Here is a 121,304-nt window from a genome sequence, read left to right on the forward strand (position 1 = left end):
GGTAAGGCACTTTTTCAATATCACATGTCCCACACACAATAGATCGGATGCAACAGACTGACAGAATGGTCGCCTTGCCAGTCACATAATTAAATGGGGAGCCAGCCAAATTCATTAATTCCAGAATAAAATGTTTTTCTCCTTTAAATATTCCCAGTTTCATTTCTCAATTTTGACATCATTTAAATACCGGTCTAACATTCTCAAAATTTGCATCTGACTTACTTAAAAATGAAAAGGACGTCTATTTTTATTGTAGTGTGCTTTGCATTTAGAGTTTTTTTTTTTTAATTATTAACGAATGGGTGACAGATTCAAAATGCTAATAGACACGATACCTTTAAAAACGCTTATCAATTAATAAAAAACAATGAATGGGATCAAAAAACATTTAAGTATATTAGAAGCTACATTAATAACACATTCTGTTAAACTCTAAGCCCAATCGAATGGAATATTTATGACGTTATCTAGTTACGTTGTTTTAAAAGAAATTCAAAATCTTATTCTGCGGAAATAATAATCCAAGGTGGTAATTTTCAGTTTTTCACTCAATCTAAAACTCAAAATGATCCCGAAAAGCCTTTTAAGTCTACATCATATTGCATGGGGGCTCAAAATTTTGTTCCCGGGTCTCTTGTTTCCAGGTACCGTAAGCTCTAAACTACGACTCTGTACCAAAGTCATCTGACTTCTCCGACAGGATTTTTTCCTCAGGTGGCACATGAAATCTTTAGTGGTAAGGCTGAGTTTTTCAGGTGGCGCATAAAATTTTTACGGCTGAAGATCTCGTAGCAAAAATTATTGTTGTCTTAGACAAAATTAAGTTATTATAAGAAATTTTGAAGATACTGTACAAGTCATGCCTTCCCCAATGTGATATGCACAACAACACGCGTGGTCACTTCTATGAGCACTTGTTGTGAGTTCTTCTCTGAACGTCAGATCGTACAATTTCTGATCATTTATATGCTTTTCCAATGATGTAGGCTCATATAAAAATTCTAATTTTATTCTTTTCTATGTCTCAGAGTGAAATGAAACGCTGACAGAAGACGAAAAATAATTATTATTTCAGGTACTATCGAGATAGGTACTAATTATTTTTCGTCGGGATAGATACTATCGCCTCCTTCATTTTGCAAAAACAATTTTAATCACCCTTTATAGATAGTAGTGACGTATTATGTAAGTAATATTAATTTATGTTTGATTGTCTTGAGGAAATAAGATGAAACATTTTTTCCAAAGGAGGTACATTTAACTAGAAAAAAAACATTTTCACTGTATTATTTACAGATAGGTACAAATTCCTTGAACTTTCGCTAGATAACACCTAATACACAAAAACAACTCTTCAGAATAATATGATTTATCATTAGATTGCCCCCACGTCCGTCATTAAGCAATATATTTCTCAAACTGTTGCATTTTTATCTTTTTCAACAGTCTAGCTTTATTTTATCTTCTAATTAAAATAAGAATTGATTAATAATAGTATACAATTTTATATATGTTCCCCATAATTAGTATGTTTGTTTTTGAAACGTAAACTTGGATACACGATATTTTTTTTGCATTCATTTATTCTAAAATAATTATATTACTAAGCTGCAAAGCAAAAACATTTTACTTAGTATACTAAAGATTATATCGCTACAAATTTATAAGTATTTTGAGCAAAGCCCGTAGCTTGTTATTGCGATACCTTTTCACACTGCTCTATGAAAGGAAATATTTTCAGTTTGGGATTTTATTCGCGTCTGAAGTATTATCCCTATCCGCCAATTATTTTCGCATTTTCACAATTTCCACCTATCTTTTATGGTTATATTTAATTGAAAAATAAAGCTATCAGCTCCTATACCAAAGGCTTAGCGTTATCTTCTCCTCTTACCCGATTTCACGTTTTCTTCCTTCTCAATTTTGCTACATAGAGAGAAAATAACGCCAATTATTATTTTGCTTTTGTGGAGGTGACAACAGAATTTAACGCCATTGTCAACTCGAATATATTTACAAATATTCAAGTAAGGCATTAAAACAATAATACGTGTTTCTCGAAAGGTGCTTTGGTTTATCGAGACTTGGTGAGGCATTTGAGCTTTTATTGATGTGCATATTACTTTTCCTTAAGCCTTTTTGAGAGCAAAGAAAATTTTGTTATTTTGCTAAAAATGATTGGTTGTACAGAATTCCTCGTTCTTCTCAGTGTCGGTAATTGGCGAACTTTACAGACGAAGATAATGCCTAGGATTTTGAACCCCCAATGCGGGTCAAAACGCGGCCTAATATTTAGTCTGAAGAATTTTTTGTTCTACAAAATGTTTTGCTTAAAAAAAAACTAAGATAATGTATTCTGAAATTTTAAGGAAGCAACTTTTAAAATTTCCTAACGATGAAGGTATGAATTTATATGGAAGTCAGTCATACTTAATGTAATGAATTGCTTTCTTCGTTAATTTAATATAGAAGAGTTTAACCAAAAACTTATGAATTCATGTTATTTGTAGCTGAACGTAAATAAGTTAGCCAAAAAGTTAAATTTTGCATTACTGATGATGTTGTTGCAATTATTTTACTTTGTAGTTATGTTATTTTTGTCGACATGTTGCACATCCAAGTAATGGATTCGAGGTACTATATTTATAAGATTTTAAAGGCGTTCCCAACTCACAAAATTGTTAGAAAAGACAAGTTAGAAAGACTATAGTAATAATAATTACATAATTCGTAGTAGTCATGGATATTCTATTCCCTCTTCGAAAGGAATTATTTTTACTACGAATTCTTTCTTTTCTGATAATCTTCTGATTGCCGTGCGTAAGTATCACAAAGTGCTCGAATTCATTTCTTTTAAAAGTATTAGTATGTTGAACATACTAATTTATTTCAATGTTAGCTAAGTACTAAGTTAAACACATTACCATTCAAGTTAGTCCTTTTTACAAGTACAATACTTTGGTTCCACTTGTACTGAAGTATGGTTCAAATTAACATCTTTAGGGGGCGATCAAGTTCCTTGAGTACGTTGTTAAAAGTGACGATGTTGTGATTCCCCTCTAGATATATTTTATGCCATTTTAGTTCATGTTATTGATATATCTCTTGAAAAGATTATAATATAAATGTTGAATATACCTATCTGAATATACCGACCTATTTACAGAATTTAAGTATTTAATTTACAAATGAATTGAATGATTATGATGGGAAATGGATGATTTCTGGTAGCATTGATACCTATAACAACCTGATTTTGATGTTTAACTTAAGTATTGTTGCAATAAACATGTTTCTACTTTTCTAATGATTTCGGATTCTAATGAATGTAAAATAATGACGAGCAGAAGTTTCAGTGTGGTTAATATGTTCAGAAGAGAAATTTCCTGCCCTAACCCTTAATGCTCGTATTTCATAATTATTCATCTCCCTGATTTCAATCGAGGGCTAAACCTCCAAACCTAACTATTTTCTTCAATCAAGAATTCTTCCAGAGTTAGTTTTAAAAAAATCAAGCGGAAAGAACGGTGCAAATACGGGGGTAAAAAACTAAAAAACAAAACTAAACTTTTTTTTCCTCAATCCCAGCGTAAACCTGAGCTACTTCTACCATCAACTAAAACCAGCTTAAAAAGGAGGACTTTTCCAAATGTTTATCCTTACTCTAACTTCTATAATAAATTCTCGTCACTCCCGAAGTGGAAAGTACAAGCTAAAGAAACACCGAAAAAAAAGAAGGAAAAAAAATAGAACGATACTATGGGGTGAGGAGGGGGCGGATTGTAGAATGGGCATCAATAGCGTGCCTATTAGCAGCATTGATCTAGTCCTGTTGAAGGAGTTGGTGCAAAGAGTACTAACAAGAAGAATTAGAGAAGCTCCAGAAATTTTCCCGATGTTATTCGGCCGAGAGTGGTAATTTAAACTCGTAGCTAGAGTTTATCAAACAAGCCGATCTTCTCTCTTTCTTGATGCCGAGGGAGCAGAGTAAAGTGAAGAATTTGGTATTTCAAGGATTATAGAGAATCATCTGAGATTCGGGATTCTAGTCAATTATTCATCCAACTGTCGCGACAGTTTAAGATCTGTCTGCCGTTCACAGAACGAAATTCCGTTTGAAGCAAGAGTTGCGATTTTCAAGTCAGAGAATGCATCACAAAAGGCGTTGCCGTTTATTGCAAGTTGAATTCATATATTATACATAATAAAATCTACTATATGCTCTCTCTCCACTCAATATTTGATGCTTTAGTTTTCTATGTATATTATTCCATGACTGTATTTGCTATGACAGAATATTTCGATGTCTTAGTTTAACTAAAAATCACCTTTACGTTCAGGTTATTACAGATTGTGAGATTAACTGTAAAACATCGAAGTTTAGTTAGTGAAAACACTTTATGGAAGAAGGTAATTTATTTGCAAAAAGCATTTAAATTTTCCAAGGAAACAAGCAGGACTTATAAGTTATTTTCAAAAGTAAGATTTAGAATAAATAGAAGTATTTCACCAGTTGAAAAAATTATTCAAGATTATTCACTAAACACATTTTAAGTTTCGTTTCTTGCTAATTCTCAGTTGAAGTAGTTGATTCACTATACGCATTCTTTTTACACTTACTTAATTTTTTAGAATACTACCTACTCCAAAATAGATATCATTTACCTTTTACGACGAAAAAAATGCTTTGCTTGAAACTTAGAATTATAAATGAATTTTCTTCATAAACTAACGGAAGATATTATGATCAGAAAATAGAATGTTCTCAACTTTCCCATGGATGATTTCTAACTAAATATATTCTTTTGTTAAGATCATCAATTTTAAATTTTAATTGAATTAACTTTAAAATCATCCAGACAATGCAGAATTAATCTAAAAACTGTTGTTTTTAGTTAAATTTTCTATTCCTGGTTCATGAATCTTATGCAATAGATAAGTCATAATTATTTATTGCTGTATTATTGTTGTTTTATTATACTTTGAATAAAAATATAATAAATTCGCCTTAATACATATGAGACGAAAATAAAAATGCATTAACTTTTTCATGGAAAAGAAAGCACAAAAAGCCATTTTCTTATAGTTAAATGGTAATAGGATTATAATTCTAATTTTATTCATTGGCTAAAGGGCGGCAAAATTACAATATAACATTTTAAAATCAATTAATTCTGAATGAAAAGAAATTCCGTATGGTAAACTATTTCCTTAGACCAGTGAACATCTAACAGAACTCATAGGGAACATATATCGCAAAACAATGTTTTTTGGAAGAAAAAAAATCTGTGATATTCATTAAAATGATTTTAAAAATATTAATATTGCAGTTTCTCAACTAAATTTTTACTTCGAAACTTAATTTACTCTTCAAAGATGGCAAGTATAAATTTTCCAATGGCTAGATCGAGCAAAATCTCGAATTACACCTCCAGTCAATAAAATTTACTCTGAGCTCTGTTTTGATAAAATGCATTCTCAGTTGCTTTATAATGCTTAGTTTTATTTGGATATCTGTTTAAAATAATGCATTTAATTTGTTTTACTTTCAAGAACTATTAAATTTAAGATGGCGCTAATTAAAAAACAGTTCTTAACCAGCTTCTGTACAGAAATATTAGCTAAATATTCTTACACAATCACGCTTTATATGTGTATTCATTTGTCTGAGTTTTGGTAACTAAAAAGAAAAATTTTCATTTCTTTTTGTACACTTCTACGTTAATATTTATGCATTTTTTATCAGATTATTTGAGTTTAATAATTGTATATTTACTTGAAATATTTCTGAATTTTTTATTTTGACTGAAATACTTCAAGAATATCAAAATTTATGTAGTTAAAACTACTTTAGCTAACTTTCAATTTACTAAAATTTGAAAGTTTAAATAAATTTCATTGTTTATTTATTTCTAATTATTTGGATTAGTAATTATCATGATTAATATTATCATCATGATTATCACGATAAGAGAGACACAAAAAAGCACAAGACTTTAAGACCCTTTGATGACTTTAATATCCTTTGATTATAGTTGTTTGAAACCATTAAAGCCATTCAAATTATTCCAGAATTTCAATTTACTTTCCAGTGCTTTTACAATCCTCGAAAAGTCATTCATTTTACTTTCTAAAAACATAAAAGTCTAGTCAATTAGGTTTGGTTAAGAATAGATAAAAGAATTTAAAAAAATGCACCAAAAAGTAGAAGTGAAGAAAAACTTTAAAAAATAAAAAAAAACTGGAAACACTGATTTTCCAGTGCATAAATTACCGACTGCTAAATACTTTCTACCGCAATTAAAAGCAGTTAAAAAAAAATGAAGCTTCTCCCTCTCATGAGTAGAGAAAAAAAAGGGACTTTAAAAAAATCTAGACGGAGACTTTTGTAAGTACTTAGAGTAAGTTTAAAAATGAAAAAAATCCAAGCCACTATATTTAACACTACACACAGTTTCTTTCGTTAATTTTTTTTTTGCGTTGGGTTTTATCATCTATTAACAGAAGGCCTAATTACAACGAAGCGATGGCTAGATAATGGATTTCTTTTTTTTTCCTACTCTGTAGGAATATTTTTTATGTAAAACTTTTTTAAATTAATTTTATTTTAAACACAATCCTGATATTTTTTCTTCTTTCTTTGACTTTCAAATGTTAGGATTGATTTGATAATATTTAATTATCAAACTTTATAGTTAAACAGCGAAAAAATATTCTGTTTTTATTATTTCATAATATATAAAAATACTAATATAATTACGTTTCTAGTTCAATAATGTAGAGACACATAATTAGTGTAGTTTTTATTACCGGTAATTCTTTTTCTATTTAAACGCAGTTATTGTTTACATCAATTCATATTAGTTATTATATACGTAGTATTGAAAGTTTAGTAGTTAGTATCGAAACTATACCATTATAAGTATTGTATTTCATTACCTTTAAATCATTATAAGATTTTATATTCGAAAAATAAAACGAATACATGTAACTTGATTTTAAAGCGAGAAATAATGTACTAAACACATTATGTTAAACACAACCATTTCAATAGTTTTAAAACATCTAAAGATAAATGCATGAATTTTTTTTCGGTTCTTAAAATTTGCAACTTTTTTTCCTTTAGCTATTTCATTGTTTGGCAAATAATACCATAAACATTATATATATATATATATATATATATATATATATATATATAATAAATAAATAAATACAAGAAAACACTAAGAAAGTTAAGAAAAACAATAAGTTTCATTTATTGCGCTTAAGCTGCAAATAAACAGCACTCATTAGATAAGTTCAAAATGAAGAATAAAACAAAGAAAAATTATAGACATATGAAAAAAAGGGGGTGGGAAATAATAAGTAAAAAAATAACAAACAACATTTTATTAAAAAGAAAAAAAAAAGAAAAAAAAATGAATTGTTAATTAAAAAACCGGAAAAAAAGCCGGAAAAAAAAGATATAATCTTTTCTTCAGCCCACACGGTTATATCCGCAAAACAGAGTGCTTTCTGATATTGTATATTTTAACCACGGATTTGCCCGAAATGGATTTCGGGCAAATCCGTGGTTAAAATTATCTGCTAAAATTTTTTCTTTGTTAATTTTTCCATGTGAAAATCCATTTCGGGCAAATCCGTGTTAAAATTATCTATTAAAATTTTTTCTTTGATAATTTAAATAATTTTTCTATGTGCTAATCCATATCGTGCAAATCCGCGGCTAAAATTATTTGCAAAGCAGGCAATTTATGTTTCTCTTTTCTATTTTATATTTTTTCTTAAGTAAACGTCTATCTTCTAAAACTATTTATGATCAGTTTTTAAAATTATCCAGTATAATATTACCTTGCGCACATCCATTTCGGGCCCATCCTTGGTAACTAACAAATCAAAACTCAGTATAACAAATCACTTCAGCAGTGCAGTAAGAACGACACTTTAAAACCCTCTTGTTACACTCAATTTGCGCTTTTGTTTTCATATTTTGTAATCTAGCAATCTCTCTGCGAAAACATTTTTAAATTATTCTTGAAAAATATCCGTCCATGTAAGTTGTTATGATTTTGCTACTCGCTTTATAGTCCCCCCTTTTTAATGTTTTTTCTTTTTATTTTATTTTATGATTTGTTTTTACATGTTATTTTTACTTTTTATGATCTATTTTTATGTAGTTATTTTATAAAAAAATTTTTTTGAGTGCTCCTCACACTATTGTATTAATAAATTTTGCTTTGGCTTTATTGATACAATATCAGAAAGCACTCTGTTTTGCGGATATAATCGTGTGGGCTGAAGAAAAGATTATATCTTTTTTTTCCGGCTTTTTTTTCCGGTTTTTTAATTAACAATTCATTTTTTTTTTTTTTTTTTTAATAAAATGTTGTTTGTTATTTTTTTTTAATTATTATTTCCCACCCCCTTTTTTTCATATGTCTATAATTTTTCTTTGTTTTATTCTTTATTTTGAACTTATATATATATATATATATATATATGTATATATATATATATATATATATATATATATATATATATATATATATATATATATATATATATATATATATATATATATATATATATATATATATATATATATATATATATATATATATATATATATAATAAATATATAATAAATATATATATATATGTATATATCTATATATATATAATAAATATATAATAAATATATATATATATATATATATATATATATATATATATAATAAATATATATATATATATACACGCATATATATATTACGTAATGGAGCATGATGAAAAGTTTTCTTCTCACTGCAGAGAAATAATTTTAATACTTCTTGCTGCCGAGTATGCTGATTTGGCCCCAATTCATAATTTGTGTGATTTAATAGCTGTCAGACAGATTTTGAATAATTTTTAAATTTCGTTGCATGAAGAACTGTGGCAATATCGCGGACATCTCTTGAAACTAGTTAAACTTTCAATCCACGTTGGCAAAGCTGCGAGCAACAGCCCGATGGGGAAAAGAATGAGTAAATATGCTGTTTGAAACTAAATAAAAGAGTTGGGACAGGAAGAGGGGTTGAGGAATTAAATTATTTAATCACAGTTTTATTGGGCATTTGGCTCGGTTACCATTAAAGTTTATATGCTATGAAAGATAATTTTGATTTTGAATATTGACCGAGCTGGGCACCAAGGCGACTTGTTTATTGATAAAAAAAAACATTTAAACAGTTTACCCTAAATCAGTTGGACAAGTGAAATCCACTTTTCTTTCCTTTTTCCCATTATTATTACTATTATTTTTTTAAAAAATTATTTGTTTTCTTTAGATCCTTATACGTGTAAAATAATTATTTGTAACAATGACAAGAATTCAAATGCTTTTGAAAAATAGTGATTATTTTACAACGATGTGTACAATGGTTTTTCCATCGATTTTTGTGAAGATTTTAGATATATTTTTTCTTCAAATAGTTCTTCAAAACTTGAATAGCTTTCAAGTTAATAGTCAATTCCTTTAAACAATTTTATTTGCAAAAACTTTATAAGAAAAAAAATTGCTAAAGCAGATTTGATAACTTTTTAACATTGCTTTTGAACATTTTTATCTAATTTTATTATCCAAACATTCGCTAACAGATTGATGTGTTGTCATTAAAAAAAAAAAAATTTCCAGCATGAACAGAGTTAGAGTGTGAAGATATCCTAAAAATTGCCCATCCAGTTTTTCTTTAACTGTTTGTTAAACTTTTATAAAAACATTTTCTTCAACTGTTTTTATTTAAATAAACATCATTAATTTAAATAAATTTTATTTGTTTAACTTTATTTAATTTTTAACTATTGTTAAATCTGGGTATTTTTTGCCAAAAAGTGGTGTTTTAAGGCAAGCTAAATATGAAGGACTGTTACAGGTCTGCAATGATTATATGATTCTTTGAAACTTTTCAAAAAAATTTTTCAATTACTTATTTTAAGTTTTTTAATTACTTTGTGGAAATAATTTTTAGAAACTTTGCATTATTTGGGGACATTTAGGCACTACTTCTCTATACTATTTAAATTAATATGTGTCAAATTTTGCATCGCCTATCAAACTCTATTACAACAAGAAAATGTTTATTTCTATAAACATTGAATTCATTCTTTCAAAAATAAATTACCCTGACACATTCTCTTGAAGAGCAGCTGTGTCAATAAAAATATTTTCTGTCAAAGAATATACTAGGAAATACACATGCCTTTAATTTTCTATAACTCTCTCATCTCATTCAAAAACTTTTTTTTCTATCCAAATCTTAACATGATAGAGGATATTCCTGTCATTTATTGATAATACAAAACTCATCACGTCTTCATTGTTTGCAGTCGCCAAGAAGACGCCAAAAAAGAAAGAGTATAAAGGAAAGAAAAAAAGGGATGCTTGGCAATAACTTGGTCTTCACAATTCTCATTTCTCGCTCAAAATTTCTCGGATTTTGACATCTCCACAAGTCATGAAGAAGGTATAACTTTATTTTTAGTGGGTGGGGAGATGCGATATAATAAAGAGAACACACACATAAGCCGCGGAATGTGACAAGATTTCCAACTCGTAGTTGCTCAATGCAATAACAAGCAATTCCGCCTGGCCTGTCCAAAATGTCATTAATTCTTAAAATGCGTGTGTGTCCTTTTCTCCCAGTTTTTCCCCTTTACTACCCTCCTTTTCCCTTTGGGAAAGGGAAAACTTGTTGTCAGGAAAAGGGATAGATAGAGAGAACGTTATTAATGGTGCATTGTGGGAGTGTGTGGCTCAACTTGGGTGATTTCCTTCGTTTATTTGAGGGTGAAGAGGCATGAGAAGTCCAATGCAGCTGGTATCACATCTCTAAGAACAACGGATTAGATGTTAGAACTATTTCCTTAAATCAAAAATTATTTGACATTTTTAGAATAAAATTAAGCTCACCAGTTGCCAAGCAAAGGTCAAATTAAGTATCTAAATTCTTCGTTATTTTCTTTATTAAATTAATATTCATGAAAAATAACCCATAAAAAGTTATAATTTTGAGATTCGTTGAAATGTTTTCAAATCTACACGGTCAAATTTTGATAGAGCTCAAGGAAATAAACTATTTTAACATGAAAGAACAAACACTATTTAATGTGTAAAGAAAAATTTGCACTATTACACAAAGTAGAAAAGCTATAAGAACACAAACAATGTAGTTAACAGAGCTACGTGAGGGCTGTCTTTATCATGACCAAGACACTTATTTAAAATCTTAACATTGCCTTTTTGTTACAACTCAAGCTTAATGCTTGCTCATAGCAATCTCCGTGTTTTTGCAATCATAAAATTCGAAACTGTTCTGAATAAACATTACGAAAAGATTGTTCTTATTTAATTTTCGCGCATAGTTTCATTCACTATTCTCTGCTTGAACATGAAAACTGTGTCATACGAATCACATTCTTTATTTTCTACAAAGAAGCCTTTGTGTTACAATCTGCAAAGCTAAGTAACTCACAACCATAACGAAGAATCACAAAATCAACAGGACCATCATTGCATTTTCAAGTAGGTTCTTGAAAGGTAAATTTTTTTATAAAAGATGACTAAAAAGGGGCTTTCAATCGATAGTAACCTAGTACCAGTTTAGCAATTTGATTTCAATGATATTCTGTCTATTCTAATGATTATCTGTCTTTTCTACCAATAAATAAATGAATAAAATTAAACAGAAAGTTCGTTTTGATATGGATACTGTGGCACAGAGTGCACAAAAAATTGTACAAATTCATAGAATATCGAAAATACAACCATCGCAGTTATAGAATACATTTTCCAAGCATTCATACCTAATATCGACTTAATGTGTCCATTATCATCATCACTCAATCATAGCCAAACACGTTACCCTATTTTTAGGACTTCATTAGGATCATTTAGGATTTTCTTTTAACGGTCATGCTAGGAGTGCCATGTAATTTTGATCCTGATCAGGCAACGTTGACGGCACCTGGTCTCATATCCCTCCTTCCTACGTTCCACAGACAAACCAACGAGAGAACAGCCACGATAGAATTAACGTGCACTTTACTGCTATTACACGCCGGTTGTCATATCAGTCACCAGGATCAACCTCCTGATCACTAACCTTCTACCGGAGGTGTGAACGACGCCTTAACCGACTGCACCACCAAATCACCTAAAATGTGTCCATCTTTTGTGTAGGTACGAGCTCAGATTTAAGTCTTAGGACTTTCTGTCTTATTTTTAATTGAATGGTAGCGTAGATAGGAATCCCATATTTTGTAAAGTGACGCATTTTTTCATGTAGTCTTAAATTATAATATCGCTTAGACTCAAATTTTAAAACAACTGTTCTGCTCAAAAATATTGTTCATCTTTGCTAAAAGATAAATCAATTTGCCCTTAAGGAGGCAAAAATGTTGACCGAGAAAACTTTTAACAATGTGAATAAATTCTGTAATGTTTAAATATCAATGAAACAGCGATGTCTTAAAAAATTTTTAGAAAAATATTTTCAAATACTTATTTATCAGCCAATAAGTGCTAAATACAATTAGCTGTTGTCCTACAATAAAACAAAAAATGGAACAATGAAAAAATCACTACATTAAAGTAGTGGAGTTTAACTAGGCCTGTTCGCAAACTCAAAAACAGCAAAGGCAATAAATTTCCTCGTTTCGAAATGCGTGTATTTATTGTCGAAGACCTGAAGTAATCCAGTCTGTTCATTTTTCCATTTGGGGGCTACAAATCCTAGATTAAGATATTCAAATCAGAAAACATTACCCAAGCTCTCTTTCAATTCATTGGAATCAAAGTATGAAAATCCCGTCTATTAAACGTCCAAGCATCTTTCAGAGTTTTCCTTTTCGCGCCGGAAAACTCCAAACAAGGCTTATCGGCCTCTTTAAAAGCACCTCACCCCACCTCCATTTTAAACAGACACTCTTCCCTCTCCTTCTTCTCTTGGCGGAGGTTTTGAAAAGTCGCTTTACTCGACCAACAATGTAAACACGGAGGCTTGCCAACTATAAGCCCTCAGCGGAAATATGGTGTTGAGTATTAAAATCCCTCCCGGACCCTTTCCCCCCATCCCCTACCCACCCGTTTCTTGATTGCCCGTCACCTCCCTTGTTGATTGGGGACATAAATGAAGCCGATCATTTCGATCCATGAAATTTGGCCTGTAGCTAGTTAGAGGCCCAGGAGGGCCCCCGCATGCCATCGTCTAATTAAACTGAAGCGAACTGAGAAACCATCCCAACCTCCCCCTCTTTGTTTCGGCCTTTGCATATATTATAATAGAGTGTCAGTGAGAGAGGCTTTGACCGCCACCGATATGCGAGTGTATGTATGTGCGGAGCTGCGTGGCTTTTCCCCAGCGGACACCATAGTAAACAGTGTCCAGTGAGGACGCCAGTGGTGCAAGTCCATCTATGATTTGTCCACGATGCTTTATCTCTGAGATCAACAGAGAATAGTTGGAAATCCAGCCTCCTGTGTTTACTACATTGATCACTCGTATATTATCAACTCTACTAATTTCATGCTGTTGTTTTTTTCTCCTTTCAATGTTGAGAGAACAACTGAAGAAAACTACTTGATGTTATTCAAAAAGAAAAAAATTTTCTTTCTGTTAACAATAAAAAGCATAAATTAAATGTTTTTGAAAATAGTAAATGAGCTGTTGGAATTAAAATTAAGTCTGTGATGGATAAATTGAAAAACAGGCACAATAACCTAAATGCTGAATGTTTCATTTCAAAGCTGAAATTACGAAGGCAGTAAATTTGATAATTACTTTCCTTTATACGTAAATATGAAGAACGGAAGATTTTCAATTATTACAATCCAAATACCATGCTGGACAAATTTTAGTCCAGTATGGTAAACACTTATACATTATATTCGAATTAATAAACGGGATAACAAATTCATCGTGAATGGCCTTGCTGGTTATAAAACAAAGATCGTTATGGCAATTAAATGCATGGTAACCAGCTTGACATTAAACTATCTTGGACATTCCTTAATCATAGTTAAAAGGAAGCAAAAGGTGTTTAAAATTTCTGAACAAATTTGCATAGCGTGTGAGACAGAGTAACTGCAACGTGTAATTATTCTAAACAACCACTCACTACTAGGAATTCAACAAATCATTTAAGAATTAGTCAGAGACCAGATCAGTTACACCAGGGATAATTTATTTATGTTTGAACTAAAAAAATGATACGTAGCAGCATTTGCTAGCTACTAGAATTTCGAGTCTCGCTAGTTACTTGACTTCTCTAAGATAGAATACAATCCTAGGTCTCGATGTCTGGCAACCACATCCCTATGGGTGGCCAAGGCATCAAAACAGAGCATACATTAAATATGACTGGGGTAATATTGCTTGAGATTTCAAGGCTTGGTATCAAGTTGGGCATTAAAGTTTTTTCTTTTCTCAAATGGATCATAACTTTTCCTTACTGGAAGGAAAATATCTAATCAAAGAATATACTTAGAGGAAGAAGTTCAGCTTTCATAATATAAACCAGCATTGACATAATATAAACCAGTCCCCAAGGTTAGGTGCGGCCCCTGTGTATAAAAGAAAAAAAACATTTAGGGGCAAAACAGCAGAGGTCTTGAAGCAGGTTTGCATCCTTTTCTCCTCCTAACCAGTTCCATTGGGTTGAAAAGAAAAGTTTTCTTTTTAGTCATTCATTTGTTCTGTATTCTCTGTATATTGATAAACAGTACAGTACTGATAATTAAGATATTTATTTGAGAATACATTTATATCATCTAACACATTCCGACATAGAAAGAAAGAATAAAATACCGGATTGCGGGAGGCAGCGTACCCAACCACCAACCATGCATGTCCAATAACCAGCTCACAGGTGACGTACCTCCTGACTGTCACTTTACTTGTTATGCGTATGCGCTGTATCTTAGTTCAAATGACGCTTTGCTAAATCTGAGTACGTTTCTCACCCTGTAAGTTGTTTTTCTGGTATAGCGTACCAAGCCGAGCTGTTCCTCGCGTTAGCTTCGTATTCGAAGAGCTCGACTTCTTCTTTCTATATTCTTTGGTCTAATAACCAGGAATGGCAGTGGTCCCCCAAAACAAAAACTAGTAAAGTTGTTTATTTAAAAAATTATCAGAAAGACAGAAGATACGCTCATGATAGGCATAAAATATTGGTAGTTTTAAGTTATATACCATAGAATTACCATTATAATTTATAAAATCACTTTTTTTAAAAATTGTATTATGCTTTAATAATTTGTTTTCCTAACATTTTTATGACTTGATATTAACCTTGAACAATCTATAGGCATCAAGTATTTATGATGAATGTTACATAGACAGTTTCGACTGTCATCCAGCGAGACAGATCACACTGTTTAAGTAATTTAAATCAAATAAATTGCAACTGTAAAAATCAACAAATCAGTCGTAAACTTCATCTACTTATGTTTTAGATTTATCGTAAAGATCATCTAAAACAAAAAAAAGAAGAAGAAAAACTAAGAAAATAAATAATAATAAATTTTAAGAAAAATCGATACTGCAGCTACAACATAATATGTATTAACCATACTTAACTAAACAAACAACTTAAGTTTCATATGGCGATCTTTTTGCAATTATTATTCTAATGCTTTCATCTCTTTAATAATTTTTATACACAATAGCAATTTTTACACATTCTGTCATAAGAGCAAATTAAGGTTTCTCTGGTTGTTGAAGTTTCATAGTTGTGTCTCTAAATGGACTCTTTAGATGCTAACCGAAATTCTAACCTAATATTTTATTTTATTTTTATAACCGTCGTTGAACAGCTGATCCAATTTTTTATGGGTTTACGACTACTAATGTTCAACTCCGTAGCCTTGTGATTTTGAACCCAATCCAGAAGACAAGGAAACTCGTGGATGAAGTAGTGGGAGAAATTTGACATCGTGGAGGACTTTTTGATGGAGCTAACCCGCATTTGCGTTACATGGAGAGAAAGACCACGAGAACCTCCCACGGTTAGTCTGACCGCAAGGGGAGTCTAACCTATGATCCGTCTACCACTGTGGATATTTCACGTCAGCACTGTGGTCAATGCAAGCCGGATGTGGAATTCGTATCGACTGGGATTCGAACCCGGTTGGCTTCATTGGAAGGCGAACGCTCTATCCCCTGAGTCATCGCGGCTTTAACCTGATACTTGAAATACCATTGAAATCACCCATACCAATGTCCTTCAGACCAATGGGTGCAGTTTTTTAACTTAATGCTTCGTTCTTTAAGAGGAGCTAACTATTTCGTTGGAGCATACGTTTAAAATGGAGAAATCTGAGCTGGATTTTCTGGAAAAAAACAGCAGAATCAATTTTTAAAATTTTTTTTTTAATTTAAGTAATCTTTTCAAAAGCTTTGACATTTAAAGAATAATCAGAAAATATAACTTTTGTACTTTAAATTATTAAATGGACTCGGAACATAAATACACTAACATCAATGGTTAAATATTTTTAAAATCTACATTATGTGAATCACAAGAGGATTATTTTTCTTCCCTTAGAAATCGATCTGAACGTGATTTTTGCTCGTATATGGCTTTCATAAACGAAGCAATTGCTTATAAAATTTCCCAAAGACTATAAACTTGATAGACAAATATCACTCTTGTGACCAAAACACCAATCAGAATTAAATAACTTTTGTCATGGAGTAGAAAAAGAAAGAAGTCACGAAGAAATTAGAAAAATAACGATAACTACAAATTATGACTCTAACTCAAGGAAACGAATGTTTTGTTAACATACTAAGTAGATGAACTTAACAAGTCATATTTAAACAGCAAGGCAATTTCTTAGAAGGCATCTACTGTTATATCAGAAAACAAAATGTAATCTCATGAATCAGCCAATTTTAATAACAGCAATCCAGTGAATAAGTCAAAAAAGCAAACTAAATTCCATTGGCACAACTCATGCCATCCTTCCTCTGAACCTTCTTGTTTCGTTTTGTAACGAGGCTGGGCTTTGTGGTGATAGGCGATGGAAAATTCGTATAAATATATATGGAGGTGAATTCACCGAAACTGTATAGAAAGGACACTTCTATTCACACCAGTGCAAAGCTGTCGCCGAAACGTGCATAACGCTTATTAAATATTTAAATTCCGGACTCGCCATGCACACTGGGTCGAGTTTTAATGACTACGTATTTCTCTAGGCTTTTGAAGCGATAAGCCGCAATCACTTGTGATGAATATAAAATTTATTTTCCGTTTCGGGGCCAGAGTGTTTGAGATTAAGGTCATTTGTAGCAATTCTGGATTTGGCGAGAGAATTTTCTACGGGGACGTTTGAATATCCTTCATTTCACATGCTTTTCATTGAAGAAGTTATTAATGCTGTCCAAATATTAGCTAGGCGTTGTTGGCGACCTAATCTTGCCCTCTCTTTTCCCCATTTTATCTTTCGACAATGGAGGAAGGAGGAAAAGATAAATATTTGATGCCGATCTGGACAAATATTGCTGGCAAACTTAAGATCCTTTTGAATTTGTCCGGTAGCTTTCCGTTTCGAAATTTTGTGATTTAATCTTTTGAGGTTGAGAATTTTTAATGGTGGCGCTGTAATCATAGAGATTATATGTATTCTGTTTGGAATTAGAACTTAAAATGATGTATTTATTTAAAACAAGTTGAAAAGTTAAATATATTATTTCGTGAAAAAGTAACGCTTTATTTTCCTTTTTAAACTGCATTTATTTATAAATTAAATCTTTTTCTTCTCACAACTGTTAACAAATTGTTGCTGTTGACATCATTTGAATTAAAATACCAATAACTCTTAGAAAACCTTTAAGTACAGATAAAACTAAATTAAAAATAAAGATATGTATAAATAGTAAAAAAATGTAGCTTTAAGTTCATTTTTGTGCTTACATTTGTGCATTCTTAAAAACAACTTATTTTCGCTGCAATTATTATTTTTGTTTCAGATTTTTTGAAACATAAATAATATAGATACAATGGAGAAATATTTTTGAAAAAAATTAGGTGAACTATAACATCAAGTTTTGAAAACGACTCAAGCTCGTTCAGTATTCTTAAGCGCAAGTTTCTTTTTGAAAAAAATAGTGATATTTTTTATATTGAAACATTTGAAATTCATATTTGATTAGCAGACGTCCCTCTTCGCACTTATTAATCAAAACTTCAATAAAATATCATGCTATAAAACTAGTATTTGTTTTTAAATATGTTGGTTAAAAAGTTCTTGCAGTAGCTTTGAGGCTGATATAGGTTATATTATGTTTATAGCTAACACGGATAAAACTTTTAAATATTTGTAAATTAAGAAAAATAAACTAAAAGAAATAGTATTTTTCGCAAAAATTAAACATTTAATTAAACTTTCACGAACTCCTCCCAACATTGAAAGCTGGATGGAAGATGGATATTTATTTCAGGCTTTCTTTAAAATCAAATTCAGAAACCGGAAATCTGAAGTATTTCCTCAGTACATTTCAAATCAGAATCAAATAAAAGAAATTTTTCAGAAAATTACCCGAAGTTGCACGTATTGATTCCAATGGAGAGAATTGACAAAAGCAAGTAATTTCGCTTTAATGACTTGGCGGGATTCCATCAGAAATGTATTAGAATTATTACCGAAACCAATAATTGGAAACTGGCAGCAGGATATATTTCCGGTAACAGGCGATTCCCCTTCAAAATTTTCTCGAATCCTCGAAACGTTAATTTCCCCTCTTAACTTGAAACACCCGTCATCAAGGCAAAACTCCTTTTTCGCACAAAATGATTCAAATCAAAACTCCTCATCAACTTCAGAAAAGACGTTCTTTTCGGCTAAATTTTCTTTTACTTTTCGAAGAGTTTTTTTCTACTTTCATTTCTATCAGCTCTTGGCGCCTTTAACCTCAAATAGGCGCGTTAAGTGCTTAAGAGGCGCCTTAGTTCGAAAAGGGGTCGGATACTCTTTTGTTTTTAATGACATTATTAACTCTTTTCTCGACTCCCACCCACTCATTCACCGTTTCCGAGTCCCCGCTGCAATCGGCACTTTTGTAGCTTTGAGTAATACCCTCTTTCTCAAAGGGCTGCTTTCTTTTTCAAGTGACGCCATTTAGTTCAAAATATTCGCCAAGTGGCGGACATTTTGCTTATATCACCAGGTGAATGAACACTCAATTGGTAAATTTATATTTTCTTTGCCCTTTCATGGCTTACTACGAATCGAATATGGATAGATTTTCGATGCTTTTTATAGAAGATAGAAAATATATATATATATATATTGTAAATGCAAACACTTCGATGGAAAGAAAAGTTAGGAGATTTATTATGAAAAAATAAGTTAAACCTATCAACCCAAGTCAAACATCGTATAACGATGTTGTACAGAATCTTACTCAGACAACACTAATCAACTCTCACAAAAATTGAATACAATGGTATAACAAAGAAATACTTCTATTTCTAACATGAGAATTAAATTTCTCATCAAAAGTTAATTGACAAACTTTCAATAAGCCAACCAGGACTGGTTTCCAACACCCCCATTATTAAGTTACATATTTTAACGTCTTTACTTCATCCCAGTCTTTTTTAAATTGGAATTTTTTTTTTCATTCAAAAGTTGAAATTTACTCTGACATATAAACATGACGAAGTTAAAGTCTGAGATATAGTTAACAAAGCAGCTTTTAATCAATAACATGAAGAAAAAAATTTTTTGTTGCATTAGAATTTTTTTTCAACGAATATTTTCACGTCGATGATTTCAAATCTGCAATCGGTTTCTCTCTCCAAGCTACAGTTTTTTTTTAATGATATTTTTAGATTTATTTTTTGTAGAAATGTACAAGTTTAAAAGCGTTATAGCATAACAAGAGATGACCATCAATGTTTCGACCATCTTCTTGAAGTGTTTGGACACATCATCAGGATTAAAACCTGCATGGAAATCCGTGCCCGACCAGACAGGTTTCCATTATGACAGATCTCCAGTCCTTATTTTGAACTGTTTCTTCTTGTGCTTCTGAACAGGTCATAATGCGGAAGCGTCCTTAGCTGCATTTCCAGTGCAGTTTTAATCCCTAACTCCCCAAGAAGCTTATAGCAATATTAATTCAACCTCCTGTTATATATAACGTCTTTAAACTTGTATTTTTTGTCCTTTTTGAGAGACTACACTACTTGAGAGACTACACCACCACAATAAACATTTTAGAATTTTTAGCAACCTGAAACATTTTAAACCTTACTGAAACAAATCTTCAGAGTTACGTGACAAAAGATTAGGAGTCTAACAAAAATAAATAAGTAAAATAAACAAATTTAAAAAAAAGTATTCATGAAATGTATTGTTATGTTCTCCATTTATATTTTAGAAATATTTATAATGAATATAAATATTATGATATATTTCTTGCAAAATGAGCCCAAAACCTATTTTATTGCTGTAAAAATTCAAAGTTTTTTTTTCTGCATTGTGTTTTACATTAGTTTGATTATTTTGAGTGTTATTCTGATGCCACTATAAAGCATTACTTTAAGCCACTATGAAGCATTTTCTTTATTTACTAAATTTCATCATTCCTAATCCCTTCTTAAATAAATAAATTAATCAATTAAGTGCAATTCAGTTTTTTTAAAAAGCGAATGCAAATATCTCTATTTTAAATAACTGTAACGGTTCACTTTTTATTGCAGTGCAAGTGTATTACTAATTTATTATTCAATGTGTCACTACAACTGAACATCAAAATCTATTTTTAACCTTTCTTTCTTTCTTCAACCACATTGAACATAAACATTTACGTCATTAGGTTTACTTTCACTTCCAACGAACTATTTTAACTTAAATCTTCAGCAAAATTATTTAAATATTAACATGAGATACTGTGAGGTTGGCTGAATTGGTTTTTCTTTGGGCAGTGTCTTTTTTCGATAATGAGCCTATAATGGATCTCTCCTATACTACAAAGTGTAGATAATAAGACTTTGAATTCTGCTTTGATTAGGTTGATTGTGGGATATTTATCTCCTATGGCCTGTTTTTAATCACATTACGCAAAAATTATTATTTTACTTGATATGTAACGTGAATAACATTCTCTTTATTTTGCACCTCGAAGTCTGCAACGAAATAAAATATTTATAATTATTTTTATCCTGTTTTAACTATATACTTCAATTAAACCATCTACACTACCAACCACACCATCTTTCTGCTATAGGCCAAGTCTTATTACTCCTTATTAAAGCTACGTATTTCTTAATTGTGGCAAAACAATAACAAACAAATAAAAAAATATATAAAAGTAAACAGTTTTTACTATTTTCTTTTTCTAGATACTTTCTTAAAATTAGTTTTTCTCAAGAATATTAACCGAAATTCTAATGTCAGTATAAGATACTATATTGACTCTCCGCTAGTAAAAATCTCTTATCATTAAGTGCTTATAGATTGATTAAAGATAAAGAAGTGGCTCCTTTATGCAAACTGATTTGTTCGATATCAATTTTTAATCATATTTTCCACATTTCGAGTAAGTAAAGAATGATAACTATTTAAAGTCTGTATTTTCTTACAACACAAAAAGAAAAAACTAAATTGCCCCTTATTCCCAGATCTTTAAGGTCCTTAAATTAGGCAGTTTAATAATTATCAAAAACTCTATCTTTAAGTAAGTAATATTTCAAATTAGATATTGTCTAACAATATTTGTTTTTATTTATTTACAATAATGAATATATGCAATGATGCAAATGTTTGCTCAGTCAAATCAAACATTTAGTAAATAAATATTTATATGTAATTAATGTTTACAACAAATACTTTCATTTATATTAGAAATTGCAGAGCAAACATCAGTAATTCTTTGATGATTTATACCAGTTTTTTTGAATTCCAAAAATTTCTCTAAAATTTGAACTATTTTTCTTAACCTACACTAAATTAATAATAATTTTCCTTTTAATTATTATTTTTTAACATTTGAAAATCATTTTTGTGTTATACTTCTTTTTAATAAACGTGGCCAGGTACTTAATTTATCTTAAAGTAAGTAGACTAAACCATTTAATGCAATACTTTTCCATCTGTCTTTACATATATCACCAAATATTAGACTCCAAATATGCTACCATTTTTTACAGATTTCCTAAAATATTTGTAACTTTTAATGGTTACATTTGAGTTTTTTTTATATTTTCATATTTAGTTCGCAAATGTTTTATGCAACAATATAACAAGAATGAAAAAAAAGTAATTTTTGCTCATAAATTATTATTTTGCTATTTAGACCTTGTATCTCTGAGCCTGATATTTAACTCGATTTAATAGAAGAATAAGGGTAATTAAAGTACTTTCTAATGATTCTCTAGATATGGGATGGTACAAAGACGAATTTTAAGAGTAGATTAAATACATAAAGACAATCAATTTTTAAAATATTTATTACTAGCATAGTGTTTAACCATCGTAATTTAACGGAGTTGCAAACGTAATGGGTTATAGATGAATGATCTTGGATTATTGTTCAATATTATTAGTGTTCAAGATTATTACTGTTGAAGAATATTTCTGTTCAAGTATGTAATAAATTTTAAGGAATAATTTAACCTGAAATGAGTGTCTACAAATTATGCAGCAATAAATTGACTTTATGCCAGTGAACTTTTCAAGATATATGGCTGAAAACAATAGTGCTCTGAAACGTCTCAAAATATTGAATTTCAAATTTCTTGCATATTTAGCTTGAAAAATAAAGTATTGTTCACTAAAATCCTTCTCTGGTAAATATATCTAACAACACCCGTGAAGAAAATACACCTTATTTTGAATATCTGGGTGTCTTTGTAAAATAGATTATTTGGGAACAATTTAAACTCGAGCACTCATTAAGTCTACCAATTAGCCATAACCAAATAAACTCAACAGTTAGAATTATTTAAAGGGTTCTAATAGATCTGCTTTATAAACGAACGCATTGACTTTTGCTAGACTTGTTTTAATGTTTGTAGATAATGTTTTCCATATTCTAGAAAGAAAAAAGACTTGTAACATTTAGTAATAGCTAATTAAGTATAATATTTTATTTAAAAGCATTATAGAGCTATTTCAAAATAGTTTCCACAAAATTAACTTTTTTAAGTATGCTTATTTATCACATAATGAACCATAACATATTCTAGATATTTAAAAAAAAATGTTTGAAATAGTTTATAACAAAATTTCTATTAAACTAAATGCATGCATGCAAGGCCGTTACGTAATACTTTTCGCTAAGCAGAGCAGCTAATAGTTGACTCATAACTCATATTTTCCTCACAATTTCTTTTAAGAATTTTTTCTTTTTAAATGCCTCAAATTAGTCTTTCTAGTGTGCACATAATTATTCTCATCACTTAAGAAAACAATAGCATTTTGAGCACACAAATTCTTTAAAAGTGCGTTTTCGCCATTTAATGAATGTAACTACAAACGCAATGAAAACTACACTAGTATTTGAATAACGATTGTAAGCGAAGAAGTTTGGAGATATTCTTGCCCACATGGTCCTCTGCCAGAGAGAAAGAGAGCATCGGGAAACCTTTATATATATATATATATATATATATATATATATATAGAGAGAGAGAGAGAGAGAGAGAGAGAGATTATATATATATATATATATATATATATATATATATATATATATATATATATATATATATATATATATATATATATATATATATATATATATATATATATATATATATATATATATATATATATATATATATATATATATATATATATATATATATATATATATATATATTAATATATATATATATATATATATATATATATATATATATATATAATTTTGGTTTTTTAACTATGAAAATAATACTGTAAACTGACATAATACTTATTTCTTCGAATAAAAAATTTATTTCTTTACATGAATCAAATAATTCATTCAATGAATACTTTTTAAGCAGTGAGGAAATTAATATTTCTAAAAATATATTTAATGCATTCCGGAAATATTTCGTTTTTATAAATAGTCATGTTTGAAAATGAATGATAATATCCCCTATGATAGTTTTAGTAGGTTTTAAAGTAGTGTATATGAATTAATTACATTTAATTCAATGTTCAACTAATCATTAAATAAAATTTGTATAGCTCAAAATTGTTTTACCTTGCTTAAAAATTTAAATTCTTTGATGGGTTACGTGTTTTGAAATGGTGAAATTAAATATCGAATCAATATAGTTCTGTCAATATAGTCTAAAGCAAAATTCAAAACTCAGAAACATAATTTTTTATTTATGCACTATTATAATGCAAAAATTATTTTTTAACTTGTTTATTAAGCTACATTTCTATATCTAGTACTGTTTTGGAGTCCTACAATTTTAAATCTAGGAGCAGGTGAAATAAATTTTAATATAGGTGTTATTAAAAAAACATTGCTAAAAGTTGTTTAAATTCTACATGAAAATAACTTTTTTCTCATTTGGTGTTATAATTTATACGAATTGCGAAGTAACGTTTAATGTAAACTAATTAAGCTATCACGAGCAAAATGTAAAAAAAAAATGACTTCATACAAAGTACAGACAAAAATTAAAACATGTGAATGTTATATGACATAAAAATGGCGTTGCACTTTTAATGATAATAAAATAATCTCTCTTAAAAACCCATTAAAAATTAAGCAAGCGCATACTTTTTTAAAAATAGATATACTACGTATTTTACTATTGAGAAGTTCGTTTTGCATAAAAATCATTTCTTATACATAGCACAGATTTGTTTCTATTTCATGGCACATCAAAATTAATTGTAAGAGTAATTGTTGGCTGTTAACATAAAATTCTATAATACAGTTAACATTAGATACTTGAATCACATAATGAATAATTATAAAAAAAGTTTCGGAAATTATTCCTTTTGGTAATAAGAATATAAATCAAAATGCATGTTAATAACCTTACATGTTAGGTCAAACTTTTTGACCAATACCACTTGTTAATTTCAATTGGACAAAAACAGATCGCCAGTGAAAGGTACTGAAATCAGTTACACGACTTTCTCATGTCTCTCTCCTCATTATGGAAAATAAAGCTGCGCTCTAAGTATATAGGTGTGTTATACATAAGTTTAGAGTCTCAAATATTTTACTATTCTCAACAAAAATTTATGGGCAACAAAATAACACAGGACATAACAGGACAAGATAGCACAGGGAAATAGTCTTTTTTCTTGTGTCGCATGAGATTTTTTTTTAACAGATCTTTCGTATCGTTGATTTCATATCTGCTATCGGTTCCTCTCACCTAGCTAGAGTTTCTTTAAATGACATTTTTAATCTATTTTCGTTGAAATGTATAAGTTTTAAAAAGGTTAGATGTGAAAATGCCCCCATAAATGTTGCGACAAACTTGCAGGGGAGTTAGGAAACACCATTAGGATTAAAATTGCGATAGAACCCATGCCCGGAAATGTCGTCCTACGCCGCTAAGGGCACTTGTCCTATTATGAACTGTTTTTTGTGTGCTTCTAAGCACATCATAACAAGGGAAGCTCCACTAGTTGCGTAGGATGATATTTCCGGGAATAGGTTCCTATGCCATTTTAATCCTGATGATATGTCCTAGCTCCTCCAGAAGTATGTCGTAACAATTACGTGACCACCTCACATTCATATCGTTTTGAAACTTGTACATTTCGGCAAAAAAATAGACAAAAAGTGTCATTTAAAAAAATTCTGTCGCTTCAGGAGGAAGGAGCAAAACTAATTTCATATTTTAAATCCCAACACCCGAATTACACAAAATCAAGTAAATGTATAAATGCAACAAAAAATTTGTTCCCCAGGGTAATCTACTTACAAGGAGTAAACCAAGTTTTATTGCAATCATGTTAGGAAAAAAAAACATTATTTCTTGATGCCAATTCATTTAAATTACATAAATACTAACTAAATAATAAAATATCAACTTACATGATTTGTATTTGTTATCATTTTATTCCTGTTGTCCCAACATTTCGTTCATGAATTCTGTCTGTAAAACAAATTTTCATTTTCATTTATACAGTATAAAAACTAATATTTTGCTCAAAATTTCCTTTTATGAGTTGTAAGATCTTGCAAGAAGCTACATATTAATTTCTTTATTATTTTGCCTCTGAAAAGTAGTGATTACTCGGAAATGGAAGTTGTTCAGCAACATCACCAGTATATTCTAAAATCTCACGTTTATAATAATTTTTTTTTTAAATTAACACATTGGAGGTCTGTAATTGATATTTATATTGTATGTCTCACGACTTACTCAAGGTAAAGAGACTAGATCTTGCTTGGAAATTTTCGAGTGAGAAGAACTCTTTATCATGCCTTAAATAATGAAACGAACATGAATTAATATCCTGCGTTTTAGCTTTTAAAATTTTTTTCCTACCGAAAGAAAATATTGAAAGATAATTTTTCAAACGCTTTAATGAACAGCACAGCTAACCTCGTTAAAAGCTAGCCAAAGTTCTTCGTCGCCAACCGTGGCGATAAAATTGCCATTTCCCTCCTAAAGAACCGACCACAGCAGCCCAGTACTTACCATCCATCACCTTTAGATAATTAGCATCCAAATGGCCTCTCAGTTTCACATTTTTCTCTCTAAGTCTTGATGACTATTTGAGGCTTTCAACATGCGCCCATTATTACACACAAGGTCTTAGTAGAAAAGCTTAAATTTCTCCATCCTCCTCCACAATTCCTTTTTATTTATTTCCCCTCTTTTTTTCCCCCTTTTTCCTCTCATCTCTTCCCTTCAAATTTCCCTTGTAAAAGATCTTTTCGTTTTAAACGTTTTGAGCTCATTTATACTCCAAACCTGTAATGATTAATGCACTGATGGAGATTGAGAAGTTAAAAAGGGGATGGGGGTCGAACTAAAAGGGGTCCTTTAAAGATTAAAACATATGACTTCTTCGAGACTTAACAAGTTTCCAAGATTTCATTTTGAGTGGTGTGGACTCCCATTTTGATTTTTGATTATTTCTCTTCCTCCATCGCTCTCCTCTTTCATTTTTGGAAGGGATTTTTTTTCTTCCCTTTTCTATTCTATCGAAGTGCTTTAAGTGTGAATAGAAAAGGGGAGAATGTAGAGTGATACGTTATTAGAGATTCGGCTTAATTAGAGGATAATAAGTTCTGGATTGGGCTTCGATATGGAACTTGAGACTCCGGTTTATGTTAGAAAAAGATGACGATTGATTTCTCTAATATGATTTGGTCAGACTGCGTTACGAACAGAAAAAAAAATGGCACTAAGAGCATTTTATTCTGATTAAATTAAGCTAGTTTCTCTCGCAGCTTATTTTTATGTCTAGAAACTCGGATTGTCACATTTACCTACTCTTTGATCTAATAAATTTAAGTTGAAAAATTTACGAAATTTTCCCTGAAAAATTTAAAGGAATCACAGACTTAACTGAAAATATGCATCATGTTTATAGAAAAAAAATTTTCTTAACTTTTCATCCTTTAAACTATTCGAAATTAGGGGTCATAAAGCAGCTATTTCAAGATTTTCATCATTGATATTAAAACAAGTTGCGCTAATAAAACTTTTAAATCAAGGAAAAAAAATCAAGGTTTTTTCCGTTTAAAAACTTTTTGGTTTCTTTCCGAAAGACTTGCCAAAAGTAAATGAAGTTACTTACCAAAAATTTTTAAATTAAACGAAAAAAAAGTTCCCAAATGAAAGTTTAAGATCCCTTCATTTTTAGTATCCTCTCTTGCCATCCGCATTTTTTTGACTTGTCGCAAAAACACGTTTCTTTACACTGTAAAAAGGATTTCTCAAAATTGAGAAAAAATGTGTCAAAACAAATGTGCCGAAACAAAAAAAAATAGTCGAATTTGGATTCAAAATTGAAACAGCATATTCTCATTTTTGAGCAAAATTAATTTAGTGGGAGAAAGATGTGAGAGAAGTGTTCATTGACAGCAGGAAGGGTTTAAACCTAGGAACTTCGGGCTCTCTGTCGAATGTTTAAACCACCATAGTTGTTCAGGAAGATTTAAGAATCTCTATATAATAGCAATGACACATCATGACATATTAATTTCCAATTTCAATAGTGCTAAAGATTGAAATTTGGAAAATATGATTCCAATAACTTAATCGTTAGTTCGGTAGTGATTTCAATTTCACTTTATGCTTATTTCGCTACATCTTAAAAACTTTTAAGGGAATAGAATGCATGCCGTGTATGTCTTAAATTCTCTAGAAGTTAGTCTTTTTCAAGGGAGGGATATTTTATGTGACCCACAGTTAACATTTTTAAACTTGTATTTCTCGACAAAAGATAGACTAAAAATGTCTTCTTTCTATTTAAAGAGTGCATCATTGTGCCTTGTCAGTGCAGAGGCTACTATGTAAAGTTTTCTAACTGTTTATTGACTTAGGTGTACAGCTGTAATAGTTAGAACACCCTACTACAAACCCGGAGGTCCTTGGTTCGAATCCTGATGGCAGAGAGGGAATATCTCCTTCTCACATTTCTCTCACCACATATATTTTACAAAAAAATGAGTCTAAGTTGTTTCAACTTTGAATACATGGGGTTTAAAAATTCGTTTATTATTCTTTTCGGAGCTATTTTGACATATTTTTTGCTCAGTTGTGAAATCTTTTTTGTTACAGTGTAAATAAAAATTTAAAACAAATGTTTTGTCTCTTGATAATGAAGGAAGAATAAGACACTAGTTCTTTAAAGGGCAAAGCTACACAATACAGTTGTTATTATTTTGAAGTTGTCGAAACTTTTTACAAAAGAAATTCAAGTTTAAAAAACACTATATGAATGTAAAAAGTGCTCCTATGATACATTTATACTTAACTTTAATATGATGCAAAGTAGAACCGAATTATCATTCTAATTAAACTCCATTGCACGATAATATGATTCTTCTCGAATGTTTCATTTAAACATTTTATTAAGGTGCAGAAAATTCGCGTCGTTATATGGTTCGTGGCACCGATGTTAAAATTCGATGTTGAATCATTTTTTTTTTCTGGAAGTAGACATAACGCAATGCATATCACATGTGTTCCTGTGCACTTAGAAAAAAATACAATAAACATTTTCAAATGAATCATTATTTTCATGAGAAGTCTAGAAATTCTAATACAGTTTAAAATCTAGCCTGTATAAAGAAACAGTTTCTTTTGAAGCACAAGCACATCCTAAATTCAAATATAGTTTCCTCAACATCTCTACGTGTTTCAAATTTATTCCCCAGACACTACAGAGAATGATTAAAAGTCCTCTGAATCGTAGAAGGATTGGAGATCGTGATAGAGTAGAATTAATTGTTTAATCCGTCGATTAAGCGAACGCTTTCCTATTAATCCTGCCTATCAGATAGACTGACATCGACTGCCTTCATCATCTATTCCACAAGCTAGCCCGCAAGTAGGAATGCTTGAATGTTAAGTGATTCAGTTGAAGTGCGGGCTCATTTTGGCATGCTCCACTGGCTTTCCATAGATGGTCTTAAATGTGTGGAAATAATTGTTCTTTTTCCATAATTACTGCTTGTGTTTAAATGTTGGGTTCAAAAATCGTGTTGGTAGAAAGTGAAGAAAAAAAAGTAAACTCTCAATACTCAAGAATACATTTAAATTCCATATCAAATTTAAACAGAAAGCGTAAAGCTATTTCACTTATATCCTGAAACATTCTCTCATAGTGAAACAAAGTAATTGAAATTTTTTTAAAAAAGAGGTTAGTTTAAAATAACAGTTTTTTTTAAGGTGAATGCTTCGATTAATGTGTTATATAATAACTCTAGGAGGAAATACATATTTCTGATACAAATATCTTAAATAGTTGTGAGACGAAATTGGTGTAATTTCTTGTATTAAAATGAATAGAATATTGCAATATGCATTAGAGTTATTTCTCTCAAGTAATTTGAACTCATTTTATTCAACCCAGAAAATCCGCTTTATGGTTACAAGTTGACAAGGATATACAAAAGATAAAAGAATATCAATATTTTCATGAAAAAATTGTTTATATATATAACAGAATATTTATATGTATGTTCCTTATACAACTCTGTAAATCTTAACCTATTCTCATTAAATATAATGTTGATACGTTTAAAAATACAGCCTTACCCACTATTTACTTTATAACTCCATCCAACCAATAGTTCGCGTGCTATAGCCTAAAAAAAGTTTTTCTTAAGATTAAGAACATATTTTATAATATCAATCATTTTCCAGCTTACAACTGTCTTTAATAAAAAAACGAGCTTCATTGGTTGTTTAAAGACCATTTTTTAGTTATTCATTTTTGATTTCCTATATTAGTACAAGTAAAATCAACATAGATAATTTCTCAACGTATAAATACTACATCCACAAATTCGTGTTTAAACAGATACATTAAATGTTTTTTTCCCTGATATTATGTTTTAAAAACCTGTTTCTGTGGAATTAAATGATGCTGAAGTCGACAAGAACGGGTTAAATAAAATTAAAATTATCTACTAGCGCTATTATATTGGGAATATTGAGATTGTGGCCAATTGTGACCAAGGCCAAGATGTGATGAACTTCTAAATAGTTGTTTAATAATTTATTAATCTGAAAGTACCGGGGAAAAAAAATAACAAAAAATAGAGGATCCAACAAGTTTTTTTCTACCAGGGCTATAAATAAAAAATAAACAAAAATGCAGCACCATAGTACTATGATAATTGTTTACCAAATAGGATTCTAAAAATTTTAGCTCCTTTAGCAATTATTTTCAGGAATTACATTTCGGATTTTATTAGATCTTGAATTTCATAAATTATTATTGGAAAAAAAATTAAATCTACACATTTAGTGCCCATTCAGCAAGTTTAAATTCCGTCCGAAAAAGAGGTGCCTTTAATACTGTATTACTTTGTTCACCTATAAATTTAATTCAAGCAATTTAATACTTAAAATTTTAGCTCCTTTAGACTCTAAAAATTTTAGCTCCTTTAGCAATTATTTTCAGGAATTGCATTTCGGATTTTATTAGATCTTGAATTTCACAAATTATTATTGGAAAAAAAATTAAATCTACACATTTAGTGCCCATTCAGCAAGTTTAAATTCCGTCCGAAAAAGAGGTGCCTTTAATACTGTATTACTTTGTTCACCTATAAATTTAATTCAAGCAATTTAATACTTAATATATTTTATAATAAAATAGAAAATAAACATTTTTCGATGAAAGAAACCAGTTTTTCATTAATAAGAAATACCTTATAAATTTTTATTACAATGGCTTTTTTCTGTCATTTTCACTCTTATATTATAAAAGAATAAAAACATTTAAAAAAAACTTAAATTATAGAATTCACATCAATACATAACAAACAGACATAAATTCGAATAGAGAAGCTTTCGAAATTAGACCAGTTTATAGACAGCTGTATAGCTAACTGCAATGGTTTAATTTATTTCAAGCAATTTTCAAAACAGACTTTAATTAAATTATAATACTTAATATATTTTATTATAAAATAGAAAATAAAAATTTTTTGATGAAGGAAACTAATTTTTTATTAATGAAAAGTACCTTATTAATTTTAATCACAATGGCTTTTTTTCTCTGTCATTTTCCTTCTAATATTATAAAAGAATAAAAACAAATTTAAAATAACCTAACACTATTTAACATTATATACTTCACATCAATACATAACCAGCAGACATAAATTCGAATAGAGAAGCTTTAGAAATTAGACCAGTTTACAGACAGCTCCATAGCTAACTACAATTCAATCCCGTTGTAACTAGAATGTACGTCATTTCTCTCTCTCTCATTGTCCCTCAATCCTTCTGTAGAAGGGGAGAATCTGTCAATAATATTCCTAACACAGAGTTCTAAATAATCTACCACGCTAATAATTAGATTCAGACACGCAGTCCAATTCCTCATATTATATCCATTTGACTAGAATTGCGTTCATTGAAAAAGTAATAACAAGCTGAAATTTACTTGGATCACTTTGCTGAAGTAGATTTATGGAGATGTATTTTACGTCCACAACTATTTGTGAAAAAAGTATATAATACTTTAAAATGTATTAGTTTTTAGCCGTATAATGGAATTACATTCATTAAAAGTCGCATAACTACATTAAACGTGGGCTGAAGTTCTAAATTTAAAGCTATAACTTTTACTACTCTGAGTGTTTTTGAAATGAATGCAATTTTTTATTCTATATTTTATTAGTTAGCGCACAAAACTAATGATAGCATTTTAGTAATCGAAATAACTTTCTCTTTCTTTCGTACAGCAGAAAAATGAAATAAATAAATAAGTAGCCACCGAAAGAAAAGTACGGGCAAAAAAGCATTTGTGGGTAGTTGACAACAGTGATCCATTGGCATTTGATAATCCTCAATTGTTGTATTTTTTAATACTATTCGCGAGTAATATCCAACTGCTTCTCAAACTTTGATACAGACATTCGTACGAATACATTTTAAAGCTACACAATCTGTGCTTGAATTTCATAAAAAATAAATAATCAGGTGTCAGAAAAGATTTTTCATATAAAAAAATAAAATAAGCGCTGTAGTTCTGAAATAATAATAGCCGTCATTCAGTACATCATTTTATCAACACTGATATAATTTGGTCAAAGTCTACTTATAGTCACTTTCAAACAAATTGACATCAGACGGGAGAAAAAAAAAATAGGAAAAACTCATTCGAAGACTGACCAAAAGAAATTTCGCCAAATAACCTCGACAAATAACTTAAACACCAAACACATGTTTCCTCGCCAATCCAAGAAACAGCAACATAAGATCCTTTGAGGGAGGGAGAAAAAAGTTTCGGGAAACAAGAAACACATAAAACGCCTTCATCCAGAGAGTCTCTATTCTTTTATTTCCTTCAGTTGTTTTATTTTTTCCTCTCTCTCTCTCTTCTTTTGATGTTGTGAAAGTTCGTGACAAACCGCTACAAGAGCTTTGTCGGAATGACGCGCGGCTTTTACTGCCCAAAGTCCAGACCATCGTATTAAGGTCTTCCCTATAAGAAGAGGTGTTGGGACACCTTATTACAGCCAGACGTCGTAATTACTGTGCTTCACTTCTCCAGCTCTCCAGTTTCTGACTTTTCTTTGCCCACATGTCTTGAGGACAGAAGAGTATTGGGTGTTGGGTGTAACGCCTTTTATGTGAAAGTTCTGCCTGTGAAGTTTGGTTTTCTTAGATTTCTTCCTACTTTTGTTAACTGCTAGTCGGGTGAATGATCCATTCCATTTCTTTATGTAGAAAGAAAAAATAAAATAAAAACACTATATTATCTTAGCAGCTTAACGCAAGAACTACTAAAGCAGCGCTTTGAAAAGTTTGAGGAATTCAGGTTAAGAAAATAGACTAATATTAACAAAATATTTTTTTTCTCAAAAGAGCCATAATTCACATAACATATTCTTAAACACAGAAATATCAGTGTTTTCAAAATAGCACATGTGTACAATGCTCTTTGTACACATGTGCTTTACAATGCTCTACGTGCACTGAACAAGTTAAAACATGTAATGCATTATTAAATGCAATATATTATTTGAATAATAAGATATTTTTTAATGCTCCAAAGACGATTGACAATTTCCAATTGACAGGATAAATTAATGTTAATTTGATTATCTTGGTAAATTAATAATTTGATTTTACTTTCAGTTATGAAAAAATAAGGAATTGAAAACGTGATAATAATGAAAAATTGCGTCTTACTGGATGTCTAATAAAGAACAAGAAATTTTAAATCCAAATCAAATGTAATACTAAACTCTTTTTTTGTTTTCTGGTTGTTTTTTATTTCAAAAAGAAAAAGAAAGAAAGTAGACATGAAGGAATTTTTATGTATAGAACAACTTTTTAGTATATACCTCACTGTTTGGTGTGGATTTTGAGCTGAAGATATCATTGAAACTGTTCATTGATTAAATAAAGCTAAGCAACTTGAAAAGAGTACAAATAATGCCGTATAAACAGGCACAGTATTACAGTTTCGTATCAATTATAAAGAACCTTTTTCAGAGTTGAGACTTGGAATGAAAGATAGAAACACAGGATGCAGAAAACCATTTCAATCCACTTTTTTTCATAGCCTGTTTTTTTTCCAAATTGCCTGTAATTTTCTCTCTACATTTCTGAGTCTCCATCTTTTATTCCGTTTCAACTCTGCTGAATAAGATTCTTCACTACAGAACCGAATCTGTAGTCTATCTATTTATGAAGTATTATCTGAGTTCTTTTCAAGTTGTTCAGCTTAATTCGTATTATAACTCAAAGTTAATCTTTCCTCTAGTGGTTCTCTGATTGTTTGAATCATTTGACATTTGAGTGACCAGAATCAACCTTTTATGTTATGTGCTTTTAGACTTCTTTCTATATATTCTTAATATAGGCTATCAAGCTTACAATCACCAAAGCACTAAAGGATGAAAAAACATAGCTATCATACTAGACGGTCTTGGACAAACAAGAGGCGATCTATCATCTGATCTCCTAACAGCAATGGACTTTCTATATGTTAAAGATCTTGTGTAGTATATTTATGTTAGATTTCGAAGATTAGCCACAAACACACAAAACACAGCCGTGACAAACCATAATTGAATTTTCATTCTTCAAAACGACGTACAATTGCCCTTAAAGCAGAAGGGGGAGTATGCCAAAATGTCTGCCCAGTATTTGCATGCCACGTGTCTACCTGATGACTGCACCATTTTTTTTTTATTATTTAAAAAAAAAACTGTTTTATTTCAAATTTTAATTTCCCGCTCTAACTCGGACACTCTATTGGTCATTAATTATTTTAATATTGCTTCAGAGATACAAGATCACCAAATCCCATCGTGCCCCAACATAAGTAAGAAAATCTAGCCACCAGCATCTGTGACAGAAGACAAAAGGGACAGAGAGTGAGTCTTTACTGCTGATTCGCATTGCGGAGAGATACCAAGCACTAAAAGAAAAAGAGAGGACCCAGCTGGGCCGGTACTTTGGCCGAAAAAGCCGTAAAAGCAAACGGGATCCCCTCTCCTCACTTACGGCGTGGTTTTTACATCCCGGAAGCTCAAGAGCATCACTCGGGATCGTAAGAGGCAGACAATTGGTTAGTTTAACGCCTTCTTCCTTGATAGGTTTATGGTCTCATCTAAGAAGGGATGGCGGCCATGGGGTAATTTTATGCATTTTCTTTGCCCGGGGTATTCTTCTAAGTTCGAGAATGATCGAGGTTTGCTCCAGCTGCTAACAACTGTGATTTCCAGAAGAGATTTACACCAGAAGTGGAAGTACGGGTGTCGTAAAGGGTGACCTTGCTGTAATGTGAGAACACTTTTAGCTCGAAAGCATTATGTTATAACGCCTTAAAGTGCTGGGTATCTTAAAAAACACGCAATGTTGTTCGTCGGAGAAAAAAAAAATTTCATTAAATTATTATGACAAAGAAATTTTTTAGCAGAATAAAGCTTACAACAAAGGAAAATGTAAAAAATATTTTCAATTAAATTATGTTAAGATCTGTTACGGAATTTTTTATTAATGAGTAATAAAGTAGTGTAAAATAAAATGCTCTAATGTGAAATATATTTTTGTCCATATTGCTCTATTCAAACAAATGCAGTGTGAGAGAAATAAAAATGGACCTCCTCAATAACTTTTGATCTAATTATCGGATTTTCGTGTTCTAGGACTCAATCCTAATGATTCAAGGGGATGACCTCAAATAGGCTAATGTATTAGCACAGACGATATTTTAAGTTACGAAATTAGACTCAAAAAGTACTTTCTTTGAATATGCATACCTTTTTTTTAATGGATTCGGATTTCTGAACCCCAAAATACAGGATGTCGCCGCAATCTGGAAATTATGGCCCGCATAGTTTGGTCAGCAGAACAGTTCAAAGTTTGGACCCCTTAAAGTTACTTTTTTTTGTATTTTGTCTTATCTGGAGAACTTTTAAACAGAATTGAAAAAATATTTTGCATACAACTATGAAACTTGTTTACCCAAAGATAATTCCTCAAAAAATATAGCTTTTAGTAAATATTTATTATTTTTCATTATTTCATTTAATAATAATCGAAAAATTTTTGAATATAAAGATATTAATATATTTGAATATAAAGATAATTTTTGAATATAAAGAATAATTTTTGAATATTTTGAATATAAAATATAATTTTTGAATATTGTCATTTTAAGAAATGTAATTTTTATAGGAAAAATACAAATCATAAACGAAATCGATTAAATAGTTCCTGAGAAATCGAAATAAAAAATTTATACCTTACAATTCATGATTTTTCTGCTATTATTAAATAAAATAATAAAAAATAATAAATATTTACTAAAAGTTATCTTTTGCATGAAATTTTCTTTAGATGGAAGAATTTTATACCTGTGTGTCAAAATTTTTCTGTTCACTTAAAAAGTTCTCTAAATATGGCGAGATACGCAAGAAATAAAATGAACATTAAGGGGTCCAAACTTTGGACCGCTCAGCTGACCAAACTATGGGGACCCTATTTTTCAGATTGCGGCTACTTCCTATATTTTGGAGGTCAGAAATCCGAATCCGTTTAAAAAAAGGGTGTTTATTTGGAGAAAATACGTTTTTGTGTCTAGTTTTGTAACTTAAAATATCGTCTGCACTAATAAATTAGCATATTTGATGTCATCCCTTCGAAGCATCAAGATTAAGTATTAGAACGTGAAGATTCAATCATTAGATCAAAAGTTATGAAGGGTTATTCGTATATTTTTTTGCTCACTGTGCATTTTAGATATATCATTCAACCCTAGCTAAGTTTGCGATGAAATACTATGAAGCTCTTATACGCGTATTTAGCCAGAGCAGGTAAGCTAGCTTTTAATGTTATAGTGTCAAATAAGTTTGCGATCATCATATGTGTTTTCCAAACCCGAGGTGCGATATAGATTTTAAAAATGTTCATTAGTCAATATGTAATAAATGGTTGAATTCCCATATGTAGGGAGTAAAAAAACTCAAATAATCAATGAACTTGCTGTTACCCTTTCCGATGACTTTATATTATTGAGTTAAGAAAAATATGCTTTTGGAAGTTCAACTCATCAAAGAAGAAACAAAAAAAGCAAAAAATAGTTATACTTTGCATTATTTTTCCAGAAAATGAAGCTATTGATCGTGAGCAACACATAATAGTCACATTTTACCATAATCAAATAATTTTCCCAATGAATGGACACTATTTTTGTTTTAACCAATTCAAGCCTATTCAAGGGCATCCTCTCAAATCATTAAGATTGAGTATTAAAAAGAGAAAGTTCGTTCATTAGATGAAAAGTTATTCAGTGTGGTCCTTTTTTTCTGTTGCGCCCTGTACGTTTGTTCGAATGGAAAAAAATAGACAAAAATATCTTTCACATTGAGCATTTTTACACAACTTTATTTCGTTTCAAAAATAAATTCTTTAAAAAAAAAATTTATAAATTTCTTTTTGCGCTTTATAGCGTAATTAGGAAAGAAGAACTGAGTAACTTTTGATCTAATGGTCAGAATAAGCTGTAATAGTCACTAACATGTGAACTCTAATCTTCACGAATAAAACAATTTTTATGCAGTTTCAAATTGCTTAATTTTAAAGAACAATATCTAAATTTTAAACAAAATTGATTGAACAATTTTTTTAACAATAAAATTTTCAGAAGCTATTGAACTTCGCACGCATTTCGGATTTTGTCCTTAAAAATATTTAGTTTAAAATTATGAAATTGCGGTCGTGAACTTGCCAAATATATTAGAACAATATGATGTTATATAATTTTATAACAATATAAATGTTATTTTAAAAAATGATTACTCAGAAAAATTACTAGTGTTCACCAATAGATCTAAATATTTATAATACTAATAGATAATAATATTTGGACGTGAGAAGTGGAAGCACAAGCGTAAGTAAACAGAATTCTTTTTAATACATATATATTAAGGGAATAATTTCAACTTTTGTAAAAAAAAACTGTTTTCCGCCAAGAAACAACAATTATTGCGAAGCAAACATTATGGTCGGTGAGCGGCAGCAAACTGGTTGCTTAGCTCACTGATTTGATCGTATATTTAGATCCAATGGGGATTTTTTTTTTCTGTTAGATTTATTTTTAGTTTCCTTTATCACAAAACTTTTTTTTTAAAAAATTTACATTTAACAAAAATAAAAAAGTTTTGTCTTCTTTACACTTCGTTTATTTTAAAGAAATATTAAAGTTACTAGAAGGCTCCACCCCCTGCTCGCTAACGCTCGCCAACCCCCAAGAATTTCTACGCAATCCTATGTGGTTCACGCCGTGAACCATGGCTCGCTGCTCTCGCTCGCCAATGAACACAATGTTCCAGCACAAACACATAGTATATTATCATCAAAAACATAGTATTGTACTTACGTAGATGAATTCTATCAATGTTCTTATTGGCTTTTAAAAAAGTATATTAGCTATTTAAATTGTACATGGTGAAAAAATCAAAACATTAGCTAAATGAGAAACATATTAGTAAAATAAATTATCAAATATTGCAGTTACTCACCTAAATTCAACTAAATGTGTATAATAAATTAGTTAATGCTAGAAATTCTGAAAGTTTTAGAAAAAAAATTTATTATTTAAAAATATAAACTTTAAACCCTAACTTTTCCTTGTGAGATAATAACCCTCAAAAAGTCTTTCATTTTCAAGGACACAAAAATTTGTTTTATCGCCAAACTAAATATTTCTTGGTGATCAGCATTATTGAAGCATTATCTATATTAATTAACTTTTGTGATAAAGTACATAACATTTTAGAACGAAATAAGGATGTTTTACATACAATAAATTAAAATGCATGGCTGTTAGCATTACCCGAGAAATATCACGTGGAGGTCGCCATGCTGTATTTCTAATCAGGGAGTTTTGATTTTGGCAGTTCCCCTTGCCTACTGCCAATAGAAGTTTCAATTAAATTTTTTCTAAAAAACATTTTTTTCTGCAAAGCTCTAAGAAATTAGCACTAAGCATTTAGAATTTCTTTGAAAACACAATTATAAATTTGGCATCTTGGAGCAATTACTGAAAGGCTTGACAGGCTAACTCTTGACAGGCCAACATAAAGTTGTCCATGACTAAAAACTTGTTTAGTCAATACTAAACTGATTTTCTCAAAAGTCTGACCTTGTGACTTATTTATAGTCATAGAGAAGGCCAGCCTAATTAATTTCTAATTGAGTTTAAATGAAATGTTATCATGTTTTTAGGGCATGAATCTGAATTGAACAACCTGATAATGCTCACTCTGGTTATTGTTTCCGTTTTTAAAAGCGCTATATGTTGAGCCACCTCATGTGACATTTTTAGGAGCAATCATTGGTCGATTTTCTAACGTTGCCATTCGGGAAGTTGTAATTAGGCTTTTTTTTGGTGCCGTGTAAGAGAAATATATATATAGATTATCAATTTTTTTCCAAATTCGCTATTTAATTTATTTTTTCGTTATTGTATCTGGATGATATCACGATAGATTTTTCTTTTTGAAGAGAAGGTATATTTTCAGCCAGATTATTTATTTTTATCTGAATTCATATATTTTTACGGAGAAAACAAACAATAAGAAAGTATTTTTAATTGAAACAATCTATTACTAATACTAATTTGATACACATTGCTTACTTTTAATGAGTTAGCATGCATTTACAGGTCAGCTGTGAAATAACAACATGAAAACTAGTGAACCTTAATCCAATCTAACCAACCTAAACAGAAACTAAATCGAAATGAGCATTTTTTCATATGCTAAATCCGGTAATTTTCTATTATAGCCGGAACTACTTTTTTCATGGTTATGAATTATGCTCGTTGATTCTGCACTTCTGTCAGAAAAAAAAACTATTTTCAATTTGAATATTGATACAAATAAATATTAATCTTTCTAGTTCCCCAAAATTTGTTATGTATCTTTATACTCTTCGTTTAGTGAAACAATCTCACTTTGCATATTTCTAAGCGTAATTGAACATCCTAAGTAATTGCACATGTTATGTTACAACTGGAATAATTTCGGAATTAGGAAAGTTTAAAAAAAACAGCTATGACTAAATTTTTTGAATCTCTTTGAAAGCGCAAATATATTTGGAGACACGGAGTTGACACTACAAGTCTGTCAAAAGTCCTAACTCCCAAAAACCCAAAAGAGTAATGTCCATAGATTTTTCCTCAATGCCTTTTCTCTTCGCATTTTTCCATCGCGACGTAGCATACTACTCGAATTGTTTGAATCACTTAAGTTTTCGCTTTGTAAAGCAAACGTGGCATTGGCCATTGCTAACGATGAAAAATAAATTCAGTTATTTTTTTTTAAAGTTATAATATAAGTAGTAAACAAATCTAATTTTCTTTAAATGAAAATTAATATGATGGCATTACTACCACTAATGTTAGAAGGCAGTTCTGTATCATAATATTCTGCATGAAATATATCAAAATAGAATTTCGAATTAAGTAGGAACTAGAACTATGGTTGCTCAGGGCATAACGAGCTCGACTCCCATTGAGAGGACCCAGGTTCGAATACCAGGGAAGGCTGGTCTATAGGTATCCCGCTCCCGATTAGCACCAACCACAGTGCTGAAGCAAAATATCTTCAGTCCCTTCTTTTGTTCCACTGCTTGAACTAGGAGTTAATTTGACTTCCGAGTTAGACTCAAAATTACAAGACAACTGAGTTGAACATTAATAGCCGTAACCCAAAAAGTGGGGTTGCTATAAAATAAAATAAAATTTTAACTATTGATGTAAGATAATTTATTACCCAGAAATTATCCTCATAAAGTTACGTTTATTGCAATAACATTTTAAGACTGAGTGATACTTATTAAATCGTTTTCCTAATTTTATTTGTCTTAATCTAGAGAACTATCTTTAATGAAATATGGTAAATACTACAGCATTTGGGAAGGAACTAAAATATTCTACATAAATTTTAAAAAAATGAGCTAAATTAAAAAATATTCCTTACAGAAATTATCCTTATTGTTTTTCCCCCTCATATTTCAATATTAGGAGACAACATTCGAATTTGAGCAAACAGTTTCAGTTATTGTTTGTGCGGAAGAAAAAGTTGATCAGTTCAATTCAATTTATGCAACCAATCAATTTCATCCGCTTGAAAAATATTTTTTCAAGGAAACCAATGCTCGCTTGACTGACCCATAAATGCGTCAGGGAGCTGATTCCAACTTAGATGACCCAGATTCGAACCCCGTCTACGTCTTGCTAATAATTAATTATTATAGGAAACCTTCACTCTGTGTTCATTTGTGAAAAGTATTTTTCTTCTTTTGCTGAGCTTTTTGAAAAAACAAGTATTGTTCATTGCTCAATCTTTATTTAACATTCAGTCTCTTCAAACTTCAGAACCTAAATGTACCATTCAAAATATTATACATGATTTTATTTATCTTATTTTATTTTTTTCCAAAAAAGAAAGGAAAAAAAACGGTTGATGGATATGTACATGCAAAATATAATATCATAAAATATTTCAGGGCACTAAACTTAAAAGACTAGACCTTTTTTTTGGTACTAAGCTGGGCTAAATTTACAAGGTTTCGAGGGGAATATTCAATCAAGGGTTTCGCAAACTGATACTTTCGGGAGAGCAAAATTTTTTTATTTTGCTAAATAAAATTCCGAACTTAACCTAATTATAATCTTTTTTTTTATATTCCTCATTTAACTGATCAATTTTTATTTTCCCTAACAAAAAAATTCAAATTTCCAAAAAATGCCCTTTTTTAGCAGCCCTCTCTTAACAAATTTAGAAATTTTCCTTTAAATTGAAAATTGTTTGCCGAAGCTCTATTTGCAAGGCAGTCAGCAAATTGTCTAAATTCATTCTAGTAAATTTCCATAATTCAGGAATTTCTGGAAAATTACAGTCTCTTCCTATCCATCCCCTATTTGGCAATATCAATAGTATGCGTCAACAATGAACAAACTAAAAAATTCCCCCCAAAAATAATAGTCTATTTTTATAAATATATCCTTTATATAACATATTTTCTATTATGCAATAAAAGAAAATTACATTTTTGACTCCAGTGTATAATCTTATAGTAAGAATTTAAGTATCAATTTTGGTATCAACTCCAAAAGTTAAATTAATATATGTGGAATACAGATCCAATCTACGAAGCATTCATCCTATCACGTGATTGAAACCAAGGACATTAATAGACATACGTCTACATTCTTTTGTTCTTTTACAAGTACACCATTATTGTTAGAATGACTGGCTCGAGGAGGATGCCAGTGGAAATTGTAGCTTACTTGCCTATTATTGTTAATATATATTTTTATTAAGTTTAGCACAGCTTCTTTATTTTTGAGAAACCCTCGCTTCACCCCCTTTATCCTACAAATGGGGGCTCGTCCACGGGAATGTGGATCGCGATTTGAGCAATAACCGGATCTGTCGCGAAGGACAGAATTGATCCAGAAACTTTCATGAAACTTTCGAATCATCCTGAAATTATTGGATTATTTTGTGAAGCAGAAGTGCAGTCATCTTTTCCGTGGAAGTGCAGTGTGAAATCCTTGGATACGAAAAGGGATACGAATCTGGTTTGAATCAACGAAACATTGGATTACCATTGGACACTGAGAGTCTCTTCAAACAAGGTAGGAAATTTTCAATTTTAAAAATGTATAAAAATTCAAAGAAAGAAGACCTAGTAAAAGTATTAGAGGAAATAGGAGGCATCGCAGTCAGCAGCGATAATATCGTTAAATTAAAAGAAAAAATTGAATGTTCCGAAATATTTAAGAATGATTCTGAATTTGTCAAAAATTTGATAACTAACGCCGTAGAAGAAAGAGTACAAATAGCAGACAGGGAACTAAAACAAAGCGAAATTCAGATTGAGTTAGAAAAACTAAAATTAGAAAGACTCGAGAAAGAAATGCTTTTATTAGAGGCGAAAAACAAAGCATTTGAAATTGACCCTCCCAAAACAATAAATGATACACCTCAAACAAACATTGAGAATCTAATTCATAGCATTAAAACTCTATCTCTTCCAGTTCCATCGAAACCTGAAAACTTTATTCAATTTTTTTCATCGTTGGAAAGAGCTTTTAATACGAAAAACATAAATGAGAGGCTTAAAGCTGAAATCTTAATTAATATGCTAGGTGAAAAAGCAAACAGCATCTTGTTATACATTGAAGAAGAGGAATTAAAAAATTACGAAAAACTTAAATCATTAATTCTAAGAGAAAACCAAATAACCCCTCAACAGTGTCTATTTAATTTTCGCCACCAAAGAAAAAATTTTGATGAATCACACATTCAATTTGCAACACGAATTCGTTCAACTTTTGAGTATTATTTACGTCTGAGAGAAGTAAATGACTTTAAAACATTATGTGATTTAATCATTTCGGATAAAATATATGAAACACTAGACAGAGACACATCCGCCCATATTGGCGTAAGACAGGCTAATGGTTGGTTCAAGCCTCTCGAATTAGCACAAGAATGCGATATTTACTTTACGGCAAAAAGAAAATCGCAAAATGAACAGCAGTCAACATTCAACCACACAGAAAATCAACATCGATATAGGAGCACTTTTCATTCTCCTAAAAACACTCATCAAGGAAAATATAGGGCAAACACTTTTAAACGAACAGATAAATTGCCAGACACTAGAAACTGCTACATTTGCGGTGCGAATTCACATTTCGCAAAAAATTGCAATATGAAGTTTAAAGAAACTCAAAACCAAACTAATCCTTCACAAATTAATCCAAATCAGATTAATCAAATCGAAAGTAAAAACTCAATCAATGAACAATGTATAAATAATTTGGAATTTATTGAATTAAACGTTAATGAACGAAAAATTAACTGTTTAGTAGATTCGGGTTCACGCATTTGTGTTATAAATAGCAAATATGTAAATTTGAAAGATCGTATCCCAGAAAGTTCAATTGAATTAAAAAGTTGTTTTGGAGAGATAATTAAAGCGAAAACTTATTCTCTTACAATTTCACTCCCAAGTCAAAACATCATTAAACGTGAATTATGCATCCCGTTCGCAGTAACCGATAAACTTTCGATGTGTTGCGTCATAATCCCTCAAGTAAAAGCTCTTCTTTTCGAGTGTCAAATTTCAGATTCGCCAGATGTTAAATTCAAAACAACTTCGAACACTTCGAATAAAAAAATAAATGATCAAAATGCTTATGCAGGAGATTTATTGCAAAAGGAAAATTCTCAATCTCAATGTTTACTTTTAAACAAGAAAAACGATCTGTGTTTAAATGATTCCTTGTCTTTTGATAATTCCTTATTATGTGATACTTTGCATGATGATAACAACTTTTTATTTGAATTTCATGATGATATTTTTAATTGTTTTCAATTGAATATAAATGATATAAATACTATGCACTTAAATCATATCAAAAATGAGCATGTTAAACAGGGTGTATTTAATCTTATCCAAAACTATAAGCCTCACAAAGTGAAAACAAGTAATTTAGAAATGAATATAATTTTAACAGACGATACACCAATTTACTGTAAACCTCGTCGATTACCATATGTTGAAAAACAAATAGTTGATTCCCAAATAAAGGAATGGTTATCAAAAGGTATTATTAAACCTAGTAATTCAGATTTTGCTTCCCCTATTGTTTTGTGTAAGAAGAAAAATGGTACTATGCGTCTTTGCGTGGATTATCGTAAGTTAAACAAAAAGACAATTAAGGATAGATTCCCCCTTCCTGTCTTAGATGATATTTTAGATAGTATAAGCGAGGCAAAAATTCATTCTCTACTGGATCTTAAAAACGCATTTTTTCACTTACAAATAAATGAAGATAGTCAAAAATACACATCATTTGTCACCACCAATGGTCAGTATGAATTTACCAAAGTGCCCTTCGGTTTAGCTAATAGCCCTGCCGAATTTCAACGATTTATTAATCACATATTCAGAGATCTAATTAATGAAGGCATTATGGTAATATACATGGACGATATAGACGTAATAGCGAAGGATGAAATTGAAGGTCTAGAGCGTTTAACAAAAATCTTTAAGATAGCCTCAGAATATGGCTTGGAGATAAATTTCGAAAAATGTCAATTTCTAAAAACTAAAGTTAATTTTTTGGGACACATAATCGAAAACGGTACTATTACACCTTCAATGGAAAAAACGAAAGCAGTTACAAATTTCCCTGAACCTAAGAATATCAAACAAATTCAGAGTTTCTTAGGCCATACAAGTTATTTCCGTAAATTTATTCAAGGATATGCATATATTGCAAAACCATTAAGCGACTTATTGCGTAAAGACACTAATTTTATTTTTGGACCAGAACAAAAAATCGCTTTTCAAAAATTGAAAGAAAAATTATCAACAAACCCAGTTCTCAATTTGTTTAGACAGGGTGCTAGAACAGAATTGCATACAGATGCATCTAAACTTGGTTACGGAGCAATCCTATTGCAAGAGGGCGATGATGGAAAATTCCACCCAGTTCATTACATGAGTCGGAAAACCTCAGTACAGGAAGAAAAATATTCCAGTTACGAGTTAGAGGTCTTAGCTATCATAACAGCTTTACAGAAATTTCGCATTTATTTATTAGGACAAAAATTCAAAATTGTTACCGATTGTTCGGCATTCCAAAAAACTATGGAGAAAAAAGAAATTACCCCTAAAATAGCTCGTTGGGCATTATTTCTAGAAGAATTTGAATACGAAATAATTCATCGCTCAGGGACACACATGCGTCACGTTGATGCCTTAAGCCGTTATCCAATAATGATTATTGAAACCCCTGAAATAACACCTAAAATTTCAACAGCCCAAAAAGAGGACGAATTTATATCAACAATTAAGGAATTAATTAACTGTGGTAAAAAGGATAATTACTTTGTGAAAAATGATATTCTTTACAAAATTGTTAACGATAGAGATTTATTAGTGGTCCCTAAGACCATGCAAATAGAAATTGTAAAAAATGCTCATGAATTAGGTCATTATGGGGTAAACAAAACAGAAAATCTTGTTAAAGATAAATATTTTTTCCCAAACATCAGACAGTGCGTAGAAAATGTAATTAACAGTTGTGTTAAGTGTATTTTAGTAAACAGGAAAAAGGGAAAAGCAGAGGGTTTATTAAACCCAATTCCAAAAGGTGAAACTCCATTAGACACATATCACATTGACTTTATTGGTCCAATGCCATCCACCAATAAAAACTACAACCATATTTTTTCTGTGGTAGATGCATTCACAAAATACGTATGGCTCTATCCTGTAAAATCTACATCATCATTCGATGCCATTCAGAAATTAAACCTACAACAAACAAATTTTGGAAATCCTAATAGACTGATTAGCGATAAAGGTGCCGCGTTTACTTCTAAAGAATTTAGCGACTATTGTGCAAATGAAGACATTACTCATCTTACCATCACAACTGGAATCCCACGAGGAAACGGAATGATTGAAAGAATTCACGAGACACTTATTCCCATTTTAGCAAAACTATCCATAAACGATCCAGAGAAATGGTATAAATACGTACCATTAGTACAAAGAACATTAAACTCTACTACATCTAGAAGTACCAAATACTCGCCATTTGAACTGCTCACTGGCATTAAAATGAAACAAAAACAAGATGACAAGCTTTTGGAAATATTGAAGGAAGAACATGAAAACACCATAATGTGTAACAGACAAGAGATTCGTGACAACGCTAAAGTCAACAATTATAAGATTCAAGAGGAAAACAAGCGAACATATGACAAAAAGCGGAAGAAAGCTCACAAGTATGAGAAAGGGGATATCGTTGCCATTCAACGAACGCAGTTCGGTACAGGACTCAAGTTGAGACCAAAATTCTACGGACCTTATGAAGTTACTAAGGTGAACAACAACGATAGATACAATGTCAGAAAACTTGGAACTCACGATGGTCCTAATATGACTTCTACTGCTGCAGACCATATGAAGATCTGGGGAAATTGAGGAACCATATGGACTGAAAAAAAAAAAAAAAAAAAACTAATAATTTTTTTTTGTTTCTTATAGCCAATTGTTTTGAAATATTTGCTTTTGTACTGTTCTTTTTTTTTCTTGTGTATTTTCAGAAAATGTCTTTGGAACAAACATGTCTATTGGTGAGAAGGTGGTCACCGCGGTCGGTGAAGAGCAGGACGGCCGTGTGGAATACAGATCCAATCTACGAAGCATTCATCCTATCACGTGATTGAAACCAAGGACATTAATAGACATACGTCTACATTCTTTTGTTCTTTTACAAGTACACCATTATTGTTAGAATGACTGGCTCGAGGAGGATGCCAGTGGAAATTGTAGCTTACTTGCCTATTATTGTTAATATATATTTTTATTAAGTTTAGCACAGCTTCTTTATTTTTGAGAAACCCTCGCTTCACCCCCTTTATCCTACATATACAAAAATACTTTTTTAATTCTTTAAACTACTTTCATGTTTAAGTGAAATTAATTTAAGGAGAATCACAATTTATTAGACGACTTTAAAAAAAAAATCATTCGTCCAACAAATTTTTTGTTCCCGAGTTGCGCAAAAAGGCTCTTTCGAAACACATCCTTTAATCTCAAAAATTTTCGCAATCTCAAACACTACACTTCGCGATCCTTTCAAAAATTGTTTTTGGAGAGCCAAGACATGTTCAAATAAATAACATCTAAACCAATTAACGCCGAAAAACACAAGGAAATGACAGCTAAATCTTCTTTAGAGTCAAACGCGAACGAAAGCAACTTATTAGAGCCGACAGAACAACTGCGTGTTGTTTTCTCCTCGGAGCGCATCCGTATCGTGTTTTGATTCCAGCTCTCTGGGATCAAATTTTTCGTTTTCTAGTTTTGTTTTCTGTTCTCAAGAGTTTCCCTCCTTAAAAAGGATGCCAGGCGTAAAAACCGCCTCCTCAGCTCGGGAGGGCTTTCGCGGGCCGAGCCGCGGACACAACTTTTCGGTGTCCCGCCCAACAGCGAAGCCGACGGGCGGAGATACAGAATCACGTGGTATCACGTGTCCGGCGCCGCATCTTCCACCACAACCACACCTGTGCTTCTGTGTCACTTGCTAGACTTGGCTATTTATCGCCAATTCGATGATTTTTTTCAAATATTTGAACAAGTTTTCATTTTTCTCTTTTGAAATTTAGTTTTTAGAGGAGATTCTCTGTAAATTAGATAAACTGTTGAGATTGCTTTAAGAATTACAGTTGTCTTCGTGACTTGATTAACGTATTCACAAACATACTTTTAGGATAACTAATGATTAATGTAGGTGACTGAATTAATCAGATGTTCTTCTAATTTAAAGTATTTATTTGCATGCAAAATTTAAGTAGATTTTTTAAGGTGAATCACTGACTTATATTTGTTTTAAAAAATCAAAATATGATAGGAGAAAAAAATGAAGAAAAAATTGAAATGTAATTTTCTTCATATCGTTGTCAGATTTTCAATAGTAACAGATTTATTAACGATTTAACTTTTAATTTAAAAACGGAGGGGCGTAAATTTAAAAGATTAAAAGATTAGCAAACATTTCATTTTTTTATTTAGTGGGACTAATTTATCTAGAAAAATAAACTACCATGGAACTAAAAACATAAGAGCAAATAACGTTATATTAAGGAAAACGCACTCGAAAAATATGAATGTTGAACTAAATATGTGAATTAATGCTTGAATAACGATCATTAATAGTTATTGTTAAATTTCACCATAATATTTATTACGAAACTAATAATTGTGTAATTGTTATACAAATTATTATACGAAACTAATATTTTTTTATATTTTTTTAAAGAGAAAAAGAAAAATTATCAATAAATAAAATATTTTTAAAAAAGTAATATATATATATATATATATATATATATTAGACGCCCGTGGTAGGAACGCCACTTAATTTTGATCCTGGTCAGACGATGCGGACATCACCTGAGCTGGAACCTTTCTCCAAACGGTTTGAAGTACAGGAAAGCAGCCATACCTTATACTCAGTACAATGTTCGGGGACAAATGTAAAATGTTTAAAAATATTTAAAGTTTTATAGTAAATCCTACAGTTCATTTAAAAGAAAAAATATTAAATGTAAATATTTGTTAAAATTAGAATTTGTTTTTAATCTATTCATTTAATATGAACTGTTTGGATTGTTGCTTTTTTTTATCTATTATTTCAGAAAACTATAAATCTTTTCAGCTCTCACAAGATGTCCTAAGAAATAAATTTCACCCTAATAAATAAGTATCAAATCAATGTACACAGAAACTTTTCTCAAACATTCAGTACTATTGCTATAGAGCAGTGTTTCCCAAAGTGGGCGATAACGCCCCCTTGGGGGCGTTTGAAACCTAGAGGGGGGCGTTAAGGGGCCCAGAAAAAATGGGGGGCGTTGTTGTGGGTTAGGGGGGCGATGTATAATTTGTAATTTAATTTACTTTATATAGTATTTTAAATTTCACTAAAATTAAAACGCACCTACAATACAATAACGAATAATTAGTTTATATTTCTACCCTGTATGATGTTATAAAAACTTAAAATACTTAACATAGATTTCGTAGGATAGCCCGCACACCGTAATCAAGTTGTAACAAGTTTCTGCGGATAGATAAAGGAACATGATCGATGATAGTTAAAAAATTAGAGCAATTTTACCTTAATTACATTGCACCAGAAATTATTTTAAACATGAGGAAAAAAACTAACATGCAGAGTTTTAAAATATTATACATACGTAAACTAACATAAATTGAAGTTTTCTTTACTTTCTTTCTTGTTTTTAACATAAGGGCATTTTCCTAGCATTTTATAAGAAATTACTGATGTAAGAATCATCATTTTTATATAAAATGGAAATACGTATATAATTAATGTTCAAAAAGTTGTGTTAGAAATTTATTTTATAATTATCCCATGACCATCCAGTGTCAAATAGTATAGTAAGCCTAAACAGTTCACTTATTGTAAGCATCGTTTACTATTTCTATATATTATAAATATTAAATATGACAAATTAATAAAAACGCTGTTTTAGGCGGCGGTTTTCATTTGAACCAGTTCTAAATTATAAACTAAAATTCTATGAGAAATTACCCATATTTATCTATAATACGAAATGATATTAATTTATTTTCCGTAGTTAATTAAGTTATTATTGTTAGTAGTATTATTTACTGGTCGAAATATAAAATTTTAATTATCTTATGATGAGAATCTTATATTATTATGATGATACATTATATCTTATTATGATGAGAATCTTATCTTATATTTTATTTTGTGATGAAATAGGAATTCCGTTGAAGAATATTATATCAGCTGCTACAGATGGTGCTCCAGCTATGACGGGGTGTCAAAAATGCTTCATATCGTACTTAAAAAAGAAAATTCCTGATGTGCTTGCTATACATTGCGTTATAGATGGACAGCATTTAGTTGCTAGAAATTTAAGTGAACGACTATTTCAATCATTGTAACATGTCATCAGAGCAGTCAATAAAATCCGAAATAACTCTTTAAATGACAGATTATTTAATCAGCCTTGTGTAGATAATGATGAAGATTTCAACAGATTGATCTTTCACACAGAAGTGCGTTGGCTATCAAAAGGAAATTGTCTGACACGTTTTTACAATCTGTTTGACTCTGTCATAGAGTTCTTGGAAAACAAAGACACAGAATTGTGCGAAAACCTCATTACATCAAAGAATGATATCGCATACCTGACAGACCTTTATACATTGCTTAATGATATGAATCTCCAACTTCAAGGCGATGACTTGAACTTAATAAAAACAAAAAATGACGTCGCTTCTTTCGTAGCCAAGCTGCTCTTACACAAAAAGAATATTGGCAGACGTGAGTTCCATAATTTTCCCAATTTATCAGTATCCTGCAACAACGACGAATTGCTCGTCTACTGCCAACATTTGGGGAATCTTCACAGTGATTTCATTGAAAGATTCCAGGACATTTTGAAATTGGAAATACCAGACTGGGTGTTAGATCCTTCTTCAAATGTCAACATAGCAATATCACCCCAGTTGGAAGAAGAATTTATAGAACTGACCACGAACGAGGAAATAAAAATCAAATACAAAAATGGCTACCAACAATTTCGGCTACACAAGTCAATTCTGCAGTTGTACCCTGTATTGTGGTCTATCGTTGAACGATTTTTGATAGCATTCCCATCGTCATATTTGTGTGAACGTGGATTTAGCGCTGTGAAAACGCTGCAAACCAAACGCGGCGACTTACGACTGTTTTTGAGTAAAATCGAACCTGATATCAACAAACTTATTAAATATCATCAAATTCATCCATCTCATTAGATTAGTATAAAAACGAAAACTGATTACATATTTATATTGTTTCTTTTAATTTGATTAAAATATATTATTAATATTATGAAGTTAGGTTTTATTTGCTCTCACTGGTAAAAATTTCTAGTTTAGAATGTAAGTTTAAACATCAGAACCGACTAATATGTATAACTAAATTAAAGTAATGAAATTGTGGTTTTTAAGTTTTAGGGGTGTATAAAAAATGGGGGGCGCTGAAAAATAATTGATTTTCAAAGGGGGCGGTAAAAGAAATAAGTTTGATAATCACTGTTATAGAGTAACAACGGGTGTAAAGTTATTTTATTTTACTTTTCTTTCAAGTAATTTGCAATTCCATTGAAGTTAAACATGGATTTCCCAGTTCATATTCCTAGCATACGGAGAAAAGAAAACTCCTCATGAATATCGCTTTTATTGGAAAAAATAAACATCAAAATAAATCTCATTTAAAGTTTTTATTATTTATTGTAGTTGCTTATTAAACATCCCAAACCAACATTCAATGTTGAACTTAAAAGCCATTTTTTATGCGATTCATATTCTAATTGTTAAATTAGAATATGATAACAGCATGAATTTGTCTGTCCTAAACTATATCAATAGAATCGTCATTTTCAATTTTTAAATAAAAAAGAAACATGTTATAACGAACACAAAAATTATTTCCTACATACAATTATAGAAATCAAAGGTTCCACTTTTAGTTGTATGAAAAGCAGAAGCACTAACCCTTTCATTTTCTTATCCACACACTCTCCGTTTGTCCAACAATACCGAAACCAAAACCTCTTGGCGACATGGCGACAAGACGCAGAATAAAGAAGAATGAAAAAAATTCTCTTCCTCCATGCCCACAACGCGACGCTGGCAACCCTTGACGCAACAAGCCTCAATTGGCTAGCTCGGCGGATAGAGAGCGGCGTGGTTGCCGCTGCTGCCTTCTGAGGCCACCCATTCCATTGCCGCATGCATGTGCCGAGTGAACCGACGCGCGGTGGAGGCGCCTCTGCCGCCATGACCGACTTTGTTGACCGGGGCTTGTGTGAAGTGCTCGGCGAGCACCCGGGGGAACTGGTGAGAACGGCTAGCCCCAATATTCTCTGTACTGGACTGCCCAACCACTGGAGATCGAACAAAACATTACCTGTCGCTTTCAAAGTGGTCGTTTTGGGAGAGGTCATGGACGGGACATCGGTCACTATAAGAGCGGGCAATGACGAGAACTACTGCGGTGAGATGAGGAATTCGACGGCTGTCGTCAAAAACCAAATTGCCAAATTCAATGACCTAAGATTTGTGGGTCGAAGCGGCAGGGGTGAGTTGAATCGTTTCATTTATTTTAAACGATTGTAACGACTGCTTTTAATATGTGATGTCGAATATGAAGTGTTAATGTAATTATTTTAAAATAAAAATAACAATATTTGAAGATTATAGTCACGTAGAAACAATAAATGCCAACTTAACCATTGTAGCCGTAAGATTTTTTCTGGCTAGCAAAATGTATTTTATTTATTTTTTAATGGAAAGTGTATGTAATAAATGTGATTTATAAAGATTTTCCATTGCACGTAGAATAAATAACTCAGATATAAATACCAGATAGTTCTGGGTGAATGTGTTTCAGATGATTTGGAAAAATATTATTTATTACATTGCCACTTTGAATAAAAAAATAATAATAATAAAAAATCGGAACAGTTAGCAGCTATGGTATAACTCAGTAAGAAAAAAAAAGTAATTCAAAAGCAACCCTTGTCCTATGCTTAAAAATTTTAAACATTATAAAAATTAAGATTTTTATGTGAATTGCTTGGAAATTACAATAATTATAAAATCTTTATTGCTATTATCGTTCTGCAAATGAGGGTGACTCGTAGGCCTCAATATAATATTTAGATGTAATAAATTTTAAAAAAATTAATAAATGTGTAATAATAATCTGTAAATGGTCATAAACAATATTTAATATCTTAACGCTATGTGTAAAATATTACAAATATTTATAGCTATGGTTTATGTAGTAAGTTACCTGATCTTTTATAATGCAAAAATTGTTTCCTTAAAAATCAGATTCTTAGCTTCTATACTCCCATATAAGTTTCACAGCATGTTGAACCAAAATATCATTCATATTTGCTGCAGCCATAATAAAGTGCTAAATTCTATTGCGCATATTAATTCTTGTTAAATTTTATTACACGCTACTATGGTTCAACTTAAACGAAAACTTAGTTTAAAGTTCAATTTAGCACTTTATAAAGCTTGCAGCAAATTTTTATGATGCTATAGTTGAAGATAGCAATGTTCAGCGTTGGAACGATTTTTTGTGAGAGTGTACTTTCAATATATCTTAAATCGCTGAGAAAAATAAAAGTATAGTCAAAACTACCAGAATACGGGGACACCAAAAAGCTCGGTAATTTTTACTGAAGCGCTTTTATAAGGATTTTGGTAAAATTAATAATAAAATATGGTTTTATAATATGCAATAAAATATGGTAATTTCATCATGGTACTTTAGATCATGGACTAAAAACTGTTTATTCAGTTAAACCTACTTTTTTGTTTTGGATGTTTTACTAAGTGTGTGATAATAACAACTATAACTTTAAAAACCAGAATTTCCGGTAAACCGTTACCATATGAATGGAAAAATTTCCAAATAAATTTTTAAAATACCTTATATTTTTGTGATATTAACCTATTCTTATGGTAACCTATATCATGGTTTTCTTATCAGAAATGCCATTACCATATGATGCGGTCATTTTACCAGAATTTTTTTTTCCATGTTCTAGTTACAAATCTCATTTTGATAAATAGTGAAGAGAAAAAGTATCCATGTGAATCATCTGTAAATAGACAGCAACCACACATTAATGCGTGGCCACAAAATAATATTGAAATATATGAAAAACACCTATATCAAAAAATTAGTAGTGTTTATTTGTCTATGCCCAAGCGGATAATTCTCTTTCTTACCTACCACTTTCACTTAAAAAAAAAAAAAGATCTGTGCTTAGAATTCAGATCAATAGATAAATATTGATATTATTAAGATATATTACAGTAGACATCTTGTTTCTGAAAAATTAATTCCAATAAAGAAACACTTGTGCTGCCACAATTATCTTTTTGGAAAAAAGCAATCGTCCTCCTAAAAGTAAATGAGTTTAATTTGATTTCCTGTACGAGCATAAGCCGAAGAACAAAAGTTTTGTTTAATTTTAAGGCTGTCTGACATCCGTAGACCATAGATAAGAAAAGTTTCCCGTAACTGCTTTATTTAAAGGAATCAGAGGTGTTTAACCAGTTATAGTATTTTGGAATCTTAGTTTATTCCTCACATATTTTAAAAATAGGTAGAGTATTTTCGGAAAATAAGGAATACAATTTTTAAAATCTTAACAAAAAGTTTTGATGTAAGTTATTAACTTAGTGGTATAAGTTCTTAACCCAAAACATGGGTCTCAGTCATTTCAAAGAAGTGTCACGAAGGCTACTTTGAAAATAAAAGTTAAGTTCTTAGTTCCCCTTTTTTTTATTTTTTGTTATTCATACAAGCATAAAAACATTTAAAAAATCCTTTTTCTTTATTTCCTTAAAGATTACCACTGCATAATTATAATTTTAGAGCATATACAATACAATTGGAGATTCTCCCGAATAGTTTTTTATAAAGTAAATTTTTGTAAAGGAACTCATGAACCACGATGTTATTTTGACAGTTTTAAAATTTCTTTTTTTTTTTAACTTTAATTATTTTCTAAATTTTTTGGCGATAAACTCGTAGCAAACTGAAAAATTTGTTATAAAAAGAGGTTTTGAAAATAGTTTATGAAATTCGAAAAATAAATAGAAATGTAAGTTTTTTTTATATTAGAATAAAACTATTTTAATGAATATTTTGCAATAATGGATATTTTCCAAACATTTTTATTTTCATATTATCTTTGAGTCATAGCCGAAACATGTAAGGAATCCCCATTAACCTATTCTGTACTTTGAAGAGATGAGTAAAAAAAGATTATAAATGTTTTCTATATAAGGAGAAATAGTAAGTTAAAAATGTCAGAAAAGATGAATTCACTGAAGAGGATGCAGTGTAATCCAATCAAACAATTTCAAGTATATTAAGATCAAAATAAAAATTTTAAAGTCATGGGAAAGGCCGGGATAGCCTAGTTGGTAGGGCACTGGGCTCATGTCCAAGAGGCCGTGATGCTCGTTAAATCTGTCGGGGTCGCTAAGTCCTCCAAGTTCCTATAACAAATCAATACCTCTGGGGGGTACTGATCCAGGAGCTCCCTTTCTTCCGTATAGGGGGATCAAAATTACGAGGATATGGAGTTGAACATTGGTAGTTGTAAACCAGAATTGGGTCGGCTGTTCAACGACGGTTAAGTCATGTAAAGCGTTTAACATTGTTTTTTCTTTAAATAATGAAACAATTAGCATTCTTAGTTGTTCCTATTTTTTTTCTATAGAAAAATCTAGAAATTTTATGTTAAAGCTCAGATTAGTAGGCTGGAAAAAAAGTATCGTGCATATATAAGCGCAAGTAATAGTAAAAGAAATATACATGTTTCATATTATTAAAGGAGCTGTCATGTGAAGCTAAAATGCGATCAGATCCTCTGTGGAAGTTTCTGTCTACAATTCTCATGCCGTGTATTTTATCCGCAATTTTTATGTTGTATACTCAGACCGAGAAAAAGTATGGTCAAGTCCACCATATTTCTGCTCTATGGGAGCACCAAAAAGTCAGGAAGTTTTTTTATTGAAGCGCTTTATAGTAATGATTTTGGTAAAATTAATAATAATATGTAGTTTTATAATATGTGATGAAATTTGGTTAATAAGGTAAATTTCGGTAATTTTATCCTGATGCCTCAGAGCATTACATAAAAACCATTTATTTGGTTAAAATCTTTCTTCAGTTTTGTGTTTTTTACTAAATGTGGGGTAATAAGAACTATAATTTTGAGAACCAGAATTTCGCTAGACCGTTATTCATATAAGCGGAAAAGTTATCGAATAAACAGTTATTCAAGCGCATATGTTTGTTTTTAGTACCAGAATTATGGTTCTTTTTACCAGAAATGTAATTAACTTACCACGCGGTCATTTTACTAGAATTTTTTTCATCGTGTGATAAACTCTTCTCTTAACTAATAGCTATTTTGCCAACTTATTTTAACTTAATAACAATCTGATACATGATATATTTGCATAAGTGTTTGGCTAACTTTTGTCATTCAAAAGCTAATTAATTTCATCCATTTAGCAAATGTTAATGAAATCATCGATAAGTGAAAAAAAAATTATTAGGTGTACTTCTATACATTTTATAAGCGTTTATAAATGAAAAAAAGAGGAATTTTTTCTTGTCATTTCATTAAGTTATTTATTAATAAAAACAACATTGACGATAAACGTATAATTGTATCATGAAATTAAAATTATTTTTTTGTACTTTAATCGACAACGTACAATTTCGAGTTCCATCCTTCAACCAATTAGAGCATAAATATTCAGGGAAAATTGCTGAAGTGGAACAAAAACAAAAAGCATAACCGCCTGGTTGAAGCGAAAATTAGAGGAAAATGTTTATGTTTGACGTTTTAAGAGCGCGCGAGGCCATAAGTACGCAGAACTTACGAAAGAACGAGATGTGTGCCATTTTTAAACACTGAAATTAAATTTTTAGTTCAAAACAATCACTTCTAACCCGATATATGAGGAATGGGACAACTCTTTTTCATTGCGTAATTTCGGCGAATAATCAACACAATTTCTTTCGCCTGTGTTTTTCTATATTTTTTTTTTCGTATTTTCCTTAAAATTTTAACCGTTATCTCATCTTTCACTCAAGAAATGCGTAATATTTATTATAAATTTATAACATACAGCTGAGATTCCTAAAGTAGGCACTGGAAGTTTCTACGGCGGCTATAGCTAGTTTATGGGTAGTAAGGGTAGAAAACATTAAAAGCTTTTTAGATCTAGAAAATTGAGATAAATATCAGAAAAAATTACTGCTAATCATTAGTGCCTAGCGTCTTAATATCGGGAAGAAAAAAAATTATCTCTAAAAAGATTAAAAGTAGTAGCGAAGATATTAAAATTTTTAAGAGAACGCTATATCACGGGAGAAACTTTTCACCACAAATTCCCATTCTCCTCTAAAGGCAATTTAAAATAGTATAGAAAATGTGAGCTTAGACAAACCTTGAATAAACCATAAAGTTTCAATTGCTGGAATTGTTGATTTATTGGCAGTGAACTTCCCCATTGCGAAATCTGAAGTTATTCTCTTCATGATTTGTTTTTATTTTCATAAAATTAAAATTTTCTTTTCAGCATTTGAAACTTCATGGCTTTCTCTAGGTTTGCATGAACTAACTTTTTATAAAATTTAAATTACTTATGTAGAGAATTCGCGATAAAAAATTTCTCCAGTGGTACAGCAGCCTCATAAGAAATAAGTTAGTTTATGCTACCCAAATGAATTAATATTTTAAATATTTATGTTTGATTCTGAAATTTAAACTCAGTGCTCTTGCTCAGTTCTTAAGTGGTGCGTTAGATAATACATATCTTATATATAAATATATGTATAATCTGGCTTCACCATTTTAGCCTTAAAGAACTACTTTCTCTGTAGCACAATCTTCATAGATTCAATCTTGTCAACCCTAAAACACAGTCAAGCAAAAACATATTATTGTAAAAATTATGCTAAATCTAACATGTCTACAGCAAAATTAGCACTAATTAGGTAGATAAAAATCATACGCAAAAAAAGTTTTGTTCAAAATTTGTTACAATAAGCAATAAAATGTTGTTAAAAATTTGTTGCATTAAATAAGAAAATGTTGTTAAAATTTGTTTTACATTTGGTGAAAACAAAATTATACACTGTTAAATAAATAAAGTAATTAAAATGCAAAAAATGAGCCCCTATACAGTCTATAAACAAACAAAAGCTTTTGCAAGTTAAAAAGAATTTTTAATGTTTTTTTGTTTATATTTTTTTTTTCAATTGCAGTTCTTTAAAGAATATTATTTGGTATTTTCAGCAGTCGTCATTTTTCTTTGCTTGTATATCTGCAGATTAGCAAACAAATTTTATTAAGTACTTGAATCAAATAGCAATTGAATAAGTTTAGGCATTAAAAGTAACTTTTCTGTTTCTCCCGTCAGTAATATTTTAGACTTGTTTTCAAAATCTGAGATGAAAAATAATCTGCAGATCATCTGACAATCTGAAACTCCCGCTATCGTTTTGGAGAATTTCTCCTACCGTATATCTATGTATACTTCTTTCATAAAAGTATTTTCTCTATCGTCTTAGAATTAAAATTCAAATCATCAAATATATTTAAAGTATTATAATGCTGAAATTTAAAAAAGTAATTCATCTTTTATGTCTAACTTTTATCTTAAAATATGTTTGTTTCAATACAGAAAACATATGACGGTTTGCAGATAACTTAATAACATTGAAAAGCGAAACTATTTATTTGAGATACCTCATGAAATATTTAATTTAAAACTATTTCTTTTAACTGAAACTGATTTATATTTTCAGTAATTTAACGGTATAAAAAGAACTGTGCCCCACTGAGAATTTTTAACAATATGAAAGGAAAAATTTACTTTGAGTGTTGTTTGTCTTGCAAAGAAGGCGAATTTATATCAAACTTAAATTTAAGAAACTACTAGATAAAATTAATACAAATATCAGGAACATTTTATGAAATAAAATTAAAATCAAAAATTAAAAAAATATAAAAAATTTTTAACTAAAAATTGTACGCATGTTCCATTTTTTAAATTAAAATTAGGTGCTTTCTTTATTAAATTTTAAATAAAAACTATTTGTTGATTCTGAAAGAGGTACTATGAACATTAAACATAAAAATGTCGCATCCTAATTTTATTTATATATACTCATTACAGATTCTTATTTAAATTCATTATAGAACTGGTAATTTGCTTTGATTAAAGGGTAGTTTTGCAAGTTGAAAATAAATTGACACTCAGCACTGAGGCCAGGATAAATGGGATTTATCGGTTATTTTCCGTTCTTATTCACTTTATAACAGTTCGATTTAACGCACTATTTCAAACTTATATAGGTTTCTTCACTATTTAAGTTCAAGTTGTGAACAGCTTCACTATTTTAATTATATTCATAACTACATGTTTTGACAAGTAATTTAGAGACTGTTAGATAAAAAAAAATCATTTGTAATCATTCATTAATCATTCATCTAGTAAATTTGCTGCTCATAGGGTAACGATTTACCGGAAATTCTAGCTTTCAAAGTTATAGTTCTTATTTTTACACATTTAGCAAACAATACGAAACTGAAAATTAATTTTTACCTAATAAACGGTTCTTATGCCATGATCTAAGATATCATGATAAAATTAACAAATTTTTCCATGTTTTCCAAATTTTATCGCATATTACAAGCCCAAATTTTATCATTAATTTTACCAAAATCATTAAATACACTGTTAAAATTTTCATTCTAAAATCATGGTAAAATAACTGGCAGCTGTCTGTCTATCTGATTAACCGCAAAGTTTACGGTAAAGAACATTTTTTTTCCTTTGTGGTTTTGAAACCATTTACAAAAAGTATGGTTATAAAACCATGAATACAAAACTTTACGGCTTTTCAACCATTTACAACTAGCATTTTTCAAAAACGTGAGGGAAAAAAAATTTACTATTTTCCTAGACATAGAAGCTCGTCTTTTCGTAAGGTAATGGGCATTGGAGAGTGTCAGATACTGGAAATTCTTCATGTGTTGAAGGGAATGGAGAAAATAGTGTGGTGTCAACACTAAGACTCGAACTTCAGTTCTGCATGTCCTGAGATTGACAGATGAGCCCGCATGGATATGATATGTAAGCAGTTGCAAAGAATTAAATAGCTTCATTAGGTGGTTCTAGTGGGTACGATAAAATTCTGGTTGTTTAACCGTATTAGGTGAAAGCAGTTAACAAACAGTTTTTCTCAAACTTAACAGTTTGATTACCATTTTATTTATTGTTATTTGACTGTTTTAATTAAATATGGTGAAATAACCATTCAATAAATTGTTATTTAACCATTTTTTTACTAGAAATTTCTAACATTGTAAGTGCTTTAGTAAAAATTACCGAGCTTTTTCGTGTTCCCCTAAGGCCAGAAACACAGTAAATTTTATTATATTCTGGCCGTTTTGATCATATTTGTTCTCAGTAAACGATTTAACACCGAAAGTCCTTTTATATCCCACTTTTAACAAAAGGGTCTATCAAAATTTTCTCATAAGAGTGTGTAAGTTTCAGCTACAACCTCGGTGGCTATTTCTTATACTATACTTAATGCAGGGGTCTGTCCAGACATTTTGTGAAGGGTCCGTTTTTCGTGAAATTGTGGAAAAATTTCTCACATTCTTTCAACCAGAGTCCGTTTTATGAATTTGTGCAAATAGGGTCCGGTTATTGCAAAAAACGTTTTCAATGAGTTTTTAAATTGCAAATAGATACAAGATTATGCTCGGCACTGTAAAACTATAATTAAAAAAAATTAAATTTTCAAAAATAAACAGCAATTGCTGCTTCTAAATTAGAAATGCAAAATACAAATATTTGGTATTTAGCCTATACTGCTGAACGCAGAAAATTCATTTCGGACGAATAATGGAAGAATCGTCTGCCGAAGACAAAACTTAATTCGTTTACATCCATCTTTCTTGTTTTCTGCCCTGGGAAGGGTTTAGTCGATTAACAAAACAATAATGAAGACAAACAAATTTGTGAAGGGTCCGATTAAAAGAAAAATCATTATGTGAAGGGTCCGTTTTTAAGCTAAAATATTTTGTGAAGGGTCCGTTTTTATGAAAAGATATTTTGTGAAGGGTCCGTTAACGGACCCAAATTTCTTCTAAACAGACCCTTGCTTAATGAATCAATAAAAATTAACAATTATTATTTTAAAATCAAAATTATTTTATTAAAAACGTGAATTTCGGGACACCCTATATAACTTCCATCTCACCCTGAACAGCGTGTATAATATTAGACATTCCAGGAAATCTACCAAATCGTTCAGCTCTATAAAATTCTTAACCTAAGTATTTAAACAGCCGTCATCATCTTCCACCTCTCATCGGGCGTTTAATATCCACAAGACCATCACCACCTGAGAATATTTGAACAGCAAATACTGCTTCAAAAGTTCTCCACAACATGGCTTTTGTGGTCACGGAGTACACGATTTGTGGTTACGGTGTCAGTTCCTTGTAATCTTTCGTCCACTCCCACTGCCACCGCAACAAAACCGCAGAACGATTTCTCTCAGAAGTGAGAGGTGTCGAACGAAATTTCTGAAATTACCATAAAGGAGAAAGCCAGTTCGTTAAACCACTGCTATTTCCGCTTCGGTCGGATATTTAATATTTTATTGTTATTTAATTACGATTGTTTGTTCGTGATTGACATTTTTAGTTGCAAAAATGAGTGAAAATTAGAATATGAATAAATAATTGTTCGTAACATTTTAATATAGAATGCAATAAGCAAAAAATCGTTAAAAAAATTAATTTTTACTTATGTAGGTTTATCGGCAACACTATCTGGACAACTTGGTTTTAATATAATGCAGTCAAAAATTAAGATTTATAGTATGACACATACTTATTTAGATATAAAATTGAAGTAAAGGAATTGAAATAGAATTTCATTTAAAGTTTTTAAAAATTAAACTATGATTTTTTAAGCGGTTTTTGCGAAAAACCGAATTGTCTATAGTCCATTCTATTTGTGACAGGGTTGGCAGGTTTTTGACATGTGACAGTTTTTGACAGTTTAAACCATGGTTTAAACCGTCACGTCAAAAACCTCACTGTCAAAAATGTCGAAAATGTCAAAAACCTATATTCATATGTGAAATTTAATTAATACGTAAAATTTATATATTTTTTATAAAGGATAGTGTTTCTAAATATGTTCTAGAAAAAATAAATTTAAAATTTTGAAGAAACACTTATATTTTGAATAGTAACCAAAATCTTGTACTTTTGAAAACTCACATCTTTTGTAGTATTATGTATTCATTTTCATGTGTTATTGAAAATCTGCAGTGATATTATTAAGAAATTTATTTATAACCAAATTTAGTGTATAGTATAGATTATACTAAAAATTAGACATTTTTAAAGATAAACATTAGCAGTTTTTTACATTAGACATCTTCTTTTAAAGAAAAATCTTTTTAATATTCTTTTAAATCTTCTTAATAATCTTTTTAACATAAGACAATACAAATTTAAGTGCTTTCTGTTAAATACACAGAGTAGTTAGTGTCGATTTACAGTATATTCAGCCTATTCATTTACTATGCTGAAAATTTAGTTTATCCAAATACTTGTGAATTTCATTTTGCTGAATACGATATAGTTTTGTTGAATATCTAAATATTCAGCTGTTGAATAATTTCTTCTTGCTTTCAAGATATGCATTATTTGTATTCTTAATACAAGTGGAGAAAAAAAAATTAAGAGATAAAAATTGTTTTAAAATGATAAGTGTAATAATTATAAATATATATAATAAACAATATGAATTATATTTATCATTATTCATAAATATAACTACTTTTAAATTCAAATTAACACACTGGATAATAAAGATATCCGGTAAAACATTAAAAAAAATTTTTTATACACTTGTATCAAGTTTGTATTTATACAACATAACTTGTAAGTTCCTTATAAATATTAGTTATATGTTCCTTATATGTCAAGAATGCATAGTAATAAACTTTTAATTTTCTTAAGTATCAAAAAAAAAATTTTTTTAATATAAATATTTAAGCAATTTTTGTGCAAAATTTTTCTGCACATGCATTTGAATATAAATTTCTGAGATTTTAAATCTGTTATTTTACCTTAATTTTAATTAAAAAATATTTTAAAACCTGCTGATTACCTATAGTATAAATAAATTTCAATGTAATGCATGGCAATTGTTGGTAGTTTTGAAGTTTATATATTTTCTTGGCAAACTTCAGTTTTTGACATTTTTGACGGGTTTTTGACGGTTTAAACCAGTATTATACCCTTGTCATGTCAAAAACCACTTTTTGACGTCAAAAACCCAACCCTGATTTGTGTAATAATAAAGATTTTTGAAATGAAATATGTTGTTATGGATTATACTGGGAAACAAATTTTTCATTTACATTTTATACAAATACTTGATCTTGCCTAATTCGGGTGTAGGGATTTCATAACTGAAATTAGTTTTGATTCCTAAGGTACAGTTTTTTATTTTTATTTTTAAACGATATTTTTAGTCTATTTTTTTGTTGAAATGAACAAGTTTATAAACGTTATATATAACAGAGGGTCGCGTAAATGTTGCGACAAACTTCTTGGGGAATTAGGACACATCATCAGCATAAAAATTGCATAGAAACTAATGCCAGAAAATGTCTCCGTACGCGGCTGAGAGCGCTTCTCTATTACGACCTGTTCAGGAGCACAAGAAACAGTTCGTAATAAGGAAGCGCTCCTATCGGCGTTCGACGATATTTCTCACGCAGTTTTAATCCTGATGATGTGCCCTAACTCCTCTGGAAATTTGTCGCAATATTTATGCAACTCTCCCTGTCATATAAAACGTTTTTAAACTTGTACATTTCGACAAAAAAATTAGACTATAAATGTCGTATAAAAAAACTGTATCTTGGAGAGAGAAATCAATTGCAGATTTGAAATGAGTGATACGAAAGAGTCTAAGATCTATAAAAAATCTGCTGCTACAGAAAACAAAAACAAAAATTGTTTCCTAATGTTATTTGTACCCGAAATGTTTATACCCAGAGCGTATCCCAAACATTAAAAAATGTAAAAGAGTTATTTTATTCTTTTTGTGTAATGACTTAAACATATCTATATTTTTTTATAGTTTAACTTGTTATGAAGACCTTTTCAAGGAACTATAAGAACGATTAAGTTAAAATTTTGTATTTTATCGTTTCTATTTATTAAAGTTACGTAAAAAATATTATGCCTTGCAATTCAAAATTATTTCACTGTTATTAAACAGCATTATGAAGAACAATAAATACTTAATAGAAAATATTTTTTTCATGGACGTATTTACTTTGGATAAATGGATTTTATAATTGTGTGCACAATTTCTTGATTCGTTATAAAAAGGTCTGGAGATATGTATAACTAAGTACGAAAAAAAAATGCAATTAATATTAAGGAGTAAAAACTTTCGACTACTCACCTGCAAATAAGGTTGTAATTTTTAGATTAAGACACTTTCCCTCTCGTTTTGAGGGTCAAAATCGAAATCCGTCAAAAAAATGGGGGTTTTATTTAGAGATAGTGTCTGATTTTGTAGCCTAAAACATCGTGATTAAAAATTTTCGAAATAAAAAATCATGATAGGAAAAAAGCAGGAAGAACTGCCAATAAAAACGATCGAAAAATAGCTTGGACTGACTATAAAATCAGCAGAAATTATAAAAGTCAAAAGTGATTATTAAAATGCACGATTCGAAACTAGCAAGTCTTAATAATATCGGGATTTCAGATTTTTTCTTAATCGCAATAATATCGGGATTTAGGGATTTTAGAATGTCGAGTATCGTAATAATACGTATTAAAAATATCAGGATTTTCACAAAAATATGAGCCGATTAAAAAGCTTCATAAATGCCGAAAACATGATCCAAAAGTCACTTAGATTAATGGCCAAATGGACACAAAAAGCAAAATTATTCATCAGAATAATATTATGATTTTTGAAACTATATGGAAATCCGTAGTAATAACCGCCAAAAAAGCAATCATAAGATCACACGGATTTACAATGGAATCTGCCTATTTAAGCACAATTTGATCCCAATTTGATGTAGTCCCCGTAAGTTGAGTACCTGTAATACCTAATAATACCTAATTAATAACTGAATATAAACGCAATAAAAAAATTTGCAAGCAGCAAAAACAGCATAAATAATTTATACATAATGTTAAAATGTTAAACAATTTGTATGAATATTGAATTTTAAAACATTGTGGTGGTATGCAAAATTTTAGAACATAAAGAGCGTCACATGATATAAAAAAAATTCTTGGAAATTTTACAACTTGCTATTCTTCCAAAAGAAATAATCAAACAATCCGCAAAGACTGAATCTTTTCTTCTTCTAACTTTGGTATATTAATTCGCATACACTAAAAAATAAACACCACTTAGAAGAAATTTGTTTCTAGAATTCTGATTGGGTGTTCGAAGCAAATCTTCTGAATAGCAATATTTATTTCGTATCATCATCGATTTAAAAATTATTTATTTTATTTCATTTATTCATTATCTATTTAAATATTATTATTGTACTTATTATGTAATTTGATCATTCAATCATTCATCACTATTTATTAGCAACACGAAAGTCAACCAGTTTTTTACAAGCTTCAAATATTTGGAGAAACTATAAAATATCTGTAACAGATATATATATATATATATATATATATATATATATATATATATATATATATATATATATATATATATATATATATATATATATATATATATATATATATATATATATATATATATATATATATATATATATATATATATATATATATCTTTATTTATTGTATTTGTTTTTCCTTAACTCGAAAGTTTTTACTAAAATAAAATATATTAATAGCTTTATTTTTCTTTTTTCTTTTTAATTTTACACTTGAATTTTTCTTTAAATCTTACAGTTAAATAATAAAAAACGTTTCCTCAACTTAGGTATGCGTTACTGTCTTTTACTTTTTTAAAACTGGAAAAAAAAATACGTAATTAAAGTTCGGATAATATATATATATAAACACATTTTTGAGTAATCTTGTCGAGATTACTAATTACAGCATATGCTTATTAATTAAAACAAAGGCAATTTTTAGGATTTTCAAACTTAAGTGAAAGGGGAGGTGTTCTGAAGGTGTTTTTCAAAGGACTACTCGATTCATCATCCCTGTTGAAGGAATGGTGAATAGCGACCAGTGCAAAAAAAATATAACAAAGAATTACGTCAGAATTAAACAATAGATTTATGTCCCAAGTTTAACATTTTCAACAAGATTTAGCTTTTTACCATAGCTTTTTTTTAAAGGAGTACCTAGCCAAAAGTAACAAACTCATAGTAGCGGGAAATTCAATCTCATAGAGAATCTATGGTCTATCTACAAGCAAACACTTGCAAAATTAAATTGCAGTGCGAAAAAAAAAAAAAAAAAGACATGACACCATAAAACCTGTTAAGTTGTTATGTTGATCATTTGTCAGATCTTTATGATCGAGTTTCAAACAGGCAAAAACAGTTAAATTTCTCTTTTATAAGCTCACTGCTTGCTGGATCATTAAATTTCTGTTCAGCAGGTGGTCAACTTACACAGATTTCACGGATGAATAAACCATCGAAAACTGTAAAAGCCTGATAGAATCGAAATCAAATCGTGTATAACTGGATCTGAAATCAAAGACTTAGCACATTATTATTTATTTTAAAGAAATGCATTGATATTCTCAAAAATTTGTTGCTTTTTCTAAATATGTGAATATGTGTTTGATTAAATTAATACTTCTGCCACTGTGAAGCGAATGCATCGTAAAACGTAAACATAAATTGCGTCATTTCCGTCTCATGGCCATTGATATTCTGTTCTTCAAAACTAATAACATTTTGTGGTGTGCTTCCTTTTTAAACTAGTTCCCATTTAACAAATATTAAACTCTTAAAGCCACAAAATTGTGATTTACGACTTTTGCGGTTTTAAGCTAGTTTATAACTGAAATCTGACTTAAGTCCTGCATTAATGTCTGCTGTTTTTTCTTTGTATTTTTTCCCACTGTTTTGCGGTTTGTTTATATTTTTCTAAAACTTAAGTTGCTCAATAATATAATTTTTGTAAATTGCTTGACTATTTCGCAATCGTTAATTTGTTGTGGGAAGCATTTCAAAAATATTAAGTAATACAAAACTGTGATTAATATGACAGGCATTGAAATATATTCGAATTGTACAATACTGTTCAAAGCTGCTTAAATTTAGTATGAAGGAAAATCGTAATATAAAGATCTGTTTTCATAAAATTAGGATGAATAAATAAATAAGAGCAAATATATTTAATAATACGCAAGTAAAACTGCATTTCTTAAAAGAACAGCAAACTATTAAACTTATAACTTAAAATATGGCTTTAAAATTATATTATTAAATTTGTGAATTAAAATTCACGAAAATGTACAATTGAAATTAAAAAGCTTACTTAAGTCAAGCTTAGAAAATTAGGATGAATAAATAAATAAGCGCAGATATATTTAATAATACGCAAGTAAAACTGCATTCCTTAAAAAACAGCAAACTATTAAAGTTATAACTTAAAATATGGGTTTATAATTATATTATTAAATTTGTGAATTAAAATTTACAAAAATGTGCAACTGAAATTAAAAAGCTTACTTAAGTCATTAAGTCATCCAAATTGAAACGAGAAATTTAGTTATAGCGAATCGAAATTCCCTAATATAAAATTTATATTTTACGTTTAGAGTTTTTTTTTTATAGTTTTTCAATACATCTAATCAGAAATAAATAAATTTAAGCGAAAAATCTTTTCATTTTCCGATTAAATTATTTCAAAAACACTAAATAAAATACGTTTAGCAATTTTTTTAGAAATTTCTTTTATTCAATATAATAAAGGATTTAAAGAATGCTAATTGTAAATCCTTGAACTTAATTTTTTAAAATAAAACTATTTCATAATTTTTTAAAAAAATAATCGCTAAAAGCGAATGTTGAGTTTAGACAAGAAAGTAGGTGACATAGAGTAGTAAGGTTGGTACTCATCATTTATTTTGATTTCACGCTAAAAGGGTTGTGCATTAAAAACTTCCCCAGGATTTTTCCAGGAAGGGATCGGATGGAGAGGAAAGAGGCCCAAGATGAGATTTTGAATCACAGGAGCCAAGAAGATAAAAAGCTAAACGGGAAAAAAAAAAAGAAAGGAGGAAAAAAAAAAGAAAGAGGAAGCGGTTTTCGAATGCGTCCCTGCTTCCGAAAGACAATATGGAAAAGGGGTCTTCTGGGTGTAAAAAAGTAGAAAAGGTGGGGGGATGGTTAAGAAATAGGAATAAATAGAGAAAAAAAAAAGAATTCTTAAAAGAGGGTGGTGTGGTGCGAAAGAGAGAGATGAGGAGGCGAATACAGAGCAATGAAGCATGATTTTCAGCCACAGATCCTGCTTTTGCATGCATGGCTAAACTTCAAAAGGTCCTGTTTCTAATGCTTCCAGAATTTCTTCTTTCTCCAGTTTTTTTTCGGCACACTCAGCCCACTTTTCTTTCCGGCGCTTTAAAAGTTGGTAAAAATCGCTAACCAAACTAATGTGACAGATCGCGATCATGGCTCGGTGGTGCCAACATTCCGTCGCAGCCAGAGAAACCGCTTTTCGGTTCTTTTGCCCACCCTCACACCATTCTACCACCCCCACTCTATCCCTTTTGATTCTTTTTCTACACTCATCCTTTTATATCTTTTGTCTCTTTCTCTGTTTCTACTATTTTTAGTGCCTTTTTTTTCTTCTTTTTTTTACCTTCAATGGTTAAGCTTTTTTTTCTCCCTATCTATTCACAAAGAAGCTTCATCAAATCCGTTTTTTTCCTTTTTTTTCCTTAGCATATTTGCAGGAGATTTTTTTTCCGATCATTGAATCCAATTTGCATTACAGACTCGTGATGAAAGCTTTCTTCTGTTTAGAATTAGCATATTGCACATTACTACAATTTTCCTTTGAAATTCACTTTTCTCATTAAATATGTACTTGCACAATAATCAGCAATTTTTTAACATTGGTTTACACGATTGCTTCCATTTGGACGTCATGGTCTAATGTAATAAACATTATTCATCTGATTTACACTGCAGACTGACGATTAAAGCTTTACTCAGTTTAGAATGTGCAGATTGCTGCAATGTTTTTTTTAAATTCACTTTTCGTAAAACTTTTTGACTCATTAACTATCCAACTATTGATTTCACTTCAATACTAATGTAAAGCATTATACTAATGTAAAAATATAGTTGATTTGATTTCCTTGTTTTATCAGTTTAACTATAATAAAATTATTAATGATACAATTTTCATTGCAAACTCGGGATAAAAACTTATTTCTATATGAAATATGGTTATAGCAAAATAGAGTAACTTATCTTGAAAATTTACTGAAATTCGCACTTGTTCAATTATCGACAAGGCTTTTGCATTAGTTATCATATTTACTGCCATGAGATCAACCGGAGGATTGTACAAAAAAGTTTCTTTCAACATAGCAAACAAAATGTGGTGTATAGCAAGTACAGGGGGCTGTCAAAATAATGGAAAAACAGTTGTACGAATAAATTGTTTTTATATTTTTCAAGAAATACTCAAAGAATCAATTTACAACTTCAGAATTGTTTAGATAATGCAATTTCTCAGACTTATCAATGAAGTTTACACCTCTTTGAGGTTTGAGGGACCAACCATAAATTACAAACGGAAAATAGTGTTTTTGAATACCTTATGCCAAAAAAAAGAAAAATGTAGCAATAAATTTTTAACTTGTAACAATTACTTTGGTTATTACATGTAATGATTGTACAAAATTTTGTAAGCCTAACTCAAATAATTTTGAAAATATGGACATTTTTATAAAATTTTAGAAAAATCTCTTTTTTTTCTTTTTTTTGTCATACTATTTTTTGATATAACTTTTAAAATGTTATATAAAATGAAACAAAATTTTAAGAGCAATTTAAAATTAATAAAAATGTTTTTTTAAAATTTAGAAAAGAATTCGTCGAAAATTGTGCAATATATAAGTTATTAAAGCAGGATGGAAAAAGTGGAAAAAATGGAAAAACGTTGCGTTTCATTTTATGACAAATTCATGACCGTTTGTGCTCAATTAACGGTAAACGTGTACATTTACCGACATATGTTATTTAAAACCTTATATTTAAATTATTTAAAACCCTATGTTCCCAACATTAATGAGAACCATTCAATAAAACTGGAAAAAAAATTATCTTGAGATTTTTTTTTTTTTTTAGTATTAGATATAATTTGAATATTTAATGTTTGCTATTAGCATTGGAGTTTTCTCTTAATAAATCTTTAAATTGAATCGTTTAAAAATAATATCGAATCGTAAATTGAACTGTAATAACATGGACATAAATAAATAGGCAAAATATTTCATGTTGAAAAATAAAGCATTTGCTTAAAAACAGGCATTAAAATATAGCATTTGCTTTTTTTAAACATAATCAGAAGTTAAATGAAAACTTCCAATTTACTTTATAGATTAATATATATATATATATATATATATATATATATATATATATATATATATATATATATATATATATATATATATATATATATATATATATATATATATATATATATATATATATATATATATATATATATATATATATATATACACACAATTGTTCCCACTAACTCAATATTTATAACAGCAAAGACATGATATAAATCTTAAATATTAATGAATTTAACAAATATTAATAAATTTAAAGGTACTGTTAAGAAAATATGTAAAGTTATAATACTTTAATATCATTAACAAATCAGTCTTAATGACTTTTATACGGGATGTTCATACAATTACTGGTCTTAATATATATATCTGAAAATTAATAATCGAAAATAAAGTTAAAATTATTTACACATTATGGATCGTAAACTAATATTTAAGCGTGAAAGAACCAAAACTTTTATCAAAATATGACGAATCACTATTGAGATTTCGGTATTAAAGCTAATTAGATTACTGGTTGAAATTTGAAGATGTTTCTTCTAATGATCGCCTCTGAATTTCCTTGGACAATAGTCAATCAAATTATAAGTTTTTAAAATCACCTTACTCTTAAGTAATTCGTCATATCTTTGTATTTTTTTTATAAGTAATTTACGATCCCTTATGAACGCGCATATTTAGTTGCATTTTTTAAGAGATTTAAATGTGAACACCGTACATATTTTTATAGTGTATTCTATTAGGACAGATTTAGATGGGAGGACATATGAAAAAAAAAATAGTGCGTGGAGTCCCTCCTCGCGGAAGAAGTGAAACTTCGTAATGTGGAAATGAAAATAGGAAGGGGAAGAAATTAATTTTTAGTGAAATCATATTGTTTCTTTAAGACAAACTTTATTAACAATGCTTACAATTCACAATTGATCGCATCTTTTAATTATCATTTTCGAGTGGAGAAATATCCAAACCTATAACATTTACAATGGGGTTATGATAACTAAAGTAAGATACGAAATGTTTGAGTTCCATTTTTTCAATATTTCTTGCAAAAACTGCATTAATGGTAGTTACCCCTTTGGTTGTTGGATCATTTCATCCATTTATCATTCCAATCCACATTTATCTTTAAGGAAGGTTAATAATGTTTCAGCTTCAGGTAACGAGAAATTCACATCTCCTGCAAGGATCACAGGCCGCTCACAATAATCAATTTCTTCACCAGTAACGTCTGCCAGAGCTTGTGAACCTGCAGTGGATAGTCGTGGCAATAAAGATTTTGTAATAAATAATTTAATATCCCTCATGGCTGCATTTTGTGAAATATAAATGGAAATTAGAAAAGAGGAAACCTAACAATCAATTGATATTCACAAGAGACGTAATTTGACATAACCTTAAATCCGTCGCATTGTCCGTGGGTTTGTTTTCATTCATTTTTTACAACTGTTATCCACTAAATTTGAAAATAAAAAATACTACCCTATTAAATCATCTGTGTATCAAAATAAATTAAAAAAATATTTACAGAAAAACAATACTTTTATTATTTTTATGCTAGTGAGAACCAAAACAATATGGAAATGAATGAGGGAAAACTGCATCCTACCACGTGATTTCCCGGCCAATAAAAATGTAGCGTTAAACGTTTAACGCAACCTTGTTGGAAGTCGCATAAGAAGTATCACTTCAAAAAATTTAAGAGAGTTAATCAGTTTTATTTTATTTTTTTGTGTAGTTTGACAATGTACTTCTGTATTTACTCAGACATGCACTGTAAAAAATTCCGGATCAAAATATGGTACCGTCACTCAGAGCATCAATATTTTTTAAAGTGAAATCCATTTTTATCGGGACATGTTACGGAGCAAAAAAATCTGATATATCGTTATTTTTACAGTAATAATTACCGTAAAATAACCGAATCTCTCAAATTAAATAAATATTACTGTAAAAAATACGATATAATATTCTAAGAGAAGATTTTATGGATGATGCGCCCAGAGTACTAGTACTTTATACTGTAATTTGATCCAGAATTTCTTACAGTGTAGATCAAATAAGTGTGCGCAAATTCTTAATGGTGTTTGGCCAAAGCAACGTTCCTGATGCTCGTAGTCTCAATGTCTCCTTAAATTTTATTTCATTTTAGTTAAAAAAATAATAAAAAATAAAAATTCCACGGATATTACTCATGTAGCTTTGATTTCACGTAGATTTCTCTGATTTCTTTTTTTTATTTTTAGTTAAATCAATATTAAACCCCGACATATGGGACATTTTTCGTACAGGCACATTTTAATATTCCGCTATTTTGTTTAATTTCTTAAAATAAACTTGCAAAGAATGTTTTAGAAAATAATCTACATTATTTTATTTATTCTCTTTACAACTAGCATTAAAAGTTCAACCAAATCGGATCTGAATTGAAGGAGCTATTAAGTCTGTGTCTTATCATTTCATTGTTAAGTCATTTGCGTGTTTGTAAATTTTGAAATGTTACAAAAATTTTGATCCCTACCATCAAAATATGTTGAAAACAAATCGAAATACGGACAATTTTATTCAAAATAGACAAAAACAATTAATAATAAAAAATGCTTTTGGTTTTCTTAAAAAGTAAAAAACATAATTTTTAAAGTTTTTTAATTTGAAATAAAAGTTTAAATTGTTTCCCATGGCTACAAAATTCTGGATGAAGTTCCGTTAAAAAATACTGGCTCCCTGAATGGAGCATCCGTGAAATTTATTTTATTTTAAAATCTATTTTTACCGTAAAATTTATGCCCTCATTTTTACCTTGATCTTTATTTAATTACAGTGATCCAGTAAAAGTTACGGTATATCAGATTTTTGTTTGTTCCGTAAAATTTTATGGTGAAAAATGCTTGCATCCTGAGTGTCGGTACAATTTACTATAATTTGATTCGGAATTTTGTACAGTGCAGAGCATTAGTGAACAAATTTGAATACTTATCAAAGGAAACAAGGGTACAAAAAATGCAAAAGGATGCACGCTTTTTAAAAATATTTGAAAATGTGGCCCGACACACTTAAAACTTAGCGGGTTATTCTAAGCTCTTCGAACGGGTATTACTATGTGTACTATTTATCATGGTTGCTAACACATAAGTTATGATCACTCAATACCTATTCATTGAATAATACAGCAAAACAAAAAATACCAAAAGAATGCTTGCATTTTTTGAAAAAAGTTTTAAAAATGCACCAGGCCACCCTTAAAGCCCAGCAGGCAATTAAGAGCTATTCTATGAGTATTCCCTCTCTGAAATAAAACTCTCTCTTTTGACGATTCAACAATCCTTGGGCTATATTTCATTAATTTCGAGAATCATTTCGACTCGCGATTTTTGACCCATGTGACGAAAATGTTTCCTCAACTCGTATCCTCGTCGCAGTGCATCGTGGGAAATACTCAGAAGATTCGAAGGAAGCCGACCGTCCTGTATAGTGGTCAAGCGGTTGACTTTGTAGCAGGAAGATCACGGGATCGCTTCGGGCATTGATGTAATTTATATCCTTATGATTTTAAGGCGGAATTGATCCAGCTGTATGGTGCCCACGATAAAATAAAGAGATTATTTGAGAAATTAGAAACATTATACGCTAATTTTTTTTTTTTTTTTTTTTATAAATAAAATGACGGAATATTTTTTTTATTATTGACAAAATTCATTTCCTCAAGAAAATGGCAATAGTTATTTCGTTACTTTGACGAAATGTTCGCTCGGAGCATATATCACGAAACGACTTCGTCAAAAACGAAGAAAAATGAGTGAAATTTGAGTATCCATTTTTTACAGTGTTGAGCTACACTACCATTTATCGCGCTTAAAAATACGTATGTTAAAATCATTCAACATTAACTAATTTTTGACAACCAATTTTAGTTCTAACTTTCAAAAATTCAACCAATTTTTGAACGTTGTATGGATGTTTTGAGTTATGAGCTTTTTCAATTCGAAGTTTCTTCTTCTATTTCATTATCTCCTTTTCCTTCTCATTATATGTCCCCTCTAAATATCTAGTCTTTCCGATTTTTTAAATTTTTTTTTTCCTTGACTCATTTTAAATTCTTTTTCGGTCTGATTCCTCATTTGACAAGTTTCCCTTCTTTTTATGCCATTAGCTCAGAGTGTAAATGCTAAAAGCCTATAGGAGTGCTCCTTTTAGCTCCTTTTCGGCAAACAATTCTCAAAAGTTGTCTTGGACAAAGAATTCTTTGCACTGTAAAAAAGGAGTGTGTAAAAAAATGAATGCTCCTTTTTTAAAAAAAATAAAAAATTATCACGAGTTTGGAAAACAGTTAAAAAGGGAAGTAAAGTTAAGTGCTCGGGGATCGTTTGCGTATTGCTGAGATAAATTTACTTTTTGAAGGATTGATGGTTTTTATGCTTGTAAAAAGGGTGCAACTCTTATATTGCTTCAATTAAAAAGTAATTTTTTTAAGCAAAATTTTTTTTCTCTTATTCTTAAATTTCAGTTATTTTGAATAATCTTAGCATCTGTGAAAGTTTGGTGGAAAAAAACTGCAAGCGAAAACCAAATAATAATCAAATCCCTTCTTAGTAGAATTAAAGTAAGTGTTTTAAAATACGTTAAAGAACTTTAAATTTTAATTACATTTATAATTTTCTGAAGAATCATATTTAAATATAAAGAAGTAAAGCTTTTTGTGATCTTTATTTATACATTAAAAATTGTGAAATTTATTACAAAAAGCTCATACAAATCTAACTTGTTTTTGAAATACTCTTTTACTTACATATATTGTTTATTATTACCATAGAGGTTTTAATACAAATTTGAAAACCAAGTAAAACCATTCCAAATAAAGTTTTCTTTGATAACTATTTTAGAAGTCAATTGCATTTTTGAAACCACGTGTATTCACTTAGCTTTATTAAAATAATGAAACTATAAAAGACTACATTCTTATTTCCGTTCATGAAATTTTACGTTATATGGCGACGTTGGTATACAATTAACACTTTTTTTCTATATTTTTAATTGACGAACATAACATTGTTGATTTTAAAAAAAAACATTTAGCATAAAAATATTTTAAGTATGAAAATTACTTTAAAAAAAATAGTTATGCTTATAACCGCATTTTAGAAAAATATCTTTCTGTGCTTTCCACCATTTTTTTAAAATGAAAAAAAAAGGAATTGACTCATTTAAATTAAATTAATCAAGGATATTACCTGAGTTAAAAGTTTTAAATCTTTTTCTAAGATTACGTATTGATGTTGTGTATTAACTATTCAAAATATACGATCATAAAAATTGAATTCAAGTTTAAGAGAAATAATACTTAAATCAATAATTAATACACCTAATGTACCAAAATATTTTAAGGTTCTAAACTATTTTTATATACATGCTTGTTGAAAAATTTGACCTATTAGACATTTTTATGATAATTGCAAATCAAAGTAAATAAATTATTGATGAAACTATGACTGCATATTGTTAGTTCAGTAAGCGGAGTCTAGTAACCATATCGTCTTATGCAAAATACTGTCCAATATATTTTACTGACAAGTTTCTAAAATGAAAGTAAAGGGTAGCTTTGATGATAACTTGATATGTATATTTCAATTTTAGGTTGTTTTCTATTTACTTGGTGATATTTTATGCTTGGATTTTTTTTTTTTTTTTTTTTTTTTTTGCTGCCAAGTCCACCTTTTAAGTATTTGCTAGCTTTAGACTTATGACTGAAGTTTTATGACTGAAATTCATCTTCACACATTCATTTGTTTTTTCCATAGACTAATAATATAAGGTTTCTTCCAAAATATAATATTAACTTCTTTCCCATGGATTTTTCTTTCAGAATATATATGCAGTATGAATGATATTCGTTAAACGTAAATGTGCAAGCGTAATTTTTAAACTATAAAGAAGATTCTAGATTAAAAGTGCATTTTCAGTAGAACTACATAGGATTTTTTTCTCATATTTTAATTTTACTTTTTTATACCCATTTTATTGTCACCCATTGTTTATACGCATTTTATGGCACCTCTATAGTTTTGAGAAGAAGAAAAAATTTTAAGCTGCATAATCAAAATTGTGGTTTCCATCAACTTAGAAAACTAAAGTAATTGGTCTAGAGTCTAGACATTCATATAATATGAGTAAGAAAAGAATATTCACAGAACAGTTAATTTTACTGCATAGATTTTGAAACATTTGATTCGTTTTAAAAGTACCAATAAACTAACAAGAAATAAATTATTTAGTGCATGAATTGAATCTTGCGCTTCGAAAAACCAGTAATGATGACTTACGCAAAGCCGCACTCCAAATAATACACGAGAATTTTAAATCATCTTCTCTGAAACTTCTATAAGCAGCGAATAACAAAAGGATATTATCGAACTTCTAAATAACAGTTCATTTCCTGTGTTCAGTGCTATTATTCACTGGCAAATGCGTATCTCAGTATTTCGAAATGTTATTAAGACCAAAGCGATATCAGTGCTCATTTCCGAACCCCCATTAAGGTCTCTGGAGGTTTTTTAAGTGGCCCACCCCGGTTCGGCTCACCAATCACTCGCCTTTAATCACGAGAAATTGCTTCCCAAATGCCACCCCCCTCCCAACAACCAGACACCACTCTTTAAAACAAATCGCCACTTCAAAGATCTGCATCTTTCCCAGAAAGATCTCAAACCGGGCACGAAGTTTCTTTCGTTTCCAATTCGCTCGGGGATCTATTGGGGATAATTTCTTCCATTTTTTTAATCCTTCCTACCATCTTTTCTTCGAAACTGATCGTTCCTCGTTTTCTCTCGGCACCTTTCGGGAGTTTCGAATTTTTACGCTCACCTTTAATTTGATGGCCTGATTAACTAAGATGGAATGTTTTTGTTGAGCGGAAAGCTGTGATTTTTTGAGATTTAAAATTGAGAAATATATAAGAAGAGGAAACTAACCTTTTTTTTTTTACAAAAATGCTTTGATCAACATAAAAGAATTTTTGTTTTTGGTGTAGGTTCTTTTCCGAGTAAAGATATATATTTTTGGTTATTTAACTTATTGACGCAGATGGGACACCGGTGTCCCTTTTATATGTATTTTTTTCTGGCGCTCTAATTACAAACAAAAATATACTTTGGTATTTTTTAATCATAAAAAACAGTCTAATAGTTACTAAAAAGATCCGTTAGATTATCAGAAGTATATTTGTACTAAAATATAAAATCCAAACAAAGTAGCTTGAATTATTTTTTTCCTTTTCTATTCAATAACTTATCAATAATTGATTTTGTAAATTATAGAAATTTCAGTGATTTAATAACTAGTTTGCTTTGATCTAAATAACTTCAAATAAGTGCCAATTTGAACATTTGTTTGGATGTGAGCTGTACTTCTTGAAAGATTTTACCTTCTACACGGAAAAAGATACTGGTGTTTCCTACTGCATTTCATAACAATAAATTATTAAAATGCCAAATGTAATATTTTTCACTTATTTAGACATAAATTAAAACAAAATAATGGAAAAAAAGTATGAAAAATATGTTTAATAAAAATTCTGCGTCAAGTGAGATACTTATTTCTGATCAATGCCATTGCATAAAAATACACCTTCCCCTCACACTGTAACAACATCAAGTCATACAATACTAGTTATGTGGAATTATAAACTATAAATTTGAATGTTATTATAAAACATTTTCAATAGGAACTGGAAGGACTACGAAGACTAAATTTCTGACTTGGCTTCCCTGTCTAACAGGGAACTAGTTTTTTCTCTCATCATGTTTCTACGAGTACTACAAGAAAGTATTCACGCTGCTTCGCTCAACTACTTGACAAAAGCAAACATTTTCTCACAAAAATTCAACATTATTATTCCAAATACTTTTTCCACATTTATGTTTGATTGTTGAGAAAAAGTAAGTTCTTCCACCACATACTGAACAATATTTTGTTTTCAGTAAATTCCGAGGTAATAAAATTTAAGCAGTTATTGAAAATTTTATGCCTTTATGTTCCGTAAATTTTTAAAGTGTTACACACTAAATCGTATAATCGTATTTTTTAAGACGAAAGTTTTTTGTTTTTTGTTTTTATATTAAATTCATTTTAATACTATTTACTAAGGATCTTATTGTATGAGTATTCAATTTATTATAGCAATTTTTTAAAAAACTGTATTATGTCACAATCAAGAAAAAAGACTATCCGGTAATATTATGTGCGTTTCGCAATTAAGTATTAATTTAAAATTCAATACAGTTCTTACGTTTTAAAATTGACTTGAGAATAATAAAAAACAAATTCAAAACTACTACTTTTTTAGTATACTAAAAAGCTACACCCCCGCTCGCCAACCATTTAATTAATTTTCTTTTATCATTATTTATTTCTTTTTAACGTTAGTATTTTCCGCAAAAACATGGAACATTTTAAATTAAAAATATGCAATTATTGTAGCTTTATGTAAGAACATTTCGTTAATGTGTGAATCGTAACGAAATAGACAGAAACTAGATTTGAAAAATAATCATTTGTACTTGAAAAAAATCATTGCTCCTTAGATTAATCATATGAAAAAAAATTAATCTTAGGAGCACAGATTGTGATACTCAATTAAAAAAGAAATAAATGATAAAGAATTTCACTCGCTAAAGAGACTTATAGCAATTCAAAAAGCGAATGGTTTTCATTGCTTTTAATTGAGTTTTTTTAATTTTTAAAAATTCGATATAAATATTAAGATTTATAACTGTCAACATGTAATCTCTAACTTTCTTATGCTACTTTTGATTGACATCTACTCGTGCTTATAAAAAAAAAGAAATAAAGATCCTGCGAAGGAAAAATAAATTTTCTACAACAACAAATAAATAGTCAATGTTTAAAGTAAGAAAGCCGGGGGAAATTACGACAATACACGTAAATTTTCAATCACTTTCCAACAAATAAGAACTTTTCTTTAAAAACGAAAAATCTTGTTAAAATTGTAATTCAAAATGTTTGTACTGTTAATGTATTGACACGTCAAATTTTAACTCTGTAGTTGCATTTCAGTAGATCGACCAACATATTTTTTAATACGCCTTTAATAGTAAATAACTCTCGAACTAATAATCGAATTGTAGTTTTTTTATTTTTATTTAACCGAACTCCTTGTACAAATTTTACACACCTTTGAGTTTCAAGTTTTTAAAGCTTATAGAATTGGAGCAGCGAAGCAAAATGTAACGTGAAACAAAACTGATAAAAAATTTGCAAAAAAATCATTTAAAATTACAATAACTTTAGAACAAATTAAAAACTCAAAAAAGAAAAAAAAACTATGTGTTAAGTATCTAACCAAATATGGGCCATTCAGCATACTAAATTTTCATTCTCTGGATGCATACCTGCTGCCTGTAAGGCGGAAAACATGATATTTCCTTAAACAAGTTTAACACTCAATAATTCTTAAAACATTTATCGAATGTTATTTTTTTTATACCATAGTAATTTCTGTATACTTTTCTGCACACCTTAGCAATTTCAAGTTTCTGAGACTCACAGTTTTTGTGTAGCAAACCTAAATGTAACGTTAAGTAGAATATCCAAAACAGCGTCGATGGCCTTTATGATTATTTAATATCGACAGAATTATTTCGCAATTATTTTCTTGACAATCTCTTTACTTTAAGTTATAAAAAAGATTAAAAACATAAATTAATTACTTAAAATCAAAAAGCTACAGATTTTTTACTTTTGTATAAAAATGGGGAGAAGTATACAATACTTTTGACTTATTTATGAATGAAATTTTAATTAGTTTAAAGACTGTGTTTTTTTAAATTGAGCAATGCATATCCATTTGATAAAGATATAAAAAAAACTTTAATCTACAAATATAGTCTGAAATTATCATTTTTTAAATTGAAAATTAAAATATCGAAATAACAAGCAAGCAGCAAAGTTATATTATTAATTTCTTTTTAATTTTTCTAATATAATACATTTAATTACATAGATTAATAATTTTCGAAAATGTATTAATATTCAAGTTACAAAAAATTATCAAAAATGATTAAAAGTTTTTAAATTCAGAAAAAAAGCATTTTAAAAAGTTCAATTCTATCAAATATCGCCAATATTTAAAAACAGTTCTGCGCTCTCTTTCCTCGTTCTTTTAATATTAAATTTTAAGTAAATATTTAGTTTTAAATATTAAATTTTACTCTAGTACAAGTATCACGACAGAAAATCGAAGGCATTAATAATATTTTTTTTTAAATATGTCTTTCAGTTTGATGCATTTTATAAATAAAGACACATATTTATATTTTATACCATTTACAAAAGAACGTTAATTAATAAAACCCGTTTTGATATCGTTTTTAAACAATACGAAAAATTACTCTCAGACGACATAGAAATTATAAATTGAGAAACTTTTTTTTAAAAAAGAAAATTTACTAGCAAACGAACAAAAAGCAATATCATATCTCTTACTAAACATAACTGAGACTCGTATATCTGGGTATTTTCAAACAGTTATTGGACAAACAAGAAGCTCTTTCTCTAGACTAACAGTAAGCCGCACATACGTGAAAACGGTGAGAATTCGAAACGCGTCACTGTGTAAGTAGAGGGAGAATGTTCGGAACATATTCATGGGCAGGGATTTTTCAGGTCTCTAAACAGATGACTTAAGGTAGGATGGGATTAGAGACGTTGTTTACTTTTAGAGAGCTTTTCCCCATAACGTATCTTGGGGTAGAAGAAGAGGAGGGGAGGAAAAAAGGAGAGATTCGCACATTCGCATGTTGGAAAAGCCTGCAAGTAGATTCTTTTTTTTTTTTTCCTTCCTTAGTCAAACCTTGACTCGGTTGTCTTATTACCATGGAGTTGAGCCGCAAAACGGGTCTTACAGTCAGTTTGGCAGTGAGGATAAAATCAAAGAAAGAAACTTTAAGGGCAGAAAGTTTTTTACGATAGGAAAATGCTGTTTGTGATTTATTTATTTTTTTATTCTTTCGTCTTTAGCTGTTTGTTTTCTAGAGATATAAGTCTTTGCGGAGTTCAGTTAAAGGAGCGAAACTCTCGAAAAACAACTCTTAGTTCTTTTTAGATTTTCTTTAATGTAAAATTAATATAATTGATGTTTCGAGCATTATTATGATGTATCTACTTTCATCAAAAAGAAGTTTATAAAAAAAAAATTATAAAATACAGAGTGACAGAAAATAACTTAGATACAAGTCATAAATAATGATAATGCTGATTAACATATCACAACCAAACTTTTAAATAAACGTGAAAACATTATTATTAGTAATATATTAACCAACTTCCTAAGTTACCACTTCTGGCTTTAATACAGAGTTGTAAACGTGTCACAAAACTTTCTGCTATGAGTCGTACTTAAACTACTGACTTTTTACACCATTATTTTACAAAAAGATTTTTGTCTAATTGAGGCCAAAGTTTTATGAGTTGGGACACAAATCCTTATCTCTAAAATGAACCGGAAAAAAAAAATCCACGAGATCAAGCATTGTGAATAAAATAGCCAATCTTTTGCTGGTAATGTGCTTTGAACCATTTTTGAGTACCTTTATCTCTGTTTGCTGAAATAGAACTCTGTTCAAAATTCAATTTTTGATTTGAGCCGCGATGGCTCAAGGGATCGAGCGTTCGCCTTCCAATAAGGCTAACCGGGTTCGAATCCCAAACGAAACGAATTCTGCATCTGGCTTGCACCGACCACAGTGCTGGCGTGACATATCCCCAGTGGTAGACGGACCACGGGTTAGAGTCGCTCGTCGTCAGGCTAACAGTAGGAGGTTTTCGTGGTCTTCTTCTTCATGTAACGCAAATGCGGATTAGCTCCCTCAAAAAGTCCTCCACGAAGGCAAATTTCTCCTTTTAATCGATCCAGAAGTTTCCTTGTCTTCTGGATTGGATTTAAAATGACAAGGCTACGGAGTTGAATATTAGTAGTCGTAAACTCATAAAATTAGGTCGACTGTTCAACGACGGTTATAGAAAAAATTACAATAACATTATTAAATAATTTAAAAAAGGTTACATAATTTACGTATTTAAATAATCTTCCACGTCATTTTTTGAAAACTAAAAAAAGAACTAACCTAACATTTTTCTTGTTTTTCAGGTAAAAGTTTCACGTTAGTGATTACAGTCAGTTCGAATCCTCCTCAGGTAGCAACCTATACAAAAGCGATCAAAATCACTGTAGATGGACCAAGAGAACCTAGAAGTAAGAGCTGTAAGTTTTCTTTGTTTCTAACGATATTGCGCACATCTTTTAATTTGCCGAACTTAAACTGAAATAATCAAGTTTGAGTTTTGTTGTTCGAAAACATGTTTATCCAAATTACGTGTTTCGAATTTCCCTTTTAAAGGAAACAGTAAACATTTGATTTATCTTAGTTATTGTTCAATACTTAAAGTCTTAGTGTGTCCTAAATATGGATTCAATTTACTTTGACTTTAAATTTTTGAGCATTCAAATTTGCTAAGAAACATGAGAACTGTAACTAATAACACAATATAGACCAGGGGTTTCCAACTTACACGGGGCATGGGGCCACAATTAAAAACACAGATCGACTGTCGGGCCGCAGCTTTATCAAAAGTTTATATAGAACTCTTTTATGTCTGAAGGAACATTAAATATTACTGTCAGATTTTTACCAGGTTATACAGAACAAAGGTATTGAATTACAAATTAAAGTAGGAAGTAGATTTTTAAAAATATTTAATTGCATATTAAAAAATTCGGGCTGCGATAACTTTAATGTGTACCTATGTATTAAACAATTAATGTGCAACAAATATCTAATTGTTGAGATACTTTAAAAGGGTTGGTATTAAATCTTACATAGTAGCACACAAAATGTTCAATAAAAAAATTGAGGTTTGTCTGCTGCAATCACCAGAGAATAGATATTTACATTTTAAATTTAAAATTTACAAATGTGTGTGTAAATATTTTCGTCCAAAATGAGTGATTTTAAAAAGTTAAATATGAGAATTTCGTTGAGAAAATTTCTCATACACACATGCTAAATTATATTCACAAAATACAAAAAAATGAAATAAAAAAGAGCAACATACACGATTATTTTTGTATTTGAATAAATATTTTCCTGGATACAAAACTTGAGAAATAAATTTTTTTTGCACCGTTGGTATGTTAAATTTCAAAGAAACGAAGAAATTAGGTGTTTATTAACTAGAAAAGTATTTTAAACCCATAAAGATTTTTTACGAAAATTGTCCGCAAAAAAATACTATAGTTGGAAACTACTGATATAGACGAATGCATGAGAGCGTAAAAAATTAAAAATTTATATGATCAACACAGTGCAAGAATGCATAAATCATTAAAATTCAATTAAAAAATTTTAATTATAAAAGCATTATACGTTTTTTAAAGTTATTAGTTATTTGGGTTCCTAATTTCGTAAAAATATAATGCGAATAGGATTTCGAAACAAATATATTCAAGAATGACTGAGAAAATAAAAAATTCCTGTTCAATTTGATGCTTACGTACAAGCATATTTTTGACACACTTTCTTAAGAAAGGAAATTGTAGTTTCCTCAATTTTTCATGATAGCTTATGTAGTACATGAAAGTTTTGGAATTAGAATTTTATCCGTTATATTACTTTAAAAATTAACTTTAACAAAACAATTAAAAACAAAACTTTTTCTTTACATCGTCTATTTAAATTTTTCAGCACATTTCATATAAATGTTGCTTTATTTCATATAAAGTTGCATAAGCAAATGTTCTAACATAATTTAAAGAAGCTCGGAAATCAAAACTTTGTTGCAGTGCAAAGTTTCAAAAATGAGAAAAAAACAATTGAATATTCTTCTTCTTTAAAACTTTGTGTTAAACTTACCATTCACGTTTAAGAATATAAATATTAAAAATTTGCTAAATATAACACATTAATTAGTTAATAAGTAAAACTAGTGTTCATTATCCTTAAACAATATGTAACTTGCGAGAAATCAAAGATAACTTACATTTCATTTAAAGAAACATTTTTTGTACAGTTAAAAAGATTTACGAATAAGTTTTTCCTTGAACTAATTAACTCTCCAAAGTATGATGTTTAACATCTTCATTTGATCGAAATAAATAAATAAAATCAAAATAACTTATTCAAACTGTTATATAGGCCGCTCAAAGTGTGTTCTATTTACAAATAAATTTTTCAGACGATAGTTCTTTTCCTAACAACAGTTGAAGTTTTCTTTCGCCAATTTTTTTTCGGAAAAAAAACTGTTAACAGAAAATAGCATTTTTTAAAATATATTATAGTTCTAATACTTATAATTTATTAAATCATTACCCATACTTTGTGTTCAGAATTTTTTCGCTAAATCGATATTTCGCAAAATGATGCTAAAAAATTGCAATTTAAATATGCAAACGATTCCAAAAGACATCTAGAATATAGTTGTGAGTTGAAAATATGTGGAAATTTTCTGACAGTTGAGTTTAAAAGAATTGGGTATACTATAGCCTACGTCACAGGTTGTGTTATTCCTACTAAATTTAACCCATGAACGGCATTTTCTGCGAGCCTAACTTCAAGCCACAAATAAACAAACGAAGTGTTTGATCGTTTAAATAGCTGCTCGCCAGATTTTATTGCATTATAAAGAAAAGTAATTGATATTCGATTTTTGATTAATAATTGATTTATGTGGATAGTGGCATTTATGTGGATAGTGGCATAGAATTTAGCATTGCGTCATGGTAAATGTTATTCCTACTAAGTGGAAGTAGTTGTGTTTTTTTTATATTATACCCAATTAACAAAACAAAAGGTATATGTAAGCCTAAGGAGCGTGTTTACATGCATTTCTGGAAATTATAAAAACTAACCCATTACTTTTTCATTTAAATTATATAAAAAAATATTCCGATTGGTCAATCTCTGTGAGTTAGCGATTGTTGTAAAAATATGTTCCCAATATGTAAGCAAATTTTAATATATTTCTGGAAATATGTGAATATAAAGAGTAAGTGTAAAACTACCTTAAATAAATGTGACCGAAAAATATTCTTTTTTAACGCATTCTATTTCTATTTTATCGTGACATTTATGCATCATACAACGAGAACATAAAACCTCACTCTATGGCAGTTGCTTCATATCATTTCTATCTAATGACTTTAAACATCCTAAGTTTAACCTAAAATCGGTTTTATCTTATTTATTAATTAATGAATTCGATTGAAGCATGCACAGAGAACTGGTGATATTCAGGTCATTGTTTGTTTCCATAGTCCTCGTGAAGAAAAAAAAATGTTGTGACTTCGCGAATCGTATCATTTTCCCAAACACGAACGCCTCTCCATAATTGCAGTAGTAAATATTTAATGAGAGCTGTCCAGATACCGAATAATTTTGGGCTGCTCCTTCACACGCAGATTTCTTTTCTTTCTTTTTTAATTTCGTGATGTGCCTGTATTGGACAACCGTTGAGGACACTTTGACCAAATTGTAACCGATGCAATCCACCTCGATTCGATAAATTTTGCAGAGCTATCTTCAATGACGGGTCATTCTGATGCACGCGAGGTTTCATTTCCTTTCCCCCGATATAAAAACTAAAAATATGCATTTTTAGAACTTTTATTTTGCTGATTTATTGCAATTCAAAGGAATATGAATGGAAGCTAGCTTATATCAAATGATAGTGTAACGTAAATATGTGTTCGACATTTGTTTGCAATGTCGAGCTATGTTAGACATTCTCAACTTTAATTTCGAATAGAATAATAATTCACTTCCATTAACTTAATACTATTTAACCTATTTAAATTAATTTTTTCAATAAAAACAACATTTTCTGGATACCAAAAAATACATGATCAAATTAATATTATCGTAATTAAAACCAATAAAAGAATACCAATAGCTGCGTGATGTGTAACAATGGATGATAATTTAATATACTGCATAGATAATAGTTTAATGATATTTGTTATATCAAACTATGTTAGATATTCTCAGTGCTTTAATTTCCAATAAAACAATATTTCACACATTCATATAATATTATAACTAACACATTCATATTCAATTATTTATTTATTTTTTATTTATTTATGTATTTTTATTTATTTATTTGCTTACAGATTTAAGCACACTGAATGACCTAAATTTTTTAAAGCTGAAAAATCTATGTATTCAAAATCAAAATAATTCAAAATATTAATTAATGTCTTATAATTATCTAAGAAAAAAAAAATCTTCCTCGATAAAAAATCGCTTTTTTCTCAAAAAATCAATTATATACCCTTCATCTGTTCCGCTCTTCAAATGAGATGATACATTAGTCATCCTTCTCATAGTAGTCATAATTATTTAGTAATGAAGATTAGATTGCAAAAATGTGCAATAATTAAAAATATAGCTTTTCAGGAAATAGATTCCTTTGAAGTTACGTAATTATAAATTCGGATAGTAAACTTGTAGACATATTTTTAATAAAGCCTGTAGTAAATCACACGATTCACTGCAAAAAATTCTGGATTAAATTACAGTAAACTGTACCGGCACTCAGGGTGTTTCTGCTTAAAAATTTTACGTGACTGAGGTTCTGATGTACCGAAATTTTTTAAGTAATATTTACTGTAATATAACTGAATTGTTTTAATTAAATAAATATTACTGTCAAAATTGAGGCATGAAATTTTACGGAAACGATACCCAGGGTAATAATATTTTTACCGTAAATGGAAGCAGAATTTTTTCCAGTCTGAAATAGATAATTAAATTCTATTTCATGTATAGATGAAGGAAGTCTTTATTTAAATGGAAAACTGAAAATCTATCCTATTTTATGAATAAAACAAATGATCTGAATCTGAAAATTTCTTCTGAAAAATTAAAATTTCTTCTCTGAATAAAATAATTTTAATTACTGCAAATTTTGTGACTATTATTATTGTCACTATTATATGTGACTGCACTGTAGAAACTGTAACTGCTTGAGAGCGATTATAGGAAATCATTTGAGAAATAAATATCGCATATAAATGAAACTTTAACCCTTATCTTAATTGTCCAAGTGAAATTAGAAACAAAATTATGGACAATATTATGAATAGAAATCTTTCCATTTAAAAGCATTGTTCTTCGTGTATCGTTTGCAAGCTGTTACTGTTCACACGGCTTCTGATCCTATTTAGCCAGCCCCTTTATTCCCAATCATTCTTTTATTCCAACTGTGCGTGATAGAATTGCACTACTTTGATCCCAAGCTACGCTAAAATAGGCATAGAAATCCCTAAGGGGGGGAAATCACAAAAACGGATATTTCAATCTTTTTTTATTTGTTGTTTCATTTTCTTCTAAGTATTATTATTGAAGCGATGTATTTCATATAATAATTACCCTGTACAAAATTTATTATTTTGAAAATTGCTTTCAAAAACATATTCAATAATTTAAATACAAGTTGAGGTAAAATAAACCATATGGCGCGTGCTATTTAAATAAATTCTTTTGAAACAGAGGTTCATGCGTACAGTTTTTAGGAATTTATTTTCCACAAATTTTCAACCAAAAAAGTATGACATTTATATTTTATCAATGCTTTACAGAATTTATGATTATTCTACGTAAAATATAAGAATTCAATTGATGCATTTTAGAAAAATACATGAGTTACATAAAGCATTCTGGCAACGTATAGTTGTAGATCTAGGGAGTCGAGGCTTCACAAATTCATGACTAATGCTGTAAAAAAAAAAAAAATCCTGTAAAATTTACGATTTTAAACCACCAGCGGGGTTGGTTGCACAAAACCGTAAAATTTACGAAGTAAATCCTTAGCCTCAAATGTCTTTTACCATACAAGAACAAGTTTTTCCGTAAAAATTACGAAGAAATTGCGTCGCCAGACTGGTTTCTTACCGTAATAAAACAAGTTTTTTGGACAAAAATAAATCAATTGTTTCAGCAGATTTTTACCATATGGAGACAAGTTCTGGAATTAGAATCTGGCTCACTTCATAGCGAGACCCGTTCTGTACCCGCTGCGGCTGAAGTACTTTATTATGAAGCTATTATTAGCCTGAAACATTTCATAACAAATCAATTTTTAAAAAAAGAACATTAAAAACATTTTCAAAATTCTTTATTTTCGTAACATGGATTTTACAACAAAATATTAGAAAATGCTTCCACACAGAAATGCATTACTTCGAAAATGATATGATATAGCTACCAGCATTTAGGATTATTCGAATTATTTCCCTCAATGGTAGTGGGAAAAAAAAGGATTTAAAATACGTATGTATTTTACATACGTATACATTCCCCCTCAATAAAATGTTTTAATAATATTTCTTAAAGCCGAGAGAGCCTGGTTGGCAGGGCGCCGGTTCGTGAGAATGGGAGTTCGAATCCAGACGGCCCAAGACTCTCCGCATAGTAAATGGTGACTGCTGAACGTTGAATCTGTCGGATCACAAAGTCCTCCAAGTACCCATAACAAATTCTACCTCTGAGGGTACTGAATTGGAAATGGATCATTCTCTGGTTCAGGTCAAAATTACGATTTGTGGATCAATGAATGGATGTATGAATAGGGCCACTCTATAAACTGATGTGACGTAAGGGTGTGACTGAAATCGAATTCTTAGCCATAGATGGCACCACTGGAAAACAAAGAACAATCGCACCCCTTGCCTTCATGACCTACGACAACAGCAATAGTATTTCTTCTTTTAAAAAAAAGTCTACCTTTTAAATATTTTCCTACTCATCTTATTAATAAAAATGACAGAAGACTGGTACGCATCAATTTTATTACCCCCGTTATAGTTTTTCAAAAAGCCTAAAAATTGGCAGCTATGATATGATATTCTTCTTCTTACTACTAAAAATGAAGTTTTTGGCTGAGGAAAACAATCAGAGAAAAATTGACATTTAAAAAAGAAAATTTGATTGTATAAAACACTAACAAATAATTCACAAGAAATGCATAAATCAACGACAATGCATAAAATTAAGAAATTGCAATGCATTACAAAACTAAGCTCTCCTCAATGGCTAGATAAAGTTATGCGACATAATGTATCAGATTATCTTTTGTTTCTTCAACAATCAAAACTAACGAATACAAAAGCAATGAATGAGGAGAACTTTAACAAAATATCCATTGATATTTGAGATCTATAATTGAAAAACCTTTCAAAGATATGCTAATAAATCAAAACAAACATTACGAAACAAAATTATAACAAAAAAAAAGTAAAAAAGGAAAGAATACAGTTGTTTAGATTTATATTGTTCTGTTATGTAGTTTAATTTATTTTTGTAAAATAACATATTTATTTGATATCATTTCATTCGAAATGATCATATAAAAGAGTTATAAAGTACAATTGATAAAATAAATAATCATCATATAACTGTAAAAAATTATTTTTAATTGATTTTTAACTCTTAAAAAAATCTTACTTCTTTTTCAAATCGATCTTCATTCGCAATATTTTTTGCTTCTTTTATTATTCTTTTTTAATTATTACTTTACATTAAAAAATTAATTGAAAATACTGAAACAATCAATTTCAAATCTAATTTACATTTTATGAGAAAAATTTTAATATTATTAGCAGTTATTCAATTCTAAAAGCAGTAAAAAATCGTTTTTAAATAATAAATTCAATTTTTAATCTAAAATGTTATTTACTTTAAAGCAAAAAAAAAATAATTTCGATAAATTAATAATTGTTTCAGTTTCTTATTGTAAAATAGTTTTAAACCCAGTAGGAATTAAATGTGTACTTTTTTTAAACTACTTTTAAAAGTACAAAATGTATTTTATCAAACGACTAAAATAATGAAATAGAATTTATGAAAAAAAATTTCTAAAACCTAAATATTTCATAACAATATTATAACTTAGTTTTGAAAAATAGAACATTCATTTCTGTTTTTTAAGCAGTTATAACTATTAAGTATATTTTAATGCAAAACTCCACGAATACTAAGTAAGAAGACACACATATATTTCTAAAAGCACTTTAAAATTTTATTTAATGGCAGTATTACTAAAATAATTTTTTTTCTTAAAAAACAAAAATAATCCACAAGTATCTCAAATGGACATACATGCTATAAATAATTATTATTCATTTAGCAGCATTTTAATTAATTTACAAAAATGTAGAATATGTGCAGTATAATTAATTATGACATGTAAAATTTATATCGTTGTTTGATTTAACCTAGACATTTTATTATGTAGGTCATTAATAGAAACAAAAATGAAAGTAAATGCGTTATTGTTATTAAATATGGACACAAAATGTCTAATGAAATTTAACACTTGATATAAAATACAGGCAAAAAATTGTCTTTGTAAATATTCTAATTTTGAAATATACCCAATGAAGTATTTGTAGAGTAACTTCTAATTTTGCTAGCTGATTTTGTTTTTGCCTACCTAATTCTGATTTTGCTAGTGCAAAAGTGAATGAGGAACTTTACTACCATCTGAATATCAAAACAAATGATGTAGTTTGTTTTTAAATGGTTTGAAAATTCTTAAGAAAATAAACAAAAATGTAGAAATAACATTCTGTAGATCAAAAATTTTAATTAACTTAAAAATTCGAGAAGTTTAACTTCTACGCATTAATCTTTAATGGCATAAATATTATGATTACGCCAACATCAAAACTGTTTAAAAAAATTAAATCATTTCAATAATAAGATGACCTAAAATAAGTTATTTTACAACAAAAGCAATCCTGCATAAAACCTTATAAAGAAATGTTTTGTGGTAAAAGAAATGCAGATTTTTTAAAACTTCAGAAGAAGTACTTCGAATAAAATGGCCTTCTGCAAACTATGCTCGTCTCATCTTAAATTGTTACAAGATATGAAAAAAAAAATTCATTCAATAAATGCATCAAAAAACTTATTAAGAATTATAAAACTATAGTAAATATATCAGATATAGAAATGTGTCAATTATGTAAAAATTTTGATTAAAAAATATTTTAATATTTTGAACATGTAAGTATGCTAAAAATTAGTATTTTAATCTTGTTTCAATATTGCGACTTTTTGAATTACACAATATAAGATGATATATATATAGAAACACTGTAGTAAAAGGACGCAGTTTATATAATAAAAAAGCTGTTTAAATACATGGCAAGAATTCGAATTTTAAAAAGATTTGAATAAAATTATTAAAAAAAATCATCACTAAGGATATTTTTGCTCATATGAAGAATTTTTACAAAATGTGTAAAAGTCTTTAATAAATATTTTTTAAACAAAAGAAATTTTTTTTTTACATGTAAAAATTATTAAGCTCAAATTACACATGTTCACAATGTTTCCACAATAATACATTTTTTTTCAGTGCTTTTTTACGCTAATAGTAAGATCAGTATTATCCTAAATAAAAATATTTTTAGAAAGATCAAAATTACAAGAATTGCTCGATGGTTTTTAATAAAATAAATATTGTAAAAAAAGCAATAAACATAAATTAGAATTCGCAATTATTAGATATCTTTAGGGGGCAGTTTCTTCCCCTGCACTTAAGAAATAAAAATTCAAATGTAGTAGTTGTACGTTCTCAGCTTAGTGACTTTTAAAAATTATATTATCAATCAAATAAAAATTTATTAGGTTCAACACTTTCAAGATAAATAAAATTTAAACAATTATTGATACTGGATATTTAAATAAACAATTCACAACAAATTTAATAAATTGTTACGATTTAAAATAGTTCAAATTAAAGTTTATTTAAAAAAAGCACTTATACGTAAAAATATAACTTGCAGTGAAGGGAATAAAAAATATTAAGTTATAACATCCAAGATCTATCGAAAAATCAAATAAATAAATCAAATCTATATACACATATAAAAATAATAATATGACGAAGAAGTACGAAAAATATAGCTTTTTAAATCTTACAAAAGAATTAAAAATTCATTTTGATTTATTTTGAGTGTTGTTATTTAATTATTAAGCAGGTGTATGAAATATGTTTCCATTGTTTGAATTTTTATTACAATTGGATTCCAACAGGTTCGAAAGCAAAAAAAAGAAAGAAAAAAAAAATTTCAAACGCATCTTTCATAAATACTTTTTTTTCCATTTAGTTCTTCAAAAGGCACACGGTTTAATTGATATAATTATCTCATGATGGCAGACATATAAATTTGTTTAGACATAAATACGAAAAAAATTTAAAAAATAATAAAAAGAAAAGTGCAGCTGCAATAGAGTAAAGCTAATCACTAGCTTTTTATTCTCCTATTCGAAACTGCTGTTATTAGAAACTTAAAATTAAAAAAAATAATAAAAAGAAAAGTGCAGCTGCAATAGAGTAAAGCTAATCACTAGCTTTTTTATTCTCCTATTCGAAACTGCTGTTATTAGAAACTTAAAATTAAAAAAAATAATAAGAAGAAAAGTGCAGCTGCAATAGAGTAAAGCTAGTCACTAGCTTTTTATTCTCCTATTCGAAACTGCTGTTATTAGAAACTAAATGTGTTTTAATGCAGAATATTGTTGTGCAACAAACAAAAACATGCAATATTTTAACTACAAAAAGTTTGCATGTGTAATATAACTTATAAGTATTCATTGTGAAGTGTGAATAAATTCTTCATAATTAGAAATTCTGATAACCTATATTATATTCATCATGAAAATAGTTATACGAATAAATGCAGTTTAAAACATTAAAACTATATTGAAAAGGCTACAGTGAACACCAAAACCATTAAAAATTTATGTATATATATATGTTGTTTGATATTTGTTTGATGGTTTTTCTTTGAGTTATTAGTTTTTCTTTCAGCGCTTTACCCCTCTGTTTACATTAATTGTTGTTTACCGAGCTTTTAATAATAACCTATTTCTGAAATGTATAATTAGTTTGGCACAAATTGAATAAGTTTTTGCTATTTCTTTTAAAATTAGGGTTAATTTGAAAAATATTTTATTTCTAGTAAATATTTTTTAAATGTATGAAACCAAATTATTATGTCATTTTTATCTTTTTTACTTGTGACATAAAAAATTTCAAATCGCAAATTAAAAACTTATGTGCCTAGCATTTTAAGACTTGATAAATTTAAAAGAAAAAAAAACTGTCAAGACATTCTAATAAACGTTTTGGAAACTTACCATCATTAAGTTTATAAATTACGTGTTAAATTTCAGTAAAATTAGTTATTTGTTACAAGAATTGATTTTAGAAGTCCACTGTAGTCTAAACTAATTTTCAATTTAATAATCTATAACTGATCTAAAAAATGTTCATGTAAGTCTTTGGAAGACTGCCTTGAATTCCTACCTGAGTCAGCTTTCGAATCCTCCCTCGAATCCGAATCTTGCTTTTGTTGTTTTTCCAGCAGAGTTGCTCTCACTGCAGACAAGTAAACAGCACAGTGTACTTTCATGTAAATAGTCTCACCAGCCGCAACAACGGTATAGTCTGGAACAAAGACTTTAAAAGGCGAGTTCTCGGGACTATTAATGTTACTGGTAGTCGATATTTCGAAATTGTTCATCATAATTGAAGGAAGACCAAAAGAACTGAAAGGTCCGGTCTCGAACACCAGATTCTCAAATCCCACTGTGACGATGCAGCGCCCTTCCAATATGAGAACAAAATAATCTGCAGGCTTTCCATTCTGGAATAATACGTTCGATGGAGAAAGTAAATCTTCCTTTCCTGATTTGGCCTTGAAGTACACATCTTGGGACATTAACTTCTTTAAAACCGATTCTGATATGTAGTTGCTTTTGAAGGGATCAACTGAAGTTGATAAGAACTGATAAGTTGCCAGCGCAAGTTGAGGTGATATAGCTGTTGATTTTTTGTCGCCAATTCCCAACCTAGCAAAATCGGAAAAGTCCTGTTTGATCTGAGACTCCTTCCTGACTCTTTTTCTCCTGTTATCTGTGAGAACATCAGTTTCGTCGATGATTTCTGATTGTATTATCTCCTCAATCACATCTTCTAACGTGACGATACCAGTCAATTCATAGAATGGATCGCCATCAGCTTCGTTATTGACGCGTCGAACAAAAGCCATATGAGACCGTCCCTTCTTAAACTCATTCAGCATGACGTCCAGTGTGGTATCCTCAAACACGAAATTAATGGGATGGTTATAAAACTCACATAAAGTTTTCAGTTGAGTCTCAGTATCTGGATCAACAAATGCCAAATCCTTAATATTCAACAGAGCCACAATGTTATTTCGGTCACCGTCGAACACAGGGATTCTGGAATATCCTTGTTTAATAATCTCAGATACTGTTTCAAAGTCTAAGACGGCGCTGTAGGGTACCATGAAAACGTCATTTATTTTCGTCATGACATCAGCAACAGTCTTTTTTGTCAGTTCTAAAGCACCAGATATGATATCCACTTCCTCGTTATGCAAATCATTGAAATCTTTGGTGACCCGGATGAATTCCATTAATCTCTTTCTGTTATACACATTGCGAATCTCTTCACCCAGTACACAATCCAATATTTTGCTGATTGGAAAGGAGAGTGGAAACGTTAGAACCATAAATACCTTTGTCACCCACAAAGTCTTTGCACCAATAGCCAGGCCATGTCGAGAACAAATAGCTTGCGGTATTATCTCCCCGAAAATAACTATACCAAAAGTTGACACGATGACAGCGATTATCCCCGATGTCAAATCGTCTAATAATATAGTTAGAGTATTGTTCACCAAAACATTTCCCAAAAGAAGTGAACAAAGCAAATAATTACTTTGTTTTCGCACTGGATATATCTTTCTGGCATGTTTTTTCTCAGATTCGGTACCACATTTTTCAAGGACAAGTAATTCGGTGCATTCTAAAGACATTAATCCAAGATTCAAACCACTAAACAATCCAGATAAAATTAAAAGGAAGCATAAAATCACTGATTGGAGTCCTATAGGTAAAATACGTCCCACTGGTCTCAAAGCTAATTGTAATTCCCGACCTTGATGTAACCAACTAGGGATCGACCCCCTTTTATCTTTCACGCAAATGTAATAAAGTCTGTTACCATCCAGAGGTGGTAATGAAATGTCAAATTGTATAACTTTATCAGATAGTACATTTCCCTGTGACAAAGATATCACCTTGATCAACGGAAAATTGTCACATTTACTACCTCTAGGCAAACTCTCATCAATAAAAGCGATATCCGAATCAACGTTAAAATGTGTTCCGAATAAAAATAGTTTTACTTTAACGTTGGTTGGTATACTGACAATTCCATCATCGTCATTGTGGACGCGATCTCCGTGGGCGCGAATGCCGGAGATCGTCGGCGGCTTTTCGCACTGACTTACGATCGTGACGCCGCCGTCTCTGGGATCGACATGACTGTAGCGAGCACTTCTCTGCTGGACACAAATCTTCCGGGGTGAGCTCGACGATGGGTAGAGAGATTCGTTAAGATCGACAAAAATCGCCGAATCATGCCTGTGATGATGAATCAAAGTCTCTTTGAGAATCGTAATGTCAGTGTTCAGAATGCTGAAGTTTCTTTCGATCAAATCAATAAACAAGTTGTACTTGGCGTCGATGTTCGTTAAGTTCAGTCCGTAGATGCCGGTGGAATTACTGTTTCTAAAAGCAGGATTCAATGATTTAGTGTCGCTGAATGAAGTATCAGACGAGACGGTGAAACAGGGATTGATAAGAATAAGAATTAAAGCTAACGTTCCTATTCTTTTCGTACACAACACAAACATACAGCACATGTCAAAGCAGTAAATCGATAATAGTAGGATTTTCTCACGCAGCGTGGGGTAAATAGAATGGATCTCCTCTCGTCGGCTATTCTGAAATATATCTTATGAAACAAATTAAATCATGCGATGAAGGATAAAAATAAATAAATTGACGTGATTTTTAGGAGAAAATCCTCGTGGCTACGATATTTTCTCTTGACCGAACGGCTACTGCTAGCTGAAGATCAAACAGAGATCAAATTGTTAGAAACAAACCCGACAGATGGCACTAGTGCATTGCATCCTTGCCAGGAAACCACGCTGTCTATCATCCGGATTTATTAGGAAAAAGGAGTTCCTTATAGCTGACACGTTTTTGTGTTTAGTCTTCACTCGAAAAGAAATTGGATGCTGTGTTTGTTTCAAAACAAACTTTTTCGTTGAACGATTTTGACGTTTTTTTTTAAATATTTTATAAAAGAAATTTAAATTAAATTAATTTTTAGTGTTTCGAGGATAAATTTTGATTTATTATTGTTACACGCTTTTATGTTTTGTCTTCATTCGAAAAGAAATTTGATGCTGTGTTCTCTAACTTTTTCGTTGAAAAATTTTGGCGTGTTTTTTTTTATTTTTTTTTATGAAATTATTTTTTTAGTGTTTCGCGGATAAATTATGATTTATTATTTTTATTTTAATAATGTCATTTTTATTTGAAGTTTGAATGTCTATAAAAATTGGAATAATAAGGAATTAAAAAAACTAGTTGTAGATGACAAAGATAATGGTTATCACCATTTCATCTTTGAGGGAAAAAATAACTTTGTCACTTTCATATACAGGTTTTGAGTTAATTTTTAGAGATCAGTGAAACATACAAAGGAAATGTCATAATTTTTGAATTTTTTCTAAAAAATTATTGAATTAAAATACAAAGTTTATTCGTGCCAATATCGTTCATCGAAACTTGATCAATAAATGAGCAGGAATTGAGATGACTGAATGAAAAGCAATCTTTGATTGAAGTAAAGGGTATCTGTGCCTATAATATTTTTTCGCAAAAATTTTTTTATTCATTGCTGTAAATATAATTTTGGCTTCTTAAAAACATAAAACTATAGCAATACACTTTTAAGTATAAAATACCTTTAGAACACAAATATTCAACGTTCCATTTCTTCTTTTGATTCGAATAATGCATTTTAATGTAATTATCTAATATCTTAATGTAATTGTCAATATATTTCTTAAAAAACTATATCTTTTTAATCAGCTTATTAGGGCAATTCCGAAATATTTGAATACGGAAATAATTAAGGTAAAGCTGGATATCATTTTTAAAAAGATAGAATACCAGAAGTTTTTGCCGGTACAGTGACTATTAATTGTTCTTTATTCGTCCAATTTATTTCAATAACAAAGACGATCATATCGACGTCAGAATCTACACACTATTCGCCGGAAGCGAATTAGTGTACGTCACTTCCGTGTATCTTGAATATGCCTTACTTGCTGTTAAAATCTCATTTTAAAAATTTTAACATTAATGACTCATGTTTTGAAGTACACTGTTTTTCATATTATAAACATATTGTATTTTAAACTGCAGTATCAAAAATTTATGACACATTGAACTTTCTCATATAATCTGTAAAAGTTTAATGTCATAAAAGCACACGAGGGCATCTGCATAATTAAATTAACTACCAAAAATACTAGGTAGGTAGATAAGTACTTTATTTACGTCGCACTAGAACTATACAATGAGCTATTGGCGACGGTCTGGGAAACATCCCTGGGGATGATCCAAAGACATGCCATCGCAATTTTGATTCTCTTCAGAGGGGGTGGCCCCCTCTGCTTTGGAAGCCAGTCGACCAGCGAGCAAAGTCGAGCACTTTACGGTAGAACAGATTAACAAGGACGATAACGCGCACCCTCGGACTCTAGGCAGGCTGATCAAAGTGGTCACCCACCCGCTTACTGACCAGTGATGTTTGACTTCGGTGTTCTACTGGGAATCGCGTCTTTACGATCTGTTCACTGCGGGACCCAAAAATACAAATTTTAAATAAATAGCTTAGGAAGACGCTATACCACGGAAAAAACCTTTCATCGTGAATTCTGTTTTGCGTTCATAACTAATTTAAAATTTGAAGTATAAAAAAGTGAGTTCTAGCAAACCTAGAGTAAACCGTGAAGTTTCAAATACTAAAATGGAAATTTATAATATCAAAATGCAAACAAATTAAAGACAGAGAACTGCGTAATCCCAAGTTATCCTTTCATAATTTGTTTTCATTTTGATTCTGTGAAAATTTCAATTCAGTATTTAAAACTTTACGACTTACTCTAGGTTTGCTTGAACTCACTTTTTTCATAATTAAAACTTTAAATTATAGTTAAGAACGCGAAACAGAATTCGCAATGAAAAGTTTTTTCCGCGGTATAGCGTCCTATTAATTTTAGATACCAAAATGCATTTTAGATAATATATACGGATTTTTTTCTAAACAAAATAACTCAGCAAACTTTAAAATCTGAGAAAACTAAAAACTGAAAGGAATTTGAAAAAAAATTTTCGGAAAGAAAAAAAAAGTTTAAAAATTTCCAATTGAAAAAGTATTTTCTTTCCGGAATCCCAGTTTTTTAGAAGAAAAAAAAAAGGGGGGGGGGAATCTTTCTCAACTCAATTAATAAAAAAAAGAAAGAGTGAATTCTAAAGAAAACATAAAATGGAAGGAAAAAAAACTTAAATAAGGCTGATTGGAGGTGTAAAGATCTGTTGCAAGAATCTGGCAAAGCAATTATGGTCGCTAATTTAGAGCCTTGTTCCTCTATTTATCCTGAAATACCTCTGCTTGTCGAAACACGTTTGGTTTAATGCCGCACTTCAAACGGCTTTTGGTTAGCCAGGCCAACCAAATAAATCCTCATTTAAATTTTCTATCCTAATTAAATTTTTAAAACTCCTGATAAATTTCTGTTGGAATAGTTTTAACGGAAATGTACTTTTCAATATCTGTTTTAAAAAATGTTTGCATGTACTTTATATTTATGTAAAAGTTTCGAATAAAATAAGGGCTTATTGTATCATGGGACTATACATTTTATAATTATTGTTTATATATTATTTCACAAAAACTAACTACGTTGCAAGAATATTTATACTGAAATAAGTATGACGCCATTTAATATATGATGCTATGATATGATTGGCATCTGTAAAAGTATTTGCCGGTGATGCTAAGATATCTTTATCATCTATGAAGATATCAGCCAATGATATCATTGACCTTTTGCTAATTATGAATGCTATGAATTGAAGAATGAGACGTGATGCGTATATATTTTTGATATTTTATAAACTATGTTAGTGACAATCCTTTTTTTTAAAAATATTTACTGTGAAATTTAAATTTATTTAAAGCTTATTGAAATATATATTTTTTAAAGTAGATTTTAATATTAGTACATTTTCATTTTTGTGTGTGTGTACATGTATGCCTGATAAATATGCTTATTTCAAAATAATCATGAACATCCTATTTAATTTATTCAGGGCAACATCACCACCATTTGCGAGCTTTTGCCAATGCATTTGGACAGAGGACGCACTTCTTTGACCCTCGACTCGTTGATCCTCTAAGAGAATGGGAACAATTCAGAAGAAAAACAGCTGAACAATGGGCACTCGATTTGCCCAGAAGAATGGGCGCTACACCAGCTGGTAAGCTTTTCATAAAAATAAGGACCCTTTTTCAAGAGGTCCATCTAACTCTCTTTTTTTTAAACGAGAATGTCTTTTCTAGAGTCGTGATGGTTCAGGGTATAGTGCATTCGCCTTCCAATGAGGTGATCCGGATTCGAATCCCAGAGATGACTGGTCAATATGAATTCCGCATCCGACTTGCACCGACCACAGTGACCTAAAATATTCTCTGTGGTAGACTGATCATGTGTTAGAGTCCCCTTGCCGTTAGGGAATTTTTCGTGGCTTTTCCTTCAATATAACGCAAATGAGGGTTAGTTCCATCAAAAAGTCCTCCATGAAGGCAAACTTCTCCCAATACTTGATCCAGGAGTTCCCTAGTCTTCTGGATTGGGTTCAAAATTATAAGGCTACGGAGTTGAACATTAGTAGTCGCAAACCCAAAATTTGGGTCGGTTGTTCAAAGACGGTTATAAAATAAAATAAAATGTCTGTTCTACTAAGGTTTTCAACATTGACCGGTAAACAAAGTAACGCTTTAACTTTGGAGCAGATCTTAATATTTGAAAAGTAGATTTCCAAATTTGAAATATTTTCAGCCATAAAAGCAAAGGTACTAACCAGCTAAAAAAAAAGCTTCGAGGCTATTATTTTCATTTTTAAACTTCTCTTACTTTAAATATTATACATATCTAATCAAATATATTAATTACCATGATGCTATAGAGATGTCCAAGCCAGAGTTTGACTACATCTATAAGTGGAAAAAATCAAACCGTTCCCTTAATTTTGTCTTTGTGAATGGCAACAAGCTAGTTGCACTATGCCAATTGGACGATACGTATTATCAGCCCAATAGAAACGTATTCCTATTTGTTACTATCTAACTGATTAATCATTAATGAATTGCCAATGGGCTGGTAAGTGACGCCAACTTCGACAGCTCTATAATACTATTATATGTTCACAAAGTACAGCTCAATTTTTTTTATAATACAAACTAAGTCACATGTTCGTCAAATTACAACCAAAATCTTTATTGTATGGTAAACCATTCGTCGCACGTAACAATAACGATTTAACTCAATTTTTTGCTCTTAGTTCTTCAATGTAGTTCCGAAGTTAGACGTTCACTTTCCACTGAGGTGACCAAGATTCGATTCCCAGCAATATTTGGTCTACATGAATTTGGTGAATCCGCAACCACCTGAGTGCTGACTTAAAATATCTCCAGTGATAGACAGATCATAGGAAAGAATCTCCTTGCCGCCGAGCTAAACGTAAAGGTATTTGCTACTCAAATGCAAATTAATTTCATCAAAGAAGTATTTTACGATGTCTTTCACTTGTCAGTCCCGATGTTTGATTCAGCAGTTCCCTTGTCGTCACGGTTGGATTCAAAAGTACGAGGTTACAGAATTGAATAGTCATAGTCGTATGCTCAAAAATGGGTGCAGCAGGTTATAAAATAAAATATATATTTCTGGTGCAACGTACAACACATTGCATTGCAACAGCAAATCTGAACGTTAAATTTGTTTATATTATTATTTAAAGAATATTTGAGATGCATTTCAACAGTATGTAAAAATATTCTTTGTTATTTTATTTAAAAAAAAAATTTTTTAAACCCTATATATTTCACATAAGTTTCCTTTGAGACCCAGCGGCTCTAACTTTATTTTGACTACAAGTTGTTGAATAATTGAGAATTTTAGTATCAAGATTAAACATTCATAGGTAATATTTTTTTCTACATAAAGGACTATTTGTAAAACTATGATGAGCTACACTTTTTCAAATAGTGAAATTTCTTTATATCGAATCAAACTGTTCCTTAATATTTTTTCCAGACTGGAACTTAATAAATTTCCTGAATTATATAAAAGCATATCACACAAAAAAATCTTGTTGCTTCTATGGAAATTGTAGGATTTTTCACCAAAAACTCTCTATGTGGCTTTTCCTTATAATGCCGTCCATAAGCTAAATGATTAGGTTTAAACATAAAATCAAAAAATGTATCTTTCAAGCAACTTAAAAAGAGTCCAGTAGATATAGTGGGGGAAAAAAATCGTGGATAAATACGATAGCAAAACCGTTTATACGCAATCCCTTTTCTCGTAAACTGTTCATATCCAGATACGTTCTTAAATTACCCCCAACTCTTTGAGAAAGTCGGGCCAATTCTTTATTTATCCATCTTTAACTCCTGGAAATGGGATTAAAAAAGAAATTTTCAGAGATGATCATTACTCCATTTGGCCATTTCGGAAATTGAGCTGTAACGCGTTAATTGCCTCCTGATTTCATATGACCATTTCTCCTTTTGCCAAAAAAATAAGAGAGCTTGCTTGATTGAAAAAAAGAGAGCTATAAGTCAAGCACCAATAGTCACCGGGTGAAAGGATTGTGGTTCATGGGACCACAGTGGTGCTTTATCCTACTTAAGGGTAGCCCAGATAAAAATGACATGCCTCATACATCAATGGGGGTGGGTTTATGCCTTCCCCCCATTTCTTTTCGCCATCGGAAGTTGGGCTCATTAGTAAAAGGAGTCTTTAAATCTCATTCGAGCTGTAATTAAGTTAAGCGATCGATCGTAAATACGAAAGATTGAAACAATGAGGAAAAGTTTCCAAACGTTTCGTCTTCATTAATCTGGGTTTTGTTCCTCGCTGCATTACCCCCCTACCCCTCAAGCGTTTTCTTTATGTCTTCTGGGTCATCAACGTTGTCTCTTCCCTGCATTGTTTTTGTAGAATGACAAACATTGTTCGAAAGAGAAACTTACATTTGGGTTATTGGCTAAACTGTTTGGGATTTATATTCTTTAAGACCTTTGTTGGAATAACAGATAAAAAGACTTATTTCCATTTCAGTTTTACTGTTTCTTTGTTGTTTTTTTCCCCCTATCACTGGAATCTCATAGTAAACTTACGTTTGACTGTTCATTCTCCAAGTTTCGTGATTTTGAACTTAACTCAGAAGGTACTTTATCATGTGAAAATTTGGGGGCACGTTAATGGCGAATCACGAAACCCTCTCCCGGTTAATTTGACTAAAATGGGATTCTAATCTTTTATTTCTACAGCGTTATTAAACCAGTGAAACAGGAATCGAACGCAACTGACAAATCATCGAATTTGACAGCCTGTATTTAAAGCGAATCGTGACATTTTTACACTTAAATGGCCCTTAGTATTGTTATAGTATTATCCATATAGATAGTTTATAAGTTCCCAGAATTTCCTAAAAATAACAAAATATTGCATATAACATCTTATTGTTTACAAGCTAATCGTGGTGCTTTTTTTACCAAATATGTTCTCCTGCTAAATTTGGAAATATGCCTCACGAATAGGTTTTATATTAAAATCCTCGTTGAAAAGAGACCGAATTTTCAGTTTACGGCTACTAATGTTCTCCGTATTCTTGTAATTTTGAACCAAATTTAACTCCTGAATCAAGTATAGGGAGAAATTTGCCTTTGTGGAGGACTTTTTGATGGAACTAACCCGCATTTGAGTTACAAATAAAGGAAAACCACGAAGACCTCCCACGGTTAACCTGACAGCATAGGGATCCGTCTACCACTGAGCATATTTTACGTCAGCACTGTGGTTGGTGCGAAATTCGTGTCGACCAGCCAATATATTTAACATTTTATAACCTTCGTTGAACAACCGACCCAATTTTCGGGTTTACGACTACTAATGTTCAACTCCATAGACTCGTAATTTTGAACCCAATCCTGAAGACAAGGGAACTCTTGAACTGAGTATTGGGAGAATTTTTCCTTCGTGGAGGTCTTGCATTGTGACAAAAATCTCCCACGGTTAGCCTGACATCATTGAGGATATTCTATGTTATCACTGTGGTCGGCGCAAGCCGGGTGCGGAATTGGTACCCCTTAACATCTACCTGAATACATAAACTTTGTCGCAAATCTACCACAGACAGAGGTGAACTCACTAAACTGGTAGCCAGGAAGAGTACATAGAGCACTATGATTCCCAAAAGGCTACAATGAAATTCCTCCCAAAAAATTACAACTCAGACTTACTATTTGCCAAACTGGCAAATGATGTAAATAACTACGTTGCAAAACTTATTTCTGAATCTTACTCAATGTAAAATACACTTCGATATTACTCATTACCAATCATCAAGCAGCGAGCCGAGGTGGCTCAGGGGGTAGATCGTTTGCCTTTCAATGAGGTGAACCGGGTTCGAATCCTAGCGATGACTGGTCGATACGTGTTCCGCATCCGGCTTGCACCGACCACAGTGCTGATGTAAAATATCCTCAGTGGTAGACGGATCATGGGTTAGAGTCCCCTTGTTGTCGAGCTAACCGTGAAAGGTTTTCGTGGTTTTCCCTTTCATATAACGCAAATGTGGGTTAGTTCTATCCAAAAAGTCCTCGTTGAATGCGAATTTCTCCCAATACTTGGTCCAGGAGTTCCCTTGTCTTCTGGATTGGGTTCAAAATGACAAGGCTACGAAGTTGAAAAAAGCTAGTCATAAACCCAAAATTGGGTAGGCTGTTCAAAGACTGTTATAAAATAAAATTGAAATCATCAAGCAGTAATTTCGGTAGATAAATCTTAATATTTATATTCTTCAGTCTTGAAGTAAAACTTTTTATTTGGGTATTTACTTACAGAAAATATTCCGCAGCGGATTATAAATATTTTTTTTTATACTAAAATTAAAATTCTAAGTAAATCGAGCGCATTAAAAACTAGGAAAAGTTTTAATCAGAGATAAGTTTAGTTTAATTTTTCCCTTATGGTTCTAGACTCGAGCATTCTCCATTCATTTCCTATTATCTAGAGCACGCTATTGACGTGTTTACTATTTCTGACTTTATAAAACCCTCGAAAAGTCCAGGATCACGATATGGTGGTATTATGAGTGATTTTAGTCCCATTGTTTCCGGTCACGTGAGACTCTCAGTACCGGAAACAAAGAGAGTGATATCCCCATGGAAACGTAGATTATCCGAACTTTGAAGTCCAAAATCAACTTGATGAACTTGGGCGCCAGAATTGCCCGATATCCTGTTTAATATTTCAAGATAAAAGGTCAGATATATAGACGTTTTGTACTGTAAAAGGGAATTCGATAACAATAAAATATCATTCAAACCACATGCAACTGCATTATAAATCCAGTTTTAAATAGGGTTTATTTGAATCCTTTGATGAGACACGGCGCAACATTTATTTAATCCCGAAATTTTCCATCTTTTGTTTTGCAGGATTCAAATGACATGGAAGGCGGTGCAATATAAAAGTATGTCAGTAACTATTCATAAAAGGAGCCAATTTTTATCATAGTAGTTAGAAAAGGAAATAGAAATCGATAAAAAAAAAAGTTTCAACGAGAATTTATAATTAGATTATAATTCTTAAAACGCAGATTTAATCATTCCAAAAAATATTTTTAGGAACGAAATCTATATGAAAGGACATGTTGACAGCTGTAAATAAAATGTTACTTCCAACTGCTTTCATTTTATTTTATAATCGGTGTTGAACAGCCGACCCATTTTCGAAATTTTTTTTTTTTAGGTTCAGCACTATGAATGTTCAATTGCGTGTAATTTTGAACCCAACCCAGAATACAAGGGGATACAATTCCTGAAACAAGCATTGAGACAAACTAGCCTTTGCGGAGACTTTTTGATGGAACTAACTCTTATTTGCGTTACATGAAGAGGAAAACCACGAAAATTTTCCATGATTAACCTGCAAGCTAGGGGATTCTAATACATGATCTTTGGTCGGTGCGAGCCGGAGACAAAATTCTAATCGACCAGACATTGATTAAACATATAACCTGAGCCACCGCCGGGGGCTCAGGTTGGATCCACCTGAGCATAGGGGATCCAAGTTTCAATTTTATCCTTTTAAACTGAATCACAGAATGCAACTGTAATTCAGTTTAGTCTAATATTACGTCATGGAGTCGTGATGGCTCAGGGGATAGAGCGTTTGCCTTCCAATGAGGCGACGAATTTGAATCCCCAGCGATGACTGGTAGATACGAATTCCGTATCCGGCTTGCACCGAACACAGTACTGACGTTAGATATCCTCAGTGGTAGACGGATCATGGGTTAGAGCCCCCTTGGCGTCGTGCTAACCGTGGAAAGTTTTCCTCTCCATGTAACGCAAATGCGGCTAAGTTCCATCATCAAAAAGTTCTCCAGGAAGGCAAATTTCCCCCAATACTTGATTCAGGAGTTCCCTTGTCTTCTGAATTGGGTCCAAAATTGCAAGGGTACGGAGTTGAACTTTGGTAGTCGTAAACCCAAAAAATTGGGTCTACTGTTCAACCACGATTATAAAATAAAATATTACATCACGTGACTATTTCCTACATTTCGAGACCCATCATTCAATTTATGATCAATTAGATTAAAAGTTATTAAATATGATTAGCTACCCCCCCCCCTCGCCTGTTAAGTCCACTGAAAACAATTTTTTATTGGAGTAAATTTAGCTTACAGTTTTTCCAGACTGTTGAAACATCATTTATTCCTATTGAAAGGTTTCTTTCAAAACTTTTAAGGACAAAAAGGGTTTGTTTCCTAGTAATTAAATTTTGCATTAATTCGCTCGTTAGATTAAAATAAAAAGTGATATGATACATAATTTTTGAATGATGATTTTTTTTTAAATTCTAACTTTTTTATTTCTTGCTTTCGCGTACGAACTATGGCCTCAAATTTGAAAATATATTTTAATGTCGTGAATTGCCAGATGAAAAGGCTTTATGTTCGCAGATGGAAAATAAAATTAAAAATAAATCGCTTTAGTGTATTTGCATTTGGCAGGCGTTCATGTCATTTTTGTTTTACGACCTTTTCTGTTGAATGTGACGTCACATATAAAATGAATAATTTTGAGTTGTTTATTGACTTTATCATTTCATCTTTCAAAATGAAACTCTTTCAGCAAAACACTTAGTCGAGGATTAAGACTTTTTTTATATATTTATTTGTGAGATCTTTTTTTATAATTTCAATATTTTACTTTTGTTGAGGTTTGCGTACAGTATTGCCATATTACATATTTGTTTCTTTTTTTTTTTACAAAATATTTAAAAAATGCTAAATTTATCGAGAATACGTTATAGGCGTTGAATACGCTAAAACGGCGGTTCCCAAAGTTATTCAGGGGAACCCTGGGGTTCCGTGGAAAGTTCCCTTCTTTCCAGGAGTTAGAATTTCCAGTAGTTAGGAAAACCAGTATAGTCTACCAAAGAAAGAAACTCCCATTCGTCTGGAGCAGTGGCGGGACTATGGTTACGAAGTTTAACTATTTGAAAAATAGAGCCGTCAGGTCAATAATTAAAGCAGGTTTTAGTTCAGATCGGCGAAAGAAAAAGAATCAGAGGAGAGAGAAGCTCCCAACTTTTAAATGCACTATTTCTTGTTTCCAATAGCAGTAGATGACCTTAGACTTCGTAGTGAGGGGAGTTTTATCTGTAGACAAATTATAAAGATTTTTGACATCTGCAATTACGTTTATACCAAATGAATAATCCTTAATTTTTAAATATTGCAGTTATTTATAGGAAATTATTTGAGTAAAATTTGAAATATAATTTTGTAATTTATTTACTAACAATATATTGAATAAATTATGAAAAAGATATGCATATATAGAAATATTTCATCAGTATTTCTCATCGAAATTTTCAATTCCAAATAAAATAAATCAATTCAAGAAAAAATAAATACATTTCCCTGAAAACACTGGGGAACAAATTTTTTGTTGTATTTATACAAATAATTGATATTACTTAATTCGGTTTAGGGGATTTCAAATCTGAAATTAATTTCGTGCCTGAAGCTGCAGATATTTTTTCAAAATGACATTTTTTGTTTATTTTTGTCAAAATATACAAGTTTAAAAACGTATAAATCTTGCGACAAACTTCCAGGGGAATTAGGTATCAACAGGATTAAAATAGAATAGGAACACATGCCTGGAAACGTCGTCGAACGCGGCTAAGGGCACTTTCCTGTTATGACCTGTTCAAAAGAATACGAAGAAGCAGCTCATAATAGGGGAAGCACCCCTAGCGGAGTATGGTGACAACATTTCCGGGTAAGGTTTCCGATGACATTAAAAAGAGGATGCCATTAAAAAAAATGTCATTAAAAAGAAAACTATAACTTTAAAAAAAACCCGATTGCAAATTTGAATTCTGCGATACGAAAGTATCTAAGATTTCTTACGCGATCTCATGCAGCAAAAAAAATTCCCCTTGTGTAATCATTTCTAGCGTTTATAACTTTTCTTTTTTGAAACCATAATTCAGCTTGTTATAATTCATTCCCAACTTATGCGGCATCACCAAAAACAAATTCGGATGCCACCCCAAACCTGCGAGTTTAACTGTCTAACCTAAAACCTAATTTTAAAACTATTATTGATAAAACGATAAAAAATCCTCACATTCTTTACTTTAAATATTTCTAAAATATTGAATTTTTTTTTTTGCTAGTATATTTACTGCTGATAATGAACGTTCTTTATAAAGTTGGGGTTCCACCAAAAAAAGCTAGATCATTTATAAATCCATAGCCGCAAAAACCTCTGGGCATAAAACGTGATTAGAAATAATGAATCAGTACCAGGAATGTGATCAAACAATAATCATCAAACAGCAGCATTTAACCAGTTAACAGTAATAACTTTTGATGAAACGTTGAAGCTAGAGTTAACTACACAAATCGTTATAATTCTTCGAAATTATTGAAAGTGCAAAAACATTGCAAACGATTTTGAAATTACAACACAACAATCTTAAAAAAAAAAAGGTTCGTTTGAATCATTGGACGCATTCATGTCTAAGAAAAGGGAGACACAATTAAGGCATTTAGATTTGGAAAAAAAAATGTGCCGAAAATTTTAATGAGATGCATGTAATATAATTAACTGCTACATAAATTTTATAATAATGAGCTACGTAAACTCGTTACATTTTCATTCTTATTTACACATAACATAAAAGCGATACAAGAACGGAAGAAATTAAATGTGCCAAAAATTGTATTACAAATTAATTGTAATGGTTGTATGTAATATAATTAATAACTATATAAATTTCATAATAATTAGCTACGTAAAATCGTCAAATCTTCATTTCAATAATCTTCGTTCTCATTTTACGCATAACGCAAAAGTGATACAAGAACTGACGGATTTAGAGTTGAAAAAAATTGCCAAAAATTGTATCGCAAATCAATTTCTATAAGCTGTAAGTAATATAATTAACAACTATATAAATTTTACAGCTACGTAAAATAGTCGAATCTTCATTTTTATTTTATATGTAACATAAAAGAAAAACAAGAACTGAACGAACTAGACTTGAAAAATAGTGTCCAAAATTGTATCAAAAATCAATTTTAATCAGCCATGTGTAATATAATTAATAACTATATAAATTCAACGATAATGAGATAAATAAACTCCTCAAATCTTCAGTCAAATAATTTGATTATCCAATTGTAGGTGTTTCGAATTCGGATATTAAAATAGAACTTCATCTTATATGAAAGTCTGAATGAAAAAGTTTTCCTTCCGCAGATTATTCAAACGCGAGGGTCAGTGAGTTCAAGGAGAAATAGTTTTTTCTTTATTTACGAGGTTTAATTTTCTGGCTGCATTTTTATACTGGCTTGTATTAAATACGATGAGCTTATAAAATTATCTTTACCATTAAGGGCTAAGAAGTATCTCGTCTTATCATTAGTTTAACAAAATAAATAGTCGTTATCTAGAATAAAAGTTACAAAATGCTTAATTTGCGGACATAAAGCAGACAGTTTTAAAAGTCAAAAAAAGAGTTAGGAATAATATTTATAAAAGCATGTCGTTTTTTTACAAAGAGATTTAATTTAACAAAATTGTAAACAATTTTATACGAAATAAATTGAGGATAATAACGAAACTTACCGTATTTAACACACGCAATAAATTTTTAAGAGTTAGTTACAGTATTGTTAACATTGGAATTTAGATTAATCTTAGCGATGGGCCAATGGCAACTGTGTGGTTAAAAATATCGCCAGTAATAAATAGATCTGGGATTAGAGTTCAGTTGTTATCGGGCTGGTAGTTAGAGGTTTTCATCTCATCTATCAATCACAATTTTCCGATCTGAAATTTCGTTCCAAGATCACCTAACAGAAGCCAATTATATATATTTCAACATAATTAATTGAAATTAGTATTGCTGTTTGGGTTTTCCTTTAAAAATGTATATGAATTGGAAATGTTTAGTACCAGAATTAATCTGTCTTAAACTACCGATTTAGCGTTGGTGTAGAGGACGATTCACACTATACTAGTATTTGAGATAATATTAAACTAAAGTTCAATTGAAAATATATTTTAAATGCTGACTGTTAACTCTACTTACACTTTTAAAAAAATAGTTATTATACCAGCTAACACTAACCGTAAAAGCAATATTCCAAAATAACAGCAATAGAAAATGGTTGATTATCTACTTGTTAAGCAGGATCAACCGAATCAGTTTGAAGAAATATTCAGCATTACTCTATAGAAAGAAAAGTATATAATTCACAATAGCGGTGGGGAAAAAAGACACGAAGTGAAAAAAAAAACAATTAAAAAATAATTACGTAGCAGGGCTGTTTTGATGCTATAACCGAGCATTATTTTCCACAACGGAGGCACAAACAATATTTTAAAAATATGGTTATGTAATTAAATGATTATCATTTTTTTCAAGTGGTGAATAAACAGAAACTATGCTTGCAAGAATATAGCCTAACAACCGCCTTCTTTATCTTTCTAGAATTATCACAGACATTCAACTTTGCGGGTGGTGATCATCCCCATTGGTTAGCTTACAACGCTCACTATTCACCCTATTTCACAACAGCAGCTTTCAGAGGTGCAGGCTTTACAGGGTATGCTTTCGACAGCGCATTTAGTGCAACAGGCTCTTCAAATCAAGAGGCACATTTGACATCGATCGCTGGTAAGCTTTTTCTATTGGTTAAAAAAAAGTACGGTGCTCAACAAAAATAATGACCTTTTGCATGATTTCATGTCATAGTACACATCTTTATAGGATGTTATGCTTTTCAGATAGTGCCTCTCCAGAGTCATCTCTAAGCAACGGCAATGGTCAACTACATTCAGCATCAGCATTCACTTTCAAATCCATGCTGGACAATTTCACCCAGTCGAAAAGTGAGCTCTCATTGGTGCGTCCGACTAACACCAATCTCTCTTCCGCTGCGTCATCGGCGGCTTCCGAATCCGATCACTCCCCAATGGACCCTGGCAGCAAAACACCAGTCCCGAACACGTCACTGCAGATACCAAAGACAAACATCCCTCTGCTAGCAGGTGCTTCCTCAACAGCCTTGTCGGTGAACCACGCAAGTTACCTGCTGGCATCCCAAAGCTATTACGGTGGTAACGGTGCTACCACAAGTGCCAGCATGTACTTGGGAACAGGCATGATGCCACCATCGCTTCTTTATCCCCAACTGTACCAACAGAGCCACCTCCATCCATCCATCCACTTACTTGGGAACGATTCAAGGAACTCTTACGACGCGGCGACCCTTTCAGCTCAACAGGAGGAGGTGAGACAGTTGAGCAGCTCAGAGTCTTTGAATAAAGAACTCCAGTCACCGTCAGAGGATCCTAGATCGGATAACAGTAGCACTAACGGGCATACGACTTTAGTTTCTTCGCGTGATAGACTAAATGATTTGCGAATGACGAGTTTACCATCCACAAGGACAGCACAGAGTGAGATAGCAACGGTTTGGAGGCCTTATTGATGATTTAGCTTTTTAAGAGAAAAATATAAACCGGTGAAAGATTATGATATACATACATGTATAGTAATTTATTGTTCCAGCATTTAATTTAAATGCACTTCTATAAAGTAACTCAAAGAGTTAATACTGTTTCAGTAAAATATATATATATATTGTACAATATAGATAATTTATTTAAGGACTTGAAGAAAAGTCTTATTCTTTTTTTTGAAAATTTTTTTTTTATTTCAGGACTTTATTAGCAGATATGGCTTTGCTTTGAAATCATTCAATACACTTACGTTGAGGAAAATATGAATTGAAAGTAAACACTTATAATCATTTTTAATTTTCAAGACCTTCATGCTTTTGAAAAATATTTGAAGTTTACAAATTATTTAACCCCATAATGGTTGCATAATTTTGAAAAAAACGGTATAAGTATTTATAAGTGAGACAGTATTAATATATATATATATATATATATATATATATATATATATATATATATATATATATATATATATATATATATATATATATATATATATATATAAAACTATATATATATATATATATATATATATATATATATATATATATATATATATATATATATATATATATATATAAAATATTAGTATACTTAAAAAAATTGACATGTGCCCCTTCAAAAATATTTTACACAATTTTTGCTAATTTTAAAGACAATACAATTTTTAAGTGGTATTAATGTTGAAGGTCCATAATATAGCAAATTTTGATTAAAATACCAAAAATTGAAAGTTTTTCATAATATTTATTGTAAAATAAAAATATTGCTATTTTCTTTAAAAAAAAATATGAATAACAAAAACAGCAACAGCTTGAGGAAACTTATTTTGATTAACTGACAAAAAAAAAAAAAAAAAAAAAAAAAAATTTTAATCAAGTTATACCTCATATAAAATTTTCTAAAGAAAATAATTTTTTTTTTGCTGAAGTACACACATTTAAAAAAAAAAAACTAAAAGTTTATAAATTACAAAGATAAAAAGTTCTTCATTCATCTCATATTTGTAACATTTATTTTGTCAACTAAAAATGTGCAATTGTTGAAAAAAAACCAAAGATTTTTATTTCTTCTGTATATATGTAATGTACTATAAAGAAATATTTGCACCTGTAAATTACATAATTTAGAAATGTATTATTCATCTTGTATTCTTAATTAAAGATTTTAACTGTACTAGTGAAACTTCATTTTTCATATCAAACAGAAGCAACATTAAAATATATATTTATTTATATTTTAATACAATCATAACAAACATAATTACGAAGAATTTTGATTAAAAAAAATGACTAGAAATATAGGATTTCTAGGACACGCCAAGTAAGCTTAAAACATATAAACAGGAGAGTGGGGTAAAATAAAACAAGGGTAATGTAGAATATTTTTCGTTCAAAATATATTCCTATACAGATGATTCCAGACAATATTTTACAAACATATTATTTTATCTTTTAAAGCTCTTTACTCAAAATGTAGAAAAACATAACATTCAGGTTTTCTACAAGAAAGTTAGAATTAGTTTTAAAAACTCAAACTTTTAATTACTCAATAAATTAATAATTAAAAACTACATAAACATGAAAAAAGAATTTAAAATGGAAAAATTAGTTGACTAGCATGATATAGCATTTCTTATGTTGTATATTTACAATTACCACATTTTTTATGGTTTTAGAACAACATAAAATAAATCAAGATATTTTCTAGAATAACAAAACAGTAACTCAACACAAAACACTGTATTTATTAAATTTAAAAAAATCGAAGCAAAGCAGATAATACAAAAAACATATGGCCATTTGGAAAAAAATTGAATATTTTAATAAATATTCACAAAGTAGGTTTACAAATCAAAGAATTTATAGAAAAATATCCCTGAAAATTAAGATCTTGATTCATCTGCATTGTTTAATAACAATAAAGTGACAAAAAACAAAATTTTGTTGTAATCTTACAGTAGATAAAAACAAAAATTAATCTCACTTATTTGCAAAACATAAATATATTTCAAAAAATACAATATAAACTGAAGCATTTCAGTCAAATCCTGTGTAAAAATAAAAATTACACAAAAAATAAATGCATTACTGTTCATCATCTAAAAAAATTTTTTAGTTGGAAGTTTTTCCTTTTAAAATTCATAATAAAAAAAATTAAATGGATATAAAAAAAAACATAACTTTAATAGCGTAATAAATACTAGACATTTTTACTTGGATTAACTACAACTGTTTAAACTATTAATTGCATTTTCTTGAATTTAAAACCATTTCAATTTTTCTAAGCAATTTTGGAGAAATAATTAAAAAAATTAATAAACTGTTATTCTGGAAAATTTTAGATTTAATTTAAATTACATAATTTGTTTAAAAATTCTTTAGGATGGGAGAAAAAATCTATTACAAACAAATATGAATAAAATAAACTTTTATGATACTTCTAAGCAAACAAGAACCTATAAAAATAGTAATATCTATAGACATCTTATAGATATCGATTTCTCGTCTGATAAATAAATTAAAACTAAAATCTATAGCAGGGCGCGAAGCCAAATTATTCAACAAAAAATAAGCACCTTTTAAGCACTAAAATAATATTTTTTACAATTAAAAAATGTATCATAATTAGGCAGGGTTGGAAAGTTTTTGTCAATTGACGGTTTTATCTGGTTTTAACCGTCATGTCAAAAAAAAAAAAAAAAAACCTTTTTACATTGTTTTTGACAATTGTCAAAATTTTTTAATCATGTAAATCGAATGGTGTTTTCATACGCTACGGACTGACGATGCCCCGAAATAGATTGGGGTTGAATTAATTGTATATTATCGAATTAATAGAACAATGTGAAGGGTCTTTCTGCATAATTCGTAGCGAAAATCAACAGGGTAAAGGAAACATCTCGTTTTGTAAAAGGGAAAATTAAGCACTCTTTAAAAACACCCAATGAAAAAAAGCACCTTTAAGGGCTCTTAAGAAACGAAAATCGAAAATAAGCACTTTTTAAAAGCGCTACGCACCCTGTATAGTACTCGATACTCTCGGAGTTGATGAGTAAAAAATCTAAATTAAAATTAAATATTTTAAAAACAAAATAAATTCCTCTTAATGACCTCGGTTCACATATGTGAACATTCCCTTCTAAAAACACGCTATAAGAAAATTTATAGCTTTATCCTCACTGAAACACAGAACATGTAAGCTATTTGGATAGAATTCCACACAAATAGAAGTGATTTTCGAAAAATGAAGTTAAATCCACATGCTCGAAAACGTGAGTAGTTATAAACATTATATAATTTAGTAATTCTAAATATATATATATATATTTTTACTTAGTACCTCTGTGATCTGTATGCATGAAGCTTTTAAATTTATACTTACTTATAATATTTAAAAATAATAAAGTCAAGAATATGCAGGTCCACGTATCTGTACCACGGTACGTACGGCGAAATTTATAACAGCATAGTAGTCAAGTGAAATCTCATATTATGAGTATTTAATTTGATATAAATTTAGTAATATTTTTAAGTGTATTTTAAATCATTGTTTTATATTAAGGTGCATACATATATTTAACAACTTTAACTTTTTGCGTTTTTTTTCTCATCATTTTGAAATACTACCTCCCAAGAATTAAACATTTTCTATTATTAATGGTACATTTTTTTAATAATTATTTATTTTACATGGTTTGCATAATTAAATTAGCTTTGACACTGATATTTAATGCAGTATTGCATTGTACTTAAGACAAAAATCCATATTTTAAATTTTTTTTCTAATTAATTATTAAATCTATTCATCATTGTATTTAAATAAACCATAATATAAGAGTTTGTTCCAACTTAAAGTGCAATATAACATTTGAAATAATTATATTCCACGTATGTGTACCTAAAACTATTAGCCTCCTGGCAGTATAATTCAATCCTATTATGACAACCAAATCGGAACTGTAAAATATCATTTCGCCCTATTCCTTCATACTTCAGTAGAGAACAGGTTAAAGAAATATATTTCTGATTAAATAATTAATTTGTAGAGTATTTTGTGTCATTTATTCAAAGGTCTTTCTTTAAATCCAGCACTGAGAAGTACCAAAACAGTAACTAAACATAAATCCAAAATAAAAAATACATAAAAAAAAATGGCAAAATTTAAGAGACAAAGTGCATATGAATAGATAAACACTGAACACACATTGGATAAGCAACAAATGTAAACCAGATATTGAATTCACAAAAGGACGATCCAAAAATTAAACGGTGTTTGGAACCTTGTTCATTTCACACAGATGACCAAATCAAATTGTTTGTATGTGAGAACATAATGAAAGTAGTGTAGAGATGATTGTAATCATAAACAGGGTAGCCACTCAAATCTGGAAAAAAAATTCACCGTGTTTTCCCTGTACATATTAAACACAATATATTAAGAGGAAACAACAATTACTGTGCTCTCGTGTGAGCTATATTAGGCTAACTATATTTATTAGTTTTAATTGCTGGAAAAACAGCTGAACATACTTAAGTAATGCCATAGTAAATTAAATAGTTTAGTATAGCTGAAATATCATAGTTAAATATCCCATAGATTATGCTTTGAGTGGTCACCATTTTTTAAAGGACAAAAAGAAGGAACAAAATTCCCTGTATTTTCCCAGTTTGAAAAGAAAAAATCAAAATTCCCTGCATTTTCCCTGTTATTTCAGGTAATTTTTAAATTCCCTGCATTTTCCAGGTTTTCCCTGTTCTCCCTGTGGAGTGGCAACCCTGTATATATATTATAACCGTCGTTGAACAGCTGACCCAATTTTTGGGTTCACGACTACTAATGTTCAACTCCGTAGCCTTGTAATTTTGAACCCTATCCAGAAGACAAGGGTGATTTGCCTTCGTGGAGGACTTTTTTATGGAACTAACTCGCATTTGCGTTACATGGAGAGGAAAACCACGAGAACGTCCCACGATTAGCCTGACGGCAAAGGGGACTCTAACCCATGATCCGTCTACCATTGAGGATATTTCACGTCAGCACTGTGGTTGGTGCAAGCCGGATGCAGAATTTGTATTGACAAGCCATCGTCGGGATCGAAACCCGGTTCACCTCGTTGGAAGGCAAACGCTCTATCCCCTGAGCCATTTAGGCTCTATACACAATATATCAAGAGAAAACACAAGATCACTGTGCTCTTGTGTGAGCTATATTGGGCTAACTATACTAGCTGCAATTGGTGGGGAAAAAAAGAGCAGCCGAACACACTTAAATAATGCTATAGCAAATAAAATAGTTTATTATAGCTGAAATATCATCCTTTAAATATCCCATAGATTACGTTTTGAGTGGTCACCATTTTTTATAAGACGAAAATAAAAAAACAAAATTCCCTGGATTTTCCCAGTTTGTAGAGAGAAAAAAAAAATCAAAATTTTCTCTTATTTCAGGGGATTTTAAAATTTCCTGTATTTTCCAGGTTTTCCCTATTCTCCCTGTGGAGTGGAAACCCTGATAAAAATATTAGTAAAAATATTAAATTAAAAAGAAAATGCGCATCATAAAATTAAAAAGAAAAAAATATTTTATAATGTAAAACAAACGCGATTTTAGTCAGTGTAAAATTATGGACCGATTGCAAGACAACATGCAAGGTGCTAGAAGAGGGGGGGGGGGTAAATTCATTTAAATTTTTTTATTTTTAATAAGACCATGATTACTTAAAAATACGGGCTTAACGTTTACTTCAGAAAGGTTAAGGGTTTTTTTTCCTCCATGAACTCTAAAAACAGAGTTTTTTTTTTTTTTAAATAATAATAATACATAGCATTTAAATTTAATGTGACCATGTATGCCTTTTTGTGAAATAGATATAAATTTGTTTCAGTTCAAAATTAATGCAAACTATTTCTTTAGATAGCGATGCTCTTTTTCACTCTTTTTTTTTCTGAATAAAACATTCGTACTAAAGCATCTAATTCTGAATTATAGGCTCATTTCATTGATTTTTCGAATTTCATTGATTTATAATAGCATTGCTTGTAAGCCTCTCCGCCCCTTCGAGTGGTCTAACTAATCCATGCTAGTAATAGTAAAAAAATAAAACAATATCGGTTGAAACAATATGTACTAAAAATTTAAGAATTCTTAAAAACTAAAGAAGCTTAACCGACTGACAAGACGTTTATTTGTTATTTACATAAAATGATTAATTTATTTTTTGCAGACATAAAAAAACAAAAAGTGTGTGTGTGTGTGTTTTTTTTTTTTTAATTTAAAGGCTTAATGTGTTATTGTGCATTGAAATTAAGAAAAAAAAACTAAGGGTGTGTGGAAAAGAAGAGCATTTTGGAATCAACTTTGGTTAACGGAGGTATTTAGATTTAAAGAGGTTTAAATCACAGAAAAATAATTATAATTTCTTTATTTAAAAAAAAAGGGATTCCACTCAAGATCTGAAATAAATTTGTGACAGTTAAAGTAGACTTGCTTTACTATTAACAAGAACCCAAGCATCTTTTGTTTTCTTTTGTTTTTTTTAATAATTTTGTATAATACAAAGTAAATTTTTGTTTGTAAAACCAACTTCAAATATTCTTTTTGACACAAAGAATTTTAGAACATAATCACAATCACTTAATTATTTTAAGTTTAAAACAAGAACCAAACAAGGCAAGAAAGGGAGAAAAAAAATTATGTAATGCTCAAGTACCAGGTCTGGAAATTTCGCCGGGTGCAGGTACCCGGAGAACCCGGCCAGTTCCCGAATACCAGAATACACACATAAGTTTTCTAAAGTTTTATATACATTTTAATTCACTGTCATTCCTTGCTTCTAAATTTGTATTGAACTAATTTGGATTTCAGCATTAGATTTCTGAATTTTCAAGTCCTTCTCTTTAGTGAATATATTTCTTTGTCCCGAAGGTGTTCATTTTACCAAAAATCTTGAATTAAAACTGTGCAAAAATTGCAAAATATATCGAGCCCAAAAAATTATTAGATCTCAATTATTAAGAAACTGATAGAATATATTTCCAAAACTACATACATTTTAAGGTTACTCTATTTCTGAATATAGTTGTGTTGAATATAAATGAGTGTCATCCGGCACTAGATAAAATGAATCGGGTCCAGGTACCGGGCCTATAGACTAAAAACCGGGTCGGGGTAATAACTAGGTAATGAAAATGTGGCCAGGTACCAGACAATTGCAGTACTCGATACATCTCTAATACACACTGATTCAGTTCTGCACTCTCTTAACTAGAACCAGTAATTGCAAATTTAGAAGTAAATTAAAAATTAAAGAAGCAAAATTAAAAGCAAATTAGATTGCAAATTTATGACCAAACAGACAGAAAAATGATACTAAAACAGAACTTAAGTTCACACTGTGGCAGAAACAATTCTTTCTTTCATTTAAGCATCAACTTATTTAAATCCTTTAGAATTATTTAAAAGAGTCATTTCATTTGTTTGTTATAATATTTTGGCTATTTTCGTAATAAAACATATTTATCGGGTTTTCACTAGTCGAATTTCAGATAACTCAGTATATAAGGGGGACCAAAAAGTAATGTTGTTTCGGTGCTATAAATATTCCTTAGTCTTAAAAACCAATAAATTTTTTTAATTCATTTTCAATCCGGCATTGAAAGGTTGTTGCCAACGAGGGAGAATACATTATTGATTAAAATTAAAATCGTGATAACCAATATCAAATGCACCGAAACGACATTATTTTCTGGTCTCCCTAATATTTTAGGCTTCTAGTGAGGCTTTGAGTTTCAAAAATCTACAATAATTGTATGAGAAAATAAAAGTTAGCAATTAGGTTGTATAAAACAAAAAAACATCCTTTAAATACACTACTAACGAAACATTATTCATATAAGTTGACTTTACCCTAACATATATAGAAATATATAACTTTCACTACATAATATATTTAAGATTTTAGCCAAAGTACATTTTTTATATTTAATCTACGCTCTTAAAAATAATTTTTGGTCGTATATCTTAAAAAATTTTACAGAGTATCTTTCAAATTCAAGTAGAAACAATGCTGAAGTCGAAAATTAAAATTAATACTTTATAGCAACATTAAAATATGCTAAATAGCACATTCATCTATAGTTGTATTACATAGTTTCAGATATATTTTATTTGAAAGATATGTCAGAGACACTATAATAAGCACATCAATTTTCACAATGAGTTTAAAAATGTTTCTTTGTTAGCAATACATTTGAAACTAATTTTGACACTATAAAAATATCGATTTAGAACAGGGAGTCCTAATCGTTCTTCTTTTTCTATTACATATATAAATATTATTCCACATAAAAACTAACCATGTGATGCTTTTCTTAAATTATATTATAATCTTTTTTCTTAAGAAAAGGAGAGAAATTGTTTACCTTAAAACAGTACTACCAGCAGCGATTATTTTCAAATTCAAAATTCAGTTTTATTTTTCGATCAAACTGAAGGTTGTTTTTGTAAATTTTAAGGTTTATTGTAAACTGTGTCATAATTCTATGCCCACAAAGCTTAGCCAAAAATGCTAGAAATAGAAAGCAGTTTTATAATATTGTAGTGGGGTTACTTTATTACAAATAAAATAGCTGGGTATCCCAAAAAATAACTGAACTTTTGTTTTTCTGAAATAATAAAAAAAAATCTCAAATAAAGGTAAGAGATACCCGAGTAAAACATCTTGATGGTCCCATCAAAAAATTTTGATGATTTATGTTGTTTTCAGTGCAATTCATGATGGCCTAACATCATTTGATGGTCACCATCATTTAGCAATTTCCATTACGCGTTCATGGTTTTTGACATGCCAACAAATTTTCAATCATTCCATGATGGAAAATGCTACTTTAATACTATGATGGTTAACCATCAAG

The 121,304-nt window shown here is 30.1% G+C and overlaps 2 protein-coding genes, 1 long non-coding RNA gene and 1 pseudogene across 5 annotated transcripts; 3 read left to right on the forward strand and 1 right to left on the reverse strand.

Annotated features, from left to right (window-relative positions):
* The first annotated feature begins 42,317 nt into the window (after nt 1–42,317).
* LOC147814158 (uncharacterized) lies at nt 42,318–47,596 on the forward strand. Its single transcript, XR_015432694.1, has 2 exons — nt 42,318–42,829; nt 47,325–47,596. It is a non-coding gene; the product is annotated as an uncharacterized LOC147814158 (long non-coding RNA).
* A 3,401-nt stretch (nt 47,597–50,997) lies between these two features.
* On the forward strand, nt 50,998–51,579 carry LOC147814159 (SCAN domain-containing protein 3-like). Its single transcript, XM_087160235.1, has one exon. It carries the CDS (start codon nt 50,998–51,000, stop codon nt 51,577–51,579), a length of 582 nt encoding a protein of 193 aa, XP_087016361.1.
* Nucleotides 51,580–52,440: 861 nt separating this feature from the next.
* Nucleotides 52,441–112,495, forward strand: LOC107454788 (uncharacterized). 2 transcript variants are annotated; one of them, XM_043038906.3, is made up of 5 exons: nt 52,441–52,906; nt 83,171–83,275; nt 100,356–100,523; nt 111,356–111,541; nt 111,652–112,495. In XM_043038906.3, exons 1-5 carry the CDS (start codon nt 52,558–52,560, stop codon nt 112,356–112,358), a joined length of 1,515 nt encoding a protein of 504 aa, XP_042894840.2. In that variant the 5' UTR covers nt 52,441–52,557; the 3' UTR covers nt 112,359–112,495. The 2 variants fall into 2 exon arrangements, with proteins under 2 accessions (XP_042894840.2, XP_042894839.2); XM_043038905.3 differs by having other exon boundaries at nt 52,479–52,906; nt 83,171–83,284.
* LOC107454799 (unextended protein pseudogene) lies at nt 92,366–96,961 on the reverse strand (annotated as a pseudogene). Its single transcript, XR_015432695.1, has one exon. The product of XR_015432695.1 is annotated as an unextended protein pseudogene (transcript).
* Nucleotides 112,496–121,304: the final 8,809 nt, after the last annotated feature.

The sequence above is a fragment of the Parasteatoda tepidariorum genome, chromosome 3, assembly GCF_982258835.1.
Source record: "Parasteatoda tepidariorum strain Cologne lab strain chromosome 3, Ptep-v5.0, whole genome shotgun sequence".
Classification (NCBI taxonomy): Eukaryota; Metazoa; Arthropoda; class Arachnida; order Araneae; family Theridiidae; genus Parasteatoda; species Parasteatoda tepidariorum.

Bases quoted from the DNA above. Each gene is read 5' to 3' on its own strand.
- LOC147814159 (XM_087160235.1), top strand. From the start codon at position 50,998: ATGAATCTCCAACTTCAAGGCGATGACTTGAACTTAATAAAAACAAAA.
- LOC107454788 (XM_043038905.3), top strand. From the start codon at position 52,558: ATGCATGTGCCGAGTGAACCGACGCGCGGTGGAGGCGCCTCTGCCGCC. The intron at 83,285-100,355 runs GTAAGTTTTCTT...TAATTTATTCAG, and splicing joins AGAACCTAGAAGTAAGAGCT to GGCAACATCACCACCATTTG. The intron at 111,542-111,651 runs GTAAGCTTTTTC...TATGCTTTTCAG, and splicing joins ACATTTGACATCGATCGCTG to ATAGTGCCTCTCCAGAGTCA.